This window comes from Strix aluco, chromosome 4 (assembly GCF_031877795.1).
Source record: "Strix aluco isolate bStrAlu1 chromosome 4, bStrAlu1.hap1, whole genome shotgun sequence".
Classification (NCBI taxonomy): domain Eukaryota; kingdom Metazoa; phylum Chordata; class Aves; order Strigiformes; family Strigidae; genus Strix; species Strix aluco.
In genome coordinates this window covers 70,551,165-70,678,897 of record NC_133934.1, presented here as the reverse complement: position 1 = coordinate 70,678,897, position 127,733 = coordinate 70,551,165, and the positions used below count along the sequence as shown (strand labels likewise).

The 127,733-nt window shown below is 37.7% G+C and overlaps 1 protein-coding gene across 1 annotated transcript; it reads left to right on the top strand.

The window, feature by feature from the left end:
- Positions 1–25,430: 25,430 nt before the first annotated feature.
- Positions 25,431–114,841, top strand: PRDM5 (PR/SET domain 5). Its single transcript, XM_074823581.1, has 16 exons — positions 25,431–25,632; positions 30,724–30,807; positions 41,220–41,342; positions 52,914–53,097; positions 53,808–53,982; positions 55,197–55,289; positions 55,565–55,686; positions 58,025–58,104; positions 64,556–64,640; positions 65,929–66,086; positions 71,248–71,341; positions 77,025–77,185; positions 80,476–80,569; positions 94,579–94,664; positions 108,644–108,748; positions 114,226–114,841. The coding sequence occupies exons 1-16, from the start codon at positions 25,540–25,542 to the stop codon at positions 114,388–114,390; spliced, it is 1,902 nt and encodes a 633-aa protein (XP_074679682.1). The 5' UTR covers positions 25,431–25,539; the 3' UTR covers positions 114,391–114,841.
- Positions 114,842–127,733: the final 12,892 nt, after the last annotated feature.

Here is a 127,733-nt window from a genome sequence, read left to right as displayed (position 1 = left end):
AACCACAAACTAATTGCTTACAGTGAAATGAAGTGGACAATTTAACTGTGTATTTCCACTCTAATTCCCCTTTTCCAATTTCACTGTGCAAGCATTCCTGCAGGTCCAAGCTAAAATGAACAGATAAAGTGTTGGCATATGCAAAGAAAACATTTGATAAGATTCTGGATGCCAAAGTATACATGAAGTTCTTGCCCTAGTGAGGAAAGTTAGGAAGGACCAGAGTACTCCTGAGGTATTAACATTTTCTTTTATGTTCCCTTCCATTTCATAATGTTTGCTCTTACTTAAAAGGTCTCCTGGCATTCCAGTGATGTTAGAAGGAGGCTAGTGGAACATGAATTTTTTTTTTTTTTGCCTATTATACACTTTATTTTTTTGCCTGTTACTTCTTGCCACTGGTTTTCACTCAAACACCTCTGCTTAGAAGGTGCAGCAGAGTAAGATGCAAAGTTTTGCCCAATAAACAAACTCGGAGTGATTTCACTCTGAGGGGAGGCAAGTAACAATGATCGTGTTAAAAACCATGGGACTGTGGCATATCAGCAAAGTCACCTACTGAGTCCATAGAAACCTGAAACCTGAGGAAAACCCCTTTCTCTCCTGGCCTTCCCTCTTACGTAGACTTTTTATGGTGATATGAGTACAAAATAAAACCACACCAAAGAAGATGTTTTTTTTCCATCTGCTTTCACTGATTTGAGCAGCTACACAAAGTGCAAACCAGTTCCACAGGGAAATGTCAGTCTGCTCTCCAGAGCATGTGGCTGCCCCGCAGAGCCTGGAAGGATGCAGCTGGGCTTCATTACCAGCCCCACCACTGGGGCCAAGTGACCCTGCTTCCTCTAACAAGCCTTTTAACATGAACTATAAAAGATGCCTGTCCTTCTATAAGAGGAGGGAAGATAAGAATAAGTTGTTAAGGGTGGGTGGAGTAGTTTGTTTTTCCCTTTTTAAGTTGGTTTTTAAGTAAAAGGAGATTTTTCACATCTGTAGTGCTTTGGTTTTGTTTTTAGCTCTGCCAGGGAGACTTCTTTTTTTTGTATTGTGATACTAGAATTTCAGCCAGTTGTTTGTGAGTGATTTGTAAATGTGGCCCTATTAAATAAAATATTTTCCTCTTCTCTCCTGTCTGAAAAGTGCATGTACTTACCTGTATTAGGTCTCCTGAGCCAGCTAACCTCATGCATAAGAGGTTTAATACAAACTATGACGTCTTTTCACTTTACAAAACCAAAGAATTCTGGAAGTTGTTCTCTGAGTAAACAATTAATAAGTACTTTATATCATAAATGTGTGTTGAAAATATAATGGCAAAGCTGGTAAAAGGCTGATACAGAGGAAATAATTAATTGCTGGGTTTTGGGGGTATTAATGCTGTGTTCATACACATACTAATTCTTACAACATGTTCTGTCCACCCCTGCTATGCCTGTATTTTTAATGCTGGGTTCAGATGGTAGTTCAGACTTTTCTTATGTGGCAGTTAGGGTAGGCTCCAGGCTGTTTAAGGCTATAGGTATTAAGAGGCTTAATTTGTTTTGATATGAATAGAAACTAAACATATCTGTACATCTATTTGTATTGCTTGGTTGTTTAATTACAATGCTAGCTATGTACTTAGTGCTTGAAATAAGATAGAAAAATATGAAGTAAACTTTCTTAAAAATATAAAATTTTTCTTAGCTTTTGCTGTATCAGGCAGAGGTGTGAGCATTTTCTCTGACGTTATTACAGCCTGTAAGTATTACTGGGGAAAAAGCTCTTACTCCAGACAGCTGAAATGAAGCCTTCAGCCTTTTGAAGTCAATGAATTTCTTTATTGACAATGTCAGTCTTGTACTTCTATAAATGGTTTCAGTGCAGGCAATCTAAAAAGGCCATATTCTAGATTCAGCAGATGCTAATGCATCTTCCCACTAGAGGAAATCACTTTTGGTATGTGTGGACTAGTTTTATGTGAGGCTTTTCCAAAAGATATTAGTTCTCATCAAACTTACTCCTACTAATTTTGGTGATAGGAGGGCCCAGCCATCACTAAACATTTTTCAAAAACCTGCCCGGGGTAGTCTGGATGCCAAGTAAGTGATGGCAGATGCAGAATTTGACAGAGTGGTTTTGACAGCAGAGGTTACACGCTATTTGTGTTATGTTGCAAGTGAAACCTCTCAGTTAGTAGTAGTAGTATGTAGTATAACACCTGCTAGAAGTAAGCAGGCATGTGCCTAGTTGTTTCACTTTATTAAGAGAAATGTGCTTTTGTAGCAACAGGCAGCTGAAATAACTGTAAAATTCTGCTCTAATGGCTTAACTTAAATAAATGTTGACAGGATTATTAACTATTAATCTTGTAATACATACCTTCCTAAAGGACCTGAATTTTCATTTTAATGGTGTCAAAATTATTTTTCTAAGTCTAGTAAGTCTGGTAGTGAAGGGTCTGACTGACCATGTGAAATTTGGTTGTAAGAGGGGAGTACGACTGCTTCTTCATTAAATCATCAATGGGAAACACTGCTTTAGCTTGATTTTACTTCTAGAATGAGAGAGAAATGATCCTGCTTATTCTTAAAGTATGGGTTTTTTGGATGGGGGGAAAAGATCAGGGATGGGGGGAAAAGATCAGGGAGTCTGGGTTAGAAAATGACCTGATGTCTGGTGCTCAGTGGTTTAATTCCTAATTCATAGCCATTTTATTACCTGTGCTGTTCCACACCTAAGATTGCACACTATTTCAGGTGAAACGGAGGATATAGAACAAAAACTGAGATGAAATGTTTTGTAAAGTAAAAGATTTCAATTCTCTCTTTTTCCCCGATTTCTTTAAGTTTACAGCACACTCATTTCTACTCAACTTCCCCACCCCCTTGCCTTTTCAAGCTGCTGTTTTACAAATGTTGCATTTTCTTGTTGAGCTGCAGCAGCTGTTTCTGGCTGTGTAATTTAAACCTATATGTAGAGGAGAAGCTGGGCTTTTTCACATCATTTCCATATTAAACCTTTTCCCCAGTAGCTCCATGTTACTGAGGAGAGCCTTTCATTTGTTGTCTTTAGGTACTCTATGGATTTTAGAGTCTGTTTAGAATTTCAGTGAGTATGTGGGAGGCTATGATAGCAACTGATACAACTCAGAGATGGTTTAGTCCTCTAAATAAGTGTCTAGACTGGCTTATAAACTTGTGGTATTAATCCTGTCGGAGATGCAAGTTCTTACTTCATTTCATCTGTTCAATGGTTCCAAAGCCTACTTTGGAAGAATGCTTTCATTGCTTCTTTAAAGTCCACATAACTGGTTATAATAATCATAATGCTCAGCCTGCCTGAACAGCCACTGCTGATACCAGGGTGTGTGGGACATGCTCCCCTCCCTCTTTTTTTAAGCCATTTGTTTTAAAGAGAAATGTTTATAAGTGCAAGTTTAAGTGACCCGGTAACACTGATGGGTTTTTGGATGCAGCTTGTTATTACTTTCCAGCACAACTTGCTCTTTAGTAGTAGGTATCTGCCTGTTTAACAAAAAAGGGGCTTATCTATCTCATAATAGGCATGACTGAATAATGAATGTATAGTTGGCATTCTGATCTTGCAGCCATTGTATATTTTGGCAAGTCCACTGATTTACAATTTGATTTTTGCCTGCTGAAAAGTATAGAGTTGAGGTACCTTTTGATGAACTGTTAGATAAACATTTATCATTCACTTCAAAAAGATACCGTCTCCTCGTCTGAAGACCTTCCTTACTGATCCTATCTACTGTGTGGAAAACTGAAAAAGAACAGGTGGAAATGTTATTACTTGAATACTTGCTGTTTATAGACACAAAATAGTGTGCCTATTAAAGGATGTTACATCTCAAAGCCAGATAACTTATCATCAGGGAGGGATGATGGTGGTGGGAGGGTGTTTCCTTTCAGGCAGTTAGGAATGGTTCTTATTTTGCTCCTTGGTGGAATTAGGACTTAATTCCCCAGGACACAGGATGAGTAATTAATTATTTGAGGACACAAGGATGAAGACCCTGCTGAGTGTAGGCAGGGCTTGCACATAGGCTGTGAGCACTCTTGGTATTTTTCCTCCCACACAACCATGCACATGCCAGCTGCAATCTGGCCCCATTATTATTACTGTGTTTATTCTCCTTAATTTCCCATCACACAACTGGGAAGTTGAATGCGAAATAAACACAAATACATTTACTTCAAGTTGTTTTGCACAGCGTTATAATTAGAAGCTGGAGACAACTCTCTCCCTTTGTCGTTCAATGGTGAGGCATTGTTTGTCCTCTTGGTTTTGATTTTCCCAAGTGCCGTCTCTTCACAGCCGTTCTTTCACAGACCAAAAGTTTAGGTTTTTTTAATGTTTGACATGTTTAAAACTAATGGGCAGGTACACTAAGCTAATGCATATATTGTGCTGTTCTAGAGAACTGGTTTAGTCTGTCTTGAGAGCAGGAGCAGCTGCAGGCTGCCTGCAGATGTTGACTGGATGGGTAGTTGTTCATGAGTGGTTCCATTATGTTTCCTCAGACCCCTTTTTGAGTCATGTTGGGCAACTGCTCCTAACCTCTAATGGCTTCCTTATGTTATCTCACCCTCTCTTGTTCAAACTGTGCAGCTGGCTGCCAGGGAGGACAGCACAGTGACAATGTCTGGTGCAACACAGTTTGCAGGCAGATGATGTGTGACAGTGTATAGCCAATACAGTGGTTCCGATTCCTCTGTGATTGGTGACTCCTGCATGCTGGCTAGTTCATCTCATGCCCTCTCCAGAGAGGGTGCAGCAGACCTAAAGGACATGGAGAAAACGCAGTACAGGTTAAAGCAAGTTACAACTGGTTTTGGGTCCTGTTTAGTTATAGGATTCCTGTTGGTATTGACAAAGCCCCTTTTCTCATTGTGATTTGGAGATGTTTGATCACATTCCTCTGACTTTGCTCAAGTGGCTTTACAGCTGGTTGTATAATAACTCAGTCTAGCATTTATAGCATGCTTTGCAGGGGGCTCTGCCCAGAGGTTTTGATCAGCAGTTCCTAGTTCTGATGAAGTATGGGAGAAGTAGAGGAAGACTGGAAAGTTATGAAATCCTTTTTACCAGAGCCTTATGCTGACTTTCTATCCAAGTGTGAAGGAATTGTTTCTCAGATTATCGCTGTTTCTGAGTTCAGATTTTGTCCTTGCACATAGCTTGTGATGCTGTCACTTGCTCACCCTTTTTAGAGAAGGTATGGCTTAGAAGAGGTATGGCTTGACAAAGCCACTACTTATATGCTTCACATAGTAGCTAAGTATTTGTCATCATTAATTAATTAAATGAAATGCCAAAATACCTCTGTCATAAAAAAAAAAAAAATTAAAATCTCTGACGAGAGCTTTGAGGTAGGTCTGTCCAGACCTCTTCCCTCAGAGAGCTTTTAAACTCAAACCTCAGGTTTTCTTTGAACAAAGCCTACATCAGACAAACCTCTCACAACAGAGACAAGAGAGAGAGAAAAGACAGACTAGGCATGGGGAAGGGTTTATAAACAAATCTCCTGCTGCTCACTTTGTCCTCGCTTCCAGTCTTGGTTTCAGTTAGCTCTGTGGCTTTTGGGGGTGAAGCAGACTGTGAGTTCACCCTGGTCCCTAGCGAGGTTTTTTTTTTTTTTTTTTTCCATTGTCACTGGGGCTTGTTTCTAGCTTCTCCTGCTGCTCTTGGCTATCTCCTGAGCCTGAACTGTATGCTCATGCCTCCTTACTATTTGCTTTTCCCCCCTTAAGCATACCCAGTAGCTCTCAAATGAAGATGCTGCGTCCTTTCCCCTGCAGAGGGGCCCACTTGGCACCATTACTCTCTTTAAGGGAAGATAATATACCAAGAGAAACAAATAAACTGGATACTGTCTGTCCTAGCCCCTAACAGAGACATTTTTTTGGAAAAAGAAGGGTATGTTGTGATAAATGTGAAATGTTCAATATAAATATTTAGCTACTGTTAACTCATCTGTTAATGTTTTCTGGCTATCTTTTCAAAGTTGTGTGCTGCTTTGTATGATTTCTCTAATATTCTTTTCCATCTCAAAACACTAAAGGCAGGTTTTTGAGTTTTCATATAATGGAGTAAATGTACAGTTTCTCACATCTCCAGTTTGTGCAAAGGTTAACTGGGAGATCTCTTTGTCTGTGTCTTGGCTGGAATTTGTGTTTTCAAGTGTAACTGCTGCTTTTTTGTCATCTAGGCTGCTTATTTCTGCTAGTTCAGCGGAGGTGTTCATAATGAAGCATGGAGGTTCAGTATTTGGTGTATTTTCTGCATGGAATGAATAATTTTGCTCACATTTGGTACTATTGTAGTAGGCCTCCTGTGTGAATGCAAGTGTAGGTGTCTGCTCAGTGTAGATGCTTAGGTCAGATTAAGAGGAAAGATCTGATGGGTAGCAATCTGATGAGGAGTTCCTGAGAAATACAACAAGTCTCGTCTGCTAAAGTAATGCAGCTCCCACACTACTTTGTACAATGACTATGGTTGCTTTTATCCTACTCCAGTCTAAAACTTCCTAAGGAATTCAGGGAAGTTGTTGCAGTGGAAGCATACCCATCTGTAAATAAACCACGAGCATATTGAAAAGTTATACAAATCTATAACATCTAACCAGTTCCATGACAACTAGAGGAACAGCAAGATACTTCATAATATGATGACAAACAATGTTATTGAGGAGGAAGAGTGTACACAAAAGAAACAATCAAACAACAATGACAAGAATAGAGGCACATTTTCATTAAATGAAAACATCTTAAACAATGACCTTTCTGACAAACCACAGAAATAGCAAACATGCAGCCTTTTTAACAGTGGTTTCATACTGGAGTTTTGCACACATACCCCCTGGAAACTTAATGCAGTCCAAATGTCTATCTCTTGGACAAGGCCCGTGGGTATATGCTCTTTGATGGCTGAACGAACAAGTGGAAAGCTTGCAGGTTACTCAAACCTTCAAGAAATCCAAGTTCCCGACTATCCTTCTCTCCATTTGAATGTGAATTTTTCTCATTTGTTGTTTTCTTCATCCTTGTCATTGTTTTTATGGGAGGTAAGTGAGGGGGAGAGGGGGAACAAAATTGTTAGTAAATGATCTGTCATAAAAGGTATGCTTAGTCTATGAAAAATTACTTGTCTTTGAATTTAGTGCAAGCCAGCTCTATTTCCTAATGATGTTGGGCTGCTGTAGCACTCACCAATGTCACATTGAATTTGAAATGGTTAAATGTCTTGATTTATATGATGACAGGGTTAACAAATTTTCAAAAGCCAATTCAAGAGGATTAGAGATCAATTGCATTAACTAAGTGTAGTCTACTAAGAGTTAAAATCCCTGCAATGCACAAATGATTCACCTATGTCTATTTAATGTTTTGCTCCTAACCTTTTTCCTATCTTTTATCATAGTTCAATGTTATAAACATTCTCCAACCTTCAAAATTCCATTAGAAGTAATGGTTATGCATACTGCCTACAAGTCTGTAAAGATGCAAAACACATGAGATGAAAATAAACTACTGCCGTTCTTATTTGATGGTGTTTTATCGGAATTAAAATGTATGGTATATAACCCAGTAACTCTTACTGCAATTTGTAAACTAATTGGAAGTAAGTAATGCAGTGTCAAGAACTATTGCACAAATTATAAAATTCAGCAACTCCAAACAGGAAAAAATGGTTTCTTTCTAAGAAAGTGTGAGAAGCAAAATGGAGACTCTGCTCTGTTCTTTGCTGGGGGCTCTGTGTGAATAGATGTGTGCCTGTGCCTACATGAGAAGCAGGCTGGGAGGGTTCAAAAATCCACTGCTTAGACAGGCAGGACTGTAGCAGCAGCTGCATATTGAGTGCTCTGCATCCACTGTGCTTCCTTTTCTCCCACTTCTCTCTTAGGCTCCCTTCCTGGTGTAAGAATAACCTCACTTAGGCACAGATCAGGCAAAACTCATGTTAGTTGTGTTGTATTCTGTGACTCTGTGCAGGTTAATACTTTTCATCCACCCTAACAGAACAATGAAGCGTGTTCGGCATGCAGGTTGGCCACAGCCATTTTGCACAACAAGGGCTAACTATGGCTACTTTCTTGAGTGTAGACAGGGGTTCAGCCTTTCTGTGATGAATTATTATAGTTTGGTCAGACTTTCATATAGTTTCAGAAAGGACATGTTGATGTCTTCTACCTCTTGAAAGACACACTTTTAAATAAGATGCAGCTGCACTGTATTTTCAGTCCTTGCTGCTTTATGAGAAAAGATGACTAACTCATTTATGGCAATACTGAGCAGTAATAACTTTAAATTTATGGGGCATCCAGTGTCTACATGCTTTAGGGCGCCTGACAGGCTATAACTTAAAATGTAACTTTAAAAAAAGCAGTGTGATTTAAGACAATAGAACCGATGGAGAAACAGAAACCCTATTGTGTGATAAATAGAATAGCGTCCCACAAACAATATCAAACCCAAACTCTCTGCTGCCTGACCCAGAAGGGTGCCATTGTTTTCTCTGAAATGTCAAGAGAGGAGTACACACTTGAGAAAGGAGAAAGCATTTATATAGGCAGGCTTCACACATGGTAAAACAGAACCACTACAGCTTTATACTGATCAGAAGGATTTGTTGGTCTTCTTAACCAAGGTTGAATACTTCAGAAAGGAGGCTACATAGTGGCAGACACCTTTCAAATGTCTTTGTACAGCTATCGCTTTTCTTTGAAAAGCGTGCTTTTCAAAGTACACCTGTCCTCTTATTAATCATTAGATTAATCTAGACATATACACGTACATTTTTCTGTTGGTCTCTCTTCTCTACTAAGTTCAGATAGTTACAGAGCTCCTTCTTGGCTTTAATCTGCTCTCAAAATCAATTTCTGCCCCAAAGTGTAGGTTTAACAGGCTTGTATCAAGCTTTTGTATTGGCTTCTATTTCTGGTGAACGGTGAAAGTAGTTCCCAAGAGGGTGGCACTTGAGATCCTCTCCCCCAATTATTTTGGAGTCCCCAGACATCTCTGCTTTGTGAAGCTAAGTACATCTGTAAAGTTTAAATAGCAGGCTTCGTCTGAAAGTGAACATGTTTGAATCACTCTACCATTGCTTGTAAGGAAGAACATATTTGTTAATTCTGTCTCAATGTCAAAATATAAAAATAATGAAGGGAGTAAAGAAAAATTCTATTCTTGTCTTTAATCCTTCTAGTGCTTTCAAACTGAGTAACTTCAATAAGCGATGTTAAGCTGCACAAAATATTTGTAATAACACAACTTAATATTTGAAATAACTATTGATTTTCTTCATTTTTCTTTTACTGTTTGCTTGTTTTTCTTATGTACATGTCGTTTTACAGTTGATTCTTACAGAGCTTGGCAACAATATCCAAAAATCATTTGAGCCGGAGTTGTATACTTGATGATTGCTGCTTCTAACATTTTTCAGTCTAGTCTGACATCTTATTTAATACAGACTTGGAAGTAAGACTCCTACAGTTAAATAAATTGTACTATTAAGTATTGTGAAAAACCATCATGTGTAACTTTTCTTTCTAATAACAACAGAAGTACTATGTTTGTAGTTTTCTTATTTGATATTGTGACTGTATCTGGGAGGTGGGAGAGTGGAATTAGGCAGTCTCTAGAGTCTGGCATACAATTTCCAAAAAAATCCATTTCACAATCTTGTATCTACCTCATGGAACCCCAGTTAAATAATGTTAACAAGAAATGCAGTGCCCCAAGAAGTGCAGCAGCCAGAAGCTTGCACGTTATGGCATCAAAAAATATTTCTATTTGTCTGATGTATAGTGAAATTTTAGATAGTTGCAATCTAAAAATAAGTGTTATTTACAAATATTAATAGAGGATATGAGTGGGCACAACTTAATTTTATAGAAATTGATGCTATTCAGTGGGTGGTTGTAAATCAGAACAATTGTTATTGAAATCAGTTCTTCAGAATGTTATGACATTGTGTATTGGTGATATTTAAGAAACAAATCTCATTTTTTAAGATGATTCTTCTCTGTTTATTTGAAGCTCTGCAAAACTATAGGCTATATGGCTGGATGTGTTGCTTTAAAAACAAAACAAACCCCACAAGCCTATACAGCACATACCAACAGGTAACTTGCAGCTGACTTGACTTTGAATTCTGAACGTTTGGGACAGAGTTGCTGAGTACTCATGGTGTCAGATGGAATATAATGAGAATTAGAGTATTCAAATGGAAGCATTCAACAGAAAAAACATCTTCAAATATTCATCCTGCATGGTTTAATGAAAACCAAATTCTTGACAAATGTTGGTGGTTTGTTTTTTTTGTTGATTCGTTTGGTTTTTGTTAGGCTTAGTTCATTCTAAACACAAATCATAGACTGGTTTGTGTTGGATGGGACCTTAAAGATCATCCAGTTTCAACCCCCCTGCCATGGGCAGGGACACCTTCCACTAAACCAGGTTGCTCAAAGCCCCGTCCAACCTGGCCTTGAACACTTACTTCCAGGGAGGGGGCAGCCTCAACCTCTCTCGGCAACCTGTGCCAGTGTCTCACCACCCTCACAGGAAAGAATTTCTTCCTTATATCTAATCTAAATCTACCTTTTTCAGTTTAAAACCATTACCCCTTGTCCTATCCCTACACCACCTGATACAGAGTCCCTCCCCAGCTTTCCTGTAGCCCCCTTTAAGTACTAGAAGGCTGCTATAAGGTGCCCCTGGAGCCTTCTCTTCTCCAGGCTGGACAGCCCCAACTCTCTCAGCCTGTCCTCATAAGGGAGGTGCTCCAGCCCCTGATCATCTTCGTGGCCTCCTCTGGACCTGCTCGAGCAGGTCCATGTCCTTCTTCTGTTGGGGGCCCCAGAGCTGGACACAGCACTGCAGGTGGGATCTCACAAGAGCGGAGTAGAGGGGGAGAATCCCCTCCCTCGACCTGCTGGCCACACTTCTCTTGATGCAGCCCAGAATACAGTTGGCAATGCATATGATACCCCTGATTATGCAGGCCCTTAAGTCATATAAAGCATCTCATGATCATGGGTGTTAGGGAAGCTGGTTCTGCTGAGGCCTGTAGGTGGAAAACTGTCAGATTTGTTTCAAACTTTCATATGCAGGACTGGCTTTTGGCTTCTCTTTTGGAATACAACATATATTTGGATGGAGTGAAGCAAAAGGGGTCGGGGGCACACATTGTGTTCTCCTCCGTCCCTTCAGTTGGGGGGAATGGATGAAAAAGAATCCAGGAGAACTCAACAGATGAACTTGTGGCTCCAAGACTGGTGTTACCATCAGGGCTTTGGATTTTTCAATCACGGGTTGGTATACAGGGCACCAGACCTTTTGGCATTAGATGGAATGCACCTGTCCCAGAGGGGGAAGAGGATCTTGGGGCAGGAGTTAGCTGGGCTCATTGACAGAGCTTTAAACTAGATTGGAAGGGGGAAGGGGGGAAAACATCAGCCCATCTGCAGTGCATGTATACCAATGCACACAGCATGGGTAACAAACAGGAGGAGCTTGAAGCCGTGATGAAACAGGAAAATTATGATGTTGTGGCTATTACAGAAACATGGTGGGATGCCTCCCATGACTGGAGTGCGCCTGTTGAGGGTTACAAGCTCTTTAGAAGGGACAGACAAGGAAGGAGAGGTGGTGGGGTGGCGCTGTATGTTAGGGACTGTTATGATTGCCTTGAGCACAAGTGTAGTGAAGACAGGGTAGAGTGTCTTTGCGTTAGAATCAGGGGGAAGGCCAACAGGGCAGATGTTGTAGTAGGAGTCTACTATAGGCCAGCCACCCAGGACAGAGAGGTGGAAGAAATATTCTATAGGTATTTAGGAGAAATTTCATGATTGCTTGCCCTTGTTCTTGTGGGAGACTTTAACTTCCCAGACATCTGCTGGAAATACAGCACAGCAGAGCAAGACCAGTCCCGGAGATTCCTGGAATGTGTGGGAGACAACTTCCTGATGCAGCTGGTGAGAGAACCGACCAGAGAAGGTGCCCTGCTGGATCTCCTCTTTGTGAACAGGGAAGGACTGGTGGATGATGTGGCGGTCAGAGGACAACTAGGGCACAGTGATCATGAAATAATAGAGTTCTCTATTCTTAGAGAGGCCAGGAGAGGGCTAAGCAGAACTGACATCCTGGACTTCAAAAGGGCTGACTTTGTCTTGTTTAGGCACTTGCTTGAAAGGATCCCTTGGGAGACGATCCTGAAGGGTACAGGGGTCCAGGAATGCTGGGCACTCTTTAAGAAGGAAGTGTTAATGGCTCAGGAACAGGCAGTCCCCAGGTGCTGTAAGAGAAGACGGCGATAGAGAAGACCCCCCTGGATGAACAGGGAGCTTTGGTTGCAACTCAGGGAGAAAAGGAAAGTTTACAGCCTTTGGAAGAAGGGACTATCCACTCACAGTGATTACAAAGAGGCTGTGAGGCTATGCAGGGCAGAAATCAGGAGGTCCAAAGCCCAGCTGGAAATTACCCTGGCTTCAGCAATCAAGGATAACAAGAAATGTTTCTATAAGTATGTCAACAGCAAAAGAAAGACCAGGGAGAGTATCCATCCCCTGCTGGATGCGGGAGGAAACATGGTAACAAGTGATGAGGAGAAGGCTGAGGGGCTTAATGCCTTCTTTGCCTCAGTCTTTAATAAAAGACTAGTTGTATTGAGGGAATCCAGCCCCCTCAGCCAGGGGAAAGAGACTGGGAGAACGACCCCCCCGCAATCCAGGAGAGAGTCAGTGACCTACTGCATCACGTAGACACACACAAGTCTATGGGACCAGATGGGATACACCCAAGGGTGCTGAAGGAGCTGGCTGGGGTGCTCACCAAGCCGCTCTCCATCATTTACCAGCAGTCTTGGCTGACCGGGGAGGTCCCGACAGATTGGAAACTGGCCAATGTGACACCCATATATAAGAAGGGTCAGAAGGATGATCCAGGAAATTACAGGCCTGTCAGCTTGACTTCGGTACCCGGGAAGCTGATGGAGCAGCTCATCCAGAGTACCATCACACAGCACATGTGGGACAACCAGATGATCAGGCCCAGTCAGCATGGGTTTATGAAAGGCAGGTCCTGCTTGACAAACCTGATCTCCTTCTACGACAGGGTGACCCGCTTATTGGATGAGGGAAAGGCTGTGGATGTAGTTTACTTCGACTTCAGTAAGGCCTTTGACACCGTTTCCCACAGCATTCTCCTGGCGAAACTGGCTGCTCGAGGCTTGGATGATCGCACGCTTTGCTGGGTAAAAAACTGGCTGAATGGCCGGGCCCAGAGAGTTGTGGTGAATGGAGTTAAATCCAGTTGGCGGCCAGTCACGAGTGGTGTCCCCCAGGGCTCGGTTTTGGGGCCACTCCTGTTTAACATCTTTATTGATGACCTAGACGAGGGGATCGAGTGCACCCTCAGTAAGTTTGCAGATGACACCAAGTTGGGTGGGAGTGTTGATCGGCTCGAGGGTAGGGAGGCTCTGCAGAGAGACCTGGACAGGCTGGAGCGATGGGCTAAGGCCAACTGTAGGAGCTTCAATAATGCCAAATGCCGGGTGCTGCACTTGGGCCACAATAACCTCCAGCAGTGCTACAGGCTTGGGGAGGAGTGGCTGGAGAGCTGCCAGTCAGAGAGGGACCTGGGGGTGTTGATTGACAGCCGGCTGAACGTGAGCCAGCAGTGTGCCCAGGTGGCCAAGAAGGCCAATGCTATCCTGGCTTGTATCAGAAATAGCGTGGCCAGCAGGGACAGGGAGGTGATCTTACCCCTGTACTTGGCACTGGCGAGGCTGCACCTCGATTCCTGAGTTCAGTTTTGGGCCCCTCGCTACAAAAAGGACATTGAATTACTCGAGCGTGTCCAGAGAAGGGCAACGAAGCTGGTGAAGGGTCTGGAGCACATGTCGTACGAGGAGCGGCTGAGGGAACTGGGGTTGTTTAGTCTGGAGAAGAGGAGGCTGAGGGGAGACCTCATCGCCCTCTACAACTACCTGAAAGCAGGTTGCAGAGAGCTGGGGATGAGCCTCTTTAACCAAGTAATGAGTGATAAGACAGGAGGTAATGGCCTCAAGTTGCGCCAGGGAAGGTTTAGACTGGATATTAGGAAGTATTTCTTTACAGAATGGGTTGTTAGGCGTTGGAATGGGCTGCCCAGGGAGGTGGTGGAGTCCCCATCCCTGGAGGTGTTTAAGAGTAGGGTTGACATAGCGCTGAGGGATCTGGTGTAGTTGGAAACTGCCAATGCTACGTTAATGGTTGGACTAGATGATCTTCAAGGTCCTTTCCAACCTAGATGATTCTGTGATTCTGTGAAAAATCCACAGAAGAATTCAAGTGTCTGTCCTCTCTGTGTTAAAGCAAGATTTTCCCATTCTTTCAGAGGAATTTGTTACAGCACTAAGAAGTATTTCTTGGGGAAATATGTCATCAAGTGAGAAACTGACTTAGTGGAGGACAGGCAGGTAGGAGACTGAAAACCAAGGAAAGCACTAAGGTGCATTTAGGATAGTTCTTGCCCATTCTTTAGTTAGTAGCTCTCATTTTGGTGTGTGCTCTAAGGAAATGTTCTTTGAAGAGTTAACATAACAGTTCCAAAAAGGTTTGGAGCAATATTTAATTTTTATATTTGGATTTTAAAAATCTTCACATAGTTTTTGTTTGTCAAGAAAAAAAAAAAAATCTCTATTCTTAAAATTGACTAGAAGATAGATTCCTGGACATGTTGATGTAACTTTACCAAATCTCTTATAACCTTGCAATTTATAAATGGCACAGAATTACCAGAAATCTAACATAATTTAAAATAATAATAAAGAAAGATGATAACTACGGAACAGTATAGGAATGCATTACAGCTTAGAGTCACAGCAGAGCTCAATACAAAATAATTCCTTTTTAAAGAAGTAGTCACAGGACACAGTCCTCCTTGCGACACTGTATTGTGCATAGGATTCAAAACCCAAAAGAAACCTTCCATTTATGGGGCTGAATGTTGTATTGCCTCTTATGAGATACACCTCAAATTATGCAGTGTGCTGATTTAGCTGTTCTAAAAATAACCAAAACTGAGAAAAGTATCCAACAGACTTATAAATAGTCCTCCCAGATACTAGACCCTTGAAGTCAATGAGAATTCTCCTTGCAGTTTAAAGCTACTGCCTCCACCTCTAATGGTTTAGCCACCTGGGTTTTGGTCTAATATCTTAGGTCAAATACTATTGATAGCTGTGAATTCATAAAAGGGGGGGGGGGGGGTGTGGGGGTGTGGAAATCAGGGTCTGTAAATACTGGAGACTTGTGCTGGTCCTTGAAACATGTGATCTCTTTGAATTCGATGTCTATAAGATAGACTGAAGTGGTGCTGATGGTGAGACCAGTGGTGCATTGAGGAGGACTCATGAAAAGAGAGTTTTAAATTCTTTGAAGGGGAGTGGGGGGGAAGTAGTTGGTGGCTAAAAGTTGAGGGTGTTTTTCCAGCAGAAAGGAATACCAGAAATGCCAAAATGAAGCAGGAATGAAGGCAAGATATGAGTGAAGAGGCTGGAAAGGGATCAGAAAGGAAAGTAGTAGGTATGCAGGCTGCAGTGCAAGAAGGTAATACTTGAACATGGGTACTGGCCGAAGGTGATTAAGGCTATGTGAGTATTGCCTCTGAGGTGGACCTGGGAATTAGGTTTAGCTCCCCAACTAAGTGATGTGGATCTCCTTGTGTTCCCATTTCCTGTAGGCTCTAAGCAAACTGTTCTCTTCCGTGACCTGGATTCCTGACCAGGGGAATTAAATTGCTCCAGCTCACAGTTCAGGAAGAAACTAACAAGGATGTAGTGTGGATAATCAGGGGGTTTAAGCCTTCCACTGGTGGTTGACACAGCTGAAGAGAATACTGAAAGGTAGAAGGTAGTGGACATTCATGCTGTTGAAAAGAGGGTAACTCAAGTGCTGTTTTTCTGAGAATGGGAGGAAGACAATGAGGCCAAAGAGCATAATAATTATGTGATAGATGAACTGCGAGCTCTCTGAGCAAAGGACAGGACAGATTTTGAAAATGTGCTTAGAGTGTCAGAATGAATTTTCCGTAGCTGGCAGTTCTGAGAAATATCTTCTGTGTGTATGTAGTTGTTCTCCGAGGGTTTAAAAATATTCTGTGTAGCAGCTTTATGATACCCTATGTAGTGGAGTGCTGAAGATTCATGGAGAAAATACAAATATCCAACACCATGTGGCAGACATGAAAGGTAAAGCACAGTAATGAGAGTTGTCATCCATCTGCTATAATAATATTAACAAACCACTCTAAGTTCATAGCACAGTAGTCAGCTGTCTTCCTGCTACAGGAAAACCCAAGACGGTGTTCCAGCTTCCATGTCCTGTTCAGGAATGGTGGAAAAATACTTCACATCATTAAAGCTCTTCCAAGGTTTTATAAAGAATTTATTGTGTGGTTGGACTGCCAAATATGATGCGTTAAATGATAGGCACAGAGCAGGTACTGAAAGGAAGCCTAATTTCTATATTTTTTCAACAAATAAAAATAGTTGCACAGAGTAGGAATCAGCTTGGTGACAAAGCTCATGTTACATGAAGATCCCTTTCAAGATTAGGGAGGAAGTAGGTAAGTTTAAGACTTATTGCTCCCAGAAGGAGCATATGATCAACTCAATGCATTGGAAATGGGGCCTGGGAAGGTATGACCTTTATGCAATGGGGCATGTATGTGAATGGTTAGGATTGAAGGAACGAGCTCACCAGGGAGAAGCTGGATCTGGAAAGTCATTTTCCATTAATAAAGGAAAAAAAGGGTGAGTTGATCCTGAAGGGGCTGACAGAAAAAACAGGGTGGGTGACATCAGTTTAGGAAATCATCCTCGAGCTGAAATAGGGTATCACTGAGCTGAAGAAGACACTTTTAGACTGCGTAAGGATGTGGCCCAGGAGTTCATTTAATACTGCATAAAGTAATTCTGTCCGTTCCTGTCACTGAAGAAAATAATGACATACATGACTTACACTAAATGTTTTAAAATAAGTATTTTGGAGTTTTGTGCTCTAATTTCTGAATTTCCAAGATTCCCCAACTTCATGTTTTTCTGGGCTCTTTTATATTGGAGCGTAACATGAGTATACCAGAGGTCACTCCATGGCAGTGTCCAATAGCAGGTGTCTAGGAGAAATTAGATGACTGGGTCAGGAGTGCACAGTGTTGCCCCTAGGTACTTGTCCAGCCTCCAAGTATTTGAGGCATGGAGAATTTCTTAGCTAGACACACCTTCTATCAGTGTAATAACCCTCAACAGGCTTTTCTTATATCAGCCTGTTGAGTAGCTCTTTGAACCTGAGCAAACTGCCAGAGCTATGAAGGCTGGAGAGTTTTCTATTTTTTCCAGTTAAAGCTGACCTACTGACACCAACCACAGGGGAGGGGTTAGAAAAAGCAATAATGTCAAATCAGAAAAGGTAGAAAGCTGGGGTCTGAGGTCCTTGTTGGGTATCAGAAAGCTGCCTCAAATTTTTTCTCTATGTAGTGTGTCTGCCTGCCATTACTTTTCATGCATCTTGCTTTAAACTCATACAATCACAAGAAACAGGACTAGAAAAAGAGTTCAGGAAATAATCTGATTATTTCCTGGATGTGCTTGTGTCACTTTATATGCTTGCCTAGCCTATTCTCAAAGACCCCCGCTGATGAAAGCCCAGTGACCTTGCTAGGCAGTCTATGCAAGTACTTTACTCATTCAGGAAGTATTTTCAGTGTCCAAATTCTGACTTGCTTCAAGCTGTTTATTCCTTCTTCTCGTGTCTATAGTGGTCACTAAAAGAAAAAAAAATTCTAGTTTTCTTTAAAGTAGTTTTAATGTATTTGAAGATTATCATTACGTATCCAGAAGACTTCAGTTCTCTGGACTAAACACTTGCATGTCTTCAATCTTTCTTCTGAGACCATATCTATTAGACTTTTTATCAATGTCTAGGGTTATCATCTGGACTTCTTTGTCTACAAAGCCTGTAGCTGCTATAGAAAGAAATAGGATATACTTGACATGATTCTTCTTAACAAAAACATGCTGTAACTTTGCTGTTTCACTTTTTTCTAGAAATGTGATGCCTCAAAATTAATCCAGTTCTCTAGCTGAGGCTGAACCAATACTGCAGATGATTTTTATCTTGCAGTCTTTCATGCTGGGGTGTATAAATAAGAGTATATATTTTATTTTTCACACCAGCATAACAACTTTGACTCAAGTTCAGCTTAAGTCCCACTATTGCTTCCAGGACTTTTCCTAAAGAGTTGCTACCTATGCGATTGTATTCTCTGTCCCTTTTGCTTGTTTTGTAGCTATGAGATCTTTTCACTATTGAACTGCAACCTGTTTTATCAGATCACACCTTCAGTTTGTCAATATAAAAATGTAACTGCTACAGGGCTCAGGGCAGAGCCAGCTATCTGAAAGTGAGTTATTGCTATTCAGTATTTTTAACTACTTCCTACTAGCTCTTTAGACTTCTTTCCTATATTGCTTACGTGAAGTTGTCATGTGAGATAGATAGCAGCAAAAATCTACTACAGTCAAATTTGATTGTGCTTATTTTAGGTCCATATGATGTGGATTAGTTAAGTGGTCATTACTTAACACATCACTATGAAATCTGAATTACTACCTTAATCTGGTATTTATTACCTTAAAATTTGTCTTAAGAATGTTTTTTTAAACCCTATTTTAAAAACCTCTGAAACAATAGGAGTAAACACTCGATATGCAGTCAGCTTGGGAATGGAAATGCAAACACATGTATGTATTTTAACATTTTCAAAGAGAAAGGAGAAAATACTTAATTCTGAAATTCTGGAGCTAACTTCCAGGACTTCAAATATCTGAGAAAGAAACTTTAACAATAACTACTCTGTATGTGTAAACAAAGAAAGAGATGTAAGTTAAAAACTAATCTTACCATTTACTGCTTTCCATGACCTTGAGTATTGCAACCCAAGAAGTCTGTATTGGTTTACAGAAAACCCAAAAAGCCAACTGTGCATTGATTAGAAGAGAGATTTGGTGGGGAAATAACTTTTTAGGTTAGAATGTTTACTGAGTTCAAAAAGCTCTGAAAAAATCAGTGCAGAAAAAACAACAAGCCACAAAAAAAGAAAGCAGTCCTTAAAAATAGCTCTGAAAGGAATTTTCCTTAGCAAATCAAAGTGCATTAGGGAAAGAATAACTTAAGTTTTTCAGATCACCAGAAAATACAGACAAAACACTGTTCAAACTGGAAAAAAACGAGACACTGAGTGTATGGGCCTTATTGTCATATTTATGAAAGGCACATATAATTGTTTAGGAAAATAGATTGTCTTATATCTAAGAGACTGAGTTTTTAGTTGGTAGTATAACATATGGTTTAAGTTGACTCCGTGTCAACACAATTTGTTCCAGGTACTAAGAGTCACTGTGCCTGGTGATTACCAGTAGCAAGGGTGCCAATGTCCCCAAAGCAGGGCAGACTTTAAAGACATACACAGCTCTTATGAAGCCCTACTACTTAATTCGCTGCTTCTGTTTCTAAATCTTTCATTTGAGAGTATTACACTTATATCTGTTTTCAGAAACAGTAGAAGAGTCATTGTGTCTGCCTGCACTGGCATGTTGCATGGACTACAGCAATATGGTTTCATATTTAGCTTGTCAGCATTGGATACCATAGTTGCTGCTGTTGGCTTTAAAGAAGGGGAAGATTTTTCCCATGTACCTTAGTTGGCTTCCTTGGGGAAATTTTTTTTAGGTTGAACTCTGTACAACAGAGAAGAACAAAACCCCCTGAAATCTGTACGCTATTCCTCTTCCTATCTTCCCCTCAGATTCTGTCATTAGACAAGCTGAAACCTTTGCTTCCTGAAAACGTCAATGGAAAATGAGAAAGTGCAAAGCCCCTTCTCCATCCTGGTCCAGATTCTGCAGAAGGTTTGGGAATTCATTTACAATGAAAAAAGAACAATGTTCCCATACAAAGTTAATGACCTTGTACCTAGTCACAGAAATGGGCTTGGCAAATTCCAGGGAAGTATCTGACTGAAATCTTTGCATACCTGGCCAAAGCTAAACATTATTTGCACACTGGAAACATGCAGATATACATGGACAAAGAGGAAATAGTCTGCCAATATTGTAAGCATCCTGCAAATGAGATACAATGCAGGTAAGTCAAAGACTGTTTTTAAAGTGCTGCTCCCAATCTCACCAGGCTAAGAGGAAGTTGATAGTGTTGGAAAAGAGATACATAGATCCAGAAAAGAAGCTTTCAAAACAGTAGCTGCAAACTTGATTCATCTGCAGTGCAGAAATGTTTTGTGGACCAGTGAATGCACAACCTGGGAAGGGGGAGCTGTTATCATGAACAACAGCCTTTCTCAGATCTGTCAGCTGCCGGAATCAAATGCTGGTATTCTAATACTTAAGGATGCAAGAGTTCTTAAAAGGATAAAAAATTTCTGCCTCTCTGATTTCAGTCCAATTGCCTGAGGGGCAGGAGAAGGGAGGAAAGAAATGTCAAGTCCCTGAAAACCTTTAGGGATGATACTACACCATCTAAACAAGGGATTAGCTATGAAGAGCCATCCTTTCTTCTGGAGCACACATTTTCCTTCTAAGCTGCTGGATACTTCAGTGGCTGGCATGTTTACTTCTGGAATCTTGAAGACCATTTTTGTCTTAAATCTTTTTGTTTCTTAGAATGTGACATGTGAACTTATTAAGTATGACCCTTAATTAACTGTTCCTTGGGTGGAGGGAGTATCATACCATGCTTCTGGTATGATGTTGCAACAAGTATTGTAACTTCAGACAAGCGACTCTTGTAATTATTTTGTTTGTCACCACATGTGGATTCCTGCCATGGAATTCATTTGGGGCACAGCAGCTTCCATGACTACATAAGAGCTTTCTTCTGAAAATACCTTTCTCTTTCCAAGGAAGTTATGTAAATATTTTTTGACACCACTAGGCTTCAAATCTGAAGGCTGGTGGATGCCCTTGTGTTTCTCCTTAGCGTTCCATGTAGTTCTTAACAAGCAACTACAGAACAACATAGAAACAGTGGGTCAGTGTGTTCAGTTTCTCTGTGCCAGGCTTCAAATGAGTTATAGCTCAATGTCTGCTGTTTGAGGAGAGGTGAGATTTTTCAACTGCTATGCCAGCAAACCCTCATGTATCTGCAGTGATTGTAACCCAAGTGTGTGTTCACTGGTTCATTTGGTAAAATTCAGAGACGACAGCTGTGTCAGCAAGAAAATTCCTTTCATTGGTGTATGCAGCATCCTCAGCTGAAGGTGATGTTGGCACTGGCATGTTTTGCAATCAATTTTGTTCATGACAAACAGGACTACAGTAGGCTATATGCACCTATGCTATGTATGTACCAAATACAAAACATAGTTGAAACTTACAGGGCTCCATGCTTGCCACGGTCTAGTGATCAAAATACATTCAGCATCATGTTATGTCTTTCATCTTTGTTCTGTCCAATTTGATTCATTTGGACCTTTCAGACCTTACCCTCCTTGCACCTGTAACTACGACAAAATAGAACAGAGCTGCAACATATATGTCTGCTTGTGGAGCAGTGGTCAGCTTTATGCTCAACAAGGCTGACTTTATTCCCCCCAGTGGCCCTTGTATGAACCAGAAAGGACAAATACCAACACCTAACAGTGCATGAAGCCCATGTATAAGACCTTATGGTCAATGGCTGATTAATTTTTAAAAAAATAAAATGCTGGTACAGGTGGCCAGGCAGTTGTGAGTATCAGTTTAATGTCACAACACCCATTACACTACAAAAAGAGAGACTGGTGTCTGTTTTGTCCAGTGCTATGGCATCTTTCCTGTTTTGCTTAAACTGAATGACATACAGGTAACTGCATTTCATGTTGGAATAATAATGGATGAAGTTTATAAATGAAAATAATTAGTCTTGTGTACTTAAAGAGCTTAAAACCAAAACATGTAAACGCATTGCAAATTATGCTGTACTATTTCTTTTGTGTGAAGTTAAATGTAATCTTTAAAGGTTCAAAATGAAGCACGCCCAAGTTTTTTTTTCTTAAGAGAAAAATACTGAGGCCTTCATAAAGTGGAAAATGATTTTAAAATATTCATAGCCCTTGGAAAAGGTCAGAGACAGGGAAAATGATGCCAACATTTTAATCTGGTATATATTAAGACAGATTGCCCTCCATTTAAGAAAGTATTCTAGTCTACAAAAATAACAAGTATGTTCAATTATGCACATAGAAGCTTTGGAGTTGGATCTTAATTAAAAGAATAGTTAAATTTTGTTCTTTCTCTTAAAACTGAAGCAGTCACCCCAGGCAACTTAATTCCTCCCTGTTCAATATATTTGTTTTTGAGGCATTAAAATTATTACTTCCATAGATTTAGATACTCTTTTAATTAATTTTATTTTTTACTAAATCAACAGTCAGTGTCCAGGCTACCACCCTAGGTCTAAAACTTGTGTGTCTGATTGTTTTCATTCTTAAAGTCATTCTTCCAACCGTGTTGTTGGATTCTTTCTTCCTTTTGTTTTCCTTGTCAAAGTGAAGGCCTCATCTAATTTACTAGAGCAGTTCCTCATATATTGAATGGTATCATGCAGCTCAATATACATATTTGTGTATATACGTGTGTGTTGGCATTTTTTCTTTTTCTTTTTTTCCTAGATGTCTGCCTACAGACTGGAGAAATCCAACTAATCCAAAACAATACACACACCTTTATGATGATCTGTTCGCTGTCATGTTGTAACTAAAATCCTGGACGTTTCTTCATTCCTTACAACTGACACCAATACAAAATTTTCCTAATACTTTGGTGGAAACTAGATGCTTTTAATACTTCTACTATTTATACTTCTGTTAATGTCTCTGGAAGACTAAGAGGAAGAGGTTGTTACAGTCCAGTGGTCTAATTATTAATGCTAGCAGCACAATTTTAAGATGTCTATAAATAGAGCATTTTTTCCTTTTTTTTCCTTTTCCCTCTGCTTGCCTTACATGCCTTCCTACTTGCTTTTAACTGCATAATCACATGTAACCAAATCCCTTTTCTAACTACACTACTTCAGTTTAGAGGGCAACAGTATGTATGATGTGGGCTGAAACCTCAACTGAAATTTATCAGCTTTCCAGAAAAAGTTCAGTGTTGGATATTGCAGCTTTATGAAAAACAGTACTTGTGTAATGTCAGCAACCTGCTAAAGTGTAACTTCTTTCTCCATGTTCAAACTAGATTGTGTGCAGTACTAGAATATGATGCCCCTGCTGAGTACATTGTAAGAACATACAGGATGGTACTCTTTGGACAAAAACACCATTATGTTTGGGTTCCTTTAGGGTTGCTAAACTTCTGGCATTCCATTCCAGCTCCCTCATAAACGGTCCCCAAAACTGAAGGATTATGTGGTTTCAAGAGTGTATCTAAATATGGACTCACCCATTCCTGCAATACAAAAATAACGAAGATAAATCTGAGTGATGTTTGAGAAAACGTAGTGCTCATGGAAAGTGTTATGTAGCATTAAAATGTGTTTGGGTATTGTTTCTGGTAAGAATACCCCTGTTCTCTTAAGCAGTCATATCTGTAAGTAGAAGAAATGTAGATTTCAGATGTAGAGGTCTCTTTTAAAAAAAAAAATTTAAAAAATTTGGATTTCTGTGACAGGTTGAAGCCAATCTGCCTCTGTCAGGCTTCACAATCAACTCCATCTTTCAAATTTGGGTCCCAGCGCTGCCTGCTCACCTCTCTCCTCTTACATCTGCCTTCAGATTACTCCACTGCAGAAACCTGAGTGAAAAGCCATCCTGTTGATGAAAGCTGATCATCGGAACGGGGCTGGGCTCCAAGGCCATGTCTGGGTGCTGAAGTGCCATTTTCTCTGGCAGCGAAGGCCAGGCTCCAGGTGAGGCCCGCGCTCCGACGCCTCTCTGCAGTGCACGCTGCTCATGCGTTAGCCTGTGGCGCCATGTTCGGAAGCCGTGGCCTGTGCCGAGGCATGTCGTTGGGGCACACGCTTTGCTGGGTAAAAAACTGGCTGGATGGCCGGGCCCAAAGAGTGGTGGTGAACAGAGTTAAATCCAGTTGGTGGCCGGTCACGAGTGGTGTCCCTCAGGCTTGGTTTTGGGGCCACTCCTGTTTAACATCTTTATTGATGACCTAGACAAGGGGATCGAGTGCACCCTCAGTAAGTTTGCAGATGACACCAAGCTGGGTGGGAGTGTTGGATCGGCTTGAGGGTAGGGAGGCTCTGCAGAGAGACCTGGACAGGCTGGAGCGATGGGCTAAGGCCAACTGTATGAGCTTCAATAAGGCCAAATGCCGGGTGCTGCACTTGGGCCACAACAACCCCCAGCAGCGCTACAGGCTTGGGGAGGAGTGGCTGGAGAGCTGCCAGTCAGAGAGGGACCTGGGGGTGTTGATTGACAGCTGGCTGAACATGAGCCAGCAGTGTGCCCAGGTGGCCAAGAAGGCCAATGGCATCCTGGCTTGTATCAGAAATAGCGTGGCCAGCAGGGACAGGGAAGTGATCTTACCCCTGTACTCGGCACTGGTGAGGCTGCACCTCGATTCCTGTGTTCAGTTTTGGGCCCCTCACTACAAAAAGGACATTGAATTACTCGAGCGTGTCCAGAGAAGGGCAACGAAGCTGGTGGGTCTGGAGCACATGTCGTACGAGGAGCGGCTGAGGGAACTGGGGTTGTTTAGTCTGGAGAAGAGGAGGCTGAGGGGAGACCTCATCGCCCTCTACAACTACCTGAAAGGAGGTTGCAGAGAGCTGGGGATGAGCCTCTTTAACCAAGTAACAAGCGATAGGACAAGAGGGAATGGCCTTAAGTTGCGCCAGGGCAGGTTTAGACTAGATATTAGGAAGCATTTCTTTCCAGAAGGGGTTGTTAGGCGTTGGAATGGGCTGCCCAGGGAGGTGGTGGAGTCCCCATCCCTGGAGGTGTTTAAGAGTAGGGTTGACATAGCGCTGAGGGATATGGCGTAGTTGGGAACTGTCAATGTTGGGTTGATGGTTGGACTAGATGATCTTCATGGTCTTTTCCAACCTAGACAATTCTGTGATTCTGGGGCCAGGCCTCAGCGGCCGGCACTGTTGGAAACTCGAAGGCCTCGGATTTCCTGTCACGACACTCACGCCACCGCGACCGAACACGACCCGCACACGCAGCGGCCGGGCGCCCTTCGACGGCGCGAAGCCCCCGAGCGCGCGCGGCCGGGCTCTGCCCCCGCCCCCTGCCCCGCCGGGCGCGCGCGCCCCCTGCAGCCGCCCCGCCCCGCCCCGTCCCCGCTGCCCCGCCGCGGCGGGGGCCCCGCCGGCCGCCCTGGCTCCTCCCCTCCTCCGCCGGGGCCGGGGAAGCCCCGCAACCAGCCCCTCTTCCTGCCCCCTCCCCCGGTCTCTCTCTCTCTCTTTCTCTCTCCCGGTGGGATGGAAGTCCCCGGTAATCCTCCTCCCCGGTAGCAGGCGGCGGCCCGAGTCGATGCAAAATGCTGGGCATGTACGTGCCGGATAGGTTTGCCCTGAAGTCGTCCAAAGTGCAGGACGGGATGGGGCTCTACACGGCCCGCAGAGTCAAAAAGGTGGGTGATGGCCGGGCGAGCGGGGTAACGGCCCGGCCCGGCGGGGAGCGGCTGCCACGTATCAGAGGAGAGCGGGGCGGCTCCTCCGCCCCTCGCCGCCGGCCGGGCCGCCGCGCTCGAACTTTACCTCAGCCCCGCGCTGTCGGCGCTGCCTCCGCTTCCGTTCGCCCGGGCTCCCTCTCCTCAGGGGAGGCACCGCCCGCTGCTCCCCCCCCGATCAAAGGGACCCTCCCGGTGCCCGCGGTGCTGCCGCTTGAGGCGGGGAAGGGGCGCGGGGGCCGGCCGGGCCGGGCCGCCGACTACCCTGCGGGGCCGGCGGAGGGTTTTCTCTGTGCGTTTTTGTTCCCCCCGTTTGTTTTAACTTCGTTTATGTTTCTGGCACTGTGCTGGGGGCAGGGCTCCTCCGGCCGGCACGGCCTCCCTGGCTGTCGCCCGGCCTCAGGCCGCGGTGCGCCTCTGAGGTGGAGGTGCCGGCCCGTCGGTCGCAGGCTGCCGGCGCCTCCCGGCTCTTAGAGCTCGGTGGGATGGAGGATTTACTTCATCGTTACGGGATGATAAAGCCCGGCCTGTGAAAGATGTGATACAGCTGAACTGCATGTCTCTCATACGCCAGCGAGGTCACGGCCCTTGACACCTCGTAATTGAATCAAAATCTCTCGATTATGTGAAATCCCAATTATAACTGTCCGGATGGCTTGTTAGAACAGATAAAGGCATGCCTAAATTATGAAGCCCACATTAGTGTACACTTGTATCTATCTTGTATGTTTCGCTTTCCATCTTTGTCCTGATTTTGGCTCTGAGTGGGTCGGCAGGGCTGCCTAATTTTTCAGTGGTTTCATCAACAAGGCTTAGACACCATGGGGTAGGGGTGTCTCATTTTTAAGGTGTCCCTGAGTGTTAATGGGGGGTGGAAGGGGAACAATTTTGTATCACTTGCCTTAAATATTTTTCCACTGAGGTTCTGAACTTTCATTTGAAAACTTTGGGAGTTCACACAGCAAGGAAGGCTGTACACTACTAGCATATGTTAATCCCTGGCCTCTGAAATAGAGCAAGCCATAGAGTGAAGCTAATGGAAATCATCATCCACATGTCAATATCAATTCTGAATTTTGGTTTAGAGGTCAGCATCTGAACCCCCTTCCTTTGCACTGTTGTAAATTGAACCATTAGAGTTGCATGCTACGAAAATAGAGCATTTTCTTGACTGAATTACTCCATGTTGCTGTTGAACTCTACACAGGCAAAGTATATGCTGTTAGAGCTCTGCCTGCATGGCTCTGCCAGTTGTGAGCATGTCATACAGGACATCTAAGCAAAACTGAAATGTTGCAAGTATGACATGTCTCATGTGTGGAATGCAGAAGGTAAAGGCAGAGGCAGTTGTAGTAAGATCTATTTGTATTAGGAGTGTCTGGTGACAGTGTAACAGGCTTGTTTGTCCTCTGGCAGTGAATCCTTTGTGCTGGTAGCACAGACAATTGTGCTATGCAAAGCCCTGATCAGAAGTATGTATGTGACAGGCAGACTTTGCTCTTTGATAGGCTGAGGAACCAGCTCCTGAGTTGCTCTGTGGACAGTGATTGAAATGGGTGTTCCTAAAGATGGTTGGAGACTTAAGCACTGCATGTCACCACGGCTGTTCAGAAAAGGGTGGATGTGTAAATAACACAGATGATATGTTGGGTATAGCCAGGCTGTGTGTTACTCATTTCCATGGAAAGAAAAATCACATCTGAAATGCTCTCAGCATGTTCTCCTGGCCAGTAATGAGACAGCAGTACTACACTTCGTGGGTACGATACAGAGTAGCTAAGAGCTGTTAAATTCATTTCTTGGACTTTTGGGATTGGGATGAGGTGTCGAATATGACACTTAATTGTGAAGTAAGATCTGTGTTGCTGAGGAGGAAATACTGCACCATTTTCTCTCATTGCCATCACACAACTGCAGTTATCTTAACTGAAAGTAACATACATTTCAGATGATCTTATAATCAGAAATTGCAGTACTAACTCTCCAAGTGCTAAGTAAACATGAAGTAGGCCTCTGAAAATTCTGCTATTAGCGAAGATTTGGTAATAATTCATTTTGAACTGCTGTTGTCTGCCATCTGCTTTTGCGCCTTCAGGCATTATGCTATGCTTTCAAGATTTTGTCTGTAATCATAAAAGGTGGAAACTTTTGTTACTTTAACAAAAGCTGTGATTATCTTGTAATTTCTTTTCTTCAACAGCTGGCCTTTGGTTACGGCACCAGTATCACCAGGCCCTTGGTATCTCATCAGAGAGCCGCTACATTTCTCAATGTTTTGCTGTGACTGGAAGAAGATTAGTTACTGCTGCTTTCTTGAAAGCAACTGTTGAAAGTAGCTTTTTTAACATTTGAATGATGTGCCTTTCATATCTTGAATCATTTCTGTGGTTAACTTTTGACTGTGTTGTATGCCTTGCTTTTATTGATCAGAGAGGAAGTTGAAGTCTTAGTATGTTTTGGATCAATATATACTGCATATGACAGTATGTTTATTATATTAACTAGGACTAATAAATATATATATGAAGAAAATGCTCTGAAAGGCTAAATGAATAATTACACTTACCCCCATGGACCTCTGTGTTCCAAGACAACAGGTTTTGCTGTCTCTAATTTCTTTCTCTCAAATTTGAGAAGCTATAAGAAGTGCTTAGAAGTCTGAATCACCTACTGTTCATGTTACATTTATTTTACATTTAGAGCTGGACATCTTGCCTTTCGCTTTTGCTTTTGTTTTGAGCTTCTAGAAGGTCTTAAACATATTGCAGTAGAGGTTTATTGGTTTGGAGTAGCTGAGATAGGAATGATGCATGGTGTTTCTTGTTTTGAGTCAGTATGCAGTATTAAGCTGTTGCTGTGCTTCATCCCAGAGGTGATGTGTACTTCAGTGATGGGTAAAATTAACACTGTAGGTGCTTTGTAAGGTATCCAGGGATCCTTTGAATTGCAGGGTGAAAATATTACTGAGGTGAGGGTTGTGGAAGCTTCCAAAGTATTTAATTAAGGAAGGAATGGATTTCTTTATGCTGTCTTAAAAAGTGTTATTCTGCTGAAGTGAGTGTGGGAGACTAGGTTTTTCAGTTTTCTTATTCATTAAGTCTTCAAATAATTTCCATATTAAATATATGGAGTTTTTTTCTTTTTTTTTCCCTATAGATCTAATCTAGACTATAGTCCAGTAAACTTCTTTTCATCTTGATAATTGCTGTGAGTAATGAGAGATTCTGCAGGTATAATTATGCCCTCTCTTAGAGCTCAGCAATTGTAATGAGCTGCTTTCCTTGTTGCACCAAAACTCCTTGTTGCTTGCTAAGTGAACAGGGAAAGCCAGTTCAGCCTGGCAGGAGGTGTCTGCTCCAGAAAGAGCCCACCTTATCTGTAGTGAGCTAGATAGGACCATACATTTCCTGAACAGATTTCCTCTGCCACCACCTTGACTCTTCCTCCTGCTTAATCCAAGCAAACAATGCAATCTAAGCACATTGCCTGCCATGTAATACCTGCACGGCCCCTGTTAGACAGCAGTATGTTTGCTGAGGTGGCACTCAGCATAAACTGAGAACGTTGATGGCTGCACACATGAAACTGTTAACCTATTTTCACCTTCACTGCTGATGAGGTAAAAGAAGGAAATTTCAGACTGAGTATTAAATCCCAGGATTTGTAAAGCTGGCAGGGGAGGAACTCAGGCCTCATTTGATTAGCAAAACAATGAAGAGTGGTATGGAGATCAGTGAGAAATGAAGGAGATGAAGCCCCACGGTGCTGGTTTTTGCTGTCACTGCTCATGTTTGTGTCTCAGTTACTGCTCTGGGCTCCAGTTGTTTTCTGCTGTTCTTGTCTTTTTACCTTCTGGTATGCTGTTTTTTCTAATTGTATCTTTGTTGTGCGCATTGAAAAATACTGCCTCTCTGTTCTGTTGCCTTGTTACACTGATTTTCTTTTCCTTGTTTATTACCTCTTCGGGTTTAACTTTAAATACCAGGATTTTTTTTTTTTATTTGGTTGATTGCCTCCAAGAGGAATGATCCTAGAAGTTTTCCATTCCACTTCTTCCTCTGCACTCTACCTGTAGGCAGTCTGTAAAAACTAAGCAAGAGGGAAAATATGTAGCAGGCTGTTTCTGTGATCACATAATGTGCCTGGGGGAAGGGACATGATCGATACTTTTGATAGCCAAAATACTTGTTATTTTTAAAGACACACCAAAGTTGTTTTCATTATATAGTTCTAATCTCTAATGCTTAAAAGTATCTAGAGGTTTTCTATCTGAATACTGGCTAAAGGAACATAGCAGTCTGCATTCTGGTTTGTAGGGCTTGTCACTGCAAATAAGGGTGGGGGGGGGAGAGTTAGGCCTGTGCAAGAAGAAAGTCCTATTTAAATGACTTAGCCTGCTGCTAGCGTGACGTCTGTGAAGGAAAACACCACCGATACCCAGAATTTTTAGAAGAACCTATCAATGGATGCTTTCACAGCATGTGTTATGACTAGCAGGTGGTATAACATTTTAATTTTGTTTATGAAGGCTTGAATTAATTCACAGGCATGTGCATACTTCCTACATTTTTAAACGAATCTCTCTGTATGATCAAAACCTCAGTTATTCAGTGTTTTGATTTGTGGCGCTTCAGAAACTACTGTTGCAAATAATCTTGCTAATAAATCTAATGTAAACTTTGTTCTTGCCAAATACTTTACATTTTAGTTGGATGTCTGTTGCAAGGTGCTTCCTGAAAATCTCATAAGAAATGTAGGCAATTTGACTTGTAAATTTCAGCCTTATTTAAATAAAGAAAAATGCTGTTTCCAAAGAGGAAGTAAGCATGTAGAGGAAAGATATGGTTTTAAGAGATTCTCCAAGCTATGAAAAGAATGGGAATGAGCTTGAAGTTGAACCCTCAAGGATGTGCACCTTCTTGGCATATGGTAGGATGACAAAGGAAACTGTCCTTTTCCATTTGAAGCTAAAAATGATACCTCAGCTGGAGTTTGGTAATTCACTTGCCTTTTTTTTTTTTCCACTGATTCTCTTTTATAATTATTCTTTAGGGTGAAAAATTTGGCCCCTTTGCAGGGGAGAAGCGAATGCCGCAGGAACTGGATGAGAACACAGACTGCAGGCTCATGTGGGAAGTGAGTAGTCTAGAGCAACATCATCACACCTAGCAAAAAGTGTTCTCAGAATTAAGTTTTTACTGTAACAAATACTTCTTGTTTTTTCTTATCTTAAAGATACTGTAGTGAGATTTTGTACTTATGCTTTTAATATATGCTTTTTGGGTGGCGGGGGATTGACTTCTTTATAAAGAAATAGCAAATGATAGTTTCTGATCAATGAAGTGTGAAAAATATCAAGTCAAGCAAAACAAAAATATAACAACATTGTGAAAAATTATTGAAAAATGTGAAAATAAAAAATAAAATAATTTGAATAGGGGAAGATGATTGTAAGTTACTGAGATACTGATTCATGCTGATCAACAGGTGTCAGCTCAGCTTCCTCCAACTGTAATATAAAACACTTCCTGCTGTGACACTTCTGCTAGGGTTTGGCAATTGTGTAAGTGAAGTTTTTAAATTTTAGCAACTTTGTAACGCCATGTGTGGTTGTGAGATCTTTAGTAAAATAAAAACCTGGTGCTGTGGGCAGATGATGACATAATGAGTTTCAGGGCTCTTGTAGGCTTTTTTAATATGTATTAGGCAGCAACAGTAGCTTATACACTAGATCTTCTAATTAGGTCCTTAACCCATCCTAGTTTCTGTCATAGCTGTGTTTCCCTGTAGCAAAAATCTGTCTGAGTTTACCAGTTGAAGAGATTACACTAACTGAAAAATACCTGCAATGCCAACATTTCCAACTTGTTATAAACACCTGCTTTTTGGTGCTTCTGTTCCGTCTTTGTAATCTTTCTTTGCTGCTGTAGTTCATTGAGCAGAAGTCCTTTCCTTTTTTCCTTCCCCACCCCAGCCAAGCTGTTTCTATTGAATGCATGTTTATTCCTGGTTTACACTGAGAAGGATTCATTTCCTACTTTTTCACCTTTCTACGTTATTTTTATGTTGTGTACAAGAAAAGCTTATATTAGACATCTGGCTTAAAGCACTATCTGTGCATTTATTACAAAATGTTTATTTGAAAAAAACCTCTAGCATTAACATTGCTGAGTGGCTTAATAAAGAGAGCATAGTATTGATACAGTCTTAGCAGAGCTATAAATAGATTCTACACACTGGAACAATGAGTGAGAGAATTCTGAAAGCCCATCTTATTAAACCCAAACTCAATATAAATACAGTGACTGGCAAAATGTTCCTAGATGAGTGTTAAGTCTGTGAATCCCTGTGTGTTTTTTCTCCTTTTTTTTTTTTTTTTTTTAATCTAGGGGTGTGCCCAAAGTATCTTTTCCCAGAGAGATGAGGTGTGGATAATTCATTCCCCTCTCTCCTTTGGTTATGTATTCAGAGCAACTGGTTTCATCATCTTTGTTTTCAGCTGAAAACAAAACAGTACAGTGTGCTTTTATTACAAATGTTTGCTAAATACAGTACACATTAAAGTGCCCTGGCTCACTTGTGTTTTCATGATGTTTCTGCAGGTTATGTTAAATCAGTAAAATACTGGAGGTTTTCAGAAGGGATGGTGGGTGGATTATAGATAGCAATGAGAAGGTTTTTAAGTTTGTTGGAAAGCCATATGATTTTTCCAGATTCGTCACTGGTGACGATTAAATGAGATTTATCTGTTTCTGTAAGACAGAAAATAAAAGGCAGATACATGTATTTACTGATGACACTAATATGACCCCATTGACAGCAAATCAGAAAATGATATTTTTATGAGCTGTGCTGAAACCATTTCATAATATCTTATTATAACCTAGTTTTGAGAGCCTTGAAAAGATTCCTGCATACCAGATTTTATGACTTCCTGAATGTTTGAACCCAAGTTGTTCGTGTTTACTGAAGTTGATCTGAGTGTGAGCTTTATAATACAATTTAAATCATCCTGAGAGTAGTCTAAAGTTGAAAATAGAGACCAGGAATGCAGAAAGTAAAAAGTTGAACAGTCCATAGATGGTTATTCCAGATACTGTGGGAGGCAGTCACAGCAACTAGCCAAGTTTGTGCATAGTCAGCTCTACCACAGATATTAAAAATAATTAATTTGAAGACTCTTGGATAAAGGCATACTAGAGCCTGACCTCACAGTCTGATGGCAGTCAAAAAAATGTGTTTTTCAGAGAGGACACCTTTAGAAAGAAGGCTAAGTAATAGAGGCTTTTTATAAGTCAAGTAAAAATTAACATTAGTGGAACATTTCTTTTCTTGGTATGTGATGCCTGGGATCTGAGCTTCAATTTTGTGGAATAGTTTTCTGTGAGGAAGTTTACCACATACATTTCTAGTTGTATAGAGTCGTGGTCTGTGATGTGGTCTATTTTGATCAAGCTATTCCTTTTTCTGCAAGACCAGCATTGTGAGTTCTCATCTTTAAGACATCACGTTGAGACAGAATTGTACACGTTATGCTTTCTTTTGGTCTTCAGGAAAACATGGAACCGAAAAAATTTATTGGGTCCAGTGATTTTGTTAAATAAAGTTCTGAGGATGTTAGAGTATAGCAGAATGCCATTAGAGTTTTGTTTTTATTCTTAGCATCCCACTAACACCTTGACTAAATATTGCTTCGTTGGTCTGTATTAGTACACTTGGCATAGCAATTTTAAATTACATGAGAGCAAGTGCTTTAAGGCAACAACAGAATAATTTTAGGCATTAAAGTTCACAGAAGTTTTTGCCTGTGGAGGCTCAGATGTCCCTTTGCAAAGGGAAGATATCTGTTCAGTTTATTTTCTTTATTGTCCCTAACCGAGAAAGTGGCATTCATTTCACTACTATTGGATTGTGGCAAGCATATACTTTTGGTGATGACTTTGGCAAATGTTAAAACAGGGAGGGCTGGAAAGATTTAGTCCTTCTTCAAATACTCTGATATACCATGAATAAATGTTGGTCAGGATTGGATGGCACATAATACACCGTGTAATGCTGAATGTTGCATATTTCAGGTTTGGTTTCTGTCTATCTGCCAAGATTATGTTTTCTTCATTGTTATATTAAAACCAAGAAGAACAGAAACATGCTAGAAATCAGTCTTTCAATGGAAGCTAATGTTCATGTTTATTTATATGGGAAGATGAAATGAACTGACGTTTCTACTATTTAACTCTCATCACTTTTGCAGCGACAATTGTTTTCAGTTAAATAAGCCTGCCTGAAAACTAGTGAAGGCAACAGAAAATCTGCTATTGGCTACAACCAGCTTTAGATCAGAGCTTTAATGTTTAGGACTGAGGGATGAGAAGTCAAGCTCTTTAAGCTAAGGGTGTGGGTGTGTGGTTGTTTTTTTTTTTGTTTTTTTTTTTCCTTTGATACCTTGCCTGTAAAATGTGGTTCAGGCGTAGGAAAGCTTTTACATACAACGCATTAAGTTGAATTATGTTCTGAGTTTCATGATAAAATAAATCTTAATTAGAAGAATTTTGTCTTTGCTCTTAAGATGAATGTAATACTAGAAATCTAGTTCTGAGCAACGTAGGCTTTATTTTTTCTATATGAAGACTACCTTCCCAGTCATTACTCCTCAGATAGTATTTACATCTAACATTGTTTGCTTTTAATGTTTTTGTGTGAATCTTTTGTTTAATTTTCAGAAATTATTTTGTTTTTCTCATTTCTTAGACAAATGTATCTGGATGTATTTTTACGCAAGTTGCATTTAAAATAACTTTTGCCACACAAGTCAGACACTGATGCCCTATCTCAGTTGTGAGTTTGCATCCTAGATTTTAAATTTTGTTAAATTGATGCCACTGGGATAGATAGGTGCCTAAAGTAGTTAATATTCTTACCAGTTTGTTTATTTAGCTAAGTTTCATTAATCAGCTCCTCTAAAGCTTGATTTAGTCATCTTTATTCATGTCAAGTGTATAACTTTGTATTAATTTTAGTGACTTTTAGAACCATGCACCTTAATGATCTTCTGGTTTTGGTGATAAGAATCTATTCCTGAAAGTGATGAGAATGTTAGCCTCACATCTTCAGTTATGGGATTTATTTAAGATGTTAGAAAGCAGGTGTTGATAGGCTGAGGTGCTAGCGTTCTAATCTGAGCTTGTTACAGAAGATCACACACAATTTGCATAAGGAGATTTGGGTATCCTTCCAGTGAACATGAAGTTCAACCTTGATTGTGAAAGCTCTGTGAAACATTAACAGAAGTCTAGGAATGAGCTTTCTGAACCGTTCTTTCTGATGTCAGATAACATCGTTGCACCACAAGGAGCTTCATTAACATGAAAAACCATTGCTATATATTTTGACTGAAGAAAAATGTCACACTCTGTCTATGTCCCAATACTTCTTAGTGAGTAAGCAAATCAACAGTTGCTGCCTTAAGCTTCCCTTGCAAGTGTTGTTTTAATACTTTCTACAGCGATGTTAAAATGTGAGTTTCTACTCTGCAGTAAACTCTGTGATGGCGGTCTGAAACTGAGGATGCAGAAGTATTGCATCTAGCTGTTTTATACTATAAACAATAAAAAACATGTTTTCAGCTAATCAAAAAATTGCAGCACAGAAAACAGTACTTTACATGATTCTTTGAAAGAACATAGATTTTTAGATTTATAAATGTTTAGAAAATGGTTTCCAGAAAGCAGGCAGTGTGTTTACTGCCTTCAGCAAAGATAACCATCTGCTTATTTTCAGTGAAGACTTTTTTCTTCTTCTCTTGCCAGGTGTGCATGGTAGAGTGTTCGCAATTGCACTCATGAGCATTTTGAAGCAGCATACATGACAACTTTGGATGTATTTTGAAAATCTGGAGATAATTTCATTGCAGCATGAAAGACTAGCAGATGGAGCAGTGCATGTTGTTGTGGGCATTACAAGCAGCTTGGACATCGTTTAAGCCTGTGTAGGGTTTCATATGGTAGTTTATACAATGACTAGGGTCACATTTTTTTCCAAATCCTTGTATAGTGACATGGTGATTGTTAATGTGGCATAATTCAATGGTGTCCTGATTGATCTTGAGGTAAACCCTCCCATGTGGTAACAGTGAATGTTGGGTATTTCATCTTACTGTGAAGACATTTGGCTAAACTCGTTCAGTGACACCTTTTGGATTGATTCTCAAGAAGGTAATTCTTAGGCATCTCAGTTTGAGGTGCCTTTGTGTCTGTTGCATGCTTTGGATATGTGTATGCATTTTAGGTGTTTGATTGTAGTGAGTGAGCAGATATTGAGCGCACTGTAGTAAAATGGCAAGGTATTTTGCCATGGGTTATCAGGCATGAATTTGAATCAGCCTTGTTCTAGTCTTATGCCAAAGTCTGCATATACTTAAAAATGAAACAAATTGCTACTTTATTATTTAGCCTGGGAAATCAAAGGTGACTGCATGTGTCTGGTCACATCACTCACTGGTAATAGAAACTCCAAGTTATCACCATTGGTTACAGAAACTACAGGAACATCTTGGTCTCAGAGGTTGAAAGGGCCTCAGCAATAAATGGGTCCTAGACCAAGATGGTCTATTCAACTATAGCAGGCAGCCTCAACTTTTGTGGAGTTACCCCTTTATTTAGAGGAAATAGGGATAAGGTTCTGTTTCCTGTTTTGAAACAAAACATTATAGGATGACATCATCTACTGGTGGCTAGGCTTTTGAGGTGTATTTCTAGCTCTCTCACTGACTCTCCATGTTGATCATAGGTATATCATACAATCCCTCTAGGTCTCTGACCTATGAAGATGACTGAATCCTTTATAATTTAGCAGTGGTCTCATGTCATAAGAGCATTTTTAGTTTGTTGGCCTTAGAAAATCAATTAGAAATACTTTTGTACTTCAGGTCCTGTTAAAATAGTTTTTACAATTCTGTCTGGATTAACCACTGCAGTTTAAGGATTTTAAGGACCACACCTCAAGCTAACGGGATGATTTTGCTTAGTTCGGGTAATACCAACTGTATAGAAACTGAGAAAATAAAGTTCAAGCATGGAATTATTCGTGTAGACAGATGACAGCTTCATATGTCACAATTTCTAAATACAAATATGTTCACTAGCACTGAGAAATTGACACTACTTCATCAAATTATCAGGGAACCTCAGTCCTGTAAAAATCTTTTGCCTCTTATTTTAAGTACCTTATAACTATAAAAGATTGTAACAGTTCAGATACGTGGGGGAAATGTAGTAGTTTTCTTGCAGATACATTAAGAAAATCTTCCTTTCATTTGTGTTATACAAAAGTATTTTTCATTTCCTCTCCCCAAAAGACACCCTCAGTTTTCCAACAATTTCCTGCCAGCAATAGTTGTGTTAGGCAGGTCATCCTGAAGATTCTTGGAGTGCTTGGGTGATTGGAAAGGAGTCCCTTGGGAGCAGACTGGAAGCTTTGTTGCAGAATGAATCCTGTTTAGTTCTCCCGATCTCATATGGAGTAAGTGGTAAAGATATGTGTGGGAATATTTGTAAAAGAAGGTTTGCAGTATCTTTAAGTTCTTGACGAGCACATAAGCAGCTTGACATCGTTATCCCATTTTCTTCCCTTGCTGTTATAACTGGTGCAACTGCCAGGCTTGCATGGAGATACTGATGCTACACAGTACATCTCTCATTCTTTCCAGTGTCTCTGATGGAGGGGTGCAGGAGGGAAAATTCCCTGTTGCTGTGGCTAGCAGAATTGTGTGGGCCTACGGTGCAACATCTGTCTTAGTGACAGCCATCTCTGGTCCTGTCTCTGTGGATATGAGTACAGGCAGACCTAGGTGTAAGTGTTTTAGCTTGTATTTGTTGATGTATCTTCTAATTAAACTGAATTTCTTGTTTGGTGATCATGCCACAAAGCAGAAGGAGGACTGAGGAATTTAGTGGACTGTTGTTGGGGGGAGCACCCTTTGGGACATATTCCAAACTTTGTTTTGATTCATTAATAATTCAATATGGATGATATTTAGGTGCACTTACTTTAAACTGAAAACGTAAAGTCTATCTGTTTATTTCATTTAACTACCATGATTAGTTTGTGCTGGCTTTGAGTGTGAGAAATACATTTGCAAAGCAAGAGCTGGTCTTTTTGTTTGTTTGTTTGAAATATTGATTAAGTTTGGGATTCACTGCCATGGTGTCCAAAGCTTCATTGTTCATTTAGGAAACTCACCTATCCATGCAACCAGTGAGAAAAGGAGTGGTAAATGTCACCAGTCTAGTTCATGTTAAGTACAGTGTTTTGATTGTTTTTCTTTATTTTTCTTCCTCACAACTGTGTATTTCATGCAGCGTTACTTCTTTGCAAGGTGAAAAAAGCAATAGAAAGTATAGTGTGTATTTAAGGGATTTATTCTTTTATCAACAGTTTCCTTATGTGTTAAATCTTTGCTTTGTGTTTGATATCTCTTTATGGATTGGCAGAGACTGAGAAAACACAACTGAGATGATAGTGTATAATTGAAGTGAATAGAAATTATTCTTATATAATTTAAGCATCAGGCAAATGAAGAAGAATAATAGATGAAAAGGTAGATAGTGTAACATATGGTTTTTATAATAGCATCTCTATTGCTTCTCTTTCCAACTCAAGTCAAGATCTGATGGAAACCTTTATGGGACCTACATGGTGGGCTTCTATGACCCATACTTTGCTAGCTAAATCACAAAGCCATTAGCTTGACTTTAATGACTCAAATATGTTAATCTTCAATGTTAACCATTCTCACTCAAAGTGAGGTTCTGCTCTTTGGATTACATATTTAGAACTGGATGATTACTACAATATAATCAAGGCAGCACTTCTGCTTGGCAGATGGCTTTTCAGGAGATGAATACACTGTTAGCATGTATTTTTGTGCAAGTTTGGCAGCTTGCTTTTATGGTTTGATTGCACTCATTCTGCCCATGTTCCTAATGAAAACAATGGTTCCAGTAATGAGCAGGCATTACTTCCCAAGGTGGTAGTCACAGAATGACAGAATGGTTGAGGTTAGAAGCACCTCTGGAGGTCATCTGGTCCAACCCCACTGCTTGAGTAAAGCCACCTAGTGCCAGCTGCCCAGGACAGCTTTTGAGTATCTTCAAGGATGGAGACTACACAACCTCTCTGGGAAACCCATTGCAGTGCTTAGTGATAGATAATATTGTTTTCAGGTGTATTTAAATATGTAGGTTTCACACTTTTCACCGTGGTTAATCTGTTTGAAAGTAAAACAACTTTTAAAGTTTGAAATATTGGTAGTTTTTCATGATGTGTCCTTCTTAAGATACCATGTCTTCCTTTTGAAAAACAGTAATAAATTTTGAAGACTATTTGCAGAACTACAGTAGGGGTTTTTTTTTGTTTTAATCTGAGAACAACATGCTGTCACCAGCTATTATTGTAATGGAATACAGTTTTTTCTTTCCAATGATATCCTAAATGTTTAGGTAATTTAAGCAGTCATACTGAAGAAATATGATATTGCATCTATTGGAAACAAATATAGCAAGAATGTGAGCAATTTAAAATACAAAGTCATGAAGACAATCTAATTTTGATCTCACATAGCTGAAATCCCTAGCTCTTCGGAAATACCTGCTCTGTAGACTTCTTGTTGACAGATGAAAAAGAAAATATGTTCATTATATAAATAAATCTCATGGAACAATAGTGTGGCTGTATGACCTTTCTGCATGGCTCTCTATCTTCTGTATCAGTGGAGATTCAAGTGATCTATTACTTAAAACAAACAAAGCCATTTTTTATGCTGCAGTGGCAGCTGTATTTTTTCAGCAGTATGTCTGTATTTTGAGGGGGAAGCCCTTCACCTAAATAGTATCCTAATCTGTTTACTGAAATAATCTCCCATGCTGATAAAATTTCAGCGAAGCGTAGTTTAAGACTGACTGCTATTCATTGAGGCTACATATTTAAATTTTCTTCAGAGAGGCATATATAAAAGATGTTCAAGTGAACTGTAAAATAGGATATACAGAATGAATAACTGCAATTATGTTGGTCCTTGATCTGAAGACAGATCTCCATCCAAGTGCAACATGGATTTTACCCTTGCTAAAGGAAAAAAAATCACAAAACAAAACCAAAAAACCAAACCCAGAGAAGACTTGAGAGGGAAGTGAGAAATATGGTTTTCAGTAAGTGTTTTATACAAAAGTTTCTGGGATATTTAGGATTGGCATGGAACAGTAAGAGTTAACAATAATGAAAGCATATCTGCTGGATTTGGAATCTGTATAAAGAAGAAAAGTTGTATTTGGTGATAAAGAAGCAAAAAGAATGGAGGCAGAAGTGATAATTCAGGTTGGAAGTTGGTTGAGCAACTAGTAAGGTTACAGAAGAGGAAAGTGGCAAAGATAGTGGAAAAGTTGAATTCAGATATGGACATACTCTGTAATGGTTGCCAGTTAAGGTTGAGATGCTTCTGGAAGTGTGAAAGTAGGCAGAAATAGATGGATTTAGGAATTGGCCATAGAGGGTGAATAAGATCTGCTAGAACGTAATGAGCAAGGGACAAGTGAGTCTATATCAGGTATGAAAAAAGAAAGTGAAGGGTGAGGCACTATCAAGGCAAAGATCACTGAATGGACATGGGTGATTGCAGGAATACAGAAACTCATGAACAAGAGCCTGAACTCAGTGGTGTTGGAACCAAATAGTGGTTGGAATAGCACAAGATTAGAGAATGTCCTGTCCCTTTTGTCCAAAAGAAAGTTACTGTTGGCCTTTTCTGTAGTGTCAGCAGAAGAGAAACATTGCAAAGTGATTTAAGGAGTGAAGTCGAGGACATGTATAGGATACAGAAGAAAATGGTCCATTCTTGGACAGTGTGTTTGAGAAGGCAGGTAGGACAATAAGAGCAAGTTGTGAGGAAAGGAAAAGGAATTGGAGACAGGAGACTTTGCAACTTTAATTTGAAGAAAGTTGAGAGACAGACTGAATGACAAAAGATAAGAAGGTATAAGAAGAATTGGGTAGACTGTAGGAGTAAAATGTTGACATCTGAACACATGAAGGAGGAGAACTCAGAAAGGAGAACTGGAGAAGGGATGATAGGGTTGGAATGGGAAGGGACCTCTGAGGTTACATCAGATTCTGGCAAGATCATAAAGAAAAAGAGGACTTGAAGGAAGAAAGAGGAAAGAACATGAGCACCAGTGACCATAATGTCAGATTAGGGAGACCCAGCAGTCAGTCATAATGCTTGTTTACTAAAGGAAAGGCCAAGAAAAGAGAGGGGCAGCTCAATAAACGAAGTTGACACCAGCTGCTGCATTTGAGTTGTGTCCCCCCGACCCGGTATTCTGAGGTGAATAAATGTGCTTATAAAAAAGGTGAATATGCACCACAGCTGTGAGTACCCATTGAATGCAAGATTCACTTGCTGAACACAAGCATGCTTTAATGTTTTATATGTTTGTGTGTGTTTGGTAAAAAATTTTAACTTTGCTTGATATTTTTTTTTTTTTTGAATGTTTCAGGTTCGTGGGAGTAAAGGTGAGGTCCTTTATATCCTGGATGCAAGCAATCCGCGGCATTCTAATTGGCTGCGTTTTGTCCATGAGGCTCCATCACAGGAGCAGAAGAACCTGGCAGCCATCCAGGTAAATTTCGTGTATTCCTACCATTTGCTTCCTGCTATTGATTTACTAATTTGATCTCCTCTTTGGTCTTTATCTCTTGCAATAAAATTGCAAGATCTGAGACAAGTAGCAAACTGCTTTCCTTTTCCTACCTTTCTTTTTAGAAGTGGGCTCTTGTGCTTAAATATAATACCATAAATAAGATTGATTGGATGAAAGACCAAAGAGGTCCTTAGTTAGACTCTGATATTCTTTGCAAGGTTTGTATTAATCCACTGTGATGGAATTGCACTGAATCACTTACATGAACTATTTCTACTGGCTTAAAGTGAACAGTTTACATTAAAAAAAAAATAATTTCCAGAGTAGTTAACTCACTATTGTAACAACAGTTTAATTTTCTCACGACAGCCTTATTCAGTAAGGTTAAGCTTTTGCCTGAATGTAGTTGTTTTCTTGTCGTTGTGGAAATTGAAAAAGATAAGTAGGTAACTATATACCTGGCTGAATTGGGACTAATGATGTGGAGCCCTAGTTGTGTTTCATGCCAAACTCAGCCATGGGTTTAGGTGTGTGGAAAGCAGAATCATGCATTTGCTTTATAGTTTAAAATTTAATATAAAAGTATGAAAGGTTTGAAAGCGAGTGTGGTGCTTAAAATATTCCAGTAGAAAACAAAGAAGGATCTAATTATCTGATAGGATGATCAGGCAGTGTTTGAGGGTAAGTTAATAATAAAAGATCATTTTCTTTTCTAGTCTTGGCCGTGGATCTGAATTTATCCAGCTTATTTTTACATTTTTGTCATTTGCAGCATTCTGTGGTAATGAGTTCCACTGTTGTAATTACACATTATGTTGAAACATGCTTCTGTGTTTTTTCTAGAAACTTCTTAATTTCACTTAATTCCCTAGTCCTTGTATAACAGTGAATAGTTACTTCATGTTCATTTTTCTATGCCACCCTTGATTTTGTAGAACCCTATTATATCCTTTCCCTCTTATTTGACAGTTCTTTTCTCAAGCTGAAGAGTCTTACTCTCTTTAATCTCTCATTTTTGGAAGCATTCTGTGACTCTGCAGAATGCAACAAAGACAGTGATATTTTTCTAGTCACAGCTATTGTCCTTTTGGAGGTTATGAAAGAAATTAACTGTGCATTTTTTTTCCAACAGCTCATTTTACAGTAAAATAATTTTGAATCCTACATAAGTATGAATTACATAGCTGTGTTAAATTTTTTGCTCCAAATGTATACTTTCCAAAATGTTGTTTCAGGCTAACCCAAGCTATTTGCTGATGTAATCCAAACTTGCAAAAAATCAGGAAAAGGAGAATTATTTATCAGCATTTCTTAACATTACTATTCTGCCTTTTCATCATGAAATGACCTTTTTTCTAGCATATGCCTACAGATCCTTGACAAAAGAATTAAAAAACATAGTTTATTTTGAGGCCAAACAAAAAAAAAATTTCCTTTTCAAGAAAACGAAGTTCATTTCTGATGAAATAAAACAGTAAAAAAAATTTGTTTAAAACTACTGAGTAAAAAAAGAATGCTAGTAAAGACCTAGCATGCAGTTCTGTGAAAGATACATTACTGCTGTTAGCCCCCCTGCCCCCTCTGTTTGTACTCAGTGGCACTCAACACTAGTAATCTTGATTTCTGTGTTGATGACCTGTCCAACTCCTTAAATCTTCTACTCACCAGAGGGACTGTTTGCTATTTGGATTTTAAGCAAGCACTGCCCAGGGAGATTGCTCCTGCCAGTTCCCCTGAAGACCTGGTATCAGTCTCCGTCTTCCTGTCCTGGTTGTGAGCTTTTCTGTGATTTCCATGCCACTGTCGTATCTCCTACCACGTCTCTTCTACCTGGCTTTTCTTCCATTATGACAGTAGTTGAATGCTACTATTAGCAGTGTACTGCATTGGGAAACCTAACTGGTTATCTGCCAGCCTTCACCTGATTTGTGCCTCCTACTTTCCAAAGCTCTAGTTTTACTGAATGTCAGCCTGTGACATTCCATCACATATTGCTGGCTGAACATGACTGCAGTTTTGCTGCAGATACTGGTTCCTTGGACCTTGTTGCTGTTCCTGTTTTAGGTCACTGGTCTGTTTCGTCATTTACTTTTACTCTGGGCCCGTACTCTAGGTTGACATCTTTGGTTCAGACCTCTTTAGGTCTTAACATCCAGTCTACAATTGAATTTTGAGTAATGGATAAGAAAGAGTGTCCACTATTCATCCATTCAGCAAAAACTCTTGTCAGCACTGATGAATGATTCCTTTATTATGCTTTTCCTGATGTCTGTGACAAGGCAGTGGTTAATTTAGTATGACCACTGCATATGCAATTATTTCTGTTTTCCTTCTGTCTTTGTCTCTGTTATACCGAGATCTATCAAAAGATTTGTTGTCCTGCTTATAGTACCAAATATGGAAGGTCCTCAGACATGAGGAATCGTAGGCATTAGTCAGTGATGAGCACGGCATCAGTGCATAGGCAGTGTGGTTGCAAATGGCAGTCAATGTTAGCAAATGCAAAGTAAGGTTCACAAGAGGGAGCAGTGTGAACAATTAATGTTCATTATTATTTTTTAAATAAAACGCTCAGTAAAATGACCTGAACTTATGAATAGAAGTTTTAATGGAATATTCAGTGTGTACCAGTGGGTTTTTTGGTAATGAAAATGATTATTTAGATAAGGAAATGGAAATAAACTGTTATGCTGTATTGTATAATGTTATACCCTAGAGTGTACTTAGTGCTTTTTGCATGCCTTTTTAAAGGATCATACTGGACGTAAAGGATGGTTTAAAAAGAAACATTTGGAAAAAATGCAGGGAAAAATAGAATAAACATGATCAGCATGTACAAAATGATGAAAAGTGTAGGGAAAGCAAACTTACAGAAACAGACACAAATTTACTAAATTATCTCATGGGTTTTTTTAGTATCATCAGTAATCAACTGCCAGAGTAACGTGTATTCTGTGTGAGTGATCTTGAAGCTGTGTAGATATGTATATATGTATAAATATTTAATTGCATATAGCATGAATAGGTACTACTCGTGTTGAAGAAAGCTCAATATGCACGTATTTCTTTGCAGAGTTTGATCTCACATTAGTCGACGGAGATACAAATCCCAAAGCTCTGCTATTCCTTTAGGGGGAAAAAAACAAACCAACAACACAGCCCACAAATCCTTCAGTATTTTAATTCCACAATCTTTGCCTTTAATGATAGTCAGATTTAAGGCCACTTGGTGCAATAGCACTTTGTTTTATGAAATCAGCGGGCAAAACATTGGTGGAATGTTTCCGCTAACGATACCCTTTAATTTGAATTGAGAGTTGCCTGCTTGCCACCAAGATGATAAAATGATGTTTTACAAATAGGAAGAAGTTATGAATTACATTGGTAAAGTTGTCCTAAGCCTGTTCTACAAATGCTTAAGAACTTAACATTGGCTGTGTGCTTCCCCTCTGCAATTTTCTAGGAGACTTTGTGTGAACTAACAAAAATGTGAACAGAAAATAATTATTTTCTTGTTTATACCCAGTCATGTTAATTTCCACTAATTATCTTTTCCACTACTTTTCTTTCCAGTCTCCAAATACTCCAATAGGAGCTTTTTGGTCTATTCTGAGAACATTTCCAATCCTGATGGTGTCACTCTAGTAGTGATAGATGTTATAATCTCATATCCAAAATAATGATTGATAATCAGTTTACTGTTTGCTGCCTAGTGCTCAGTATTCAGTTTAAAGAAGTATGTCCCTGTATACAAATAAAATAAACCACATTCTGGGTTGACTGCAAAATATGATTAGTTCATCATAGCTTAATTGTACCCAATGATCATGTTTAGACTGTGCAAAATGCTTCCTGTGGTGAAAAAGCGACTTAGAGGGCATGTGATTTTTTTGTTTTTTTAAAGTAAGTTTGGTGGTGTTTTTTTTTAAATTTCGATTTTTTTGGGATGGGGTGGTGAGGGTGTGGGTTCGTGTTTGATTTTGGGGGCTTTTTTATTTATTTTTTAATTTTTTTTTCTTCTCCCTGTAACGCTATGTATTTTGTAAAACCCTGGTTCTGGTGGGAGCTCTTGGTGGTGTTGGGAGTGTTCTGGGCACCGGGTTCTGCCTCCACTCCCAGGGGGGCCTGTAGCGTTTGCATCGTCTTTGGGAAAACACTGGAAGTATTTTTAACAGCTGTGCGGTGAGTAATACCACTGGGTGACTGCTAGAGATGGACAGAAAGGTTGGAGGGTACCTGTGTATGGACCAATTGCTTTTCTGAGTATTTTGCACAGTTGAATTGCTGGAGGCTTCTCTACCTTACTGCAAGTAGTAATTGAATGAGTTAATCCTCTACTATATTTAAAGTGGCTTTAGAATTACAGTTTTTGCATTAGCAGAAACTGTATGAATTGTGATCTCTTTTGCCCTGGGCTATTCCTAGCTATTTACTTACAACTATGACTTCTGATATGTAGCAAAAATGCAGTGTAATTTTCATAATCAAAAGGAAATGGTTCCTATCAAAAATACCACAGTTTTGTTTTTTCAGTTTTTAGACTGGTAGAATATTATCTTTTCAATATTCCTTTATCCAGAATGGATATGTTTATCTGTTTGTCAGTTGTAATTTTATTAAACACTCTCTGCTGGAGATTACAGGACAGTTTTCAAGACTACCTGAAACTTACTGGTGGCTTGAGTGCTACAAAGGAAAGATTAATTTGTTATGCAGTGTAAGAAGGAACATGAACACAGTTGTTGGCTTCCTGCATGCTCAGAGGGGAGAACTAGAAATCTGTTTGATTCTTGAATTTTTTTGTAGGAAAAAGGAGAATTTTTTAATTCCAGGGTCATATGCATTTATCTGTTGTTGAATACATACTAGTGCTGTTCAGGTATTCTATTATTGAAGAATTCAAAATGAGAAGTTTCTGAAGAGTGAAACAAGTGTTTTTCTCCATGTGATTCCTTAAACTACACTAGTTAGGTTTTTGATTTTTGCAATGGGAACCGCAGTAATAGCAAGTAACAAAATCATTTAGACCCTTTTCAGCACTGAGGTTACATATTTTTTTTTTTTTTTAATTTAGCTGTAACTCATTTCTGATTTTAGGCACTCTTAATTCTAAACTGGTGCACAGAGTAGTGATATTAAGGTTCAAAAAGAGCTACCATTCTTATCTCTCTGTGGATTTCTCAGGTCCTCTTTTCCCAAGTTTTCCTATCACTAAGTGCTTTTGCTTGCTGAGATACCATGTTACAAGGTAGAAATTTGGAATATGGCATTTGTTATTAGCACTACAATTTTTTCTTATATGTTTGGGGAAAAAAAAGTGTTTTAGCATTATATGATAAATAGTAACTTTTAAAGTAAATGTAGTTGTCATCTACTTGTATTATTTAAATGGGGAGCAGGGTGGGAGAGAGGAAAGAAATCCCTGCAGGAATCAAATTCTTGTTACTTCAGGTGTGTCTGGGAACATAGGCAATTGTAAAAAAAACAGCAATAAGGAAGATGAACATGTTCAGATATGTGCAGGAGATGTGTGCTCATGTTATCTGCCAAGACATAAGAATCTTACATTTTATCCAAAGAAGCCAGGGCCTTTAAGAGGCTGGGTAATTGGTCATCCAAAGCATCCTGGTGATTAGATCCTCCTTGTGCTTGCTAATTACTCTAGCCCTGCTAATTATGTTTGTAGCTTCAAATATTCCTGTTCACTGTGGGGAGTGATCTCATTACATTTGATATTGATGGAAGCCTTTTCATTGCATTTGGAAGTCTTTAAATCTAAGTTACTCAGTCAAAAACATGTTAAAGAGCTCCTGGAGGTGTTGAGCAGCATCAGGTGCTTGGACTTTAACAGAGATTGCTTCGCATGTCTTATAGTGTATGGTGGTTCCTTGCTGTTGAAAGCTTGTTCAGTTGCTCAATTCAGTGGTTACTTGTGGCAGTGAAAGTCACATATGTGAACTTCTGTTTATGTTTTACATGGTTGTAAGTTTTACTAAGCCAGCATTTCTTAAAACCGTGAAATGCCACTTCAGTTAAAGATAGATTTGGAGTGGAACACTAAGTCTGAACATCTGTAAACTTTGGGGAAAATTGGGATTTAGATCCAAAGTTGAAGCTAATGCTTATGGCTTTGGCTTTCTCCATTTTTGAGTTAAGAAAGGGAAAGAAATTAAAAATTGAGTTTTTTCAAAAAGCATAAAAAATGCAGGGCCACTCCTGTGATGCTTTGGAACTAGTGGAATGGGAACTGATATTACTGCTAGACTGATTAACATCCCCTGCAACAATGCATGCTGAAAGCAGTATTCCCTAACTAGATTTGTACAAGGATGTAATGGAATAGTTGAAGAGAGCATGTATCAGAAGAGAAATGTTCTGGATGATGGGGAAGGGTGTATCCTCATCAAGTTTGTTGATGACACAAAACTTGAGAGGAGTGGCTGATAAATTAGAGGGTTGTGGTGCCGTCCAGAGGGACCCCAACAAGAAATGGGGAGAAATGGTCTGACAGGAACCTCATGCAGCTCATCAAAGGGAAGTGCAAAGTCCTTCACCCCCATGCACCTTTACATGCTGGGCCCCAAGCAGCTGGAAAGCAGCTTTGCAGAAAGGGATCTGGGGTTTTTGGTGCCTAGTGCCAGGACAAGGGGCAGTGGGCACAAACTGAAACTCAGGAGGTTCCCTCTGATCATCAAGAAAAACTTTTTTTAACTGTGGGGGTGACTGACCACTGGCACACGTTCCCCACAGAGATTGTGGAGTCTCCCTCTTTAGAAATATTCAGAAGCTGTCTGGATATGTTCCTGGACAGTGTGCTCTAGGTGATCCTGCTTGAGGGGGTTAGATGAAATGACCTCCAGAGGTACCTTCATTTTGTGATTCTGAGAGAAGATATAACTGAGGTTGGGAAACCTGTATATTTCCTCTATAAAAACTATAAAAAGAAGGATATAAACATGTTACTCAAATCTAAGCAAATGGATTGGTTTTATTTGTAATTGGTGGTTTGTATTTTCCAAGAGCCTCTAAAGGAGACTTCGAAGAGTAAGTTGCAGTGTCTCAGTTCAGGATCCTATAGGTTCATTAATATCTGCTAGTACTGGAAGGGGTGCCATACTGGGCACGTACAAAGCACATGCCATTCAAATGCTGCTAACATCAACCTTCTCAATATGTGTGTGTGTGTGTGTGTGTGTGTGTGTTAGTTTTTTAATTTTCACAACAAAAGCTTTCAGTGAGAAGAATAATCAGAAGTTTCAGTGCTTCTCTGTAGAGCCACCAGAATTGTGATGTTGCTGGAATTAGTCTTATGAACTCCCACTTTAGTTTTTTGTTCTCCCCACAGAGAAACAAGAATACTTCAAGCTGGAAGATTGGAAAATGGACTAAATTGAAATGTACAGTGAAGGGTGGGAGGAATACCTTTGGGCAGGGGAAAAAAAAAAGAATTCTTCCAGCTCTCATGTGTATTGCTATTGTACACATCATTCAAATTCCTGAGGAGTTTAACTGCAAGATTTGGGTATGTGGTATCATTACTGTAGTAAAACACATTCTTCTGCAGATGGGAAACTAAAAGCAATGGCTTCTAATTTAATGCAAGATAATAACTGCAACCAAAGAATAAAGAAGAAAAAAGTCTATCATAATACAGAATATTCAGCTGGAAAAATATTTTAACCTTCACAGGGAGCTATCATTAAAAACTACAGTATGGCATAAGAACACAGGAGAAATGTAGGAATTGCCATACTAGTTTAATTTCATGTTCTGTTTAATCTCATGTTCAAGTCTCAAAGGTTGTCTGCTTTACCATGCAATGCAGCCCAATAGGAATAGATTAGTAGGTAGAGCTGAAGCTTCTGTGTCTCCTTTGTGTGTGGTTCAGGTGTTGTACTTCAGATTAAATAATAGTCTGAGTTCCTGGGCTGAAAGCCTCCATTCCACCTGTGTGTTAAAGGTTTGTTTCACTCTTTTAAGAGAAGTCTCTCTGGGATCTGGCTGATGGGAGCTACAAACATGCTGCACACCCAGGAGGAGACTAAGTGGAACAGGGCTATGTGCCTTAAACAGTCAAGCATTTTCTAATGTGTAAACTAGTGTGAAAACAAGAAAAGTTTCCTTCAGTGTCTTTGTGCCATCCATTTCCCCTTCCTTGTTTGAGAGGAGCAAGGGTCTCTCAGTCCCCAGCAGCACCTCTGGAGGGCTGTCCTGCTTCACCCACTCTCCCAAAGGGGCACCTGATCTCCTCTCCCTCTTGGGAAAGCATCTTGATTCTGATCATGTCTTTCCTGACACTGCATGCCATTTTTGACCTTTCCTGTGCCTGACCTTGTGGCTTTGTCTTCACCTGCCACAGCCCCCAAGAAATTGCCTCCACACATTTCCTGGATTGGGGTTTCTGCCCTCACAGATATTGGTGAGATTGGTTTTACTCTGGCAAACATGGCACCCTGGAGCTGCAGGCAAAGATCAGGAAGGGGAGTGTGCTTGTTTGGAGGTAGCAAAGGAGAACTGGCAGGACAGGTGGGCTGAAGAGCTGGCTTGCTGTGAGGAAATTGGGTGTAGAGGGAAGGCAGGTAGCATTTTGAGAGAACTGGTTGTGGTCATAGGGGGGAAACTTGAAAAGTATTAGGAAGGCTGCGTTGGAGCCAGCTGATCAAACTCTGGAGGATGGATAAGCCTTACTCTTCCTCAGGTCACACAAGACTATCTGCTTCCTCCTCCTGCTGTGTTCTCAGATTTCAGGAGTGATGATGAAAGTCTTATACTTTTGGATGAAAGTGTAATGGACTGTCAGTGCTTCTTGGCCTACATTCCCTCTCAGCCTCCCCTCTTACAAAGCACATGTGAAGGTGTGTAACTGTATGGAAAAGCCAAGAATCTGAATGGGAGTGGTGCCTGTAGTGGAGCAAAAATGGAATAACAAGAGTTGTTGGAACAAGAAAACTGTATTTGCTGGGCAGGTTAGTGTGGCTCACAGCTTAAAAGATGACACTCAAGGCAGGGGGGTGAGAGAAGCAAAGTGGAGTAGTAAACCAGGAATAGCATGAAGGGAGGTTGTGATGCCAACATGACCAGCACTTGGAGTTTCCTCCCAAGGACCACTGTGGCCTGCTGCACATGAACATTGTTAGCAAAACTACAAGCATGGCCTAAGCAGATGGGCAGGTGGAACAACTGCAGATGTGTTCTTAGAAATGGGAGGATTAAAATTATTCAAACGATTTCTTACTACTTTCACTGTGTCTGTGTCTGCATGCAAGTAAATAAATGTTTTTCATGCAGGTGCTGCTGGTGGAGGGAGAGACTTAAATTCCTTTGTGGTTTCTGGAGAACTTCCACCGGTTTCACTGAAAATGCTGCCCTGAGGAACTACTACAGTGTGGATATATCTGGATTAATTAGCACTCCGAATACCTGACTAGTAGCATTTGTTTGGCTGGAAAAGCCAAACAAATTAGCCTTGGAGGAGAAATGAGTTTGAGCTGTGTTCGGCTTTGGTGCCAGCCCAAACTAAATTTCTTTTCAATGCAAATGCAACAAAGAACACTCAATCATTGGGATTCCTTAGTACTTCTTCCACTAATCTTTTACTAACCAGAAGTACACAAATGGGAAAGAACCAGGATGTTTTTAGATGCAGAGCTATAAAATAAGCCCCAGATGCACATAAGGGAACTGCAGAGATGGTGAGGGTCCAGCAGTGTTGATAAGAGCTTGGTGGTTGGGATTCATGCACTTGATCTGGGTTAACCCAAGTAATTAGTTCTGGTTGCTGTTCTCCCAGATTTACTATGTGGTGGAAGATGTGTCACGTATGATCTAATTGATGGGTGTGTGATTTGGTTCTTTAATGAGTAAGTTTGGGACTTTATTTTTGGCTGGGATAGGTGTCTTATTTATTTTTATATGGCAAGCCAGTAATAGGTATGTGCTTTCATTTATAAAGTTCTCTTGCTTTTAGAATAAGGTTGCCCTAAACAGTGATGTATTGGAGGTTTACCCCAGTGGTTTTATCCTTTCTAAGTGGAGACATGAGTGTAGAAAGGTCTTTTACTTTTCCTCATGTTGAGAGTTTCAGTACATGATTTGTTTTGCATTTAAACTGTGGTAAATTAAAGGTCCTGCAACTTACCAGAGGCATATGGAAAACAGCAACTTCTAGATGTATGCAGAAGTTAGGGTGGCATGCTGATAGATATCTGGACTGCAGAATATATCTTGGAAAAAAAAATGCATAATTTGTTTTTGTTTCCAAAGGCTGCTGTTGAGATAAGGATGGAAGAGTGGTGTGTCCTTGAAAGCAGCAGCTGTATCAAGTCTATTGAATTAAATAGGTTTCACTCTTGTGTGACAATATCTTGAGTAATATATAACAGACCTTCTAAAGGTTGAGGAATACTACATCCCTGTTGACAGTTTAAATTAATCTTAGTATATTACAAAAATTAAAAATCATTATCTTGTGCTAGGAAGCTTGTTACAAAATATATGGCTAGATGTAGTGTAAAGAAGCTTCAATTAATTTTTCTGGATGTTAATCAGATAAGCTTTAAGATTTATGATAGAACTTGAAAGTCTTCACTGCATAAAAATGAGTCCCCTTTGACACTTTGGGTAGTACCTAAAGCAGTTGGTTCACATATGGCAAAAAAAAAGCAGCAGCTCAGTATATCAGTTTAGGAGACAGCTGGTCTTGCTATAGATCCCCCTCCTCACCTCCCCCTTCCCCCCCCCCCCCCCCCCCCCTTCCCCCCATGCCAGCCTTAGTAACTTTAATTAAATATTGTCAAAGACCAAAGCTGTTAGCTTATGTATCTATTTGGAAGCTTGTTTATTCATTATGGAGAAGGTTTTGGAGCTTATTCTTATGTAGTTTGTCATCTTATGCAGGATCTGGGCTGGATCTTTGGCCTTCTATGGATCTGTGTATCTACACTGATTTAAACCAGCAGAGGGTTTTGATCTAGTGGTTTAAAGTGCGTTTTACAAATGTGCCTGCTAACTTGATAGTGAATATAACTGACCAGGGTTGAAAGCCTGTTTATGAAGAAGGCTGTGAATCTTAAAGGGAAAGAGAGAGAGACAGTAACACTATGTAGACATGCTTTGAAAGCTGAGTTATAATTCATGCAGCCAACAGGGGACAGTGCTAAAGCTGTATTGGTTATTTAATTTTTGTTATTTTTCTAATACTCAAATGTTTCATTTTCAAACTCCAAAGTTCTGGTCAGGTAGAGTATGGCAGGAGAAGAGGACTTTAACACCACCTTTACCTTGGTCTAGGCTACAGTGCATATTGGAAAAGCCTCACAGCTAAGGTAGGGGAACACATTTTCAGAATACCGGAATACAAGGACACTTTATCCATGCAGCCACACTGGGAAAGAAGTCTTAGAAAGGCTGTTCTAGCATTGTGCTCCCTGGAGAATGGAGCCAGCCCTTCCATACTTGAGGGCTAATATTAGTTCAGGGTCCCATACGTGTCTCTACGTTTTACTTTTTCTGATGTAATTATTCATTGCTTCTACTTACTGTTTGAAACAGGAAGGGGAAAATATTTTCTATCTAGCTGTGGAAGATATTGAAACAGACACAGAACTTCTGATTGGGTACTTGGACAGTGACATGGAAGAAGAGGAGGAAGAAGAGGAGGAAGTAACTGTTATCCAGGAAGATGAAGACAGTGGCAACAATAAAGAAGTGCAACCAGCTGGTGAAAAAATTGCAGGTGAGTAATATGTAAAAAATAGGATAACTTGAGAGCTTAAAAGCAGTAACAAAGAAAGAGAACACTAACTGTACGGGATTGGGGAACTGGAAGCCTCCCCAGGTTTAGTCTGAGCTCTTGGTATGATTTTTATCACTTTATTTAGGTTTGAGTTGAGGTTCTTTTCTTTGCTTACTAAGAATCAGCCAGTCCTGTGAATTAGTGAGTGAATGAGTGAGCCTAGATATTATGAGAAGTTACCATTAGTTTTTGAACTAAAGATGGATTTCATTTCACCTGACATACAGTCTTATGAAAGCTAAGTTTTTGCTCTAAGAGGGGTAGCTTCCCTCTTACTTAGATGGGAAAGAAAATAAACCTTTTTATAAAACTGTTCAGCCAATCCTAAGGTAAGATGCCTAAGAAAAGGTAGGTGACCTGAGCTGTTTGGTGAATTCTCAGCATCTTTATCAAAGTAGAGACAATCTGAATAACTAATTTAGGCTAAGAGCCTAAGTTACACCCAACTTAGTACTTTGCATCCATTTTCAATAATGCTGATGGTAATCCACGCAAGATAGGCTGTCTATAATCCATTCAGAGACAATGTCTTATGTGAATTTTATGATGCCATTTTGCATAATCTGTTTCTGGCAGAGAGTCTCTCTTAATATAACCCAAATATTCCCTGAAAACTATTCCTTTACTGTTTTTTGCCTCCAATCATGCAGATCCCCTCACCTGTAAAGAGGACCATGCATGCCCAAACTGTGAATCCAGTTTTGCTAGCCAGGAGATTCTAGCTGAACATCTTCAGACTTTGCACCAAAAACCCAGTGAGGAAAAGGAATTTAAGTGCCGAAACTGTGGAAAGAAATTCCCTGTTAAACAAGCTCTACAAAGACAGTGAGTAGAAAGTGTTTTTTCAGGAGTCATTTAAATCAATTTCATTCAATCATTTATTTCTCTTGATTTAATCACAATTTAAGCTGTAATTTTTATGCTTATGTATTTGTACCCTTACCGTTTACGTTAATCTTATAATATGTTAATTTCTTGTATTTGTTGGAGACTTCAATTTGAATTGCAAAAATGTTGCTAATTTTTTACATTTTAAAATCATACACTGTAGACCAGATCAGAGCTGCTCTTTGGTAAAAAGATGTTGGTTTCCATCAATGGACTATTTAGTAGTTTAGGGTATCTAATTTTTAAGTTGTGGATGTTGTTACAGAACTAAAATAAGATTTAAAAGAAAGTAAATGGTGACCTAAAAGGACAAAAAGAAGGAAAAACAATGCTTCATGTTTGCTTAATTAAATATTTGGGTGATGGAAAAAACCCCACAAATAGAAACATGAAAGATGTGAGACTTAAGAGCACATCTTTACTGTCCTTGATAGTGTAAATAGCAGTTTTGTCATGGAAGTCATATACCTTAAAATTATACTTTTGTGCAAAAACATAACTGTTTTTGTCTTTTGTTGTTCATATATTTTTTGCATGCAATTAAATAGATACATTATTTTTATCATACATTTTTATTATACATTTAATTACAGATAGTACATTGGATGCTTAAATGATTAGAGATGGTACATTTAATCTAACTCTCTCGTATTGGAAAGAAACAGACTCATTTCACAGAATGCACTTAAGGCTGCTCTTGTAATAAATCGATCTTTCATTGAATAATGTGAACATTCCTAGAACTGGCAGCTCTATATGAGCTCTGTGTTCTTTTATGGAAGGAAATAAAATTACATTGCAGAGAAATATTTGGTGGAGGCAATTCAATATTTTATCTTGAATTTAGACGTTTCTTCTAGTTTATGGTGGAAGTTGGATTTGTGTTGTATAGCTAGTTAAGTAAATTTTTACGTCATGCAAAGTAAGGTTAATCTGTGTGAGGATACAGCAGTGTGATCTTGACTCTTGCTGTTTATGTATTTGATTTGTCCCACTAAATTCCAGGAGACTTCACACATGAAATAGATTACTCACCTGCTTAAAGATCTGTAGAGCTGTATATATGTTTTTATCTACTGCAAGCCTGTGTAAATTGTGGAATGTTCCCCTCATTATTTTTTTTTTTTAATTATTTTTTTATTTTTCTTTAGTGTACTTCAGTGCACAGAGAATATCAGCCCAGGAGACTCTTCAAGAAGTTTTCAGTGCTCTGTTTGCAATACTTCCTTCAGCTCAGAATCGAGGTTTTGTGTCTGAGTTACTGGACTGCTGTCATATCATTGCTGGCCTCCCTTTGCATGTTAGCTTTCAAGCTTGTTAGTTTCTGTGAATCCTAACAGTGAAAGAAGTCAAATGCTTTCATTCCTATTTGCTGTAAGTAATGCATGAGGTGGCCTTGGAACTCTGCAGTGCAGCATGCGTTAAGCTCAGAGTACTTGCTGTGGTCTGGTTTATGTAGATACTGCTTTATGTGTTGCTTTTTTTTTTTGGTTCTTTTTTTACTGGTTATCCCATATAGTTATGAACAGCACAAGGAGGCATGCAGAGGGGATGCCAGATTCATATGCAAGGCAGATAGCTGCGGGAAGAGGTTCAAGAGTAAGGATGCCCTGAAAAAACATAAAGAAAATGTTCACAGTGGTAAGAGTTTAATGTTTCTTCGGAAAAAAACCCTCTTAACATGTTCCTAGCCTTAAATTTGCAAATCAGAGTAAACATTGTCTTTGGTTTCTTTTTTAATGGATTCATTTGTATCAAAAAGAAAATTAAGAAGTAACTAATTGCAAGAGTAACTATTCCTCCTCCCCTAGGGAGAAATTACTGTATACCAGATGAAACGTTAGTCTACTGCAGAAAATGTAATAGGAATCTGGGGAACTTTAAACTAGGCAAATATTAGATAGGGCAAAACATTTCAGCAGTGAGGAATCAACCACTGGCACAAACTGCTACAGGAAGTGGTGAGTTCTTGATCTTCTGGTATTTTCAGGACACAATGGGATGTCTTTCTGGAAGACATGCTTCACAAACGATTAGGCTTGATGAGGGTATTGCATAAAATTCTATAGCCTCTGTTGTGCAGGAAGCCAGACCAGACAATCCACTAGGCCAGTTAGGCCCTAGTGTTTTTATATCTGTGCACTGTGAATCAATAGTTTTCAATCAAACTTCACTCGGTTTTCATGAAAGGGCAAAATGCTGCTCTCAGGTCCACAATGCAGATCTCAGTTCTGGCATTCTGCTCTCTCTGCATGTTCCCTCTCAACGTCAATGGAAGAGCAGTATGTGTAGGGACAGCAGAATACCAGAGTGCAAAGAAAACAGTCTTTAGTTGATGATGACAGCACTGAGATGCTTTGTAAGATTTTCATTACATGAAATCTCTCTTCTGCCAAACTCTTACAGCGTACAGAAACCCTTCCATAACCATTCTTACAAAATATTATCTCATTTTTTTTTTTTGGTATCAGTAAGATTTTTTTTTTCATCCATGAGCATTGTTGTGTTTAGGCTTAGTTTTGGTCAGTTTTGTAGTGGTATACAAATTCCACAATTCTCTTGAATGGTCACTCCAGACATGACTGAGAGCAGATGCCTGGAGGATATTTTTGCTCTGCCTGCACAATAAGCAGAGCTTTTGTTTTACCACTTGGGAGTCATAGAAATCACAACCGGTGTTAGTGCAGGAAGGAAAATAACCTACTGTAGAGGGACACTTCTAGAATTTCTTCCTGCTTTATGTTACCTGGAGGCAAGGGAAAGTAGAAGGAATTTACGTGTGTTGCTTGTTATGCAAAGCTGCGAACAGATAGGCACTATCACCTTTCTCTCCTCTGAAAAGGTCTCATTAATGTCTGTGTAAATTGAAGTACTAAGTGTATACCTGTATTTATGTGTATATCTATATATAGAATATTTATCATAAGTTTTATAACAGTGAATGCATATGTGAGATGAAGTACTTCTTTATACTACAAATTTAAGTATTGAACCAGTTGATTGACAGGGACATTTTAGTAAGAAGAGTCAACATAATATGAATTCTTTAGAACAGCAAGAGCAGGAAAGATATAAGATGCTGAGAGTCTGCAAAATTATGCTGGAAGCCATCTAATGAGTTCGTTTATGACCTATACTTCCTCTGTGTTTGACTAAGCAGTACTCCCCTCCTCTTTCATTCTGTGTCCGTTCTTTTTAGTGTTCAATGTAATATGAACATTTTTTACATAAGCTGGGAAATACCTTGCATGGGCATGTAATTACAAACAAAGAGTTAGGTTTGTGGTGGCCTTGTCTTGTAATAAAATAGCTTTGTGGGTTACTAAAATGAATTTCAAAAGATAAATAATAGATAAGCCCAATTAAATGCTCTGTCACTTTTTAAAGCAACTGTGAAAAGGGAAGGAAAATACATCTGGTAACTGACCTGTAGTTTGTTTTGAAATTTAGATTTTAGATAAGGTTTGAACTCATCATCTGCTGCTAATACAATTTCTCTGTCTTGTTCAGTTAAAGACTGTTAATGGTATATTATTTTATATGGTAGAACACTTAATGCTTTCTCAATAAAGAAAAATGGGAAATGGTGATTTTGACTTCAGTTTGGGATCTTTTTTGTCATTGCTGCACTAACTCCTGTATTGACTTCTGGAAGAAATCAACTGTTCAGATGTAAAGTGAGTTGTTCTTAGTTGTGAATTGCGCTCTTCATATTGGATTGGTGATGTGTGATAACATCTATTTGAAAGATTTTTTTCTTTATTGTTCTAGTTTTCTTGATTTACATTCCATCAGTAACTGGTTTGTTGGACACCCACAGAGAACTCCTGATATAGAACACTTTGAAGATGGGATACAAATGTAAAAATCTTGTGTCAGTCAAATGACCTGTGAAAAGTCACAGACTCAGTGGAAATATTTAGGTTCTTTCTTAGCACTTCCTTTTTAAAATGTTGGTGGTATTTTGTTTCTGTTTCAGGAAATTCTAGGAAGAAGCTGATGTGTTCAGTGTGCAACAAGAAATGTTCCTCAGCAACAAATCTCCAAGAGCATCGAAAGGTCAGTAAGATGAAGGCTAACCCACAGCAGGCTTTGACTTCACTAAGACGTGAGACTGTGGCGCTTAGGTCACTTGAAAGCTGCTGGTATGCAAACCTTTGGGTAATCTCTTTCATGGTTACAAAACCAATGTATTTTATTGTGAGTATTTATTTCTGTAACCACAATTAGTTAAACCAAAAATCTTCCTAAAGTTTTAATGCATCTTTTACCAAATACAAAAATGTTTCTGCTTGTATCATTTATGCATTCCACCATTAAGTCAAAGTTGCTTGCCATTCTTCAGCATTCTTAAACACTAAGCTGAATGTAGAAGTATGTTACATAATGATAGGATCCATGCAGACCATAAAATAGGTTCATGAGCCTTCAGTTTTTGTACAAAATGCAGTCAATCATTATTACTTTGTGACATACCAGTAAGCATGTTATTTGTAGTTTAGTTATGCAGTAGTAAAAAAATTTCTTCAAAATCATATTTTTAATGTTGTCTTTTGTTTATGCACATAATCTTTTATAACCAGAACAGGAAGGGTTAACAGTTTGAAAAGCATCTATTGGAAATAAGAGGGCTCATGTAGAAATACAGATGGACTATGAATATGAGATTCTGAATCCATTATACCCAAAGGAAGTCCCTGCAAGATTAATTTGATAAATCACTAAAACCCAGGAGATTCTGTTTTTACAAAAAGCGACATTGTACTGTTTATCAGATTAACTGTAAGTCTCTAATAATGCCATGGTTATAACCTGAATCCATTGAGGATATAGATTATATCAATTAAAATATGTTGTTACAAAGGAAATGGTGGGGCCCCTCCTTCTTAATTTGTTTTTCTCCTTGCTTGTATTAATATCCCCTGCATTTCTTGTCTAATAGGGCTATACTTTCTCTAATAGGGCTATACTCAGACCAAATCATGGTATGCCTTGCCACATGTAATGACAGTTTTTACACATCAGTTCACCTTATGTTGGCCCTGAAAATGCAAAGTATCACGGTTAGTGTGTCCATTTTATTAAAATGTTTTTGTTTCAGTAGTTGTAATTCTGTGCAGACACTATGACACACACTAACAAGCTTTTCAAGTAGCATTGATGTTAGATTGGTTGAACACTTACTTATTTGAAGAATCTTCATGAAGATTTTGTGCATAAAACTTTATTTCCTCTTCTTGATTGGCGCCTCTTTTAAGCCGTCCGGAAGATAGATATTCTGGAACAGATCTATATCAGATAGTGAATGAGACTGAATGTAGGCCTCGTGCCTTCTGTTTGCTTGAATTACTTTGTTTTTGTAAGATGTAGGGCGGGATCCAAAAATTGCCAGAAATATGTAGACAGGCAGTAAAGCCAGTAAGAAAATAATAGGTGAAACAGGGAAGAAAAGAGACTTTTTTTTTCCCCATCCATTTCCTGCCAATGTAAAGGAATAAAAGTAGAGAATAGAAAGATAAAGTATAGGAGGTAACAGAAAACAAGCCCAAACAGGAAGAGAGAAATCTGACACACACAGAGAAAGAAGGTTAAGAGGGTCGCTATACGGAAGATTGAGATCTGTTTACTCTCTGAAGACATGGTCATTCAGATCAGTATCTTTCATGTCATCTTTGATTTAAACCCATTTTTAGCTTTGTGCGTCTTGTGGATAGCTTGTGCCAGAAATGTCTAAACATAAGCCCCTTCTTAGCCATGCACAATTAACTTTGTTGTCATCATCTTCTGTCCCTTAGTCTTACCTTCTTGTTTTCCAGACTGTTGCTTGTATAATGCTAATTTTTGGTGGCATGGCTTTTTTTTTTTTTTTTTTTTTTTTTAGTTTATCTCAATAAGTTCAAGGAAAAGTAGGGCTAGAAGAGACCTCAGGAGGTTTTCTAGCCCCTTCTATTTTGCAGAGGCAAGTAAGCATGTACCTAAATCATCCTGGATATGTGCTGTCTCATCTCCTGAGAAGTTCCACTAAAGAAAATTCTATCACCTTGATAGATGTCTCTGTATTCTGACTTTCAGCTTTAGTACCATCAACTTTTCTGAATGTGTTCATTAGTCCAGTGTTTGTCTTTTCTGATGTCCCACCTAAATCTTCTTCATCTTCTTCTTTACTGCAAATTAATTGCTCTTTGTCTTATCTAAGAGAGTGCCAGGAAAAATTCATGACTCTTGTCTTTGTAACAATTAGTATATTGCAAAGTTGTTATGAACTCTATTTGCAATTCCTAGGCTGTACAAACAACTCAGCTTTTCTTCATGCACATGTTTTTCCGAACTACTTTTTCTTTTAGTAAGCTTTTTCTTCCTGTGGATTTTCTCCTTTATACCTATATGCTTCTTGAAGTCATATGCCCAAACAAGAAGCAGTGATGCTTAGTTGAGCCCTTGGTCATGCCAAGTATAGTGGAATGACTGTCCTGAGTTTATTAATACACAGAATATGTCTATTAATGCATCTCAGAATGACAGTGTTTTCTAACAACAGCATCAATCTTGTTATTCGTATTTTGTTTGGAATTCATTAATGTTTTCTTTAGTGGTGCTGTGTAAACTGTTGGTCGTGTAACATTTATGCATTTGATTTCTTCTTCCTTAAATATTGAGTGTTTTGGAGTTTCATTCAGAGTGTGGAAATAATTTTGGATTCTGATCTTGTCTTCCTTAGTGATTACAGTCCTACCCAGAATAGTCTCATCTACATTTTTTATTTTATATTTGATTTTCAAAACTACTTACCATACAGCCCTCCTCCTGCACGATGCCTGCAAAACTTTAACAACAGTTATGATGTTGATGCACTGATACTATTGCTTTTTGTGGTGATCAGTATCTTTTTGTTTTCCATTCTGTCTATATTCACCTGTTCTCTTTTGTCTTATCCTCCAATTATAAAGTGACATCCTTCTATCTGATATTTGTAGTAGTCCATGATTTGGGCTGCTAAGCTATATGGAGGTATTAAAAAATAAAAATAAAATTCCCAGCAAATGCAACTCAGGAAGTGCTGTACAGGAGCTTACAGAAGACTGGGTAATAGAATGAAAAGGTTTGTTGTAAAATCTCCTTTCTGCAGGTTTGTGATGTCTACTGCCAAAGCGAATGAAATACCATCTGAATTATATTCTGATACTAAGTTCTGAAGTTTAAGTAAAATGCAAAATTCAGTCATTCAAAGATTATAATGAGCAAGCAAACGAAGGGAGTGTTGTCTTCATTGATGCAGATTCTTGCTAAAGGGTTCCTTTTGTACCTTTGAATGTGTCTGATGTTTTGGATATGAATTGCTCACAGGAACTTAAAAGTGGGCATATACACGTGAATAGCACAGGCTGCCAGGCCTCTCCACTGTGCCTCTACTGTTCTGTAAGTGGAAAGGGAAGAAAAATTCAAACAAATCCCAGCATTGCTGGTTTCTTTTCCCAGGATGATGCAGTTAGAATTAATAGCGTTACACTTGCAGTACTTGTAGGCAGACTGGCAGGGGTGATGTCTCTGGCTGTACAGCTGTGGGGTGAGTTTCTGACTTGTTGTAGGCAGGTGTTTTCAGTGGTAAAGTAGCAAGTTCTCCTGTTAAGAAAAAGATTAAGGACACCTTTGAGTGTAAAGGGAGTAAAGCTTTTTTGACTTTGGAAAAGGTCATAAAACAAATGCAGGATTGTGCTTTACTGGTAAGACTAGTTTGCGCTGTTGCCCTTCTGGACTTCTTAGCACAATTCTTATATGAATCTGTAAGATTCCATTAAGAGGCATACTGTAGCACAGTCTGCTAGAGAGAAAATGACAGAACCAAGAAGGATCCTACTTATCGTTTGTTCTAAGAGATTGAGAGTGTTTTAGTGTTTATGAAAAAGCCTTGATTCTTCTTAACTTTCTTTTTTGTAGAGCTAGACTTCCTGCAAAATTATGGTGAAGAGAGTCACTCTTAAACATCATCTGTGATTTCTCCCCCACCTTTTTTCACCTACCAGTTCCAAGTGTCTCTGTGTTGTTTTTTTTTCTGCCCTTTTTGTTCAACACTGGGCAGTGTTTTGTTCTACTGTGCAATCTTTATTTTTCACAATCACTGTGAAGGCCATAGAAGGGTAGAGGAAACCAAATTTTGGACACCACTTTAAAATTGTTAATAACATGTAATCATTTCAATTGGATGCAATATTGTCATATCCTTGCTCTCTCAAAGCACTGCCTTCCAACAGAGTCTCATCCAGTTCTTGGAGCGGTAGATTGAAATTCAAATTAGTTTTTGGAAAAGCTGGTCATGGATTACTTGTATCTTCAAAGTTTCAGCTCAGTTTCACCCCCGAAACTCTTTTGAATGATTTTTTTGTTTTTCAGTAGACGTCATGAAAATTTTAAGATCATCAGTCCTGTAAGTGAAAAAGTATATTTATCTGAGCATATATTAGTCTTGTTCAGATGCTTGCTGTTTTGTATGGCACTTAGCAAGTTGTTATCTGAAGGTGTAGCTCTTCAAATGCATATGAAACAATTCGAAGTATGTTCTGACTTTAATGTAACAGAGGTTTATGTTGATAGCTGTTACAGCCCCCTAAGGAGACTAATTTTGTTATATGAATAAATCATTGCATGAGCACTTGTCTGAGGTATTGCAGCCTGTATACTCATAAAGCATGTTACTTGACAAGTTTTCTTAAAGTGAAAATCCCTTTGAATATAATTATTCATAAAAATATTTGCTATATTTTATTACTGTTGTTTCACCATATAATTGTGCACTTTTTTATAGAACTGATTAGAGTGCCAGCTATAGAATATATGCTTGATAGCTACAGCTATTTAATGCACATGAACACAAGTCTGATTCTTTTCTAAAGAATTGATTTAAAGAGTATCAGCTATAGAATATATATTTGATAGCCGTAGCTTTTTAATGCACATGCACAGAAGCATCTATTTTGATGCAAATGTGTTCAATGAGACTGTTTATTAAACAGTGCTCATATGTTGAAATCACATTTGTATAGTGTTAAAGCGCAGTCTGGGTTCTGATGTATTAAATATTATGTTTAAGAATACCTTACAAGTTAGTTAAATAATTGTGTCGGAGGAGATTCTAATAGCAGTTGGTTGTAGAATTATGGAAACATCAGTCAACAATCTAAGTAAAAGTTTAGATCTTTTGGGAAAGGGTAGAGTAGTAGATTCTGTGTGCATATAAGAGAAATTAAACTGAAATGCAGCTGGGTAAACAGAGTATTTAGAATGTATGATCTTCATTTGAGCTTATCACCTGACTCTGAACTTTTCAGTAAGCATCACTGTCCAAAGTGTTCAAGTTTGCAGAGATTGTAGGAAATGGCGTAGCTGCTTTTTAGTTTTTTAAAACATTTCATTTGCTCTAAAGTTAGTTTGTGAGTAGCAGCATAAAAACAGGGTGAGGCAAAATACTTACAGAACATCTCTTTTTTTTTTTGTTGTTGTTTAAGTGGAAGTCTTAGTTGAACTTCTATATTGTGCTGTCTGCAAATGTTTTTTATATTGTGTTGAACCTTTGATATTTGTTATTTTTAGCTGCTAGATTCTCCTGCAGAAAACCTTTAAAGTTCTCCAGAAAAGCTTTATCAAATGTTATCTCTTGCCTGGAAGTTTTGTTGTCTAAGGCTGCAGTTCCAAAAAGCTGAAATGTATGCTCAGTTGCAGTTCAACTAGGTTGAGGGGAGACTGCTGATGGCAAATATAATACAGAGTGGAAGGTGAATGGTAATCTTGACAGGTGGAGAACTATGTATGTGTTGTAATTTTGGAGAACAATAAATAACACAGGATTTTTTTTTTTAATTGACTATCAGAAATTGTAGCTCTTAACTGCCTCTTCTATTTTTCCAGCATTTAGTCTTTGATGACATTATGTGCTGTGATGTTGAAAATCCTGCTAATGCTTACTGCTTTTACAGTTTAAGAGACACTGCTGCCCCTCTGCTGTCTGGTCTTTAAAAGCCTTTAAGAGAAACAATCCTGAAAGACTTTGATAGTACTTGTTTTTTAAAATTCTTACAGCAGTTATGAAGTAGTTACTCTGTTATTTTTAATAATATTTATTATTATTTATTAATATTTTAAAATAATTGTGTTATTTTTACTTCTGTCTTATTGACTAGAAGGAAATGTTCTGAAAAGGTATTCTGCATCTTTTTTTTCAATGCTTTCATAACAATGATATTTTAAATAGGTCTGATACTGGAAATTTGCATAACCTGTGTTTCTTAATATAGTTTTAGTGATAATTTTTTTGTTTGCAATTATGAATATTTATTTTGTGTGAGGTATTGTTGTTCACGAAGGGAGTAGCAAGGGGGAAATCACAAAATATTCATGGGTATTACTATAGCTACTGGCTACGAAATAGTTACGGTGTGTTAGAGAATTTCTGTATATGTAAGATGTGTGATCTTGTTTGAGACACATGTTTAATTATCATTAAACACTCATTTTGCAGGTCCATGAGATCTTTGAGTGTCAGGAATGTGACAAGAAATTTATTTCGGCTAACCAACTAAAACGCCATATGATAACTCATTCAGGTAATGTACAAAAATAACACAAACCTGTGTATATGTATTTAAGGTATATTGAGTTTTACCTCAGTTAGTTTCTTACAGAAGTCTCAATGAATTCTGTGTTGTCCTGAGCTGTTCAAGCAAATCTCAGGTTCCAAGGAAACCATCCGATCTATCCTTTCTAAGCCTTTCAAAAATCCAAGTGTAATGCTGTAGCTGTCTTCTTGCTGCTGCTTTGTCAAGCTATTTTTTCATACTAGCTGGGGTAGATGATGTCAGTTAGCTGGGATGGGGCAAAAGATTGCTACTTGGCTTGTAGAGGAGGTGAAGAACTGGCACTTGAAATTTCATGTTGAAGAGAAGAGGATGGGAGCTGAGGTATGCTGACATTCAGAGATCTGTGATAAAAAGGGAAACCTTCATTTATATATATATATATATGTATATTAGTGGACTCATGCACATAGTTTCCAGTCAGAGGAGAGCAGCTCATACTCCACACTGTTTCATAGACCACACACAAATGTCTCATTGTGCCTGTCGTCTGCCAGAACAGGTCGCTGTGAGCAGGGTGTGGCCTGTCCATAGGTTTGGCAGTATGACACAAATTGGCTGTGCCAGAATTTCTGATCACTGCAAACTAGCATTTCTATGTCTTTCACCAGTGATTAGAAACATCAACCAACACGATGGAAACACAAACATTGTTCTGTCAAATACATTAGCATTTAAAAAATGCAGGTTTTTACAGCTGCACAGGCTTGTAATTGAACTATTTTCTTGGTATCAGTCCACACCAAAAGCTCATTTCTTGTAACATAATCTTTATCTTAGAGGCTCCTAGCTTTCTTTTTACACTTTTGGATGAGCATTAATGTAGTTAAGTTGCAGTCACCAGTTGAAGCATAAAGGCTTTTTGCATAGAAACTTTTGGTTTTGGAAGCTAATATGTATATTGTTAATTAAGTTTTAAAACATTTAAACTGTCATGCCCTCTTTCACATTTGTAATCTGGAAACAGAGTTTTCCTCTTTGAAGTCATTCTCTTTTGATTTAAGCTAATTAATCAGAATTTAGTTTTAGCAATGATTATTGCAAAGAATGTGCCAATTTCTTGAGATACACCATGGCTCATCTTTTGTGAAGTGACTTAACTGTCTAACATAAAGGGCATTAGATGTCTTTCTAATTGGTTTAATCTTAATTGGGTTGACTTAATTGCAAAAATCTCTGAGGAGATGACTGTCTCTGCCTTTCATCTTCTCCCCCTGTATAAACAGGAGATTAAATGTCCCCCACTCATTTTCTGCAGAAAAACGCCCCTACACCTGCGAGGTTTGCAATAAGTCCTTCAAACGACTTGATCAAGTGACTGCACACAAAATAATACACAGTGAAGATAAACCTTATAAATGCAAGCTTTGTGGAAAGGGATTTGCCCACAGAAATGTTTACAAGAATCACAAGAAGGTAAAGCACTCTGCTGTTGTTGTTTACAGGTCTGCCAGCCTCAGATTTGCAGATTTTTTTTTTCTTTTAAGTGGTTCATCATTAAGCTCTGGCATGCTTATAAACATGGGATTAAAGTATTGGAGAATGTATTTTTTAGTGTTCTTTGTTATATTCAAAATCTCAAAATACTAAATGAAATCTAGTTAAAAAATAAAAGTGAAATAAGCAGAAGGAAATCACAGTTGCTTGGTTAAAAGCATCAAATAAGTCCCCATTTTGACTTTTCTGATTTTTTTTTTTTTTTAAATATTAGGTTATCAAGTTAAAAATGCAACTGATCTAAAATGTCTTCAATTTTTTTTGTTTTTAAGAAATACCATATTTGAATAAAACTAAGTATAGTCCTGTTGCAGTCATTGATGGACTTAGTAGCAGATGCTTTCAAACTGTACTGGATTTGCACTGGGTAGCACTCACACATTAAAACAACATTAGAAGAAACATTACCTGAAAAATAGGCTTATGAAGGGATGCTCCACTTCTGTTGATTTAAGCTCAAATCTGTTTGGCCTAATTTCTGTAATGCCTGTCATTATTTTTAACCTGGGGTTACATTTTTAGTGGCAAGGCTACATCCATGACTGCTGTTTCAGAATTACAAGAGTCTAGAAAAGAAAGAAAAAACTCCACCCTGTCTGGTTTTGTGCCCAGTATTTGGAACTCTTTGCTCTTTTTTCTTTTTTCTTTTCTTTTTTTTTTTTTTTTTAAATTTAAATTTTTAAAATACTACTCCTTTCTTTCCCCCTTTTGATGAAACTGATATACCCATACTTAGAAGTCTTTCGCAGTTTGGCTCATGTTATATGCCATCTGGGAATTTGGCACAGGATCTTTGCACCATCTCTTGCACTTTCAGCCATAAATCATGTAAGAGTAATAATAATGCCTTTCGCAGGATGAAATGGTGATGACTTTCTAAAACAGAAAACATTCAGAAGCCTGCTGAAGGACAAGATTAGCTCCCATATATGCTGTGATTGTATCTTATGTTTTAGACTGTATTAAGAAAATGGGGCAGAATCTCACAAATTAGATATATTCTAAGGAAAATGTATAAAATGCTATCTGGAAAGATACTTCTATATCTTAAGTGAATACTTTTTACATGTTTCTTAATTTGCAGTTGATGACTGGTAGGGAGTTTGGGCTGAAAACAGCCTTCAGAATTAAGTATAAATGAGTAAACACTTTGACCCAATTGTGTGTTTAAAGCAGCAGCACCACTAGCATAAGCAAGGATTAGAGGCTCCACTTAATGGGAAAAATATTAAAATTTAGACAGATTTAGTGAGTTCCTAATTTTGACAGAATTCCTTAAAGCATGTTGGAATACTTATTTCCTGAACCTGTTTGCACATAGTATTGGCTGTAAATCAACCCTGTCCTATAATGAAAGAAATTTATTCCTGTGTTTACATAAAGTTTACCCAAACAGCTGTGAATATTCACCCATCCCCATATAGGTCTCTAATTTCACTTGCTAAATGAAGAGATGAACATGAGAGACAAGAGACTGACATATGTGTCCTGAATTGCTTTTTTAGACATGCCTCTCTTCATTGAGTAAACAAGGAGAGGGTAGTAGATAATGGAGGGGAGTACGGGTGTGTATACACAAAACCAGTTGTAAGGAGTAAGTCAAGCATGGTAGTTTGGAACGCCAAAGTAGTTGTGCCATGATTTTGGGAGGGCAGTTCAAACCATGACACAGGGAAAGGGGATGATAGTTCTTTTGCTTGTTCACAGGAATGTCAATCCACTGACTGTGGAAATGTAAACCTTTATTGTGTATCAGACTTCTGTGTATTTCTTCAGCTCAGGTTTTTAATGATTCTTTAGGTGTGTATTCCTTTAAGACGTCCTCCTAGGTTTCGTTTTCTTTTGGAGGAAGAAAATTTGGACTCTGAATAATTTCACAGTGATTTTGAGTTCCAGGTTACTGTGTTAGTAGCGGGGAGCTTAGAAACCTGCAGTAGGAATGATGGGTATGGTAGTTAAAAACACTTAAATCAACAACATTTAACATAAAACACGCTTTAAAGTTTGATAGCAACACGCTTGAAAAAAACTGTTTGGGTTTTACAGCAGAGCTACATAGTTTTTGTTTATAATGAGAAACAGAATACATAAACATTTTGTACCTTTGAATTCTTGTTTTGTGTTTTAGATGGAAACTTGTTGCTGTTGTTCCTGTTATTCCTTTATGGGGGTTTTTTAATCTGATTTTGTGTTGGAAGTATCAGAATAAAAATGGCTCCCGCAATATATGCTTTTAATCATCTTTCAAATGTGAGTGAATGTTGGGTCATTTCAAAGGTGCGGAAGGAGATCAGTTCCTCACATTTCACGGGATTTTGTTGGGGGATAGACAGTGGAGTTGCTGAGAGTGTATCTGCTCTGTTCTGTGGAGCATTGTACTGTGAACCCTAGCAGCGCTCATTACACCCTTACAGCTACAGATCTGAGAGGCAGGAACTGTTAGTATTCCTGTGGTACCCCTCTGATGTGCTGCTTCTGCATACAAGTACTACTACACTGCTCTGTGTAGGTGCATGTGCAAGCTTGCTTTGTCACTTGCTTGGAGATGTCAGCGCTGCAAAGTGTTATGTGATGTGGAACTAGCTCAGATGTCTTTTGAAAAAGCTCAGACTCTGTGACTAAGTGATCATATGAAGAATATGGTTCCATTTTTGTGACAAGGGGAGAGAGTAGTATCTGAAATTCAGTCAGAGTTACTGTTGGATTGTGCTACAGACAAAAGTTGTCACCGTTCATCCAGGTTAGGTTGGATGAAGGTGCATGTTCTGTGCCATATAATGCAGATTACTTCCATACAGGAGAAAGCAAAGTTTTTGTTCCATCTGCTCCTTTGTTGCTATGCATAAATGATGAGTTCAGAGAATAAAATATGAGGATATGACAGTGAGCAGAAATAGGTCAGCAGACGTAGGATTTTAAAGGGTTTATGGTTAATCCACGGTTATTTGGTCCTGGGGAGCATAATGAATGGAAACAACTGTATTCCCTCAGTTTCTCTATAGGGAATAAGTAGCCTTGGGCTGGTTTAAGCCTCCACAAATGCTACGGTAGGAAAGGCTGACATGAAATATTCCACAAGAGCCCATCCTCAGTTGCTTTGATTGTATGGCTGTCTGCTGCTCTGACTGAATGGAAACCATCTCTGATCTGGAACCTATCAGTAGGACAAAAAAAAGGACAGTAGTAGAACTAATACGCTTGTCTGAGGGGGTATCTCTCCTCATTAAGATTTGCATGGCTTTTTGTAATAGACCTAGCTTGTTTCTTGACCATTCACAAAAGGGGCAGATGATCTGTGTACCCTTGCATGTGGGTAGGCCGAGTTAGGTGTTTTTCTTTGTAGTGAAGATGTGCAGATGAATACTTGTATCAAAAGACTAGGAGAACTGTCAAGGAGATGCTAAGAAGTAATTCTGTACAAATCACTGTGCTCTTCAGTACTATCACTCAAGTGGTGAGTGTTCTAAACCAGGGCATTTTTAAAATAAAGAACATGAATTTTGCGCTCGTGAAAGGTGCCAGATTGACAGCTCTAGAGACTGAACCCTTCTATTTATCCACAGAACAGGTACAGCACAGACAGCAGCACTGCGAGCTTCCCCACAGTGTCTCATCAATATGTCTCAACCCTGTTCTGGAGGAACCACCTGTTGAGGTGAGAAGGTAGTTCAGTCTCTTCATGTCCTGTCAATCCTTGGCCTGACTGCTGAGTCTGCCAATCAGGGTGTCAACTAATGCAAACTGTGATGTAAACCTGTAGAAGCTGGACTGAAACATTCAGCAGATTTTATGTAACGGATGATAATACTCCACACATCTCCAGTTGCTGGTTTGCTCTAAATGACATAGGCTAAGATCAAGAATTTGTCTTTGAATCCAAGGCCTCTGCATACTGCTGCAAGTACTCTAATGTTTTGGTACTGTTGTGTATGTAAGAGGACATTTGTGTTAAAATCCATCTAGGTTCAAGGCCTTCAGTCTACATCTAAATAATTATGCTGACTCCCCACAGTCTTTTTTTTCTGTAGTTTAGGAGATAGCTATAAATGTCACATGGTATTATGAATAGCAGAAATGGATTAAATAAATATGTACTATGCTCATATTTACCCTTAGTATATAAAATTAACTCATTTACCTAATTTTGTGCGTATTAGAAAAAACTTACTGTCCTTTCCCTCTTGGCCCTGCAACTTCTACTTAATGTCCTTGTGAGCTAATACAATGTTTAGACACTGATGCTTTAAAAACTTGCTTTCCTTTGCAAAAATAGTGGGAAATTGGGTAGACAGTAAATTGTACGGATTAATTTACTCTCTACAGTGGGACAGCACTTAATAATACTAGGAAACAGGGAAAGTGCTTTGCAATTTACAAAAGTAGAACGAAGCTGAATGTTTCCCAGGCTGAAGAAAAGACATTTGCTTCAGCAACTCTGCAGTTTGAGAGATTCATCTAAGCTTAGCCGTTTATTTTATTTATGGCTTAGAGGCTGTTTCTCAGTTATGATGAATTTTTCTACAGTAAACAAAAATCTCGGTACTAATGCTTCTATGAATTTTTTTTTTTAAATTCAATAAGCTGAAACAAGGATATGTAAGACTAGTCTCATGATGTGAAAAATTTTCTTTGCCAAATTTTTGATACTATCTTGAGATAATCAGACCAGTTTTACCTTCAAACTTAACTGAGATAAAGGGTTTTGTGTACATGTGTTAATTTTAAGTCATTTATTCATATTAGTAAGTGCTTAAGGCCAGTGTTAGTACTAATGAAGCAATGCAACTGAGCTTATCCTTTTTTTTTTCCTGGTTATTCAATATTTTTGTTTCTGTTTACATGCACACTCCATGTAACACTTCTGAGAGCTGAGAAGGTACATTTATTTGGTAGTGCTATGCTGACTTTCAGAATTCTGGATAATGGCGGAATGATTGTTTTAATTCTTCATCTCCTGATGTTTCAAATTGCTATGATATCCCCTCCTGAATCCAGTCTAGAAAATTAGCTATAATTACTGTAATGACAGCTAATTGATTTCCCTGAACCTTTCCTCTGACATGTTGTCTTTCATCTGCAGACGCACTCTGAAGAGAGACCATTCCAGTGTGAGGAATGCAAAGCTTTGTTCCGAACCCCATTCTCTCTACAAAGACATCTGTTAATCCATAACAGTAAGTGCTAAGTCAGAGAGGAAAAAGAACTTCCTCAGTTCTCACATTTGACTGAGAAAAACAGACATATGGCACCTTGCTCCAATATGCAACTTGCTGTATTAAATTAGTATTAAGATTCAACTCTAATCCCAGGGAGTTAGAAGATTCAGAGCCAAATTCAAACCTTGTCTTTAAATGCACTTAAATGCAAATCCAAATATGCTGTAAAAAATCTAACAATGATTTGAGGCCTGATGACAAGAGATTTATTTCTGCATTAAGTGTGATAGTGTCACCTTCATTTTAAGAAAGGAAAAATGGAAGCAGAGATGACTTGGTAGCTTACTCAGCTTTCGTAGGTAATCCATTTTAGAGCTTGAAACTGAGATTCTCTCTCCTGTGCCAGCCCAGGCTAATGTTTCCTGTCTCTGGCACAGAATTAGCAGCCCAGAGAAATCCTGTGGCCTTTTCCCCCCATGAGTAACTTGTTCTTGGCATTCTGTACTGGTTTTTAACTGACTGTGTAAAGATCTATTTTTGGTGGAATTTTCTCTGTCTTTAATATTTACAAAGCCCTAGACTACCGTTCAACCCTGTGAATGTCAGCAATTTAGATTTTAGAAAATATTCATGATCTAAAATCCTTGTAGCTTAGAAGACAGTATTTTGATTTGGGGAATATTTAAGTCAGTATAATTAAGAAAACCACAAACCTTTTATTCCTGTTTTATTCCTGTATAACAGTGTTTCTGTTAGATGAATTATTAGACTGATGTGTTTAGTTTGTTCTTTTACAGTTGTCTTTCAAAATTTCTGCAATTTCATAAAGCACTGAGTTTTGTAAAATATTTTTCTAATGTTAAAAATGATGGGGGGAAAAAGTTAAAAACCTAATGTAATGTGTGTACTAATGAGCCAAGCATTTGCAGAATATCCAAAAGCAGTAATTCACAGTAGGCAGATTTGTAGGCCTTGCTAAAGGTCTCTCTAAAAACATATACTTTGACTTTTCTTAGGAGGATGGGAGCTCAGGAAACTTGAGATGTTCGAGTTAGGATTGTGATTTGTGGAAGGTTTAGCTGTTCCTGATCCACCAATATTTAAGCAGATCTTAAGTGTACCAAACTGTGAACTGCAGTGGCAAAGACATTGTTTAGTCAGTCTTCCTTGGTGCGAAAGGAGACATGTCTTACTGAAGGACAGAGTAGGTGTTTGAGGGTGGTAACTTCTGCTGTCTTAGCTAAAACTGTCTCCAAAACGAGTCAAAGCCTTAAATTGATAATATTTTGGTGTTTTTATTAATCACAGGGAATATTTTTAAACATTTTTTTTTCTTTCTTTGGAAAAAAACCCCCAACAACTGACCAACTTAACAAGGAGGCCTTTTAATACAGCAGAATATAAGCAAAGCTTTTACAGTCATACTGCATTTCTCTTGTCTGTAGAGTCCTATAAAAGAAGTGTTGACAGTCCAATAGCAAAGTGAAAGTTGTTACTAGGATGAACTGAAGAATAAACAGTTTTCAGTTCAAGGCTGTGTTTAAAACAAGGGACTCTGCTGTTGTCTGAGAAGAGTTTGTGTTCCCCATGAAGAAATGTAGAACTCTTCCCCTCATGACCTAACTCTGAGACCGACAAGTTGTGCTGCCATGATAATGAGTTTCTCATATTTGAAATAACTCAGAATTACAGGCATTGTCCTGCTATAGCTGGATGATAGTCCCTCTCATAGCACTGAGAAAAAACCTGTTCTATAAAGAAAGGAGATAAATAAACCAGAATCTCTAGATGTATTTGTCTGGCTTTACTGTTTTGTCCTGTAGGAAAGAAAAAATAGCTTGTGAAGCTTGAAACTTCTAGGAAAAATTGAAGTTCAGCCTACATCATATATTTCTTTTAAATTCAATATCCCTTTGTTGTTTTAGAATCAGGCACTGTGCAGAATGATGTAGAATGACTTAAATTTTATTTTACAAACTTAATTTACTGGAAAAAATTCCATAAACTCACTTTTCAGGTGTTCCTGCCTTGAAATTAGAAAAGGCATTATGGATATAACTTTCAAAATTCAAGGTGAAATATGTCTAACAAATAAACAAAAAAAATCCTAACTTTTTTTTTTCTTCTGGGTTATAGCTGTGTAAATGTAACTTGTTTTCTGAGAGTCAGACAAACTTTTCTTAGGTATGCTGCTGATAATACTTTTAGTAACTGTTCTCATTATGTCATTGGCAATGCTGGAGCTAATCTTTTATTCTCAGCTCTAGTGTTTAGAAAGCTAGCGTATGCTAGCTAATACTAGCTCATGAGGCTGTAAGAGAGCTGGCTAACAAGAGTGAGTAGCCCTGAGCATTTTCACTGGAATCATTCAGTTGTCTGGGATCGCATGTATGAACAGGGTTGCGTTTGTTGAGGACATCATCCTTTTAATGTATTTTCTTTCCAGAGTAAAAATCTACATGTTTGTTAATAGGAGAAATACTAATAAGCTCCTTCTACATGGATCAGCAGAAGCAGGCACTGAAGATTGCTCATTTCAAGTAAAGCACAAGTAGCCCTGATTTTCATTGTCTTGTTTTGTCATAAGGAGAGTGCATCAGTGGAGTAGATAAAGCCAGCACCAGAAGGACACTTACATTATGCTGTGTATTTCTGAGGGAAAGTACTCTAGGATATATTACGTCAGTGCTCTATTTCCATCTTTGGAGGCATTTATGGATATTGATATTGTAGTTTCACGTCAAGTACACTGAAAATGTTTTCCCCCTTCAGTGGTTTCAAGAGCTGAAGTCAATCATATACTTTCTTGTTTATGGCCATTCTCTAGAGTGCCTAGGCCTGAAGAGAATCTATGTATATCTTTTGCTATTTTATTTTGTAACAAACTTCTTGATCTAGCACAGTGCAAACCTGCTGACTGAAAATATAAAATGAAAATTCTTTCTTTATTTCTTATACATTAATATTAGAAATTTATTTGGTAACTTTAATATTACTCTTATCTGCCAAAGGCAGTGCAAAGAGTTTGCGTTTTGGCAGTGATAGTTCTTAAGCAACAGATGTGTTTTTACATTTACCATATGAAATCTGTTTGTTCTTTATCACAACAATGAGGTATCATGAAATAGGTTGCACAGCTCTGTTTTTTCCTGCAATATTCTACAAGACTATTTCCAGAGCTGCTCAGGGAGTTTTAGTACTCGTATCTTGGTGCAAGTGATCTAGACTTTTACTTATGCTGAGGAACCTTCTGAGACGCCTTCTATAGTTGTGTATTAATGGTATTTTTTTCATTAAGTTTTTGTGTGTCTTTGTCTATTGCTTAAAAAAAAAGGACAAGACATAAAGACTGTTCAGTGAGCCAACTGTGAGTAGAGACAGTGTTCTGATGGCTTTTCTGTAACGAGATAGAGGGTTTCTGCTAAATAAGGAAACTGAGGAGAAACACTGATTATTTACCTTCATCCAGGATAACATTTGAAAAAATGCCCAATTCTAGGCTTCCCATTACTTTGCATGTTGAAAAGTTTTGCTAAACTGAAGCCAGAACTTGACTAAATACATACTTGGCATTGCAAGTATATATAGTGGAAGAATATTATAGTGTGTACACACAGAGGAGATACGGTTGAACAATATGTTCAGAAATTCCCTGACTTTGGAAATTTTTTTATTTGAAAACTGGTTGATCTCTTACTACCTTATTATTTTTTGTTGTTGTTTGAAAGCCATTTATCTCCAAATAGATGTGCAGTACTGAAAATGATAGGGATGATTGCAAACAAAACTTTAAGATAAAAAGGACAAATCCTCCTGAAACTCAACAAATGTTGAATCATGTCTTAAACCATAAGGATATCATGTAAATTTATGGAAATCATACAAATATTTCTTTCTTCAGAAGACATGGCAATTTGTTCTTTGCTTCATTTTTTTTTTCAATTTATTTTTAGACTCGAAGCTAAGTTATTAAGAGATGGGAAGAAACAAATGACCACAGAAAAAAAATCCATGAAGCCTAGAACTTCTTATAACAAGTAATTTTAAAAAGAAATTACTTGAATGTTTTTTGCTTTGTTGAAGCAGGAGAAAATTTCACGTTACTTTAGTAAAAATAGTAATGACTTCACTTTGTTAGCAGGGTAGTCTCATGTTCCCAAGATGAGGGCTGAAGAAATTCACTGAACAGTTAGAAGCATTATCAGTGTTAAACCTCCACATAACAGCACATTAAATTGCACCCCTGTTGACCTTGAAAAATTTTCTGAATAGCTACACTGAAAGTATTTTAGGATAATACAACTTACATTCTAATACCTTTTAGGATATTCTTTGTGTATCATCCAAGACAACAACACTTTTGTATCCAAACCAACAGAAAACGAGAGGATTTGGGGGGTGGGGGGGAGGGATGTGAGTGAAGGTTATGGGTGATTTATGAGGGACAGAAACAGGCTATCTAGGCTTTGAAATGTCTGTGGGTACTTGAGGCACCACTGTATTGATAAGTTTCACTTACATGCATTACATGTATAATACGTAATAAAGAAAAAAAGTTTTTTGTCACTTCAACATGTAGCATTGTATGGGCTTTAATATGCAGCGCGCTGATATCGATTTCCATTCATATTGGCCTTTGCATTGGGACGAAGGCTGGGATGATTTCATCCTTTAGTGAGCTATAACAAGGAAATAAGTGTACCTGTACATATGGATCATTGCTGCTGGTAGAAGTAGTTTGTGCTCATACAACTCTGTATCTTACTCATGTGAAACAGGAGGCTGCAGATCAGACCTCCATCTGAAAAATAAGAGGATAGTCCTTAGATAATGGTGATCTTTGTGATGCAACTGCTTAGAAAGTTTTTTGGAATATGGACACCTGATTTCCAGTTTAGACTGTGAATCTCTGAATGAATGCCATGTTTCAGATGTTTATTGTCCTTTTAATGAAGAAGTTAAAAAATAGAAGAAAATATTATCTTCTGCATTCACAGTAGTGATAAAGAGAAGGTTCATTGTAATGATTTCTCTGAAGAATCACGTCTTTTTTTTTTTTTTTTCTCTCAAAAGATGTATGCAGATTTTCAGAATACAATGTCTCTTCCCCTCTCTTAGGTAATTCATTGATTTTTAAAACTATTAGCAATATTAACCTGGCTTCTGCCATAACCTTCAACGGCATCACCACAGTTTGAATAGTAATACTGTTATAACACTTAAAAGTTATTTCATCCTTGTCATATGAGTTTGCCTCTATTGAGGTGAATGAGATAGGTTACTCAAAGCAAGTATTTCTTGTTTTGAGAATTCTTTTAAACTCAGGATAACGTCTCTTACCATTTAAGTTTCAAAAGATGAAGCCTATTACATCTTTTTTGCTTGTTACCATAAAGAGAGTCTGTTAGTGCAGGTCCTGGTAAAACCTGTGCTCCGTTTCCCTGGAAGTCATTTCCACTGGTTGCCGTTTCACCTTTGGCTATAGAGTTTAATCTCACATTTCTGGCTATGTTGTTGTCATGACTACTTTCTTAATTTCCCAGTGACATTTTTACCTGATGTGATGTTCTTTTTCTTCCTGTTCTCAGGACCCAGCTTTTCATTTGTCTTTGCTGCTTTTATTAATTTTTCTGAAACAGTAAGCATTAGTGTATTTCCACAAAAATCTGGTATCTTTAAACCTTGTTTTTCTCTTTATAAGGTGAGAGGACCTTCAAGTGTGATCACTGTGATGCTACTTTCAAAAGAAAGGACACATTAAATGTTCATATTCAAGTTGTACATGATGGACATAAGAAATACAAGTGTGATCTCTGTGACAAAGCTTTTGTGACACCCTCAGTCCTGAAAAGTCATAAAAAAGTGAGTAGAACCAGTTCTATCGTATTTATTCCTACTGTGTCCTTAAGGTTGTGACTAAACATAAAATCCCCAGATGCTTCTGTATTTCTGGCTTTTCAGTAGAAAACTGTGATGGTGCTTAACATCCTAAAATGCTTATTGCAATAGTGGTGTGCAGAATCTGCAGCAGGTGCATTTATATAGATCCAGCATCAGGCAGGATGGGACTTGCTGCATTGTTCTTGCCATACTCTATTCCACTGATCTCTGCAACGGAATTGGGGTAAACTTTAGAAGAAAGCTTGCCCACTAGTTTGGCCTGAGGTAAGATTTATGTTACATGGAAGAAATGTGAAGAAAATAACTATATCAAGAACAAATCAGCTGAGGAAGGTCAGCTGAGGTGTTGTCACCAAATGCAGATTGTGAGAGTTTGTTGAAAAACAGCATGCGTATATTGTTTGCCAGATAGTGTGCACTTTATATATGCATGTAAAATTGTAATAGCAAAATTGGTTACTTGGTACAATATTTTCAGCACATGTTTATGGTGAATACTGTGCATTACAACACAAGTCTTTATTTAAAATTGAGGAAAAAATGTAAGGGAGTCTTTCAATGTCTTGCCAACCCTACCATGTCTAACATATGTGGAAACTAGTACATGTCTTTGGAGACTAAACCAAGTTATTAGGAGATAGCAGACTCTTGAATTCTCTAATGTACTGGACAGCACTGCCTCCTTAATGTGTGCTTGATTTTTAACATGTTTACAGATTGCAAAAAGTAATGGAACCAACTAGGAACAAAGTCTTTGTGGTTTCTTTTGTGGTCTTTTAAAGGTCTTGATCTTCCATTAAATGTATGTTAATGCATTTTCTGTCTGTCTGCCTTCAGTCTGTTTCAAATGCTGCTTGTCTGATATTTAATATGCATTAAGTTACTTAGTAATTATAGTTGCTGGAAAGTAAAGTTTCCTGTGATTGAGTGACATAGCTGTGTAACCAAGACATATTTCTCACAGATACACTTAGTGGAAGATTTTCACCTGTACTTTAGAAGAACTAGAATGACATGGGGTTGCCTTGTTTGTAGACTTCAGTACCTGTACTGTAAGATGATTGAGATTCAAACAATCTGGTTCGTCAGTTGTTCAGTGTGTGAAATCCGTTGAGTTTTGCTGTAATAGAGAGAGACCTTTGTATTATAGGACATTCTTCCTCTTTTCTCTTGTATTACTTCTAGAATAAGGAGTATTAAAGCACATTTGTTTTTCAAGCCTGAATATGTTGGTCTAAGGAACTCAAAAATAAAGGGTATACAAAATAAGCTTGCAATTTGTTTCTGATTATGTCTCGGGGAGCAAGACTTTAGGAAGGCATAGTATCTTTCATTAGACAAACTGATTTGTTTGAAAAAAGCAGACTGCTTTTCAGACGCACAATCCTTTTCATCCTTATCTACTTGTTTTAATCACTTGAGTAACAGACCTAGCCTATAATACTGATACACTGATTTAAGATTAACTTTTTGTGAAGGATCTTGCCAAAATGGATTATAAGATCCAAAAATATTACCTGGAATCACTGAAGAGCTATGCATAAATTTTTAAACTTTTCCTTAGATTCCTTTCTAAAAAATTCATTATAACTTACTATTTCACTTTAAAAATGGCCATATACATATATGTATTTGTATTTTAATGGAAAGTGGCTAGCGTTTATTGTTTATCCCTCTTCTTTCTTTGACATTCCATCTTAATTGTAATTGCTGTTGCTTTGTGCTGCTGTCAGACTAGGACTAGCTGTGTGTTTGTGAGCCTTGTAATGTATTGCTCCCAGAAATATTTTTTTTTTCCCCTTCCCCCCCCCCCCCCCCCCCATTTGGAACAAATTAATAGCTGTCTGCCTGGTATCCCCCAATGTTGCTGTTAGAGATATAAGTGATTTCTGACTAACTATATCCTAATCAAGAGGGATTTAACATTCATATCCCTAATGCCAGGGAATGAAAACTATGCAAGACCATCCAGTATTGAAATGATATCTCATTTACTCTTCCTTCAGCTGCAACATAATATGTACTGTGTGGGGTAAGGTGTTTATGATGTAATGAAGAATTTTATGTCACTTCAATGTCTTTCATAAGAATTAATTTCCCTATCTTCAGAGTCATGTGCAAAGCTTGAAACCCAGGTAGTCAGCTGTACATATAATTTAATGTGTTACCTTTCCTATCCCATTTAAATTAACACTTATAAATGAAGTAATCCACAATTCTTTACTAAAAGAGCAGTCACAGTTATAAGGAAAAATTATTCAAGAGGCTGATAAATCTTCAGTTCAGAATTGGGTGTTGAAAGTACAGTGTGAAAAATGATGAGAACTTGTGTATGTAACTTACTGTAGTTCAGATGGTCTTGCTGTTGACCACACAGTTTGGATGGGAGAGTTTGTGATTATTTTTTTTTTCCATTTTGAAATAACTCTTATATTAGCAAGGTGCTCTAGCCTTAAAACCTTGGTTTCAGAAGACAAGCTCAGTGTATGATTTAATGTTAGTGACAATTGGAATGTACTTCTCGTGATCAATTCTCTAAATGCAATCTGATTCTAGTATATGTTAGAAACTAGATAGGATCCAGTATGCGATTTGTGTTGACTGAAATCACTGAAAACTTGCACTTTGAGGGTTTCTTGTCTGTCATACTTCAGATGAACTGATGGCTGTATTTCATTCATATGAGAGCATCAGTCAGAAATCATACGCACAAATCTCCATAGAGACCTTTTAAAGCTCCAGTTCAAGTTTACAACAGGAAAAGTTATACTAGGTTAGGTAAACTATTTTCAATACATTTCATAATGTAATAAAATTCTGTAAAATTACAAGCTTTTAAAAATAGATCCATTTATGAACACTAGTTTTATTAGGTAACCAAATTATTGTTTGCTGGTTTAGAAACCACTATCACAGATGTCAAACTGAAAAATAGGTGTCTTATTCTTGCAATCATGAAAATACACAAAGGTGAATTGGGCATTTTTAATAGTAACTATTTAGGAAATAGTACACTTAGGAACTGAACAGCCAGTATATTTTGCCATTAATGATGAGATTTGTTTAGAAATTCTAGAAGAAAATTGAAAGAACACTTATAGCTAGTTCCTTAGAATCTGCCTGATGTGATGGTATAAAATATGTAAGGGAGATAATAGTGGTCAATGTCAACACAGTTAAAATATTCCATATTTCACTTCTTTTAAAGCTATGCTGAAGCTTTTATTCTTGTCTTTCCCCACCCCATGTAGACTCACACCGGAGAAAAAGAGAAGATTTGCCCATATTGTGGACAGAAGTTTGCAAGCAATGGAACACTGAGAGTTCATATTCGAAGCCATACAGGTACAGCGTTGTTTATTGTAATGAACAGAGAAGACTTTCTAAATATGTAACAAGGTATCTGAAGTATGTCTATCTACGAACAGAAATGCACATTTTCAGGTAGGCCCAACACAGCATCTTTTTCAGCCATTTTACCTGCTTAATGTGTAAACCCACATTCTATTCTCAACTGTAATTATGTGTGAATGTGTCTATATATAAGAATATTTATATATATATACGAGTTCCTCTCTGTGGCTGCTAAGGTGTTTCGAAACTCTGATTTTATGTTACTGTAGCTTCTGACCTTATCACAACCTGCATATTACCCAAATTAGAATATTCTACCTTGCGTATGCTGTAACTCAAAATTTGTTTTCCATTGCAACATCTGACTCATTCTGCTGGTCTCCTGATAGTCCTGGGTCCGAGTTATGCAACTTATTCTATATTGCCACCCAAATTGCAATACTGTTTCCCTGTCATGTTGTTATGTATGTGCTTCTGTAAACACGCTGAAAATAAATCAGTCACGTTGTCATGTTGATAGGTTTCATTTTGTGAGCTTCATTCAAATAAGTGGCAGGCTACTGAAAGGGGTTTCTGTGTGATAATTTGTTTCCAAGATAAAACGGTATAGATTTGCCTTTGGCAGTCAAAGCATCAGTTAACAAATAGCCTACCTATGACATTCCATTCACTTTGCGTAAGCAAATTTGGTTTGCAGAGAGATGACAGAGTTGGTGTTTTTAATCATTTGGCTTTATACTATGTTTGGAAAAGTCTTAATCGCTTCAGTCCATCAAGACCACCTCTTAAGACTACGGGTTTTACTGGGTTTTGATATTTTTGGATTTGACTGCTATACACACTAGGAAATTTTTATCCTGGTCCTGCAGTCAGGATAAAAGGCTAAAATTGACTTTTATCTTTATCTTTTATTCTTTACTAAACTCCATGTTTGAAATCTTTATCACTCATAGCAGCTGTATAAAAACATACACATATAAGCCTCTGTATAGACATTCTGCTTGGGTGGTTCACATATACTGTATAATCAGAGACACAAAAGACACTGAAGGTCAAAGCTGGCAAGACCCAGAATCGCAGTGCAGCAGTTCTGTCCAGTCCTCCTCTTTATTCTTGTTCTTTCTTCAACAACTCCACCTTATCAACCCCTTTCAAAGTCCTTCCTGTGCAATCTCACCTGCTCTGTCTTTCTCTTCAGTCTTCTGTCCTTTAAGCTGTGGGATTGTCTTTTTTTGACTTCCTGAAGATGCAGAGAAGAGGAAGAAAAAAACCCGGCACTCATAGAGCATGTGGTATGAGGATTTAGAAAACCCTTGGGGACTGTGCCTTTTGGAAGGACCATCCACTTACCCACCTGGGCTGTACTTTAATTAATCAGGTAGACAGGAGCGAAAGGAAGCAATTCAGTAGTATTGTTAGTTAGTCACTCAGCACATCAGTCCAGGCTTCTAGGAATATGACTGCCTCGGTTTCTAATCTATCTTAACTTTTTTAATTGAGTTATCTTGCTGTTTTAGTCATGGATATTTCTTTACCTTCACCTTGCCATCCCATGAAGAACTACATTACCCTTTAATGATATTTTGACGTACTAAACTTTCATGAAAATTAGGACTTTTACAGATTCCTCTCCCCCCACTTAAAGGAATATCAAAATGTTACTCTAATTCTTCATTAAAATCTCTGGATTCACATTCCAATGTTTTTTGCAGGCAAGTCTGATTTATTGCCTTTACTAGTGTGGTGCTTTTGTTTTTTTCTTACTTCACAGTCTTCTTCCTTAAACCTTAGGTATGTTTTCTGTGTACTGTCGATGTTATACATCAGATTGCACGAATAGAAAGGCCCTAGTTTTTCAGGTTGGTAGTGCAGATAGCTTCTGGGAAATGCTTTATAGCTGTCTGAGTGAAAATGCTTTTCACACATGTGCTGCTACCAGTTACATTTAATGTTTCAGGCTCTCTCAAGCAGGCTTTTCTAAATTTAGGAGTTAGGCTAAGGTGAGTTTCATGAAACCACACACCAGAGACCTTTAACCTTGACTATAGAGCCTTGCAAATTTTGTAGCCACTATTATACGAGAAACAGTAAACGATGACATTTTGAAGTTACTTAAGATAGAAAGGCACTGAAGATTTCCAGTATATTTGTAAATTAAATACGGGAGAAACTACCTTGCCAGGAGATGACACAGGTTGGAGTTACAGGAATATGCAGTGTGAAAACAACTTATGAAAAAAGAACACTGCAGAAGGAAGGATATTTTCAAGGCCTCTTTCTTTACCTAAAAAGCTAGAAGCACTCATTTTAAAGAGAGTTACTAATTCAGGAAAAATGCCTTGCTGAATTAATTTGTAATGGCCTGTGATAAATAAACCGTGGTCCTTTTCCTTTTCCAGTCTGCTACTGTGATGTCAGTCACATTTTTGGTGGAGAATTTTGTGATTCACATCCTTTACTGGGAATGAACTGAAATATGTTCTCATGGTTGTTTTTGATGTCATTCTATTACGATTCCTGATTATTTCTTGATTATCCTGATGAAATGTGGGGAAAAAGAAAGGGGGTGAAGATAGGGGGGAGTTGCCACTGAGTTGTGACTTGTAGTTTAAAAAAAATAATCTGTAAGTAGTATGGCAAGATGCCTTATTGTGAGTTTAGTGAGAAAATGCCAGTTAGATTCATGTTGTACTTCTGGAGAGGTGGTTTTGACTTGTGCTGTACATGAAGATGTCAGTCAACTTGTTTATGATCACAATGCATGCAGACTAATCACAAGAGGAAATTGTTGTCCAGTGTTCAGTGTGTGTGAGGAAACATAGGTTTCTGAGGAATAGCTTGCATCATTTCCAAAGAAAGTAAGGGTAGTTGGTGAAGGGAGTCAGTGTTATCTGCAAACAGTACAAAAAAAGTTGAGTACTCATTTAATGGCTTTTAGTAGTAAAGTTCACTGCATTGTGAAAATCCATGACAACTTTTAAGGGATTTTCTGAGCAGTAAGAAATTTTCAGTTCATCAAACAGTGGAGCCACAAACTTAATTTATTCAGTGATGGATGTTTGGTTTCTAAATTTTTCAGTGTTATATCCTTCATGCTCCTGATATCTATAAAATTCTGTGGTTTTGAATTAATTCAAAACTGTGCCCTCCTTTTTTTTTTTTTGTGGTCAGACTTCAAAGTATGGCTCTTCATTCTGAGCTAGAAGTGAAACAACCAGCCACTGTCCGTTTTCAAGAGATGATTCATCTTTGTGAATAAGTCTTCAGCTGCGACTAAGCTTTTGGTGCAACTAAGCAGTACATCATAAGTGTAAATATTGCGAAGACCTTCATGTCTTAGTGATTAGGTCCTGGTGCAGACGTTTGTGTAATCCCATTCTCTGTGCATGTGGTCAGCTAGACTTTGTTTTATTAGCTACTTTGTATAAGAGGCTTTGTTCTGTATTTACAGAATAAAGCCAGGCAGAGTTCTTTCAAAGAGAGTTGTGTATCAATTTTTATCCTTTTTTATTTATAAAGCTCTTTGTTATAAATGTTGAGGTTCTTGTGTACCCTCCTGGTTTGCTTTAGAATTGCAATTTTGATATGTTTAATAATTCATATACAAAAAGAGAAGCTCAATGGGTTTTCAGCTTTTATTTAATACGCAGCATGTGTTCTTAAATATTGTTACTCACAGATGTATGCATGCTTCCTCGATAAGCAATTTTCTTCCTTCTTTTATCTTAGAGTAAGACTCTGTAAATGAGCCCTAACAGTACTTGGCCTTTTGCAGAAACTGAGCTGGTTTGGGGTGAGTGAACATGTCTGCATGTGCATGTGTAGAGGGACGGGGTTGATGTTTGCATCTGAACCTAGCATATTGCTCTGTAATTTATCATCTGGGCTTCCAGCCTTGGCATGACAGAGACAGCGCTCTGTAGGTCAGCTGAAACACTATAGTGCATTCTCCCTCTGCTCTATCCTGTTGGTTTATGACTTCTTAGGGTCAGAGGGAGCTGGGGTTAATTCAGCAAAAGAATCCTCTGACTGTGATATAAATTCCTTGGCTTGTTCATAAATTGTAAAAGTAATTCTATGGTCTGCTCCTTGGGCTTGAAAACTGCGGGCCAGGAGGTTAATTACTTCCCTAAAGTTTCAAGCAGCTTTTAGTGTTAACAGTTACTGGCTGCAGTTTGTGCAGCTTTGCAGTTGCCTTATACATAGGTATTTAAATATGTTAATTGCTGTCTCGTTTGTGTGTGTATGTATTTGTGTGTGCCTATGTTTTTTATATATATATATATAAACACACACATTCATTTTATCTGGCTGATATTTATACTGTTGCTTTCCTAATTGCTTGTATTGTAATCCCTTCCATTTTGGGGATGTAGCGCATCAAATTGTGGAATAATGAAAGTTGTTGTGAGGTAGTTTATATTTGCAGGGTAATTTATTTCTGAGTTAAGAGAATTGAGTGTTTTAACTGTAATTCTGTCCCTTCTGTGCTGTCTTTTACCTGCTTTGTTATGTAGGAACTGGTGAGGGACAACTGATGACATACATGGTTTCCAGAAAATGCTTACATATGCAAATATAGGTTAAAACGTAACCTTATTTTGCTCTTTACATCACATTTAGTCAAAGTCCTGATAAAAAGCCAGTAAGATATCTATGACTTTACATCTGTCTTAAATGTTTTCTGAAAAGATTATTGTTTCTATTCCATACCATTTAAAAGCCTGATATGGCATTCTTACATGTTATATTCTCTGGTATGTGGTAAAAGCAGCTCTATTTTGTAAGCATGAGTTGAGAAGGTTCTTTGTAAATTTGCTTCCATACACATGAATCAAAGATAATACCAAGAGATTACATTAAAACAGCAAAAAGCATTCAGACCATGGACTTCCATATCCTTTGTGTCAACACAATTAAGCTTACCTTTTCAATTTCCATTTGCATAATTAAAGGCTGTTTCATAAGCTCATGAAAACTTTTCATCATACTTGTCCCATATAACTAGGTGCTGGTTGCCTTCTTGAGATGTCTCTCATCCTCTTTGAGAGCCTGATGTTATGGTCCTAACTTTGCCATTGTAGTCACATTTCTACAATTTGATTAACTAGGCATTTGAGCATATTTAAAATCATATTTAAGGTCCAACTGTATAAAAATCTAGGTGCAGATTTTGTACTTTCATGTAAAAACAAAAAAAGAATTAGTTGTGGAGTTATAATGAAAATCTTAACAGTAGTTTAATCATCTATGAACATAAAAGACTTCAAAGTAGTTGAAGTAATGAGTTGAAGTACAGTATAACTCTTGTTTTTTACTGTGTAAAATATGTCTCCAAAGTCTTAATAGCTAAACAGGCAACTGTTTGTTTATGTACATAAGAAATAATGTACAGCCAGGATCCTCGTTCTAGCAAATCTTCTGGCAAATTACCTTACAAGTATTTTATATTTTTTTACATTAAAAAAAAAAAGTTTAATGGAAATCTTGAAGGAACTTCCTCTCGTATCACAATGAAGTATGTGAAAAAATGTATCTGTATCTAGTCAGTGAACAGCTTGCAAATGTCTACAGTTAGGTTGTTTCTATTCAATAACTTATAAATGATCTCTCTTTTATCTACTGAGTTTAAAAAGGAGCTTGCAGAAGGCCTCAAAGGTAAGGATTCTGCATTTCTAAACCTTTCAGTTTATACATCATTGTCCTATTTATCTCCAGACAACAGTTAAATCTTTAAAAGTACCTGTAAAGTTTCATGGAGCTGTCAGCTTCTTGTTGTCTGCTTCCGTGAATGAAGAAATGTTCTTATAAGGGATAGATTATGAGAATGCTAGTGACATCTTTAGATCAAATGAATTACTGATTGATTAATGCATATACTTTAAAAGATTTGGTTGACCATTGGGTTCACTGAAGTCATAGATGTTAATGCTCCATTCATAGGGAAACCAAATTGCTTAATTCCACTGATAGATGCAAAGAATGAAACTGTTTTATTCTTTAAAGTAAGTCTGTCAGGGGGGTTTGTTGTGACTGAAGTCTTAATACCACTGTAGAACTGATGAGAGTCTCTGTAAGTAAGTAATAGTGGTAGTTAGTTCATGCTTTACTGTACAGATTCAGATAGCCGTCTTACTTGCTAGGGTCCTTTACTAGTCTTTATAATTCATTTAGTTACAAACAGCTAAAATGTCAAATATATCATGGTAATTTTTATGGACCAGATAGGACAAATATTTTGACTATTGGTCTTAGCTAGAGGTAATCTGAAATCTCTGAATAAACCAAAAACTTTACAGAAAACAAACCTCAGCTGGGAAAATACTGCTTCCGTGCCTCAGAGAATAAGACATGGCTAAGTACTTACAAGAAAGAGTATTAGTAGCAAAAACATGGTTAAAACAATCTGGTTTTCTCTTATTTTGAAAAGAACAGCATTGGAGTTTTTTTATTATTAAATATGTGGCCATTTTTAGTGAATGGAAAATGCAGTTGGTTGACTTATATAAAAGCAATTCTAGTTCTCCCTTGTGCCTGGAAAATACACAAGTATCGGAGCATTCACAGATACACAGGCTTGGTGTTGTTAATCATCATGAAGGAAAAAAAAAAGCAGAAATATTTAATCTCTTGTCTTCAGAGTCTGCCAAGTTTGAATGTTGGTTAAAATGAAGAATGCATAAGAAATGTCTCTAATTGACCCATACCTGAGTACTGTTTTTCCATTTCTCTCAAACAGCAGGGCTGTTCTCAGAGCAGTCAAAGAGCTATCCTTTTCTTTATCTGGCTGACTGTGAATGTAGAATTACATGTATATTTGGTGTTTCTGGGTCTTGTCTCAGCTGACGTCCACAAGTATTTTATCTTTCAAATCATGAAGTTGTTTGGTTCTTGGCACGAGAAAGCTACTCTTGTGTGGGTACTTCTGTATCTTCTAAAGTGCTAAATTTTGAGCGTTTAATGGTTGAAAATCAGGCAGGCCAGAATTTTTTGCAGGCCACAATACTGTTTTTATTGTCTAGTCCAGATTAAGACTAGTCCAGGTGTTGTAAAGAGAGCAGCTAGCTGCTGCAGTTGGCCAAGCTTCTTGATCACTCTCCTGTTATTTTCCCTTCCTAGAATCCCTGATCAAAATTAGAAAAAATACTCAAGAGACCTAGGGTATTAAATGCTTTTGAAAATGCTACTTGGTATCTAGAAAACTGCCACCTGTATACAAGAGAAAATTTATTATTTTGAAGAAATTTTTGTCTTCTCAAGGAGTGAGAATGCTGTACAACACCAAGGTGGTGAAATTTACTGAGTATTTTCTTAAAGTATGAATATTTAATCTTTGGTTTTGTGGCATTTTCTAATTTAAATTCTGTTGAAATCACTTGGTTCCATGAGTTCCTATTTAACTTAATTTTAATTCTGAATGAAGTTCTTTCCATGTGGGAGAAATTCAGTTCTGTGTATCATAGGTTTCTTTGTATCTGTGTGTATACATATTTGTATAGTGTATTGACTGAATTCTGTACAGTTAGGGACACAAACTTCTTTTTTAATTTGATGGGAACACCATATACAGAGCAACAGCAGCTGAGGATAAATGTGTAAAGCTGTCAAGTGCTCTGTATGAGCAGATAATGTTCTAAAGCATATGTCACAGATTATAATTTTGTTATATCCGTTAACCTTTTGCCCATCCTTACTTGCTGTTGAATGCTGTCATCACCCCAGATTATCTCTGTCTAAAAAAGCCTTCTTGCAATTCCCATTCTGGGCTGCCCTGTTGATCATCTGGTATGGAGTGTTGCATGTGTGATCCAGATGGCCCCCTTGCCTCCAAATTCTTCCCCAGGTGAACTGCCTTCTTTCCACCACAGTTGGGCGATGATGGAGTCTCCCTTCTTCCCCTCTCCCCTACCCCAGTCTTAAATTAGGCCTTTAAAAAGGATCATACTTTATTATAACTGTTCTGAAAATCGACATTTTGAAATAATAAACTCATATATATATTTTTTAAAAATAAATAATCTTCTAATCCGTATATTAAGTAGTTTAATACCTGAAACAGAGCTGTGTTTAGAATACGGTAAATGGTCTCTGGAAAATTCTAAGGGACCACATAGCCATAATTATTTGTTAATTTTTTAAAGAAAACTGAACAAAACAATTCCTTTTAAGTTACAGACACTGCACGTGATCTGGTGTTCAGTGCAGTCTGTCATAAGTCTTTTTCTGATGTTTGTCAATGTTGACCTAGGCCAGTGGTGCTGAATACCCCCTGACCAAGCACAGACATACTAAAAAGTATGAAAAGCCCCTTGATAACTTCACTGCGTAATTCAAATTCTTAATTTTTAAATACAGCAGTTTAGTTCCAATAAAGACAAAAAGCCAGGGAATTCGTACATGAAGGCTAACGTACATACCTGAGAATTGTGTACAAGTGACCAAGCAAGATGCATGAGAATGGGGACAGTAAATATGACTCCAAATTTAACAGAATGAAATAGAAGTAATGCCTGTATACGGTTTGAAAGAGCTCTGTGAGACTGCTTCCAAGACTGAAAGTAGTTCATCAAATGCATACTTCAGCATGCTGTTGAGCATCTTCTCTGTACCTCTGTTTCTTTTTTGGTTTGCTGATCTCTTCAGACACTTTTGTTACAGTCGCTTCAGAGTAGGACTATTTCTCTGTTCTGTGTTTCAGTTGCCTCATTTGATGAGAATATATTTGTCACCTGTAAAGTACATACTTGATCAATCTTACTTGAGATCGTTGTTTCAAAGTAATCACTAACATTGGTGTTTATATCAGGTTTCTGCCTGATTTTGTAATTAGCTTTTTTTGTGTCTAAACTGACTACAGCGAATGCAAAATACAGTGTGAAAATAGCAACGCATATGACTAATTTTAATTATTGTGTCTCAAAGTCCTTATTATATGTCTAGCTGTAGCTGCTGAAATCTTGAAGAACTAATGTGTATTTGGTTTTGTTTCTTAATTCTTTTGCTCCCAGAGGTATGTGAGTTTGGGAAATCTTGGGTGCTAAACTCACTCTAAATACTGCCTTACAGCACCTTTGATTGCAGATGTCTCATAGGAAACTGTCCATCCTGAGTTGAACTGGAATGGAAGAATCCAGTGTTTAACTTTTTATGCTACATTAAGGTCCAGTAGGTATTGTGATCTCAAGCTAGAATGTACACACTTGAGGAAGAAAAAAAAAAAATCAGTTCTATCATGACATGTTTGCAGATCGAAATCCCATATGGTTTTCAATCATGGAATTGTTTTTTGTAATCCTTGTATTAGGGTTAAATTTATTTTTATTATGTTAAAAGCTTTGGTTTTGTTCATACAAAATCTGGAAGTAGAATGTCTAGACTTTGAATTATATTAAATCCACTGTAATTTATCCAAGGATTATTTATTTGGGGTTATTTGCCATTAATGTGTTGAGCAGTTTGTTCTTGGACAGCAGGGACATGACAGTCAGCTGTAACTTGAGGGTAAACACAGCATTTGTTAAGTCTGTCTTGCTTGAATGTTTTGCTATTTTAATGATAGCAATTGTTCTTAGTTATTATTGCATTCACACCATCACTTCTGGGCATGTTGACTGGACAAGCTGTCAAATTAAGATATATTAAATATGCCTACTGAATTTTGATACTGTGCTAAAGTAGAAAGCCTGGTGAAATGTTTTAGTGAAAAGTGCAGATCATAGTCTAAGTTGTGGTTTAATGGCAGAGCTGCAAACAATAACATAGAAGGCCACACGTTTCTTCGGATATTTTTCAAATGTGAAGTGTTAGGATTAAGGCTTGGTAGTGTATTTGGAATCTAAAAGGTTTTCCCCCCACATTATACATATTTTTTTACACAAATTAAATTTAAAAGTACCAACCAACCACCTTCACTTTGTGAAATAATACCTTTGAAAACTTATTCTACGATTGACTGCAATGAAAAGGCTTTATAATAAAAAACCAGTGCAATGATTTACTTTAGTATGATGCCCCTGGTAAGGATTGATCATTGCCTCCAAACATAAAGATATTTCTATATTTAATACATATTTATATTTAAAAATATTTATATAAAAATGCAGAGTGCACATGGCGTAATTGTTAATTGACATCAACAACTTTACCTAAGGTGACTTCCTGCTCGTTAGTATGATGTTATCACACCTTGACACCATATCTCATATGCATGCTTCTAGTAGCAACTCCAAGAAGAAAATGTAGTTTGTCATAGGGGAAATAGCTTGCTTTCTTTTTGATGCTTAGTAACTCCTTCTTGTGAGGAGAAGAGAAATAGGGATGCATGACTTGCAACACCATTTCATTTGCTTGTCTCAATCATTCTTACTTTTAATCTCCTCATAACGGATCCTTTCCTTTCCTGATCAGAGAAGTTTTACATCTGGAAATCTCCAAGTATTTATTGTGTGTGAGTTGATCTGAAGTTAAACACTCCAATGCTTATAATTGATTTTTGGTGGTCTTTGCATGATTGCAGATGAGCGTGAAAACACTGATGGATAATGTCACCCTCCCAGGACTTTTTATCACATCACACTTGCTCTCCAGTTTTTCTTAGTGGCAATTCTAAACTTTGTTGAAGCACAAAATTTGTGGACAATTGCACTTCAGCAAACCTTCATGTGTAGGAGGAATATATTTAGCATTCATTATTTCAAATCTGTTTTTTCTCTGTTGTCATCTTATGCCATTTGCATCTCACAGTATTAGAGAAAGGATCCACTGCTCCTGTTTATTTTACAGGACATAAAGTGGGATAGACTGTGTAAGACTTCTCTTGAGGAACACCTCCTTCCCCAGTAGTCTCATTGACAAATCTGTTACTGGGATCATCCTTACGAGCAACTGACTGGTAGCATGAATAATGTTTGCCTAGTTTAGTTCCGAAGCAAGGAGAGAAGTTAACCAGAGATAGAGAAGTTAATAAATAGGATTGTAATAATCTTGCCAAAATCTGCTGTCCATAAATTCAAACATCTAATCTGAATTAGTTGCCTAGCCTCCTGATACAGTAAAAAGAGAAGAAGATGCATTGACCGAGGGCAGTTCATTCAATTCTCAGACAGGCAACAAAGTTAGTCCCTTTCCAGAGAGCAATTCATCCTAACTTTCTTTTATTCTTAATTTCACTGGGATTCAAAACATCTAGTTAAAAATAGACACTATATTTTCACATGGCTGATGTCAAATAAGGGGAATCTTACTCCTGCTCACAGACCAAATAATTTTAAAATACAAGTTATTTTTTTATTAAAACCAATTATAAATATCCATATATTTCTTACACAGTGGCACAAACTCATCTTTGGACTGGTTACAGTGAGAGTAAGAAATTTATTCTAAGCAACTTGGCTGTTGCAAGCACAGATTTGTTTTAAGTGGCCCACTGTTAATTTTGTAAAATCCTAAAACTTTTTGAGGTAGAAGACAGGTTACACATTTAAAAGATGTGTATGCACAGGGGAAGCAGTTGCTTGTGTAAATGCAAGAGTGCTTGTATATATTTTGGGCATCCAGGCTACAAAGTTTAGGTGCAAGCAAATAAAAAAGAACAACAGTAAAATTACTTGGAGTCATCTTTTAAGTTGTTTTACTGACTATTATTAATGACGTAAGTGCATGAGAAGTTGTTTATATAAATTAGAAAAATAGGATGTAATCAAACAATGTCAAGTCAGAACTCGCAGTCTGTGTTACATAGTAAACTTGATTTTTGGAACCGTAAATTTTGAAAAAACTCCACTGTACGTAACAGCTGCTCGAAGCCAGACTTTTTCAGGTGTAACATGTTGATATGAAGTCATACTGTTGCCCTCTACTGGCATCAGCTGAAAGCTCTTAAGGCCTTACTCATCGAGTACCGTGGTTTCCATGGTTAATTTCTGAAGGACACTGTTAATGCATTTCAGACAAATTCAAAACCATCCTTTGAAAGCAAAAGTCCTTCTCTTCAAAGAGACTCAGGGATGGGGGAGAGAGGGAGGAGGGGTACAACTCCTACCTGTCAACGCTCATCTGCTTACAAACTGCTGAAAGCTTTAACTTCTACATTCAAAAGCCCTAAAACATAAAAATGTCTGCTAAATTAATTAAATATTTGAGTACTGACAACTGTTGGTGTGTTTGAATTTTGGAGGCATGGATTAAAGACATCAAGGGTTAAGAGAGAGTATCATATTTCAAACTGCTCAATGAAAACACAGCTATAACATAGTAATTGTCATCATCCTAAAAACAAAAAGCCAAATTCACACAATTGTACTTTCTGAGAGATGGAAGAATACAAGAGAGAAAAAAATTTGTATTTCACAGGTATTTTGCTACACATTTTTTTTGCTGCTGTCATTAACAGAGTTATCTAAACAGTAATAAAAGACAGAAAAGAACAGAATATCTACTCAATAGGGGGTTTTTTGATCCCTTTTTATAAATCATCTAATCTCAGCTGCCCTCAAATCTCTACATAACCTGTGACTGTATGGAGATTTCATGTGTACAGCAGTGTCTATCAGTTGATCAGCTGTACTGTATTCACAACTGGTCCTTCTGAAGAGCTGTTTCCCTAACCTGTCTCCATCACATACTTTTTGTGATCTTTTGGCATCTTGTTCCCAAGAAGGAAAACATCCAGTATCTTCCCTCTGAACAATCATGGAGGAACACCTCATGTGAAGAAAAGATGAGAAGAGGGATGAGGCTTCCTTTCTCCACGTCAAGAGTAATATCACTGTTATTGGGGACCGCGGAGCTTTAAATACTTACCTCTGTTACTGCCACTCTCTTATACTCTGATCTTTGGCATATCAGTGAAATATGTCTGATTTTTTTTTTTTTTAAACTGTAATATGTAGTTATTTTTACTTACCTATTTTCCAGGATTGAGTATGAGTGCTAATAAGTGTTTGACACTTGAACTATGTTAAATCTCTCTATACATTCAAAGATTCTTTCATGAGCAGAAAGCTGTGCATTGACGTAGAATAGGCTTTGCCTAACTTGTATTTTCAAATAAAAGTTTGTTACATCTTCAGCTTTATGATTGTGTAGAAACAATTCTATTTTGTTAATAGAAAAATAGTTATTGTATCTTAATTTGTTGAACTATGTTTTTGCACTAGAAACAACCTGATATTTGCTCTTAAAGTGTTATGTACAGAAAGAGGAGACAATCCAGTCAGATTCCAAGTGCATTGCCTGAAGAGTTAAAAATTAAAATGCCCTTGGGGAATTATAAAGCTTTATCACTTCTTCCGAATTATGGAGCTAGTTTAGAAAGTCTTCACTCTTTAAATCTGAATAGCTCAGTATCCATGTTACACTAATGTGAGTTTGGGAAAATTGATGCTAAATGACACCAGTTTAATGGAGCATTAAACTAAATACCTTCAAGATATGGAATGCTGCAAGGGAGATGCTAAGATCCTTCTGCTTCCATTTCAATCATAAATGGCAATACAAAAATTGCAGAAACTTGATTAACTAGCTTCTAAGAGTTAGGTCACATACAGCATTAAAAAAAGAGTAGATTATATATTTCATTGGGATTCTGACACCCAGAGGATTCTAAAAACGACCAGATGTGAAGTAGAAATACTTGAGAGCAGTTAATGCTTTACCATAAAAGCAGCCATGTGTAAGTCACTGTAGAATGTGGTTTGGGCAGGGGCAGTAGGTGTTTTCTTTTCTCTTTTTTTTTTTTTTTTTCCCCCCAAGGCTCTCTGTGTGATATATTGCTAGAACAAAACCAAGCAGCAAAGAGTAATATTTCAATCTAGCCCTGTGTCCTGCTCTGGTGGACCTTTGTTTGTAATTTTCGTAATGCTTAGATCTATTTCTGTCTTAATTGAGTATGAAGAGAAGGCCAGGAAAAGAAATTACTTCTGTTTGACAGATAATTCTGCTGCAATGCCTTCATGTATTGAGGCCATATTTATGAATTCTAATGCTTTTCTTGTTTTCAGGTGAGCGTCCTTACCAGTGTCCTTACTGTGACAAAGCTTTCAGCAAGAATGATGGATTGAAGATGCATATTCGCACACACACAAGGGTAAGTCCCCCACCAAGGGTAAGTGTAGCTTAGTTTTTATGGTTTCTTGAGGGATTGTCTATGAATTGTGTGTGGCGAAAAGTAAATAATTACTGTTTGTTTAGGTTAGGCTGTACCAACCAAGATATTTTATACTTATCAAAACAAGAGGCAAAGATTTAAGTCATTAACTGTTAAATTCTAAGTATGACTCCCTTATTGACCTTCTATTTTTTTCTGTGTTTGATTTCTTATATGTTGAAATAATAGCAATGCTAACTTCTTCCTTTAACCTGTGGTTATTTGTAGTTATAAATTAAAGTTTGTGATTGTTTACTGAGTAAACAGTTCTGTAAAGGCATCACTGTTCTTGAAGCTTCAATATCCATTGCTTTGATTCTTACTGTCTCCTTAAAATCCGGTCACTGTGAGCTTTTGTAGAGATTGTACTTTACTAACTGATGACAAATATTAAGCTGTAAAATAACTTTATTTAGTTTAACTGAAGACAAAATAAAAGGCAAATTGCAGATGTCTCCAAGATTATTTTTGAACCTTGAGTCTCAGTTAGCACAAAGGTTCCCTATTTTATGGAAAAGTCTTGTCATGTATGTATATTTACTAGAGGACAGAGGTTAGTTCTTGGCCCCACTCAGGCAGCAAAGAGATGGAGAGCTGTCTTCAAACAGCCAGATGTGGATTACCTTAGTAACGGGAGATGTCTAGGTGAAGTTAAGCTGGTCTGGCATTCCACATACTACCTGCCTCTAGCCTCTCCATACACCATAAGAAAACAAACAAAAATTGAGAAGTAAACTGTAGCTTTTACTAGTAATCCCATGGGAACTGTTACTGCTTACAGAAGTCAAGGCAGCCTTGAGGCCAAACTGAGAAAGTTCTTTATCTATTAGGAAATAGGGAGGGTGATGGTTAAGTTAGTAGTCCCCCATATGCAAATCTGTGCACGGAATAGCTTTCTAAATAAGTAAAGGTAAGATCAAAACTGTTTCATACCATTCTACCTAGGAGCTCCTAGATAAAGTTTTAGCTTGTGTACCCCAAACTTTCTTTTAGAAGTTATCACTAGTTTGTGCAATACTTCCTGGTGGTTCACTGGGAGCAGGTTAGTCCCATGTTATGAGTTGTTTCTCCTTCTTTCCAGCTGTTAAATCACTTTAAGAAGTGCTATAAAATCTTTTCTGTTGATACTGTCCCATATTATTGGTTTTGCACCAGGAGAAATTTCTTTACCATATATGTTCTACGTGGCTGTGAGTGGGAGGAGCGGTAAACAAGACCAGCTCTGAAATAGTGCCAATTTTAATTTTTTCCTGGTTTGTCATACAGTTTGAAGAAAAACAACAAACCCCCCAGCCTCTGTAGAAAAAAAATAGAGGGAAAAAAAGACTAAGAATAGGCCTTTAGAGCCTGTAATGATTTACCTCTGTTGACTATAGTGATTTACACCAAGTGATAATTTCTTCCAAAATGCATGCTCATAAGCAAGGTTAGAGAACTTTACAAACGTTATCTTCATTGCTTAAAAGCTGTAAATTAACTGATAGAAGTATTTACAGTAGGGTTGCATATCCTACAGTCTTAGAAAATGTAGTACTTCAGTAGAGGCAAGCTGTGCATTTTTTCTTGATAATTGTATATTTTTCTGATAGTTGTATACATCAGTCCTTATTACCCACACAGTGTAGGTATTAAAGCACTCAGATATATTATGTTAACAATTTAAAAGAAAAAAAAGTAGTTTTGAAGTAGAGATTTGTAATTGCACTGAATGGAAAACTTAAAATTGCTCTTTAGCTGAGTGCTTTCTTGGGATATTTCTTGCTCTTAGCTAGGCTCTGAAACATAATTATGCACCTTAGTAGAAAATTTGCTATTTTATTGTTGTTTGGCTGCTTGCTACTACCTCTTCTATGTAACTTGTTGCTTACATATATTCCCATCCTTCATCATATTTTGCCTCTCTTATATACAAGCAAAAAAAAAAAAAATCTTTGAAATTTGCAGGCTGGCTCCAAAATGCTTCTGTAAGATTGGACTGAAATACAAACTGAGGACTTTACATTAATGTTGAAGCAGGGTGAAAAAGAAAATAATTTAAACACTGCTTATGAATGACAGAAGAACAATTCAACCAATGTTTGTTACTTAGGAAAGGGAAGAGTTAGGAAAATAGATTTTATGGAGCGAAGATTTTTTTTTAATATAGGTACACATAATTAAACAGACTTTGTATTGCACTAGGAACATAATTGCACTAAGAATATAATAAAATTTGATTGAAAACGTCTCAGAAAATGTTCTGCTGTATCATGTAGTCAAACAATCATCCTTACAGAGAGAAAGAACTCAGTTCACACCAAATGTGATACAAGTATTTTTATATACTTGAGATGTCATGATCATCTAGATCTTAATAGGTCATATTTCATTTTTTTGTGTGAGTGTGCTAAACAGACTACTGGAAATCTTTATAGTCATACTAGAGGATTAAAATACGCAGGCACAACAGGATTTTTTTTTTTTTTTTAGACCTTGGTTTGGGGTTTTGATTCTTTTTGCTGTCATGCTGTTTATATGCTACTCTATTCTGAAGCTTCACCATGAAGTTCATTCTTATATGGATGACATTCTGTATTCATTTATCCCCAAATAAATATCTTTTACTTTGAGATAATAAGAATCAATATTGAAAACATCAACATTACTGGCTCATTTTGAAAACTGAATTCTGTTACTATATCCTTGCTTCTCTCAACTTTCCCTCTTCCTCATACTTCAACACCTTATTTGATATCTAAATAGAACTGAATAGCTAAATATTTCAATGTCTTAGGAGGAAAAAAAAGTTGACCAGAAGTATTACTAAAACCAATAGAATAGAAATCGAAGCTTATTATGAACTTTCACAGATTTTAAAGTCAGAAGTGGTTATGCTGAGTCTGTTCTGCTGAACATTATCCATGCACTTCTGTAGGATAATGTTGTTTAATTGTTCAGGTGAGTAAATATTAGTACAAGTATAGGGGAATAAATATGTATTTTAGGTGGTGTGATTCAGACCTAAGTGAAAGAGAACAGAGTGATGAAAGGAGTTTGGGTATCTGGAAAGAATAAGAAGGAAGAGGGAGAGAGAAAATACTGAAGGGTAAATTGGAGAGGCTATTATTTACAAGAGCACTTGTGTGCTTAGTGAGAACACGAAGATTTATTCGATGTTTGTAGTAGGTTGATGCTTGTCAGGAATGTAGTGGTTGACATTCAGGATCTCATTAAGAGACGTTGAAAAATGTAAATAATTGATCCTTGTGTGCTTGGCATTGTTTATGCATGATTTTTAACTTAGTAGTGTGTTGAGAGGGAAAAAAATTATCTAGAAAATTATTATCCAGGAAACAAACAAAAATCTCCTTTTAGGAGAGAAAACAGCTGTTGAGTATGTAGGTTATATAATAGTTTTGTAATATCAAGATCACCTGCCTTGAGGTTTCTCTGAACACAGGGATGCTAGCAAAGCTGAAATTGGCGCACTGAGATGCAGAATTATTGCCATGTAATTTATGAACAGGCAGGTCTGTGGTTACTGCCTGAGGTGTTCTTCCTTTTCCTCTTTCCTACCATTTCATTCTCAAGCAGGTACATGCTACTTGCTGGAGAAAATGGTGGGAATTCTTCAGTAGCCTTGCTCATTTAGTCAGATTCTCTCTTTACTCTGTTTTGTAGAGGTGATTAAGTGTTATGGATATTGTTTACTTTACGAGGTTGATAGCCTAACATATTTGTATGTAGTACTGATAGTTGGATTTCCAGCTTTGAGCATTTCAGATCTTTAACCAAGAACAATATAAGCTGAACTGAAAATTCATGAGTGTCTTTTTTTTGAAGTGAATGCTGGCAGTCACATTGCAGCATGTCTCTGGCGCTCAGTGTAGTTGTGGTATAATTCTTCATGTTGCAGTAGTAGGTGTGTAAAGGGAAACAGTTGGTGCTGAGGACCTGATGTTCATTTGTATGTGTTTCAAGAATTTTACTGCAGATCATGTGTATTCTGGTCCTATGGACTAAATGCACAATAGCACTCCCTGGAATGCATTAAAGCTTCTGGTTTAATTTTTTCCAGAAGGAATCCAGGTCATGCAGTCCAAAACATTTTGGAAGTGTGCACCAAAGCACAACAATGGGGGACATCTGGGAAGTGTGCTTCAAAAGCATACACCTGCTCTAAATATAAACACTAAAAGAGATGTAATTTAACTGTACTATGTAAGAACTTTTCTAGTGAAGAAAGATTATACCTGTGAAGAAATTTCTTGAAACTCCTCAGCATGATAGTAATTCACTATAGCTTGTTCTGTGATCCTAGGCCATTTAAACAAAGACAAAACTGAAGATTAGGAAATAAAAACATGTAGTGTGTTTGCCAATGTTTATTTTTGTCAGTTCTAAGAACAAGAAAAGCCAGGAAGTCACACTTGAAATTTCTTTCTTCAGGCATCCGATATGTTGACTTTTCAAAAGATTGTAAGGATGTTGGCTATTCCTTTTTTTACCCTTTCCTACACATACATTTTATTTTTAAATTTATTCTTCCATGCAAAATAATTATTCAAAGAATAAATAATAAGATGTATAAATCCAGAAGGTATTTTTGTATCAGCTAAGCCTAGCATTGTGGAAATAAACATAATCATAGCACCCTTCCTCAAAGGCCGTTCTTGTAAATATTTTGAAAAAAGAGTCTGGTCATTTGACCAGAAAAACTGTGAAGTAGCTTAAAAGTAATAGTATGACACTTGACAAGGAAAATGTCATTGTAGAGATTAAATCTAGATATATTTTACCAGTGGGATTAAATGCCAAACCTGATCCTGTGGATCAGGAAAAGCTGCTGGAAAAATCATTGTAGAAAGTTGATTAAGGTCTGGCAGCTGCTAAACTGAGTACAACCTGGGTGGCCACAGGTGTCAGCTCAAATTCTGGAGTAAACAGAGAAGGTGAGCCAAAACCCCTACTGACAATGTAAGGAGAAGAAAATACCAACCACTTAATATTAAAATGTCACCGGAGTACTGATTTGTTTCTATGAAAGTAGATGTGTTTAGTTTATGGTTGGTTGGTTGGTTGGTTTGTTGGTTTGGTTTTTTTCTTAAGAAGCAGAAATATAACAGCCTAAGAAAACATAAATGAAGAACTCATTGAAGTTCTTGATGAAATGAATTTACAAACCATATCAGCTTTTAGGAAATACATGTATACTTCCAACCTTCACAGGGCAGTAAACTTCAGCTCTTTCCTAAGGCTTTATTCAGTGCCTGACATAATATTACATAGTTTGAGCTTTAAACTTGTAGAGAAATTATTGTATATTACTGCAATATAATTGTTAATGTTTGGAAATCATTGATAGGTGCCCAGAGTTATTGTCATGTCGAACTGATGTTTTCATTACTTCTGAAAATGGCAGTTTTATTACAGTTCATTTCAGTTAAATACATGGCAGTGATGGAAAACAGAAAGAGTAGAAGCCATTTGTAAATGCTTTTTCATCACTTGGTTTGAATATTTCACATTTATACTTTGAAGGTATAACAGATACATGTAAATTTTATAGCTTGTTTAAAAATCTCATTTCTGGTGCTTGGAAGGCTGGTAACTGTGATGCTCAAATTGTACATTTCTGTGGTAATAGTTAAAAATTAGCGACATTACAGTGTATTAGTAGGTACATTTCTTTGTTTCATGCAAAAGTGCCTACTGTTTAAAAATGCATTAAGTATGTTTTAAAAAGCACCTAATATTTAGAGGTTATACTGTAAGAAATAGAGCAAATTAAGTGATAAACATATTTTTATAACTCTGCAACTAACTTTATTTGTCCACACTTGAAATGCTTGGCCAGTGTGTATATTTTTATATATATTTATGCATACACACACACACATATATATATATGTTGCATGGAACTGGTCAATAGGTTGCAGTTGATGTTATGTAGCTTCTGGACACTTAAGCTATCAGTACTCACAGAACTATTTGGGAAGCTTTGTCTCCTATTCTTTCTTGTTTATTTGAAGCTGGGCAGCTTGGATACTGCTAGTGGTGTAGCCTCAAAATTGCAAAGATTGGTGTCATCTAGTGGCCTTACTATCGGATATGTTTTGAAGTCAGGTCTTGGATTCCTTAATCTCATAGTTAATTTGTTAGTGGTGGCTGAGAGTATTAGTCTGAAGCTTTTATGAATATGTCTGCATGGGCTGCAGTCACATAAGTGACTTCAGTGTAAAGATATCCTTAGAACCTAAGGACTCAAGGCCTGACACACTACGTGTGAGAGTTAGCCAACCTTGAGTTGAGTTTTCTTTATGAATTTCATGAGAATAGGTATAAATCATTATAAGTATGGAAGCTAGTCAATCTCCTGTTGAGGTTTTCCCTTCAAGACAGTGTTACAGCTTGGTGTTGGGACAGTACAAGAAGAAAACTGTGCTCATCCAGGTCCTGAGTTAAATAGACTTTCCAAGGCACTCATTTGGAACATTACACAACCCCCTTTATTTTTTTTTTAACACAGAAGAATATTAAAGTAAAATAATAATTTAAATAAGTAATGCAAGAACAATATTGACAATTGTGACATAATTTCACTTGTTCTGTATTTCCCAGGAAATATTTGGGCTTAGAAAGTTTTAAAAAAGGTCATCTGTTCTAGAAACACCATACTATGCTATTGCCAAAAAAAAAGTTACATATACTAAATATAGTATGCACATGACAGTGTGTAATGAAATAGTATGAGGTGTTGATTGAATTTTGAAATTTTTTCAATATTAGATTTTCTCTATGTTTCCCTACTGGTGAGACATGAGTGAGTTCCCAAAACATCTGTCTGAGGATGATGACTTTGCCAGTGCTGTGGTTTCCTTGCCTGTGGAATCTGTGTTTGTATACAGAATATAGAAGGTTTGACTCCCACTGCACCTATATTTTCACACTCTTTTTTTTTGTGTGTGTAATGTTGACTGATGATCGTCTTTTCCTTGTAGAGTGAAAATGTATTTTTTTGTATTGATACTGTTCTTTTTCCAAGAGCAGATCAACATCTATTGAATTTTCATCATGGCTGATTAAATAAACCCTCCTTCACTACATCTTAGGGCAGAAAGTACTTCAGTGGTTCAAAAAAACCAAAGAAACAAAAACTTTACAGATTATAGGTAGCAAATAGGCAAAGCTATGGTGGAAAATGGGAAGTTAATGGTATAGTAAAGTCCAACTAATTGCATATACTAAAGCTTCTGAGGAAATACACCTTTTTTCTTCTGGCAGGCATTTCAGTGAAGGTGCATGTTTTTATTTTCATTACAAATTTTATTGCAAGAAATTTAGATTTTTTTTTTTTTTTTCCCAAAACCACCAAAACTGAATTGAGAACTTTTCTAACAAGAACATCAGTCATTTCTAATAAAAGTGAGTTTTTTGTTTAAATTTGACAAAATCCTTTCACATTTGTTTCAACAGGAAAGTTTCTGTACCTGCTCTAATTATTGGAAATATTTTTTTAAAGGATTTTACTTCTCAACTGCAGAAATATGTACTTGCTGTGTTACTGTTTATTGAGTTTTAATCATTATAAGATTCAAAACCCTACTACTTCTGTAGATCTGTAAATTCTCATCAGTATGTCTTCCTGTGTCAACATTAGTAATTTAATAGAAGTCTGATAGTTTAAGTAGACCTCTGTCTGTGGGTGAGCACTTCCAATTACTAAGAGAGCATCTTGTTAGTTCTTGCACAATTTTCACATTTAAATACAAAACTGGACCCCATTAACTCACACCATCTGTGATCTTAAGTGAGTTAGCCTCTCTTCTCAACAGGGGATGTGTTGCTAGCAGAAACTATCACTGATGTTCTTTTCCTGACATGAATCAACTTAGTCTTTTTTTCAGGCTGAAATGTAATTAAATGTCAGCTACAGAAGCCACCCTTGTTTCAGTAGGCACTTTACTGTCTTTCTTACTGCACTATACCTCAATTCTCAGTCCTTTGATTAAGATGAAAGCTGGTCTTTTAATACATTGCATGTCACCACTTCATTGATAGTGAAACTACCCATCACTCTTCTTAAATGTAGGAAAAACCTGTGCATTGACACTGGAATTTGTTGAGGCTCAAAGGTCTATTACCACAACTGCTGTCTAACAGGTTTTCTTGTAAAGAACAACTCACTTGGCCTGGCCCTCAGCATGGTGTGACACTATCTGTGGGGAGTTTCTAGACCAAGCAGAAATATATGTCCAGTTCTCCAGGACTTACTCATTCATCACTGTTCTGCCTAACTTTTGGTAGAAGTTTGCTGCCAGCGAGGCTGCAAGGTAGGTTGCAGGTTGCTTATGGTTATGCATCATGAACCCTGTGTTAGGCTGCCTCTGGTTGGACTCTTTCCAGGACCCTGAGATAATGCTTTTCAGGGTGTTGTAGCCCTGAAACTTCAGTTCACATTGCGGCAGAGTTTTTGACAGGATGATACCTGTTCTGGTCACCATCTTTGATACGTGCTGTGTACAACTGGCTAAAGAGCCCCTGAGTATGGTTTGAGAGACACATCAACATTAATAATTAGTAATAATTGAAACAAAGTGTTACTGCTATTAAGAAAAGGTTTAAAACACACAAAGCAAAGGGTTTATGTGAAATACACAGGTGTCTTAAACTTAGCATCATTCCTTCAATGCGTAAGTTGCCTGCTAGATAATGCTTCCTGAAGGTTGTATTTGTAAGCAGCAGATAACACTGCTGTCTTTTCGGCATTTTCAGGTTGGCAAAGCTATAGGATTTCCAGGATTCTGTTTGAGAGGTCAGCTCTTGGTAGCTGCAAGCCTGACTAGTATATTTTAATGATGTCTGGCTGGTCATGATTGTTCATTCTAGGCCACATTTATCCATTCTTGCTGATTTTTTCAAAACAGTTTCTTTTACTAATCCTGTGTCCAAGTGATAATGAACATATGTGTAGCAGCAAATGATATTTATGATATTTTTGAATTCTCCACATAAGGTTTGAAAGCAGATAGTGTTACTGTATCTACATCCCATGTGTAGGCATTATAAGACTTTCTCTTTGGGAGCAAAAGAAAGGTCATAGTTGTAGAATAATGAAAGCAATTAAAAAGAAGAAAAAAGATTTGGTGAACTAAAGGATGATCTATGTATTTGAAAATGTTTTGCTGTCGAAAATATAAGCTGATATTTTTCTTTAGCTCTGTGTTTTTTGTTGTGAGTATAAATCTCACCAAGTAAAGTTCCATTTCCCACTATTTCCCAAGGAATTTACATAGAGACCTTTTCAGGCTTATTTGGGTTTTACCAAGAATCCTCATGTATGTACTGAGCATTACTGTTCATTTTTCAAAAATACATCATGTTTTTCTCCAGATTTGTCTGTTATACAGATCTCAATTTTGTATGTCTCCAGAGATGAAAAAAAATTATTTTTTTTTTGGTCCTGTATTATCACCATTATTTGTGTCTGGCAATTTTCACAGTCATGTCACAAGTGTAAATGTTTACAAGTAATGTAAGATCTGGTATGCTTTTGTTTGTTTCTCTGAACTTCTCTGAATGTTCAGTTTTCAGCATGTAGAAAACGCAGATCCAGCAAGTTGATAGTCATATGAAACTTAACGTGGTCAGTATGTCTTATGCCGAGATGCTAGTAATTCTAACATGTGCTTAGATGTATGAACATGGTCTGCAAGCAGAAATGTGCAATATGTGAAATTCTGAAGTAAATCAGAAGTAAATCTGCTGAATTCAGTAGGATATTAAAAAACTGAGCAAGAGAGAGACTGGATCTTAGATAGCTCTGGGATTTTTAGTATACCCTGTATGTCAGTTAAAACCTAAATGTCAAGAAAGGTTATTGAGTAACACTTCTGTAGTCAACAAGTTCACTTTCTGAGTAGTATACATCTGCTATCACTGTAGTAAATTAATTTAACCAAAAAAGTGAAGAATAAGGTCTCCTGAGTGTGGGTTCAGCCCAGTTTTAACTTGCTCCTGCCATCTTTGAAAGAGTTACTGGAACTGTTCTTAACTTTCATTTATTGAATGTTGAACTATGATATATTTGCGTATAGTAGTGTCTAGATTGTGTTTTTCTTGCTATTGCACTCATGTAATAGTTCTAAATTCAGATTTAAAAAGTTATTTGGAGATACTCATACCAGAGTCACCCATGTTTTACCTGTGTAATCAATTTTACCGGGTTTACACAAACAACCACATGCACTAGTGTTAAGCTAATGTACGTGATGTATTTATATTTCTTAAGGCAGATACAGTCAACTACTGCAGCAGTTAGCAGTTCAAATATTCTTCATTTAAGTATTTCCATCTGCCATGGTTGCAGGATACTTTGTACACATGTTCTATCAATCTGTTAAAGGTGGCGTCAAGTGGCCTGGAGAATTTGTTGTGTTATGATGTCTTTCTAATGCAAAGCACAATTTGCATAGAATCCAAGGTAGTCATTTATGATTCAGCTATCCACAGACAGATGAAGTGTGTGTTGCAGGCACTGTTTTATTTGTCATAGTTGTTAAAACATTAAATTCCTCTCAGTTTAAACATAGTGAAGTGAAAATCATTAGAGACACAAGCTTCTAAGTTAGCATACCAGTCTTACAGTGAAGCACCTTCCAGAATACCAAGTCCCATTTCGGCTCTCCTTGGCCTTTCTTTGTTTAAGGGCAGGAAGGTTATAAATCCTGATCTACATATTTCTATTTATAGCTGGTATACTTAAAACTGTAGTATTAAATCACTGCAGTATCAGCTACATCCTGTCTCTCTCACTCTCCCTGCTCCCTTCCTCATTTATATCATCAATAAAAGAAAACACATGTAATCCTTTGGCTTTGCTGCCACCATAGTCATGACCTGGCAGATGCTTTTTGAACAGAGGGTAGATTTATAGTACCAGCAGTTGCTAACTCCTCTGAAGTCAGACTTACATGATCTTCCCAATGACCTTCTGTTTTGTTGACAGTTAGCAGGTTTTTCCCTTTGCTTGATGTTTTGCATTTGTCCAGCTTTCTTCTAATCTCATCGTTGGTCCCTGTTGTCTTTTGTGGTGGCATTAACTTTCTTTCAGACTTATTGCAGTGGGTTTATCTTTTTTTTTTTTTTTCTGTTCACGTTTGGAGCAGTGGTGGTTATGCCAAGCCAACATCATCTTTTCCATGTTACAAATATTGCCTTCTCCAAGTATTGTGCAATGGAAATTTGATATGAGGGGAAGAAAGGGGAAAGAGAAAAAAAAAAAAAAAGCACAGAATGTTTTGTTTTGAAGAAATTAGTCTCTGAGAATGATGTCGTCTTCAAAATCAGCAAAAAAGTCTTTTTGTCTGGAGAGAAACTTAGGGCCAAGTTTTGCTCTGGACAACACTACTGATTTTACTGAAATGGACACAGATGTGAATGAAAGGCAGCTTAGCTTAGGGGAGAAGGGGGCTGGTGTGAATCGGAATGGTGTCTGCTGAAGTCACTGGAACATACAGATGTAAGGAATCTAAAATTAGATCAAAGACATCTTTGGATGTGTTTCATGAACTACATATGTGAATTTGAATACAAATGCCAAGGGGATGGTTAGATACACCCTTTTTTGTCATAGAGAATAATATAAATAGCCAAACATAGCCATGGGGAAGATGTTACAGCCCAGTTTGTGACTCTAGCTTCCCAGAGTTTATAATGGCTCTTTCTCCAAAATGGAATCCTGAAGTCCATTTAACTCTGAAATGTATTAATACAATCATAATCAAGCTAACTCTTCAGATACCTGAAGAACAAGATGATAAAAAGGGAGCAAGTACACCTGATACATTTAAACTAATGAATGTTTTCATGGGTGTTTAAGGTGTACACATCATATACTTTACTTTGCACTTTCTGTGGAACAACCTACACAGAGAAAGGCTGTTTTCAGAGAACTCACAGAAGATGTGGTTTATGTTAACTACAATGCAAAATCAATTAAGGGGGTGTTGCAGAAACCTGATTTTCATATGGCTTATTTGTACATTTCCTTAAAAATTACAGACCTGCTCCATGAAGTCTTTAGTCAGTCTAGCAAAATTCCCTGTGACATGAAGTTTTTGGTCTGGATGATGATTTTTTTTTTTAAGATAAGCTCAGATCTTTTTTAGGTAACTTGTTATGTTTTCTCTATGCCAAAGAATCATGGACATTACAAAACTAAGATAATGATGAAAAAACACAAATATGATAAACGTGTGAGGAGACTCTTGCACAGAGAAGCTCATTAGCGGCTTCCCTTTAGGCCAGTTCGATTATGTGCAGTTGGGCACCATGTACTCAACCTGTGTCAGTAGAAAGATTTGTCTTGCATCATACTGAAATGTACTTACTTATCTCATGGTTTACTTTGTCTGAAATTGAAATTGCTGGAGATATGCTCTTCCCTATGTACAGAGCTTATGACCTGGTTTTGGTGAGGATTCCTGCCACTTCAGGGTGAGATGTTTCTGTCTGACACTGCCTTTTCTAGGAAACCTCATGGGAGTGTAGTCCAAAGTAAAGAACCCAATCTTCACCCCCACCACTGAAATCTCTGGACCTGTGAAGAACTGCCCTAAAGAGAGAGCTTGGGATGTATGCACAACAACACTGATTTATAGTCCATTGTTATGTGTACAGTTTATGCTGAGTACCTGGCAGTATTCAGCAATATATGGAGACCTGATTGTCCCCTACATACTGAGAATAGGAATTCAATAACCAGAGAATTTCTTCACTTTGTAGCTTCAACACCTTAGCTGAGTTGTTCCTTCTCACTTATCCATGAATCACACATTATCTCCCAAAAGACCATTAAGATTACTGCCTATTATTTGTTAATTCAGACTTAGCATTTTTATTGCCTATTGATTTTCAGTCTTTGTTTTCAGTTTAATTTAGTAAAAAATGTTTACTTTGTTGCCTAAAATATGAGTCTTTAGAATGTAAGCAATACGGAATTACGGACAACACAAAAAAAGTAGAATGAGGGTGAAAGAAGTAGAATTGTTTGATTCAAAAATAAAAGTGCCTCTAGAGCATCAAAATTTTAATGAGGCAATGTGCATTGCCGTAATATTAACTTTTGCATTTAATTGATCTATTTAAATGTTATTTTCCATGCAATTTTTTTCTAATAAAATAAAGGAGTAAAGTATTTTATTTCTAATAAAACAATGGAATAAAGGAGGAATTACACCTTATATAAGTTTCTATATTAAGGAAGAGCTTCAGAGAAGAAAATCTTTATATAAGTGGTTTTCCATACATATCTCTAATTATTTATTTGAGGTCAGTGAGCTTGCAACTTTTAGAACATCATGTGTTACAGTAGCTGCTAACCAATAGTTCTAATAAAAATACAGATGGGTTGGTTGTCATCTGCACTTCTTCTGAGATTCTGCAATGAATATGTGATTAACCTTCTGTCACCACTTCTCAGTTTTTTTCTCTACCACAAGCTTGCCTTGTACCCCCACTTCCTCTCCTCACCTCTTTCCTTACTTGGAAACCTGCTAACAAACCTGAGGTTTTTATAGACACCTTACTTGTCTTTATGCTTTAAGCTTTTGTGGAGGATAAAGGAAAGTACATTGGAATTTTATGTTTCTGTACCTTTCACATTACAAAAAACAGACTCCCAAAATGGCTGGGTTTGAAAGACTGGAACAGATAATTAATTCATAAGTGGGTGTTGAAGTGGAAACTGTCAGGCCACAGCTTTCCCAGCTTTCACTTAATCATTTGAAAGTCATTTTCTGTTGTTTTCACTGACTCTAATCCCTTAGAGAGAATATAAAACTTGCACCATCCAGCATGGAATTCCACTCCTTTAATGACTTGGGCTCTGTGTTGACTCACTTTCACTCACTTTCACTCACTGTTGTCATTTCATACAGGAAAAGCCGTACCAATGTTCAGAGTGTAACAAGGCTTTCAGTCAAAAGCGAGGCCTAGATGAGCACATGAGAACCCACACCGGAGAGAAGCCGTTTCAGTGTGATGTGAGTTGATCTATCCCTTTGTCTTCTTGACTTCAGTGCAGCAGCAGGACTTAATTGCGGTGTGACTGTGCCCTTGCACCTACTGGCTGTGGCATAAAGTTACACTTCATATGGTCTTTGATTGCCTAACTAATGAACGACTAGTCAGAGAATTTTATGTACCCTCTTCAGTTGCCAAGAGCATTGCACACCCTTTTATTTTATGGTTTTGGATCCCTTAAGGGTTATTTTCACTATTATTAATGCAATTTGGATGTTGCAAGTTACAAATTCATGCTGGTTGTGTTCCCATATAAATTGTATGACAGGTTAATACAAGGAAAAGTATTAAATACAAGGGAAAGTATTTAATTCATTACATGGAACCTGAATGCTTCTGATGTTGCTGAATGACACAAATACGAATTCAAAATTTCCAATTTCTGTTTAGTGAAATTTGGTCTGATATTTTCAACATCTGCTCGTAGGTTGTTTTGGTTTTTTTATTGTTCATTGAAGAAATCGCAGATGCTGTGTATGCTTGCAGCACTGAAATGCAGCATATCGTATTACAGTTCATAGGTCACTGTCAAGTACCTTTCATTCAGCATACCCCATCCTGTATATAACTTATCTCACAGCTTTGAGAAGGTAGGTGGGGAGGCTGAATGTGCAGAAACTGTTGGAAAATAATGCCTTTTTCAGAGTTACCAAATGCCAGAGTTTTAAGTTGTTGTTCGAGGATTTAGAGAAGGGCGTCAGACTAGGGTATAGGATTAGTATAGGTGCTTTGTTTTGTGATACTGGTTCTTAATGAACTTAGTCACAAGGATACTGCTAGCTTTCTGTTATACCCTGGACGGCTCGGTCTGAACAGTTGTAAATTCATTCACAAATTTCTGAAATTAGATGCAAAATTAGAATAACCACTTGGCTAAAGTTGCAAGGGTCTGTTTAATAAATAATCTGGTGACATTTCATTGAGAGTAAAATGTATTAATTTAATAAAAATTTCAGCTACACTATTTTGCTGATGTCTACAGGTCACGAGATTTGCTGTATTCTTTTGGGATAATCTCAGCCTGGCTCTAGATAGCACCTTGAGGATTTCTATAATTCTAAATCATTGTCAGTAACTTTTTCAGCTTTCAAATTGCTATACTGTTTATCAGCTGTTGGCTAGCTTGCAGTGTAAATGCAGTTTTTCCCACACTGTGGATCCAAGTTTGGCTGGTCTTGGATTCACAGTGTGCTTTTTGAGACCAGTTTGGGGTGGTGGTTATATTTTATTCTTTTTTCTTTCTTTAACTGAAAATAGGAGCTGTATGAAAACATACTTTCCTGCTTCCATTATTCCTTCAGTTTTCCTCATTAATTAGATAGGACTGTAGTTTCCCAAATCATAGGTTTTCTAGAAACAGCTGTAATCTGTGTCTAACCCTAGTCCTTCTCTGAGAATTTTTAGGTACCTTAATTTGCTGGAGATTGCTTTTATACTTTAAATCACTGCCATTGCCGTGGTTTAAACCCTGCGGGCAGCCAAGCACCACACAGCCGCTCAGTCACCCTCCTGGCCAGGGGTAGAGAACTGGGGGGCCATTTCCCAAAAATTGTTCTTCAGCAGTAGTTTTCTGGCAGCTGCACATTGCAGAGATTGCTGACTCTTTTGGGGTTTGGACACAAACAGCAGTTGCCTCTACTGTTCATTCGTACACTCCTCAGTTGCCCAGGTGCCTGCCATGGTCTTCTGCACACTTGGACAGTGTTAAAAGTTTTGTTTTCAATAGTTACTCCTTATTTCATCTGGACTCCGCTTCTATGAATGCTGGGGACATAGTAAATGTCACCTAGAGCAGACCATTCCTCCAGAGCTGTCTTGCATATTGCATGTTACCAGATGTTTCAGTAGAAGTTACAGGAAAACCAGTAGTGGACAGTTACAGGAAAATGTACCTATGGGAGACATTTATTGTTGGGTCCCCAACACTAAAGATTGCTTTTTACACTCAAATATTCTCTCCTACAGTTTTTTTTTTATGCGGCTAAATATAGCTGTAGATGTTCTCATTATTTTTTGTATAATGTCTTGAGTGGTAATTTAAGGCAACAACTTCCACAAATTCTTAAATGTGGAGAGAGATTCTGGGGAGGGGAGAGTATGTCAGGTTACTACAATGTAATGCAGTGTCTTTTAGTTCTTTCATTAACAGAAGAGGTTAATAGCTGTTCCATTAATTGCTTTCTGTACATGCACCATGTTCCTTCTTAGTGAACTTATCTGAAGTTGTTTCTCTTTCCAACACCTTGTATGATGACTTCCCATGTTAATAATAATTTTTGTTACTATTTTCTGGATTTTTTTTTCCCCATTTCCATTCATGTTTTAAGGGGTGAAGGCATACTACTGGCATACCCTTACTCATAAAGTAATTGGAAAAGACTGTAAGTCCAGTGCCCAGACCTACTAAGAGTCCTTTAAAGGTGAAAAACAGGCTGTGTTTTCAATGATTAGCATATTAATAAATGTAATCATACATGAAGCCACACTGAAAGACAAAAGTCTTAAGAGGATTGAGGAGTTTGGTCTTGTTTCCTACCTGGCATTAGAAGCAGTCATAGAAACTGCTTCGCTCTTTCTTCTAAATAACATACTAACATTTGCTGTCAGAGTTTTCTTTCTTTCTTAGTACCGTTAGCATTTACAAACAGGAATTACCTTCAGTGCCAAGGAACTGAAGAAAGAAAAATTTTGGCTATTAAAAAAAAAAGTGTATTTCATGGGCTCAAGAACAGACTTCACTTGACAACACACCTCTCCCCACCCAATATAAACTCTTACATACCAATTTTTTTAGACTGTATCTTTGCTTTAAATAGAATTTTCTTCCAGAATCAGAAATAGAAGCCATGTCTTCCTCTTACTCCCCTCTCTCTCGGGCATATGGAACAGACATTACAGTACAAGATTGTGCTATATGTAAAAGTAATCTTTGTACCCTGTTTGTTGGAGGTGCTACAGTTTATTTATGTGGCTATTTCTGTGTCTTATCAGTCAACAAAAGCATTTCCAGAACTTAATGATTTGGAGCCCCCACATCCCACTGATAGTAGTGAAAATTGAATATTCCCATTTTAAGGTGAAAATTCTAATATATATCACATAGAAAAGCGAAAATAACTGGAATATGGAAATACAAAATGTGTTTTTCACTAGTATATTAGATTTCTGTCCTTGGAAGACCAAGCTGTTTTTTACTGGAAGGCCAATTGGACTTCAGTTGCCTCAGAGACAGCAGATTATTCTTTGGGGGCAGAAAGGTCAGATACTGCCTGTCCTGGTTTCTTTCCAGTACAGTATTTCCCTCCAGTCTGTCTTTAGTTGACCCTACACTTACTTTCAAATGCCAGTCTTTTCCATCCTCCCTACTTGATCAAAACTTTGATCATTTTCAAGAGACTGATTAGAGTTCAAGTGCACATTAACAAGCATGGTTGTAAATCTATAAAATGTCAGTCCTGCTTGTTGAAATACGAAGCAAGCTTAAAAAAAACCCCAAAACTTTTATACAAGCATAGCACAAGATGTATCATATCTTTAATGATCCTGTGCATTCCATGCTGTTGTGAAGGGGTAGCAGGACACATTATACTAGTTATATGAGCATTATAAATGAAAAAATGTACTTTAAGACTGTGTTATAAACTATTTACTTTACAAATGTAAGATACACAGAATACATATGTATCTTGTATGTGCGTATATCCTTGATCAGCTTCCTGGACTCCAAGAAACTTGTTTGCAACTATATGATACTTTTAACATGTTGAGATGTGTGAGCAAGCATGATGGTTATGATTAGATAAATGTTACAAGTTCGTTTTGTGTGTTCTGTGGAGGAGGTATAGAAAAGGGTATTTGGCAAAAGCAATATTAAAACCTGGCCAGCGGATGCTTTAAGTGAGGTTCACTGTTGCATAACAAAAGGGTGACTGTTGCTTGGGTCTGAAAGGGGTAATTATACATTGAGGAAAAAAAGTTAGAGAGTTACAGTTGCTGTATAAAAGTCCTTGGTATTACGTCATGTCATAAATTCAAAAATGTTCCATTGCAACAGCACATACAGTGTACAGTGTTCTTGTCTGGGGAAAAATTATTTTGGGTACAAAACTTGCCTCTGGCAGTTGCCCTTTTTATGGTCATTGTATGGTTTTGCCTTAATTGGCATAAAATACATATACTGCAGGTCAAGATTATCTACTTGGATTGTCAGCTCTATTTGTCTGTCTTGCTTTCAGAAGGAGTCAGTAATCATTCAGCATTTTCATTACTAGTTTGATACCAATATGAATTTAAAACTTCATTTTCCTAAAGAGGGATTGTGCTGGGTTCTCTGTTTCCTCTGCATGGAAGACATTTTTTGTCTGGAATGAACCTGGAATTCTAAGACTGCAAGCCTATGGATGTTCATTCTTATTTAGTTATATGACTTTCGCCTGTTTCATTTGTCAAATCAGGAGCATGCTTTCTGTTGTTTTTGTTTTTTTTTTTCCCTGGGAAAATCATGCATACAGTGTGTACGTGGATGGAAGATTAATGTGATGATATAATTACGATTTCAATTGACTTGATGTCTTGCCTTAACTTTTCATTCTAACTTCTCTTGGCTGAACTTATTCTTAACTTTTCATTTTGACTTCAGTACAGGAACTTTTATAAGAAGTTATGTAGCATGTCAGAGTCCCTCATCTCTCTATCCATTTATTCAAATGGCAGAATGAACTGGACTGCTTGGAGTACAGTAGAGGAAGGGAAGCAGCACAGCAGATAATATAGCGAAGGAATAGGAATTGCACCTTCATTTGCAAGATGTCTTCTGTTTCCTTGGCCAGGCAGAGGAAGACTGGAACAGTGAGGTTTCTTCTGTAATAATTATTAAACTTTCTTGCAGTCTTGTAACTGAGCAATTTGAACTGATTTTTTAGGAACCTGCAGATGTCATTCTGGAATTTAGGAAGGAAATGCTTCAGTTGAGGTTGAATTGCCAGAGGCTTGTGGTGTTTTGTCATAATTCTTGCTGCATCCCTGAGAGAAGAATAGGTTTAAAAGAAAAAACAACCCACAGTGTAACTGGGACACCTCAGCATGTTGATATTTTGAAGATTGGATTTTTTCTCGTTTTTTTTTTTTTTTTCTTATTTTTCTCGTTTCTTTTTTCTCGTTTCTTTTTTCTCATTTTTCTCGTTTCTTTTTTCTTGTTTCTTTTTTTTTTTTTTTTTTCCCCAGTGTCTGTAGTACCACTGGTAATGTACAACATTGAAAGATACCAGACAGAGTAATAATCTTTAAGGTACTCTTTGAAGGAGTTATTTTTCCAAAGACCAGCTCATTTGTTAAGTATTGCAGGTATGTGTGGCTGTGGCCTCAGTGATGTAACATAAGGAGCTTTATAAATGCTTGAAAGACTTCTTTTGTCTTTGTCTTGTCTTCACTGCCTTAGGTTTGTGATCTGTCCTTCAGCCTGAAGAAAATGCTGATCCGACACAAGCTGACTCACAACCCCAATCGACCGATGGCAGAATGCCAGCTTTGCCACAAAAAGTTTACAAGAAATGACTACCTCAAAGTGCACATGGAAAATGTCCACGGTGAAACTGACGGCTAATTACAGCCTGTGTGAGAAGAATGGATCTCGCGTTCTAAAGTGCTCCATTTGTACGTGTACAAACTCCAGACTTCTCACCTGACTAGTAAGCATAGTCAGGAGAAACAACTGTAATGTGTTCACATGTTATTTTTCCCACTTTTTTTTAAGTATACTAGTAGGATAAAAACCAAAGACAGACATTCACCTGAAGTAAAACATAGCTTGAAAATAAAAAGTTGAAGATAAAAATAACTGTGGGAAAATTTTATCCTTATTTTTAAAAAAAAGAAAGGCAAAAAAGAAGCTTTAAGCAAACTTCACCTTCTCAGTTACATCCTTAGAAACTTAGATATTGGTGGCCGTTACCTGGAAATCCTGGACATTTGGAACTCAACCCTTGGCCGTCTGCAACTTTATTTCTGTATCTAAGTTTTAAGACTCCATTAAAATTCTTTGATTTGAAACCATGCAGGATTTGTCATTCTGACTGACTGCTGATTGTATCCAAGCATATTTTATTCAGATCTTAATTCTGCATTGTGTTGTTACATGATTTTGTCTCATTTTATTTGCAGCTTTCTCATTACTAGATGAAACTCACTAACTTGAATTGGTTCTTGAGATGCCAAATGTACAGAAACTGTGAAAATCTATCATGTTAAGTATTTCCATATGAGCATTGAGGAGGATGTATTTCTTCTGATTATGTGAAACAAGACTGAAGTGAAAACTTTAAGCAATTTAGTTTAAGTAGTATATTCATACTCATCATTGTGGCTGGCAAGGCAAGTGGAAAGACATCTTAGCAGAGTGACTTCTTGGGCAGCTACAGTTGCCTGGTTAACGTGTATTTGATTTCCTGGTGAGCAGCTGGTTGCCAGAGCATTTCTTCCTGCTCAGTGAGATGCCTCAGATTTCTTCATCCCACTTAACTACCTTTGTTTTCTTAATTCTGTTAATGAGCACTGGGAAAAATACTGCTTTACAATGAAGTAACAATGAAATTCTTCACTTTATCAAATTGAGTTGTTTACTGCAGTAAAATTCTTGAAGAGAATTCCCACAGCCCACAGCTAGATAATCAAGAAATTTTTATCCTCAAGGACAGTAAAAATGTAACTTCAGAGGTTGATTGCAAGTGAAATTCCTGAGTTATCAGCAGTTAATATTAAGTCTCTGTCATTAGTAAACTGTTCATATTCATTTTGGACCTGTCAGTGTTTTGTAAAATGAACTTGCATTGGGACATCTTGCTTCTAGATTTCATGGGAAAATAATTCAGCTTTTTTCTGAACTGTAGCGGGGACAATTATGCTGAAATGAATAGCATAATTCTTTATCTCACAGGAGACTCTAGTCAAATCTGTTTATCATGTGATAGATCTTCTGAGTAGAAGGGCAGAAAAGAAATAGCAATAATAGTATTGCTAGCGATGGAAATAACTAGCAGTAGAAGATGTTGATATATTTAGTGATTAACAGTTCCTTCCTTCTCTACTAATAGTTTGGATCCCATTCTTCTGCATGGACATCTGTATGTTACATGTTCAGTTTTGAAATCCAGCACTGGATCCCAATAGTAATCTTTTCTAAAGCCATTACTTGTCTTCAGAAAATAAGCAGAGATACTTTGTGTTTTTCTCAGAAGCTGAAGAAGGCATGCCACTAATAGGGGTAGTTATAATTACAGGGTCTATATCAGAGGGTCTTAGTTTTTTCTAGGAAGCCTCCTGTTTTGTTATGAGACTGTCTTCAACCTCCTTTCTTCTCTTTTGGAAGCCTATAATGCTCCATGACAACAAGCTAACAAGTTTACAGGTGTCCTTCCCATTTAAAAGGAGGTTGTACACTCAAGTTTACAGGTTCCCTTTCTTAACAAAACCAGGTCACTTAACTGCTAACAATTCTAACAAAGTTGTGCAGGGACAAGCAGGAACTGTCGCTGTTTTCAGCATTATAGAAAACTTCGAAGTGATGTCTTCCCGTTTATTTCAAAGGTCTGTGACTCAAGGTACATATGACTAGTTAGGCTTGAATGAACCACCTGCAAGGTTTCTGCGGGGGGTAACCTTTAGCTATATCGGCAGATTTGATGTTGGAATCCAGTGTCCCACAGGCTGATCTGAATTGAAAAATGAATAAAGTGTAGTAAAGCAGCTGACATATGGTCCGGACCATCATGTAATTGTATGAAATAGGCCACAGCAGTTACAGTGCTGTAAATTCATGGGAAGAGGGTCCTGGAGAAGACCTGCATATGAAGAACCTAATTTCGTAGAATGTTATGTATCAGTTCAGCATGGAACAAGTGACTTTGGTGTAACCCTGGTGTGTGACAGAAAAGCATGTTACTTACTACATGTATGTGTTATGTTGTAACCTCTATGGTGTTATGTAATAATGTTAATGCTCTTTCTAATTTTAATTAAATACAGAACTTATTTTCCTATCCTTTTAGTAGTTTTTGCACTATTAATTCTGAAGGCAAACTGCATGGTTGATTGTTTCATGAGTTATACTTGTTCAGTAACACTTGAATATTTTATTGCATTCAGTTTGTCTGTTGAGATGCATATACTTAATTGTTTCTACATCATTTAGGATTCCTGCAGATTTTGAAGAAGTGTAATTATGAATGTTTCTCTTGTTTCTGACAACCACCTATGTGTAAAAGCATACTAAGTCTTCATGCCCTTTTTGTTTCCTGAGACGTAGGTGAAACTTGGCCTTTGGCAGTTCCATGCAAATCATTTTTTCATATAAATCAAATATATTGTATGTGTGTAAGACAAATATAGTAGAAATAGGCATTATAAAGTTGAGTAAAGAATACTTCCTCTCCTTATTCGGAGAGCTTTTGTTAGAGACTTTATCAGACTAGTATATTTCTAGTCCAGAGAACTTAAATTATATTAATTTTTATAATAACTGTAGCAATAAGTTAAAGTGTTCAGGCAGCAAAATCAATCAGTGTCATATACTGAGATGCCTGATGGTGTTTAATGTTCTTAATTATCTGCAAGGAGAGTTAGGTTGGTAACTTTTTTTGATGTGTCTGGGGTGGGACAGCATTGCAGAGGTGACTTTATTTTTTTGTTTGTTTGCCTTTCTGACATCAATAAAAATGAAGAATTTAGTCATAGAAAAATTGAGATTCCAATTTTTTATATTTTTCCTTCTTATGTTTGGTCAATGCAGACTAAGTCACATAGAACAGCAGAAGAAAAAAACCCATAAAACAAAAAAAAAATTTCAAAAATGAAGATTTTTCTAAGAAGTCTCTGAGGGACAATGCTATTAAAACACAAAGAAGAAAATCCTTTTTTGAGGGGAAAAAAAAGGATAATATATTTTACATATTTTGCATAGGGTTTTTGCCAGAGATCTTGGCTGCAAAGTTGTGTTACATGTTTAGGATTTAATAACTGTATTTGAGAAGAACAGCTAGTTGTGGAAAGTCAGTACATGAAGAGGAGAATGTACTTTTTTGGTTTTAATTATTGCTGGATAAATTACAACATACATATGAAGATTAATCATGCTGTATGTTATCAATAGCAGCAGCTAACTAGCTGAAGCTTTGATCTTGTTAATGGCTTCAATAAAATGAAGGATAGACAGGATCAATGTGCGAGTGAAAGACCTTTGTGGGAAACACGAGAAGTTGGTGTGGGAGGTTGAAGCCCGGCTCCAGGTGGTGACTTTTCGGTCGTGTCCTCCAGGAACTTTCCTTGTGAGCAAAGTGGCTGCAGATCTGCTCGGACTCCTACAGAGCCAGCACCTGGCTCGGCAGCTGCACGTGTTTCCATGGCAAGGACTGACCTGTTCTTTCCATGAGGTGCTTGAATTTCTCTCAGATTACTGAATTCATGGTGGTGAACTGTGTAATTGAGTTTATATGCAGTGCAGACTTACCATTATGCATTATATTTCTATTTGGTCATAGCTTTCTTGAATAAATCCAATCCAACAAACACAAAACCAAGGAAAAAACAAACCAACAAACCCTTTTCCTTTGGGTAAAAATTTCCATTGACAGTCTCCCACTTGGTATTACCTTTGGAAAAGATAGAGAACGTTCCCTTCAGCTGATTTTGAGAAATGAGAAATTGAAATGTGTTGATTTAAAGGTAATGGTTAATTTTTTAGTATGTGTGTGTTTCTGTGTTTGTTTTGCTTTACTGTCTACTATGGCAAACTGACAAAATTCATCATTAGTTAAAATACTGACTTTTCCATGGTAAGTTTTGCCATGCAGGGTAACATGAAAAGCTAGAGATATTCCTGAAATAACATATAGTCACTGCAATTTTAGAAGGCCATGATTATTTTTTTTTTTTGCCCCTACATTGTATAATTTTCTGCAATAATAACATTCAATCTGTTATCTTTATTTTTCCGTTACAGTTGATCCCTCTTGGAGAGAACTCCATCTCTGATGTTAGAAACAGCAATCTGGCTAGTTCCTTTTGCTTTCCATTCTGATCAGATGTATGGCCAAAAGCTGATGCAAATCATTAATATGATAACATTAGCAAGATAATTCTGTTTTGTCTGTATGGTTGTGAAGAATTTGATGCATCCTTTGGTTTACACTAGCAAGTTCTAATTAGAAATCAGACAAAGGAGGAAATCATGTAAGTTAACTTGTGTGCCAGGCATTTTATGTCGTTGTATTTGAATGTACAGACATAACGTAGTCAAAGCAATTTCTATGTTCTGTGAATTAATTTGTGATGTTGTTACAAGAATACGTTTCTGGTCTGTGTTTTAATTGCAACCTTTAATGCTCTGCGTTTGAGTTGGTATGTACCAATATCATTATTCTTCAAAGACCTCTGACTATAGCTTATATTAATTTTTCAGTTTAAAAGACATAGCATAATAATCCCACTAAAGCATCAGTTTTAGAGGTGGAGGAGCTTAGTGTGCTGTTGTCAGTGCAGTTTTAAGTTCAGTTACGTAAATACTCATTGCACAAGAATATAGGGATTCCCTTCACAGTGAGATTTGGAATCTGCCTGTTTTGTTTATTTTAAGCTAGTGCTAGCTCAAAATATGATAACACTTACAGCTGTAAATCTTTATTCTTGAACACATTTGAATTCTGACAGCTTATTTTTGTTTCTTGTATGTATTGTGGCACATCAAGAAGATGGAGTAGTTGAAGGATGTGCAGTAACAGCTGAAGAGTTGTCACTGATAAACAGTTTCCTTGACCTGGAAAATTATTCTTTGAACATTTCAATTTGGAACTGCCAGTCTTAATATTATTTAATAGACTAAAAAAAATAAGTTACAACTTTTTTTCTCCCATCCCCATTCCCTTGTAAGCAGGTTCTGGATCTGTAATATCTGGTGAACAAGGGCAGAGAGTATACTGGCAAACTCAGTGTTTGCAAAGCATTTGCTACTATGCTGTGTCATTCTCACTGAGCCCTATTCGTTATGTTCAAGTAGCATGCATCTTTGAGTTTGCTAACCTCAGCTGCCTCTTGTGTTACAACAGGAATGTGATCAGAGGCTGTACATGACATATAAACTGTCATCACCCTCCAGTGATGAAAGAAACCGGGGGAAACGGCTACCCATGTCATAAGTGGAGGAGAGACTTGATGGTCCTTTTGTCTCCGTGGACTCCAGTTGAGGTAGGCAAGTAAATATTCTTGGATCTCCATCACTGCACGTGTCCTGGGCCTGATCACCTCAGAAAAACCTAGGCAGTAAGATGGAGAAATGAAAGCAAAGTTACTTAGTGTTTCACTTACTGACAGAAATGTACACAGTAATATGTTTTGATGCCTGCCTTGAAAGTGGTGGCAAGTGCTTTGTAGGTTAAACAAAAACAAAACCCCTTTGATTTGAATGTGCAGCAGGAGTGGGCAAGAGGTGTGTTATTGGGAAGTACATTCATTTTAAAGTGGAATTTTCACAATTGTTGGAATTTTGGTTATCACAGTCATTCTGCACTAACCATGTAATGATCAGTTGTAGCCAGCGTCAAGTGAGTCCTGAGAGGGTTCTCACTGCTCTCAGTGTGTCCTGAGTGGAATAGGATTTCAATAAGTTACTTAAGCAGTGTGTCTTAGAGAAATGTTCGTGAGATGCATTGTACATACAAACTGAAACTGTTTAATTCAAGTAAATAATTTAGATGCCTGCCACCTTTCTACTGTGTACAACTGAAATCTGAGATGGGGTGTTTTTGAAGGAAGAGAATGAAACCTTCTGGTATTAGTCTGTAAGACTGTGAGGTCCTTCCGGCAACTGACCTGAAGAAAACCTGGAGTTAGGCATTATTCTTCAATTTAAGAAAGAGAAAAGCAGTAAGAGTTGCCACCTGGGTTTTTAAAACGGTGTGATCTCACAGGCATTTCACAGACAGGTATGTATGCATATGCATAAATCGTTATATAGGTCAGATATATAAAAGTATAGCCTGAAAAGGTGAGATCAGAGTTTTGTAGAGCTCTGAAGCCTGATTCTGTGTGTGCTCCTGGAAATCAGTGGAATTTAAGTAAATTTTGGAATTTGGATGCATTCTTAAGGTTTTTCTTAACAGGATGTTCTGGTAAACAGGAATTGAAACCTTTATCTTTAAAAATAAAACAAATCATGATTAGCTGAAAAGACATTTTAATAGAACCATGGCTTCTCAGACCTTTTTGCTCTCTGGAACAAGCATGAAGCCCAGGATAGATGGTGTCTGAGGAACTCTGAAGCATGCAGGTATTCTGTTCCAGGATCTGCTTGTTGACTGTCTGCCACTTGGATGCTGATTTCCTCTTTCTCTGTCATCACTGTTTTCTTCCTGATTACAGAATCACAGAATCATCAAGGTTGGAAAAGACCTTGAAGATCATCTAGTCCAACCATTAATCTAACACTGATCATTCCCAACTACACCATATCCCTAAGCACTATGTCAGTGCGACTCTTAAACACCTCCAGGCCCTGGGCAGCTTAGCCTCTGAGCTCAAATTTTCTCTCTTCTGCTTACACAGCCAGTTGCACTTGCCTTTGCTTGGTTATTGTACTGAATGTAGTAGTAATAATAAGAACATTGATTGATAATTGCTGGCAGAGTAGTAGGACCTGATGGGGAAACCAGTATTTGAGACTGTGAATGTGGCTACAAATGACCAGAAAATGACCCAGTTTTAATTAGAAATTTATTTTGTTTAAAAAAAAAATTAGAACAACAATCAGACAAAACTGTAGCCTTTCATTAATATGTCGCGTTGGTTCTATGTAAGATTAATTTCCCATGAGACATACACATCTGCACCACAAGTGAATACATGGTTAGCTATGGTGTTTCAGCTGTTGAGCAATACCGTTAACTTAAACAGCTATATTTCAAATATCATCGATCATGTGTTCATACCCTATAGCTGTAAAATCCCTGAAGTAATGAAAGGGTCTCTCAGCATGTTTGTACAGCAGCTAGCAACAGGTGGATCTAGCATGCAGTAAACTGAATAACTGGTTCACAGTTTTCTTGTTCCATTTGTTGCATGGAGAAGCAACATGTTTACTGAACAATAATTGACGAGAGGTTGTTTTAATTCCTGTATTTCTTTGAAAAGGGCATGCAGCAAAAAGGAGCCATTAATAAAAGTGGGTTTGGTTTTTTTGGTTATCCTTCTACAAGGAAAAAAAAGATTGTAAGCCCTTAAATCCACAAGTTTATTTCCAGTTTAACAGCTGTTCAAACAAAACTGGGAGGAATTGCTACAATAGGTAATGTTGCTGCTGCATTAGACACCTTCACAGCAGCATTATCCAGGTTAAGTCTTTGATACTAATATTGTAGTTATTTTCTGTGTCATGCCTCAGACTTTAAAATATTCTTTAACAAACTTTGTCTGCCAAATACAAGGTAGATCATAAATCCTTTTCCCAATTCAAGAAGCAGCAAAATTGTTTCACAAAATTTTATCTTTTTTATAAATGTTTTAAAACATGAAAGTCCATTTGTCTGGTATGTGCTGACTTTTTAAACATTAGGTCATTTACACTGTGATAAAACTCAGAAGGATTCATCTCTACGTTATCTTCTGCATCTGTATGCAATTTGTTCAGTTTCATAGTAGGCAGACCAGGGATTGAATCTGCTGAGATGAAATAATAAAAGCCCTTTGGGCACAGAAGAAAAAAATTTATGATTATAGATCTCACTTTTGCTTTGTTTTATTGCTTTATCACTTAAAACTAAATGATTTAAAACTTCAAATAATAAAATTAAGGTTGAAAATATCTATTTAATCAAATTCAATCTAGAAAATGCAAGAGGAGGATGAATTATTAAACTAAAACTGCGCTAATCTTTACAAAAAGACAAGATGCCCATTTTTTGTGTTTTTTTTTATTGGAGCTTGCTGTTTTTAACAAGGGCTACGTGGTGCCTTTTCTTCTGGTTTTAAGCACAGATTTTGGTTTATAACTAAATCTTATCAGATGACACTGTCAGCTTATGCAGAGGACATTTTCTACTGTTTCGATTTTACAGAAAGAAAAGGTTGTTGAATTACTCAGTTATTCTGGACAAAGGGTGCTAAGGCCTGAACTTTCATATCCTTTCTTGCACGTTCTGTTAAATTTCTTCCTATACTTTTGTTTTCTAAACTCACTCTGTGTGTCTGAGAGAAAATCCTGCAGTTGTTTATAGTGATCTGGCCTAAGTGTCTTTCTCAAATGAGTGCAGTGAAAACTTTCATCTGCCTTGAGGGTAGCTATTGGTAAGCAAGGTAGGTGAGGTTATCCCTTTCTAAACTATCTCCTCACCCAGGTCCAAAATATTTGTGTAGGATGACAGGGCTAGGCTTTAGTTCTTCAATGCAGAAAAAGACCATAAGATCAGCAAGCCCTCTGGTAGAGCTACAAATGAGGCCAGCTGTACTGATCTGCAAACCAAAGCTTCTGTAGATTCTTCTGCTTGCTCCTTCACAGTGCAGCAAGGATGTCTGGAAGCAGTGATTTCTTCTCCTTGCTTTGATACTTTTCATCAGCTTAGCGATTATAGTAAGATAAGTAAGGTTTGAATGTGGCCTCAGAATTCAAATGAGAATTGGAGTGGAAAAAAGCCATGAAAATAGTGTTTTGGACTTAGTTTTTGTTTTCCTGATTCTAAAAAATCAGTCTGTAGAAAGCAGGCCTTCCATGACACCACAAAACTGAAAGTCACTCAGCTAATCGCTAGAGAGATGTCAAAGGGGCTGCCTGTTGGTTAAAAGTTAGCAGTTCTCAGTCAGTAGGAAAAACTACCATGATTAGTATGCAAGTTTAATGGTTTGGGTTTTTTTAAACTTAAAGAATTGACAGCCCATCTAATGGTTTGGGTTTTTTTAAACTTAAAGAATTGACAGCACATCAGAAGGAAAATTTAAAAATGTTGGTTTTCCGTGGTTATAAATTAGTGCATTTGCATTGTACCAGAATGGTACCTTTCTGCTGTGTGTTTCAGGGACAAGACAAATTATCTACCATTTCAGCTGAGGTTGTCCAATTTATTTATTTTTTAAATCATCAAGTCTTATGAAGAATCATCCTACACAGATTTCAGTCTACTATCTACCAGCCATGTGATTGCTCACTGTGGATGATGAACAGGGTTCTATTTTCTGAGTCATATTAGTATAAGGACTTTATTATATATATTGGTATATCTTTTAGGATTAGCTCATGATTTGATTTCTTTTTAAAAGACTAACGGTAGAAAACAGTATTTTCCCATTCAATCATGTCCCATTTATCAATATTAAAATGCGATCAGTAAGCAGAAATACAACTCTTAGCCAGTAAAACACCAGTTTCCAGTTAAATGTTACAAGGCAAGATTTTTCCATTAATAAGAAATTAATATTCAGATTGTGGAATCCTTAGTCATGATTGTTAATTTTTACTCCTGAGCATAGTGCTGATCATTTTATCAGGTTATTAGTAAGGTGAATAAATATATTAAACCTAAGAAAGCTTAATGGGTGTGTGTTTTCTAGCAGACTTGTTTCGTAATTGCTGGTAACTTCCCTTGTGAATATACAAGCCCAGTCAGTAGTCAGTTCTGTAATTGCAAGTTTCCTGTGATTAATTGTGCTGTTTCCTAAATTAAAGTCCAACAAGGTCTGCTCAGGATATGGGCTACTGTCATGTCCACAGGGATGTTGCTCATTTTAGCTATAGTTCATCTCTTTTATCAATAGAGGATAAATACTTAAATGTTTTGCTTCAAAAGACATTTTCAGAAAGATAAAAACAACTTACAAGGCACTTATCTAAAAGAATTTAGAGCTACATATTTGCTGTGCACTCAAAATGGCTGTGGAATTTGCCTTTGCTTTTTCTAAAAGCAGATCCTGGCTGGATAAAGTGACTGTTTTTACCATCTTTTTCTGCTCAGTATCCCTCATGCCATATTTGGAGAAGACCCAGACATAAAGAACAACATTTTCTAGAAACCAATCAAAATAGATCACAGATACATCCTTGGGTCTGTGTTTCAGATTCACCTTACATGAATCTGAAGTTGCTGTAGACTTTGGCAATATATAGCCTGAGAAAACTGAAAATGTTTTCTTGTTCTCATCTTGTACTTCCTTAATTTTGCTTTGGGAAGTTGATTTATACTTCTGTAAGAAAAAGAAATTACTATAGTCAATACATATGCAAGTGTATGTTTATGGAGTTCACTGTTTACAATAGGCACAGCAATATATTTAAGTTTAAAAGTTTACATATGTATGCATGCATGCACAGACACAGATCAAAATGTGTACACAGTAGGAAAGAGATGTTATGAATATGACTTAAGTTTTACATAATGACTGAACAAGACAAATCAGGCCCACCTTTTTACTGGAAGGGATGAAAACCTGCTCTGTGTATTAGGCTGAGAACAGTCCATCTCTGCCTTGCAACTGTGAGGAAGAACTGACAGTAGCAAGGTGACCTTTCATTGATGAAGTTCATTGTACAACCTGATAATGAAAGACAGGATATGGCTTCCATGTCCACAAACTAACAGAAGCATCCCTGTGTATGAATAGACTTCTCCAAAGTGTGAGTTACACATCTACTTCAGATTGACCACTGGCTTGGATTCCCAAAATAGCTACATTGGAGCCCTTACTCTAATGGAGAAGAGTGAAAACTGAAAACAAATTTTGCATCTTCCAGATAATGATAACATTACTGGAGAGGCTGCAGTGGGCAGGTTTCTCTCATGTCTATTTGTGTCCTTACTTGGGCACCACAGAGAAAAGAATTTAGCCTAGAGAATCCCTAATCAGGTAGGTGCTTACCTGCTTTGAAATGAGGTGTCTAATCATTCTTCTGACTTTATACTGATTACATGAGCCAACTTCCCTCTTGCACTTTGTTTTCATATACTTCCCATGTGGTTTACAAGATGGATCTTGGCATCTAATTCAGGACTGTAGGTTCTGCTGGTTGAAAGAATGTCTGGGAGTAAGTCTATTTATAGCTGTAGCCCCAAGTACTTGAACGTCTTTTGAAGATTAGTTTTAGGCTTCCAAGCCAGTTAGGACAATTTTGTCCTGTCCTGTCAGCAAACACCATGAGATACTGTATGTAATTCCAGTTGCAGCTCTGTTTGAGTTGGGCTAGCTGTTGTACAAACTGATCATATCACTGCCAAGCTGAGGATGCAGGCTTCCTCTGTGTGTTTTTAAAAGTCATTATGTCATTGGCACCGATTAATGACTTTCCAGCTGAAATCAGTGAACAAATATGAATGATTACATTGTGGTTATTTTGATTATCTGTGGAACCAAAGCAGGCCAGTTTCAGAACAAATGAAGGATTGCTCAAACCTGGATAATAGGATTCATATTTTCCCCATATGGCAAGGTTATATGTTTAAGTAAATGCAATCAGAAATCTAAATGCAATTATGAATCTAATTTCCCCTGCCAGCTGATAAAATTCTCCTTAAAAAACCAAAGAAACCACATGTATTCCAGAACACCGGTGTCTTCAGCTTCTTTTTATCTGCTGCCTGTGTGTCTTTTTTACATTCGTCAGTTTACCTGTGCCTCTGCCCTCTTGTGGATTTTAAATGTATTAAATACTGTAGATTTATATTATCCAGGTTTTAAGACTACATGTCATTGTAATGATCTTATGACTAATTTGCATTATCTAGAAAAAAAAAAAAGAGAGTACATGTTCTATGATTCTGCTGGATTTCTTCTGAGTGCATTGTTTGCCTAAAAGAATTGTTCTACCTACCCTGTGTTTTGGGGAGTTCTTTTGTTCTGCTTTTAAACCATATTTGTCAAACTGGCATAGCTGCCAGATCTTTTACATGTTGTTCTCATTTCTCATCCCCCTACTGTCACACAATTGCTCTTCAAACTTGACTGTCTCAGGAAACCATGAATTGAAAGATAATGACAAGGCATATGAAATACCACTGATTTATGCAAAGCTTAGGGAACTTTTTCTAAGGTCATAAGTTGAACAGATCAGAGCCTTCTACAGTATAACACTTTGCCAATACTACCTATAATTTCTATCTAAAATATTGCTGTGTGTGCAGAAGTAGTAAATTGCTTCAAAGCTGGAGGCCAGGGATCACTCCCTGTGCTGAATACATCCAGGAGGATTAGTGTATGTAAGCCTGCAAGGTAGAAAATAGTAAATAAAGCATAAAATGGAAATCCAGGCCCAGATATTCAAAACATTATGTATACATTCTGTGGTTTTCAGAGTAATTCAAATTATCTGTCACTTTCATTGTGTTTCTGTTTTTTTAAGTCAATGCAGTTTTGAATTTTGATACAGAACTAAGAGAAAGATGAATGTTATGTTCATAGTGTGCAGCTGAGAACAGAAGAACTCAGCTAATGTGTAAAATGACCTATCAGGCAATATCATTGTGGCAGTGTAATGGTCAATGCAAAATAATTTAGATAGCCTCTCAGCTTATATCTTGTAAAATATAACAGTCAGAGGACAAGAAAGAAGAAATAAATACCATGGGGTCAGAGTTGGGAATTAAAAAATAAGCGTGGAAAGTGAATTTTTGGATAGAAATTTGAAATAAGTTACTGGTTTACTTGAAGGAGGAGGTATTCTAGGACCTGAGAGCATTCTGAAGGAGCAGTCTGAAGGGCTTTGTAACAAAATAGAGGTAAAGACGAAAGCCCTGCCTGATCCTGCTTTTTTCCCCTTCAGTTTTCTACCCCTGCTGCTGTCAGCAGCTCAGTGAGCACAGCAGCCAATGATACTAGGAAGCTGTTTCTGGCAAGAGCTTGCACTGTTTTATTGGAATCCTGTTCTTTTCTGGATGCACATAAACTGGCCTACTGGAAAAATTCAACATATTTCTGCTACAGGCC

Coding starts and splice junctions, on each gene's coding strand:
- PRDM5 (XM_074823581.1), top strand. CDS start 25,540: ATGCTGGGCATGTACGTGCCGGATAGGTTTGCCCTGAAGTCGTCCAAA. Junction 55,687..58,024: donor TAAAGAAAATGTTCACAGTG/GTAAGAGTTTAA, acceptor TTTCTGTTTCAG/GAAATTCTAGGAAGAAGCTG. Junction 58,105..64,555: donor ATCTCCAAGAGCATCGAAAG/GTCAGTAAGATG, acceptor CTCATTTTGCAG/GTCCATGAGATCTTTGAGTG.